The 142,083-nt window shown below is 52.6% G+C and overlaps 2 protein-coding genes across 2 annotated transcripts; one reads left to right on the top strand and one right to left on the bottom strand.

The window, feature by feature from the left end:
- Positions 1 to 22,986: 22,986 nt before the first annotated feature.
- On the top strand, positions 22,987 to 59,430 carry PLG (plasminogen). Its single transcript, XM_028504030.2, has 19 exons — positions 22,987 to 23,127; positions 27,338 to 27,473; positions 28,687 to 28,793; positions 32,006 to 32,120; positions 33,527 to 33,666; positions 35,078 to 35,198; positions 36,663 to 36,781; positions 37,904 to 38,066; positions 38,764 to 38,909; positions 42,308 to 42,467; positions 44,177 to 44,361; positions 45,903 to 46,051; positions 46,905 to 46,998; positions 47,923 to 48,043; positions 49,503 to 49,577; positions 50,038 to 50,178; positions 52,226 to 52,332; positions 58,423 to 58,574; positions 59,192 to 59,430. Exons 1-19 carry the CDS (start codon positions 23,079 to 23,081, stop codon positions 59,351 to 59,353), a joined length of 2,442 nt encoding a protein of 813 aa, XP_028359831.1. The 5' UTR covers positions 22,987 to 23,078; the 3' UTR covers positions 59,354 to 59,430.
- A 768-nt stretch (positions 59,431 to 60,198) lies between these two features.
- SLC22A3 (solute carrier family 22 member 3) lies at positions 60,199 to 139,514 on the bottom strand. The gene is made up of 11 exons (XM_028504016.2): positions 139,042 to 139,514; positions 98,881 to 98,984; positions 95,696 to 95,850; positions 93,773 to 93,941; positions 92,575 to 92,692; positions 74,547 to 74,644; positions 74,213 to 74,427; positions 68,373 to 68,481; positions 67,482 to 67,594; positions 65,404 to 65,503; positions 60,199 to 61,631 (listed from the first exon to the last, which is right to left on the bottom strand). The coding sequence occupies exons 1-11, from the start codon at positions 139,441 to 139,443 to the stop codon at positions 61,571 to 61,573; spliced, it is 1,644 nt and encodes a 547-aa protein (XP_028359817.1). The 5' UTR covers positions 139,444 to 139,514; the 3' UTR covers positions 60,199 to 61,570.
- Between the last annotated feature and the right edge of the window lie 2,569 nt (positions 139,515 to 142,083).

Here is a 142,083-nt window from a genome sequence, read left to right as displayed (position 1 = left end):
GTCAGAGGTGGTGGTAGCGGGGGGTGCTTCCAGAAACTGGCAGGTGGGTTTTAAAGGGTGCGTTTAAGCTTCTGCTTGAATGGACTTAAGTGTCCCCATAAAGGTTTGAATCTGGACTGTGACAACAAGCCATGCCTGTGGGGACAGACAGGATTTAATGTACTGATATGGCCAGCAGTCACAGGTGAGCTTGGCATTCAGATGTACTTTGTATGTGTCACTTTCATGACCAGCTGTCACATGGCTTGTGACACAGCACTGAAGGGCTGGAAGGTGCAAGGATCTCTATTCCCCGTTTTAAATAGGTTGTTGAACACAAAGCTTAGGAAATGGGTGATAAAGTCAACTTTATGTTGCCCTGAACACCTTCTCACATGTCACCACAATCCTGGCTAGTGTGGCTCTGCTGGTTGGGTGTCATCCAGGAATAGAAAGGTCACCAGTTCAATTCCCAGGTCAGGGCATGTGTCTGGGTTTTGGGTTTGGTCCCCGGTAGGGGCACGTGTGAGAGATAGCCAATCAGTGTTTCTCTCTCACATTGATGAGTCCCTCCCTCTCTCTCTCCCTCCCTTCCCCTCTCCCTAAAATCAATAAAAGAAAAAGAATTTTTTTTCAACTGTCACCACGGCTAATTTTCTTGGCCGGAGAGTAGACCCCTCAGGTCCTCCGTCACTGTCTGTATCCTTGGGACAATGGAGCGCCCTGGGTGGGGGTGGGGGAGGTGGCAAAGAAGGAAACCTTTGTTGGAAGACTGTAAGACTGACCAAGGCAACTTTTCCCACCTAGAAAAAGGGAGTTGGAGAACAGGCTACCGACAGTCCCTCCTCCTCCCCATTCGAAGTCAGACGGCTTCCACGCACACTGTCAGGCCAGCGACACCGCTTTCCCAGGCTGTCTGCCCTTTCACGGCCCGGTGGCTTGCCCGCCCCACGGGGAGAACCTGTGGCGGCGGGGCTAGCGCTGATGCCCGGAGACTGTGCAGGACGGTGTGGCTCGAGCGAATCCTAGCGTAAACAGCTGTAGCACCTCAGTGAGTCGGCTGCTGGTCGGGGCTCTAGGACACAGCTGCTCAACTAGGTGGGCATGGTGGGCCCGAGTCAATGGCAACATCGGTGGGCAATCCATTCGGTCACCTGGGCGGCTAGGAGCCACGCTGCCTGCGGGCTGGCCGGCCGGGAGGTGCCATGCTAAGGGACATCACAGATGGAAGACAAGACCACAAGACCCGAAGTGAATGGAATGGCAAATCAATATCATACACATCTCTGCTTACATCACAGGCGCGTGGGGTATGAATGAGTGACATCAGTAGGTGACAGTGCATCCAGAAAGGGGCCACCAGATGGCAAGGGGGTGAGAAAGGAAGTCATAGAAAGAATGATCGAAAGCAGTAGAGTTTGTTTTCCAGAAAACTGGAAGACGGGAAGGGCACAGGGAGCAGCAGATGGAGGCAGGTCGGTGTGGGAGCGTGAAATGCGACCACCACATTCAGATGTTTAAAAGTACACGTGGAAAAGCCTTCCTCCGTGTTCTTGAGGCCAGCCCCAGAGCCGGGGCAGGGACCCGGGCACAGGAGGGCACTCCCTGAGCATTCCCCTTGTTCCTCCGCCTTCCCCAGCCCCCTGCAGTTAGGTAGGACCATGATGACCTCAAACCCCACTTCTAGTCTCTCAGCAAAATGATGTGTCCGGTTTGACCTGCAAGATGTGTCCAGAATGGAACTGGCTGCACGCCTCCATGCTGGTCCGGTCTCAGAGGCCAGCACCATCCGGGGGACCCATTGCAGGACCTGGTCTCCGGGCTGCCCTGTCTCCCCCCAGGCTGCTCATGGCAGCAGCAGAAGGACCCTCCTCTCTTCAACACGCCCCCAGCTCACGCGGAGTCAGAACCAGAGACCTACAAGAGCCTAGAAAGCCAGTCGGGCCCCAGCCCTCGGCCACTCTCTTTGACCCCCTCTCCCATGCCTCCCCACCCCCGCAACCTGGTCTCGACCTCCAGCCACTCTGGCGGCCTTGTCATGCTCCCAGCGGCCCAACAAGGCCCCACCCCTGGGCCTTTGCCTCGCTGCTGCCTCCCTTGCAACACCACCAGGTGCCTGCAAGGCTCGCTGGCCTCTGCCCAAGCGGGACCTGCGCCAGGAGGCCTGGCCTGAGGTCCCCACGGCGAAGCGCAGTCCCCAGCATCCGCCCCCTGGCTCTGCTCCCTTTTCCTGGATAGTGGGGATCTCTCCTGGGCCTGTCACCCACTTACTGGCCGTTTGCTTATTGCCTTGCACTTTTCCCTGCGCCAGAATGCATGCTCCTGGAGGACAGAGGCGCCACGCTATTCCCAGGGCCTGAAAGGGCGCCTGGCACGGAAGACGCCGTGGCGCATCCACTGCATGGATGCAGGAAGGCCGTGCATGGTTTTAAACAGGGCACTCAGCTGCAGCGTTTACGTCAGAGCCTCAGGCGAATTACTTGGAAGCTGGGACTGAGACGGGTGCCTTATCTGTTTCACCCTGTGCCTGTGAGGCGATGATATGTGTGCAACACGCTGGACAGATGCTGGCGGTGTGACGTGGATGGGGGCAGGGGGAGCGCTGCTCTTCTCTGGCAAGGGAGAGAACCGTCACTGGCTTTCTTCTTCCTCAGAGCAGTATGGGTACAGAGCTTCGAAGCTGGACATTGCTCCAGTTGCCAAGAGAGCCCACCCCCGCGGGGGGCGGGGCTGAAGGTCTCCGGCTCGAAATCAGCAGGCTTGTTCGCTCTGTTAGCCAGGGACACATCCTAAGTCGTAGGGACAGCTGAGGCAACCTCCAGGACGGCTCCGAAGAGTGGCATCAAGCGTGTGATCACTGTGTTGATGCAGAAATCTTTGAAGTGGGCATATGCGACCCCAACAACAGCCCCAGGCACCTGCATGCGCTGGTTCCCGACCCGGTGCGGAGAGCTGGGAGTCCCGGCTCCCTTTCTGCTACCCTCTCCCACGCCTCCCCTGGGGTCAGCCTCGTCTTCCTAATGCACACTCCATGTTGGGAAGGATGTCCTGGTTAGCTAGTTCCAACTCTTAAATTATATACATGGACAGACCTTGCCCTTGCCATATAGGTTTAAACTACATGGAGAATAAACATTTGACTCCATTTAGATTGCACTTGAAAAACACCCGATTAAGTCACTCATTCGTTCTGTCAACAAATCCTTCTTTCCTTCCTTCCTTCCTCCCTCCCTCCTCCCCTTCTTTCTTCCTTCCTTCCTCCCTCCCTCCTCCCCTTCTTTCTTCCTTCCTTCCTTCCTCCCTCCCTCCCCTTCTTTCTTCCTTCCTTCCTTCTTCCCTCCCTTCCCTCCCTCCTTCCACAGTCATCTAGAGCCCTCCACTGTGCACAGGGCACTGGGGACAATGGCAACTAACAAAACAGGAAAAAATATTCTGACTTCATTTAGCTTACAGCAGAGTGATGCAGGCCATACACGTAATCAATAAGCAATAAATAGACAAGTAAGGCAGTGTGCCAGGAGGTGGTCCGTGCCGGAGATGGAGAAGGCGAAGGCGTGTGCAGGGTGGGACTGAACAGTGCGGTTTTACCTTGGGTGGTTGTGGTCGCCCTCACTGGGCAGGTGAGAGCGGACAGAACTCCTGAAGGAGAGAAGGGCCGTCATGTGGTGCCTGGCAGGTGGTCCCCGGTGGGGCAACTGAGCAGCACAGAGACCCCCAGAGAGGAGCGGCCCCGCACAGCAGAGAGGTGAGTGCAATGCTAGGGACTTCAGGCTCCAGGGATGGTGGGGGCTGCTGGGATGGGAATGGTGGGGGCGGGGGCGGGGGGGATAAGGGCCCAATTAGAAAGTCATAACCATAGTCCTGGTGGAGACAGAGCAATGCCCAGGGTCGCCCAGGGTCAGGGTCAGGGCCAGGGCCAGGAGAGCAGTTATTCTCACACATGACACACAGGATTAGCAATAGGTGAGCTAGGAGACTGCCCTGCCACGCAGACTTTCCACAGTCAGAACAGCACGACAGACTCCTTTAACCAGCCGTCTGGCCCGGCTGTCTCCACTCACAGAAGCTTCACCCGCCCGCCTCACTTCACACACTTCTGTCTCCCGGAGGTTACTATGGGTCAGTGTAAATCACGCGGGTTTCTGAAGCTCGTGTAAAGCCAGCAAGAGCCATGCATACTTTCTTCTCTAGTCACATTTTCAGCCGTGCAACAGCCCCAGGGAGTCACGACAAATGGAACTGCAGAAAAACACGTCCGAGTTTCCCGCCAGAGTCAGACGCGTGCGCCCATGAGGAAAGGGGCTGCTGCCCGCTGAGCGTCCCTCGAGGTCAAGGAATGCGCCTTCAAAGCTCGCTCGGACAAAGACGCCTCTGAGCCCACATTCTTTCCTATGGCGCACAATGCCGCTTTCTGCGAGAAGAGGAAGCCATTCAGAAGCAGAACTGACGCCGAGCTTCCGAGGGGCAGAGAGACGCTGGCCACAGGAGAGCCCGCAGCACTGAAACCTGCGCGGGAGCCGGACACGTGCTGGCAGGCACCCCCCGAGCGCCGCACCTTCCCCTTGGCCTGATCACCCCCACCACCACCGGGAGGCTCGATGGCACGGGGAGACGCTCGGGGAGCACCGCTCTCCAGCAGATCTCCCCTTGATGTAGATGTCCAGACACACCCCGAAAGTTGGAAAACGGGGCAAAGTTCAGTGGCGGGTATACTCAGAGTGTGGCGTTTCTGTTTCTCGGAGGGTTCCCCCCGACCAACAAAGCACTGAATGTGTGTTACTCTTCTCTCTCTCTCTGACCAGCCCCCTAAAACGTCTCTCTTTCTCGTGAACGTCGGGATCGGACGGGACCTCAGCAATCATGCCTGTCCAGATTCCGAGCTGCCTCTGATGCCCGGGAGAGGGGTACGGCCCTGGGCCGCCATCGGAGAGCTGTCGCAAGCCAAGGCTGGGACTGGACCCCAGGGCACGGGTGCGCACAGCCCCAGCTCCCTACTAAGGAACTTCAGCAGGGCTCCCGTTCAGAAACAGAGAGACAAACTAGAGAAAACTAGCTGAACATGCATGGCTAATGCTTTGTTATGATCTGGACACTGAACTCACCCTTTTATACATGTGGGTTGGTGCCTACCATGTGCCGGGCAGCCTGCCACCTGTGGGAATGGGTGATGAAGGCCAGCACAGTCCCTGTCCCCAGGGAGCTGACAGTCTAGTGAGGACGACAGACAGTGAAACAAGCAATTAAGGTGAAGGCTCCACCTTGGGAACAGGACAGAGATTGAAGTTGTGCGTGTGTGTGTGTGTGTGTGTGTGTGTGCGTGAGAGAGAGAGAGAAGAGAGAGAGAGACAGAGAGAGACAGAGAGAGACAGAGAGAGAGCTGGGTAGCAGATGTAGGGAAAGCCTCCCCACCATCCTCTGCCCTCCAAACAGGCCCCATCATCCAGTGCCCAGAGCCAGAGTCCTGGCTGGGGGTCACCTCGGCCTCTCTTGCTCCTTCACCCCCATATCCAGCCAGCCCTCATGACCAGAGGGCCTGAGGCTTGTCGTTCTGCAGGCTGCCTGGCCCCCCAGCCGCTAACACCACCTGGTGCACCTCTGCCCCCTCCCCCAACTGCTACCTGCTCTCAGCTCTTCCCCAGGGCTCAATCTTGCTCTCCTCAGTTCTGACTTCTGTCAGCTGATCTGCCAAAAATGCAACTCGGGCCATGTGACTCCCCCCGCCAGAAACTTCTGATGGCTCCCCATCGGCTCAGGATACAGACTGAGTCACTAACAGGGCCCCAAAGCCTTCAGGACGAAGCCCTGCCTCCTCCCCCAGCTTCCTCCCTCCCTTGCCGGTCTCTGTGCCTCGCTTTATCTGCCCACAATGCCACGCCGCTTGCTCTTCCTCAGAGCTCGGTAGCCTCCGCTGTCAAGCCCCCTGCCCACTGGTGCCCTTCCCTTCACTTTGGTTGGCGACCTGCCCACGCTCGCCCCCTCTGACTCAATCAGGCCCCTCCTTAGGAAGCCGCCCTGGCCTCCCCTCCCCTGCCACGCCGAGTTAGGGTCACTCCTGCGTTCTCAGCACACCTGGGCGCACACTGACAGTCACACATTCCACCTGAAAGCCTGAAGCTTGGTCTACGGCTCTGATTCTCTCGCGAGCTTTCGAGCTCAGCGAGAACTGGAACTGCCTTGCTCCCCTCTGCCCTGCTGGCGCCCAGCGCAGCCCGGATGCCCAGCGGGGCATCACCGACCATGGGCTGAGTGACGGGATGACCGTCTCAGGTAGTCCGTGTGGGCGACACTTGGCCTGACAGTTGGAAGTGATGACATCACACATGGAAGTAAAACATGGGGGTTTGTCTTCCCAAAGCCGGAGCAATTGATTCCAGCTTCCAACCGGTCTGGGCTAGACAGAGAATAATGACACCTAAAATTGTTTCTGCATTCCAAATCCTATGTTTTATCACTAAAGGGGTATGAAGTCAACGCGTGCTCTGGTGAATTACTTTACGTGCGGCACAACCTCACGGCACGGGTCCTGAGTCAGAGCCTTACTTGTTTTCAGAGCCGCTGGAGGTAAAGACACTGGCACCCGGGCAGGTACCTCGAATGACACCCCGCCTGATGAGGTCACCCTTCAAAATAGCAGACTACCAAAATGACTCGCACTCACCCTCAAATGTCGGAACAGTATGCTCCTTTCTCCGAGGAGGCTTGCCTCCTTTCAAAATTAGTTACTCTTTTGTAAACACTGCTGGGAAATCTAGGGAGGGCTTTGCAAGGAGAGAGACTCAAGAAGGGTTTGGATAGAACGCAGGGGCCACCAGAGGGAAAGGGGGTTTGGGGGAGGTAGAAGTAGGTGGGGGGGGATAAAAAGTAAAGGAAAGAGACTTGACTTGGGGTGGTGGACAGACGATACAATACACAGATGATGTACTATAGAATTGTACACTTGGAACCCTTATACTTTTATTAACCAGTGTCACCCCAATAATTCAATAAAAAGGAAAAACAATGGCAGAGGCCAGCCAGATTTTAAAATAGCTATCAAAGAGTGCAAATGACCTATCAGTAACCTATAACATTTAGAAATCAATTGCTCTAACCCCATGCAATCTGCACTTAAAATGACAAGCTAGGCCTGGCTGGCGTAGCTCAGTGGATTGAGCGTGGACTGCGAACCAAAGCTTTGCAGGTTCGATTCCCAGTCAGGGCACATGCCTGGATTGCAGGCCACGGCCCCCAGCAACCTCACATTGATGTTTCTCTCTCTCTTTCTCCCTCCCTTCTCTCTCTAAAAATAAATAAATAAAATGTTAAAAAATGACAAGCTATATGATCACTGTGGAGAAGTCTGTGACGTCATTTTTGGGGGTGGGTGGAGATGGGATAGAAAAGCAAGCCCTCAGCCAGGAACACTGCGGGCCGGTCCCTGCAAGGCACACACAGGCACCTCTCCCCCCTCTGAGCAGACAGGCTGCGGCCTCGGCCCGGTGAGGGGGGGAGAGTTTCACACGCCCTCCAGTTGTGTTTTTTTATAACCAGGGTGGGAAGGGGGGAATGTCACACGGCCACACGCTCTAGACTTCCCCGCCTGCCTTTGCTCTCCGCCCTGAGCTATTTCTACCTTCCTCCGCAACCCCAGGTGTTAAAAGTGCGTCTTGTCAGATTGTGATAAATCGTCACCTGAACGGCAGCGCACTGGGGGACCAGGAGCAGCTTCAGCCTCCTCTAAGTACATCCTTTATGTGACAGAGTGAATCCACTCTTTGTCCTGCTGGACCCTTGAGGGAAAAAGCAGGGAGGGCAGCTCAGCAAAACTGCTGGCTCATTCCCAGGAAGGCTCAGACGTATTTTTAAAAACATTTAAAATGAAATAGTGCCCTTAAATTTAAAAAGTGAAACAGTATAGTCTGGGGTGGGACTTGCCTAAAAATAGGCCGCCGGTGAAAAAGCGCGCTGCCCACAACACTGAGGCTGTGTGTTTGCGTGTTTGCGTGTTTGCGTGTCTGCGTGTTTGCCCCCGTGCCCGCCCGTGCCCATGTGTCGTACCGCATGGCTGGAAAGTGGTAACTTGGGGTCAAAAATTTAAAAAAAAAAAAACAAATTTAACAAGAGGCCTTTGGTGAACTTCAACAAAAACTAAAAGCTAAATGTTTGTTGAGATGCTTTCAAAAAATTGTGCACGTAGTAAATAACGAGTTTGTTTCATAAATGCAAAGCTTCCCAATGTACACGAAACATAATTAAGCAAGATGAATCTGACCTTATCTGTGTAGAACCAAAGCATTTTAAAATGTTCTGTAAAACCTAAGTATGTTTTTCAATTACTGATTGTCTTGTGTTCTGTTGAATCTCACTCTATATTTTTATTTTTTTCAGATTTATTTATTTTTAGAGAGAGGGGAAGGGAGAGAGAGAGAGAGGGAGGGAAACATCAGTGTGTGGTTGTCTCTCAGGCACCCCCTAGTGGGAACCAGGCCTGCAACCCAGGCCCGTGCCCTGCCCGGGAATGAACTGGAGACTCCTTGGTTCACAGGCCCGCACTCAATGCACTGAGCCGCACCAGCCGGGGCCTCACTCTGTGGTTTCAGATCTCCCCTTGCTGTTGTGTTCCTGCTGGACTAGGGAGGTGGGAGGGTCTTTCTGTTTCAGGGAAGGGGGGGAAGCCCATAAATGTGTGCCTGGGGAGTGGTATGAGATGAACGGGCAGAAAGGTATTTTCATTGTAATTTTACCTTTAATGAGTGTGTTAGTTCTTTGGCTAAGATCATTAAATTGCAAAAGTAAATTTTTTATCTTTGTGTGATTTTTGTTAATATTTTTCTTTCAAACAAAACACAAGCATGGCTAAAGGGCACACTGTGACCTGCGGAGGGCGTTTCAGCGTGCCGGGGCAGGTTTACTGACGGCGGAACTGGAAATTCACTTACACGCCGAACACCGAGACGAGGCTGCGGTGGTCCGCAACTGCGCCTGCGCAGTTCAGGGGGCCCTGGACCCGCGTGCGAATCGGCGCCCTGCCGGTAGTTCAGATGCCGCTGAGTAACGGTGCACTTGGCCAGACGACCGTCGTCAAGGGCAACCAGGGAAGTGCTCGCTCCTAGACTGAACCGGCCACTTCCACAGCTGGGAAACGCGCACCAACTAACACTGTGCTTCGTTCATCCCGTAAACACTAGGCAGTGAATAATCGACTCGAGGAGGGGAAAACGGGGGCTGTTCTGAAATTTTAAGATACCTGGGAACACAGAAGGTACGTGCATTCTCGCGGTGGTTTCGGCCTGTGACGCTGAGCCCTCTCTCGTTGACCAGAAAAACACTGGGGATGCAAGAAGTGGTTTTATTTAAGACGAGAATGGAAAGTAAAAATGTCCTGTTATTTGATCTTTAACATTCGTGTATTAGAAATACTGATGAATATTTTCACCTTTTTCCTGGAAATTGGCACATCGAAGTGGGTATAAGTCATCTTGGATCTGCGGCTTCTTGTAAGGTAAGACATGGCTTGAATGCAGACGAGCGAAATAGAATTCTTCCTTTGTTTGGGACATGCATTTGAGAGACATCGGACAGATTGTGTGTGTGCGTGTGTGTGTGTGTGTATCCTCACCCCAGGACATTTTTTCTTCCCTGCTTTTGGCGAGAGAGGAAGGGAGAGAGGGCAACATCAGTGTGACAGAGAAGCATCAGCTGGTTGCCTGGACTGGGGATTGAACCCGCAACCTCTTGGTCGCAGGATGACACTCCAACCAACTGAGCCACACCGGCCAGGATTTACACCCAGTTTCAGTAGTTGCTCAAATGCACACTTAAGACCACAGAAATTCTGACGTTCAACACACGCTGATAGTTACATGGATCCAAATAGGCAGAGAAGTCGACAGCAAACGTAGCTGTTTCTGGCAGTGAAAGCTCGGATCTCTTTTAACGAATGCTGAGCAAACCTTCGTTCAGGTACGTTCATCGTAATGAGGACAAGGGAGCATGTAAACTGACACACCCATTTGTCGGTTTTTCCATGTGTTCCTCAAAAGATTGTCAAAGTCAATGTATTGGAAATAAAAAAGAAAAGAAAGCATATAATAGTCCCCTGGTGGCATTTCCAGCACAGCTTCAGAGGCTCGGCGGCCCTCGGTTTTCTCACTGAAACAGGCAAAGTCGACTTATTGTCAACTGCACCTTAAAGTCTTTCTTTAGTCACTTCCAGAACTTCCCCTTTAGTGATACAGGGGAAAAGAAAATGCGTCAAAATAGAGGCAGTAAAAAAAAAAAAAAAAAATCAACAAAGAACTAGGAGCCTGCATTGAGTGCACTTGAAAGCAAACCTTGATAGAATGGCTGTCAAAAGCCACCCGGAAAAGTAGCACAGTGAGGATGCACGCATGGTAAGTAATATCTGTTGTCCATAGGGGCTCAAGGTGCAGAACGGCTCGGGTATTTTGATACAAGAAAAGTAAAGCAAACAAACAAGGATGTTCCAGAGAGGAGGAACAAAGCAATCACTGGGGTAGTTTTAAAGGAAATAAAAGGGGAGCATTTCTAAAGAAGAAATAGGAAAAGGAAAAATAAACTGTTATAAGTTGTTATATCTTCTAACGCTACAGGAAATGTTCTGAAGTGATGCCGCAGAGAAGAGACCTATACAAATATATCAGACCCAAAATCAACAAGAAACAGCATAGAAAGGTAGAGAAAAATTAGGGTTCAACTTAAATGATATAATTTCAGGGCTTTTCCAATAGAATTGCAAAAATCCCTGGTGGTGGGCTTCAGTCCCTGGTTCTTTCAGTCGCATGTCCCGTTGCGACTAGAGTCCCATCAACAGTCACACAGGACACTCCGCCCACACTTGCCTCACCCCCACAAAGCCAACCCAACAATATCGGTCCCTCGAGAAAGAAAATAAACACTTGGAACTACATCAGACTGAAAAGGTTTTACACAGAGGAAAAACCCATCAATGAAACAAAAGGACAACGACTGAACGGAAGAGGATGCTCACCAATGATACACCCGAGAAGGGGTCAAAGCCAAAGTGCGTAAGAAACATATACAATGTAACATAGAAAAACAATCCGATTAAAAAACAGGCAGACGACCTGGATAGACATGTGCGCCCCCCCAAAACACGCAGGTGGCCAATAGACACATGAAATGATGTTCAACATCATTAATCATCCAGGAAATGCAAATCAAAACCACAAGGAGATACCATCTCACACCTGTCAGAATGGCCACCATCAATAAATCCACAAACAACAAGTGTCGCCAAGGATGTGGAGAAAAGGGACCCCTCGTGCACTGTTGGTGGGCATGCAGACTGGTGCAGCCTCCGTGGAAGGCAGTATGGAGAACCTTCCAAAAATTAAAAATTGGATTACCATAGGATCCAGCAATGCCACTTTTGGGCATTTATTTGAAGGAACCCAAAATACCACTTTGAAAAGAGATATGTACTTCTATGTTCATTGCAGCATTATTTACAATTGCCAAGATACGGAAGCAGCCTAAGTGCCTACTGACAGACAAATGGATAAAGAAGTGGTACACAGATACAGGAGAATATGACTTGGCCATACAAAAGAATGAAACCTTGCCATTTGAGACAACACGGATATCATGCTGAGTGACATAAATCAGAGAAAAACAAATACCATATGATTCCACTTGTGTGCGAAATCTAAAAAACAAAGTAAATGAACACACACAACAGAAACGTATAGATGAACAGATTGATGGTTGCTGAACGGGGAGGGGATTGAGGGGACTGGGCGGAAAGGTGAAGGGATGAGAAGTGCAGGTCAGCAGTTACAGAGCAGCCAGGGGGCCGTGAGTGCAGCCCGGGCAGCAGAGTCAGTAACACTGTTACAATGACGTGCAGCACTGTGGTGGTAGACTTACCGGGGCCATTGCCGTGTGAGTTATATAAATGTCTTCATCACTATGGTGTATACATGAAACTAACATAATATCATATGTCAACTGTAATTGAAAAATTTAAAAAATGTTAATGAAAAAATAAATTAAAAAATATGTCCAGCACCCTGGATGGCATAGGTCAGTGGATTGACCCCCAGCAACCGCACATTGACGTTTCTCTCTCTCCCTCCCTTCCCTCTCTAAAAATAAAAATAAATAAAATCTTTTTAAAAAAGTGTCCCTTCAGGAGGTCTGGCGGGGAGTTCCCATGCTTCTCCGGGTGAGCCCAGATGTCAGCACAGATTGTTACGCCCGGATGTTGGCGTGTCTACGCAACCACGAACACATGCACCGTGCTTGCTCTTGTTTATTCCACAGATTACAGAATCCACTTTTTAAAATGACAGGAGGCCTCCGCGATGGGCAGTAGAAGTGCCACCTCGGTACGACATCCACTGCACCTTTTTCTTCTAAAGCTGTTCACCCATTGCCTGCATATGCATATACACACGCATTTCTATGGGTCAAAACACTAGATGGAATAAAAGTAGGAACTGGAATGTTTTCCAGCTTGTAAGCGTACTGGCTCACCCTAGAGTACTTATTTTACAGTACTTATTTTACCAATTTACTGAAGCTTCCCTTCAGAAGAGTGGAGGATAAACATTAAACTGATCTAAGTAAAACAGTTCCTCCTTTATTTGTGTTTCTGTAAATAAGGGGAGTGGGACTGAAACAAATTTGGAGGTCCTCCCCCACGTAACTGCGAAGTAACCAGCTCACAGTTCTCAGAACCCTAAAAAGACTGCCTCATTCTATATTTCTGGGTAACGTGAAGCAGATGGCATTGAACACCCAAATCTGAGCCCAGGTCGGTCCATTTTACAGGGGTCGGTATTTCCTATGCTGAACTACTTTTTGCCTTGAAATTAGGTCCAATAAACAAACACTGTTCTGCACAGCCTTCTAGGAACGCGGCTAGCACATAAAGCAAGGCGAATGCGGAGGAGGGAGGTGACGAGGCCAGATGGGGCGCGCTGCTAAGAAGGCAGAGCCTGCGGTGGTGGCGTTTCCGGTGTCTGAGTTCCTCCGGAGAAAACGCAGGCAGCGACTCCCCGACCATCTCTCCTTGACCCGTCCTGTCCCAGGCCGCGCACCCTGTGCGCACAAGAAGTTAAAGCAGGAAAAGGCAGAGCGCCACCTTCCTCCAAACCTCTGCTGCCCTGGCCAGCGTCCGAACCCAAGGGTCCGTGTCTGGGGCGCCACGGCCACGCGTCCACACACACGCGCGGAAAGTGAAGACTGCATTCCTCTCTTCTCACAGCTTATCTGCCCAGCCACGCCCCTGGGGTCTGATGCTGAGCTGGCTGTCGCGCCCAGCGGGAGGTGGGGGGGGGGGGGGGGGGAGGGGGGCCTCCGCCGGAGGACCGTGCGGTCACGCACAAGGAAACCCAGCCCAGCTCAAGGTGCATGGCTCTTCCACCTTCCCCGCGGGCCTGTGCATCCTTCCCCCGGCACGACGTGGCTGCCCCGGCCACCCCGGACTTCACCGGAGCGCGGTGTCCTTGGCCAGCGTCTCCGGATTTCCAGACGAGCTGCCGCCTCCCTTTCAGAAGCATCAGTTGTCCGGGGCAGTTGGCCACGCGCCTGCGCCAGCTCTCATCCTGCCTTTGAATTCTTTCCTTTTCATCCCCCCTCCAACTCGCCTCTCCACCCCACAATGTGCAGCCTCAAAAGGGCCTTAACCCATCTCCCAGCTGGTGAGGCCGCTGCGGACAAACCCCCGGGACAGGTTTGGTGACCTGGAAACTCCCACCTGGGAGGCGCTCCGGCTCCGCGGCAGAAAAGGGTGTGGTCTGCTGCCCCCTGCCGGCTCTCGTCGGTATACGCTTTTGTTGAACAGGTGCTCTGAAGCGCTGGGCTTGAAGCTTCAGAGGGAGGCGTGGTATAGAAAAGAGGTTGTTGACGCTTCTGCGGGTTGGAGTGAAGTCTCCAATGCGTCAGAGCTTTTACCTCGAGGCGCTGGGATCGCCCGAGGGGAGGTCCTTTCAGTGCAGCCTCCGGAATCTGCAAGCTCTTGCATGAAGCCGACTTTGCACATGAAGCATGTAACGTGATCTACTGTATCGCCTAAGGTTCTCCAGAGAAGCCAGCCTCTGCACAATCAGGCTCACACAGAAAGTTTGCAGGTTCCTTGCCCACTGGTTGCTGCCTGCTAGCAAACCGATGGCCTGAAAGGCATTTACTGATAGGGACAATCAAGGAAAGAGGCCGAAAAGGGAAAATTCCATTCATTTGAACAAGCATTTACTGGAGCCCCAACACGCCCTCTGCAGGTGTGGGGACATAAAATGCAGAGTTCAGTGTGTGTCTTCCAGGAGGTTAACTTCTGCTTGGTGTTACTCCTCCTAAAAAACAGGAAGCGAACAGAACTCTGCCCAACCCCGTGGCAGTGGCGAGCTCAGGACCAGGCAGTGGCATGTGCAAAGGCGGGCAGAGACTCAGTCCCGGGGCCGAGACCCCGGGTGTTTCCCTCCCTGGGCGGGTCCAGGCAGCCCAGAGGAGCCTCGGACTCCTGCTGGGACTCCAAGCTTTCTGCCAGTGCTTGGTGTCGCCTCATGGCCAGGCTTCCGGGATGACCACAGAGTGCGGCTCATGCAGCAGGTGCTCAATAAATGCTCACCCCAGCTGCTGCAGTCAGTGGCTGTGGCAATGGTGGGAAGCTGGGGCTTCTGCAGCAGGCAGTGAGGCACGGGGCTGTGGGGCCGGGCTGTGGCATTCAAAGCCCCTGCTCCACCCAGCTCCCCTGCTCTGTGACCTTGGGCCAGTTACTGAACCTCTCCTGGTTTCTTTATTGGTAAAATATGAAGGATAATAGTACCTTCTTCCTAGGGTCAGAATGGGAAGGAAATGAGAGCCCTGGCCACGTAGCTCAGGCCTCTGATACGCCAAGCCTGTAGACAGTTTGACCCCTGGCCAGGGGTCACGCAAGAAGCCACCACCAAAGATGTAAACAAGTCTGTCAAGTGCTGAGAACAAGCTCAGTCAAGGGCAGCTGTCACTCCTGTTGTTGCTGCTGTCCTTCCCAGGGGCCAATGACGAGGTGGTCAGTGGTTAGAAGCCAGCACCCGAGACCCAGGTCCTCGTGTGGGAGCCTGCTCTGCCAATGGCCGTTGGCATAACTTTGGGCAAGTGAGTTTCAATTTCCAGATCTACAACATGGCCATGATAGTGCAGGAAAATCTGGTGGCTGCAGCATGGTGCCGGTTTTGCTGGTCTTAAATCACTGTGGTGTTTGTGCCAGCAGAGTGGACAAGCCCGCGATAAATAAATGGTGGCTTGTAGGGAACTAAATTTCTTTTTAAAGAGACGGTTTAGACTGGCCACCGAGGCGTCCTTGTCCCCTGGGGTAACAGTGTCTCTGTGTTGATTCACTCTGCCCCTTATCTGCATACCAGGAGGCGACTTCTGAGTGCGGGCCAGTGTCTGAACTGAACTGCGTGACACCTTCCCGCCAACGTTCAGAGATATCTCAGCACTCTCCTCTGCTCCCAGAAGTGTCTAATCTTGCGCTGGCAGCAGTCTCTGAGGAAGGGCCTCCAGGGCCGCGGGTGCTGATTACCGCTGATTACGGCCTGGGCGGCAGATCGACTCCCCGAGGGACCAACGGCCGCCACCCTTCCGCTCCGACGGCCGCCCACGGGCGCCGTCTGGGCACTTGGTCAAGGGGCTCAGATGAAACAGAACAACGTTTGCAACAATCCATCATTCCCCGGGCGATGAGAAGATTCTAGACGAAACTGGGGGAGAGAACCCGAGCCAGAAGTTTGCCTCCACACGGTGGGTCAGCTCCCCCTCATCGATACATTCTTCCAAGACAATGTCCTGCCAGCGCACTGGACTGGAGTGTCGGCCTAGCGGGTTTCTTTCCCTCTGCAGTCACCCTCAGGGGACGGAGGAAGTTAGATGGGAATGGTTCAGAAAAGGGCGTTTTAAAATCCGGGGAACTACTCTCTATACTGTGCCGTAAGACTAAGAACCGGAGAATCTATCCTTTCGTGAAGGTCGAATGACCCCAGAGAAGAAAGGGCCTGTTTTTCTCCACAAATGCCACCTCTCCCTTTTCCGAGGAGCCGGAGCTGTCCAGGTGGGCGGCACGCCCTTTGGCGGCGCGTCTGGGCTTTTAGGGGCAAGCCCACGACACTGAGCAGCAATCGCACCCCCAGTCATTGGCCCGCACCCCAGTGTCCGTTCTTGTGCCCCCTCCCCCAACGCTCTGCACCTGCTCTCCCGCTTTAGCCGGGGCTGCAAACTCAGGCGCCTGCGAGGGCCAGGCATGAGATCTTGTGAGAGAGCCAGATATCATTTCTTTTTTTAAAATTTTATTTTAATCATTGTTCAAGTACAGTTTTCTCCCTTTTACTCCCATTCCAGCCCGCCCACCCACCCCTCCCCACTTCCCTCCCATTACCACCCTCCCCCTAGTTTTTGTCCGTGTGTCCTTTAAACTTGTTCCTGTAAACCCTTCCCATTCTCCCCTGAAATTCCCTCCCCTCTCCCCTCTGGTCACTGTCAGTCTGTTCTCTATTTCAGTGTCTTTGGTTATATTTTGCTTGTTTGTTTGTTTTGTTGATTAGGTTCCTGTTAAAGGTGAGATCATATGGTATTTGTCTTTCACTGCCTGGCTTGTTTCACTTAGCATAATGCTTTCCAGCTCCATCCAAGCTGTTGCAAAGGGTAGGAGCGCCTTCTTTCTTTCTGCTGCATAGAATTCCATTCATCATTTCTTAAGGTGCAGCCACTAGCAAACTGAATCCTCGTCAGTCATCATTGTCACTCCTACCAGCCATGCAAACCCAAGTTCACTGTCACTGTCTCCTTGGACTTCCCTCCACTCTCCCTCACCCAAACTCAGCCACGGCCGCTCAGGCACTCGGCACACAGCTGGGTGAGGCCGGCACCCCTCTACCCGTCGGAGACGGGTAATGCTTCCGGCAGGGAGGAAGGTGCTGGAGGTCAAATAATCGCCCTGCTCCCTGGGAGAAGGTGCCCATGAAAACGTGATCACACCAGGTCACAGCCCCCCAACCCCCCCAGAGAGGCCAGAGGGGCCACCGGGTTCTTGAGTCCAGCCCACACCCCTGGGCAGCGTCCCCTGTGCTCCTCTTGGGCCCTCTGCGACCCTCCCCGGGACCATTTGAGTGCCAGGTCCCCGCTCACAGGTCCTGCAACTCCCTCTCCAGCCCACGCCTCTGTCCTGGGCCCCACACCAGGGGTTAGCCAGCTGCTTTTTTGCAAAAGCCAGGTAGCAGATATTTTATAGGTTTGCCTTGGCCATTGTTGCACAAATACAGCTGGGGTCAGTGGTCAGTGGCACAGCGTGGATGGGCGACAGTGTAACTCTTATTTCCAAAACAGGAGGTGCCCCAAGGGCCATAGTCTGCCAGTGCCTGCTCTAGACCCAAATACCCAATTGCCTTCTAGTTATTTCCACCTGGATGTTCACAGGCTCGCAAACATAACATGTCTCCAAACTAACTCCTTCCCTCCTCTGGGTTCCTTCTCAGCGAGGAGACCGCCACCTGCCCGATGTCCAACTCAGACATGTGGGCACCCTCCACTTCCTTCCCCCAAATCAGTGGGTCACAGAATCCCGTCAGTTCTGCTTTGGACCCAGCTCCCCAATCCAGCTCGTCTCCTCCACTGCCTCCTTTCAGAGCCCCTCCTCTCTCACCTGGAGGACGCCCCCCCCTCCTCCGACCCCCTCCCCACACCGCAGGCCACCACCCTTCCAGTTTAACACTGCGGGCTCCGGCTCCTTTTTGGCGAGCGAGCGCTCTGACCCCGTGGGAGAGGCCCGCACAGTCCAGGCCCCTCCCTTCACCACGTCCCATCTCGGCCTAAATCGCTTTAAACCGCCCGGACCTTCCGCCTCTGGCACTTGGAACGTTCTTCTGCCGGGAATGCGTCTCATCCTTCCTGTTTGTCTTCTAGGTCTCAGCTCGGGGTCAGCTCCCCTGCGACGTGTGTCCTCAAGCCGGAGTGTGGCATCCCGCAGCGTGCTGGGCCACCGCCTGACCTTCGCACTCCGAGTGCTGGCCACTCCGTGTCCCAGTCCAAGGTCGCGCCCGCAGGGCTCCGCGCCCTCGGGTGGAAAGCCCCCGAGGGCGGGGCGAGGTCGCACTTCTCTGCCTGCCCAGCGCCCAGCGAGGAGCTCAGCGCGGAGCTGAGCGCACTGGAGAAACGGCGGCGCGCCCGGCAAGGAGCAGGGCGCACAGCCACCTCCGCCCGCGCCGCGCTGGGGCTGGAGGGCAGGGAGGAGCCCGCGCTCCGGGGCCAGTCGGGTGACCGGATCTCTGTGTGGCTGGTGTTCCATCGGTATGCAGAGAGTGGGGGTGGGGGTGGGCTCTCCCCTGAGCGCTCCAAGGCTCCAAACGCGCCAGGACTCCTCCAGCCTCCGACCCAGGCACAGGCAGGAGCCTCAATCAGTCCCTAATCACCGCCAGGCCTGGGGGAGGCGGAGCAGGACCTTCTCTGAATCGGCAAGGCTCAGTGCCCTCGCGAGTCACAGATGCTGTGAGGTCAGACCCTCCCCGACAAGTTTCCCTACTTGGGGAGTCCTCTTTACTGTTAGGAAAGCATTTATGTCATCCTGGCTCCTCTTAAATATCTACGCACATCTCCAAGTATATTTCCAAATGTACACACACACATCCAAGGACACAGGTATATATACAATGTATACACATGCACCCAAATATACACAAGTATATTCCAATATAGACACACGTCCAAGTAGATACACATGCACCCAAATATATACTCGAGTAACTAAATATGCACACATCCAAATACATACACATGTAGCCACATATGTACATGGTGGGGAGAAGGCACAATTACAGTTGTGTATGTGGAAAATAATACCATAACTAAATTAATAAACACATGGATAAGCTGTTTTGCATACTGACAACTGTAAGCCTACTTTGGCTGCACCGTGTACACACTGCCAAATATATACATACAAATACGTACATATACTTACCTATAGACACATATATACAAACACATGCACCTCTACAAACATAAACAGATATGGACATGCACATATATTTACTTTTTGTTTCGAAATAATTATAAATATGCAAGCAGTCACATAAATAGCCCGGAGAAGTCCGTATCGCTGGGGAGTGTACCCATGAGGCAGCCACCCCGCCTCGGGGAGCAGCTGAGTTAGCTGAAGTTCATGTTCAACACCAGAGAGCTGCCCTGGGACGGCGTGAGGAACTAGTCCACACACCTTGCTGAGATGTCACCAGTTTTTACAAGCACTCGTTATTTTTTCTTAAAAGATTTTAATGCTTTCTATAAGTACTGTGGGGAAAGATTTTTGTCTTAATTAGCTTAGAGAATAACAATTTTTAAAAGATTTATTTATTTATTTATTTTTAGAGAGGGAAGGGAGGGAGAAAGACAGAGAGAGAGAGAGAGAAAGAGAGAGAAACATCAATGTGTGGTTGCTGGGGGTCATGGCCTGCAACCCAGGCATGTGCCCTGACTGGGAATCGAACCTGCGACACTTTGGTTTGCAGCCCGTGCTCAATCCACTGAGCTATGCCAGCCAGGGCGAGAATAACAAATTTTAGACGCAGGAAGGATGACCTGGTTTCCCTCTTTGATTTACGCCCAGTGGGTCGGACCTCAGAGCAAAGGGGCGCTTGCCCGGGTCTGTGGGGGGTCCCGAGGCAGACTCAGCAATTTCGCTCCTCTACTAATATTTTCCTTCCCCTTATGACAGGTCTGATGAGGAGATGTCCAGTGGAGAATGAATGCCTCCATTTCCACAAGCAAAACTCAGCCAAGAAAATGCCACCTCTCCGAACGCTGAACGGGTCCATCGGGTCTTGGGACGCACTCCAGTGAGTTACACTTTAACCCCTGTGTCAGCAGAGTGGCCCTGCTGTCCCTTTACGGGAGCCGCGGGGTTAACAAGGGCTGCATTCCATGGTCCCAGAGACCGCGGAGCAAAGGCCGGCGCACACAGGAGGAAAAGGTCGCCTGGAGATACCACAGCCACCTTCAGCGTAAGGAGGAACCCGTACTGGGTGACACTCTCCAAGGAGCAAACACGGGGACACAACCTGCAAACTGGCACCACAGGCAAAGAGAAACTTGCTCAGAGCCCTGGCAACAATGAAGGCATGCTTCGAGCCCTTGATAGATAATTTTTTTTTTGCTGCTTTTGTTTTGCAATGACATGGCCCTGTTGCAGAGATTCAGAAATGTTCATGGTAAAGAATGAGCCTCTTCGAATGACAGTTCCCAGGCAGTAGAGGCTGGGGCTGGAGGAAGGTGCTACGTCTGTGGGGAGGGGGGTGGTGGCAGGTACCAGTGTCAGACCAGGAACCCAAGATCCAAGGCATGTCACCTGGGAAGCTGCGACCTGGCTGTAGCTTCAACTACGGACAAGGGGACGGGGGTGCAGGAACCCGAGGGGGCACTGCACCTCACTCTCCTGGAGATGCTGACCTTTCCTTGTCTGCGTGACTCTCCTCGTGAGGTGCTTGCAAGGAGCTTCACATTTTAGCGCCCGGAGGGAGGGACTGGCTGGTTCTTCCTCTCCCCCGAGATTGAGATTTGGAGCGGATCTTGGTTGCAGGCCCCGCGCTGGGCAGAGAGAAGGAAGTGAGGTCGCCTTCCTTTTGCTTTCATGTCCTTGTCCCTGGCCACAAGTGCTGCCGCAGTCTCCACCACCGTTAGGTGCAAAATTTCCTGGGGACTGGGGGAGGGCAGAGACTGTGATTTGTACCTTTTATGTGATCCTAACAGGATATAGCCCAATACCGTCCCCAGTAGGCGGTCAGTAAGTACTTCATGCCTTGAACTCAATAGGAATGCCCGTCTCAGAATTTATTCGAACTGCTAATAGTATACAGAGATGATCTCTCTTTTTCTCTTTGCTCTGTGTCTGCCATTCTTTCAAGTGGAAAATAACGCAGTTTGAATTAGTCATCTTCACGGCCTTGGGCAAAACCACTGCCCACTGCCCACTGCCCGCTGCCCAATGTGCGGAACTGGAGGGCGGTGCACGATTTCTGCGCACAATGCGGAGCGATGCATTGCTCCGTGCCTGCCTTTTCCTGGGGGCTACAGTAGGGGGCGCAGTGCGTGAGGAAGTCTCCGTGCCCCGCCCCCTCTCTGCCTGAGCCGGGGGCGATCCGTCCCTCTCCCCTCCCCCTGTCCACAGGGGCAGAGCTCCTCTTCGTTCTGCCCTGAGCTCTCCGGATGCCGCTCTGTGATGAAGATCACGAAGACCGTGTAGTCGCCATAGGAGGGCCACTCATCTACAGAGACAAATCTGTACAATCCAATGGATTCCAGAAGCTCCCAGGAGGAAAGGGGACAGAAGGCCTCCCACCACCACTCAAATGAAAAGGAAAAGGAAAACAGGGGAAGGAAATACATATGGAGATAGAATTCCGGCACCGTTGGGCCTGAGGAGTTCTCTCCATGAGGCCGTCCCACAACATTTCATCTGGAAATGCACGCACAGCGGGGGTCGTCACACACCTGCAGAGCCTGGGTGGTCTCCAAAGCACCTACTCAAACACACCAACGTAAAATCCCCGTGAAAGACACTTCTGATGTTTTAGGAGAAAAAGCCCGTCCATTGCTGATTTCTCATCTCGCTTCCTCCTCGCGTCCCCATTAGTGAATAGGACCACCAGCCCTGAGAGGGGAGAGGGAGCTGGAGGAGAGAGAGAGGCTGGGATACAGCAGAAAACCAGGAAATGCAGCCGGCTGCTAGGTCATCCCCGCCCCTCACAACGGTGCCGCTGCCTCTCTCTCCAGCACGTTTTGGTCCTGAGAATTCTACAGGGCCCTGCAGTCCCAGGGCACTCAGTCCCAGGATGCTCAGTCCCAGGGCCCTGCAGTCCCAGGGCACTCCGTCCCAGGGCCCTGCAAGTTCCAGGGCCCTGTAAGAAGGTTTCGACTCCACAGCTCACTGCCTCACCTACAGACGGGAACTTCATAGTCTAGAGAAAGAAGTTTCTTGTTCTCGTTTCACATTTAAAATAGAGTCAATTTAGTTATTCCTACCTATTTTTGGACACTAAAATAGGAGTTTTAAAGCGTTCACTTCCTTACTCACTCTAGCCTGAAGCCAGGGCAAAACACAGAACTCACAATTAAAACTGAGACAGGCCCTTTAAACATAATTTCGCCATCCTTGCTTTATTTCATGAGGCTGAGACTCTAATGCATTGTAAATTCATGTGCAGAAACGATCAACATTATTCCAAGACCACTGATAATCATGGAGAACATGTGAATCTACTGGGCATGAAGCAATGTCAATAATAATAAGATAACTTACATATAATCTCCACACTGGGAGGACGTGGGAATGCTAACTACAAAGCCCGAGCTCTCACATGTAACCTAAGGCCTAAACACTTTTTTTTTTAGAGAGGGAAGGGAGGGAGAAAGAGAGAGAGAGAGAAACATCCATGTGCGGTTGCTGGGGGCCGTGGCCTGAAACCCAGGCCTGTGCCCTGACTGGGAATCGAACCTGCGACACTTCAGTTCACAGCCCACGCTCAGTCCAGGGCCCTAAACACTTTTTGCATTAGCTTCTCTCCTTGTTGGCCGGGTCACCTTGGAGAAGTTCAACTTTATTAGCCCGATCCAGAAATGAGGACGATAATAACAGTACTGGTTTGAAGGTTGAATGAAACTGCACAGGCATCCCTCAAGCACAGTGCCGGGCATAGAAGTTCTCAGCAAAGGTTAGCTATCACTGTGACATTATTATTGTTGTTGCTGTTGTTGGCATTATTAGTATTATTATTTACCCAAAAGGAAGAGAATGGGAGAAGCGGGGAGGACACAGACCCGGTGGGGCTGACGAGGGACTGGGGCGAGCGGAGGAAGGGAGGCAGCGCGGCCGCCGGAGGGGCGGGGCTGCTTGCGCCATTTCCCAGCATCTATTGCAGACGCAAACATGTTGTAAGACCCTCCGTCGAGGTAATGTTTGAGCCCTTCAGAGCACAGGGGCAGCGGGCCTCCGAGATAATGATTAACTCCCCGCGATTGCCTTGTTTGTGGGTGCATTTCCTGTCCTGCAAGTGCACCGCGCCTTGGGGCTGGGACGCTCGGCTGTCTGCGCTCCGGGGGCCCGTGCCGAGATGGGGCGCGAAGAGGTGGCGCTTCTCCTTCTCTTGTTTCTCAGTGCAGGTAAGACTGAGTCATTTTTTCACGTGAGTCACCAACTGTGTCCCAGCGATGCCTTAACAACAGACACAGGATGGTTTTTAAGAGCGTCTAGTCTAACTTAGCTTTTGATTCCTGAGATTCCCAGTTCAAAATCTCAACCCAAGATGGAGGGATTTGTCCAGAAATAAATTTAATTTCCATGTAAATCCTGGAGATGAATGGGTAGAGGGGGAAAATGAGTGATTTTTAGAAGGTAAAAGATTGAGCTTAAATAATAGTTATTTTGGTTGACAGAAAGTAGCCTGTATAGCTAACGGCCCAGGCTCTTTGCCTGGTTCTCAGTGTGACTAATTTAGGTCATGTTTGTTAAGATGTCATATGCTCCTCGTTTAAAAATATACACAGCGAAATAGCTCCTTGATGACATTTTTTGACTGGTCTGTTGCTATATTTACTAGTTTCTTATTTGTTGGGAATTAAGTATGGCTTTTCCATACACAAACGTTTGCTTCTACGCCTGGAAGAAACACAGGCTTTGATTGCCAAAGGAGGCATGCACACAGGAATTCAACACCTACTCAGTGCTTGCGGTGTGCTGGGCACATTTTCGTGTACACACACACACACACACACACACGTCTCTGTCCTTCACCAACACTAGTCCATCTAGCCGGTGCCACAGGTAGAGTTCTGTGTGCATCCTCTGTTATAGGTGACTTCATCCACATGGAGGGGAACCCTATTGTTTGCCTGTGGACCGAACCCCCACATCCGGGGAGTGAAGGAACCAGGATTTAACCCGAGGCTTTCCAAGAGGGAATCTTGGTGCCCTTCTCCCTTTTCCAACTTTGTTTAAATATTCTTTAACATACTCTAAGCGTGTCCTTCTAGTTCTTTTTTCCTTGGCGGCTTTATTGGGATGTAACCCACCCACTGTACCATCCACCCGTTTAAAGCATTATGTCCGATGGTCCCCACTGCATTCGGAGCAGTGCACCCATCGACACAGTATCAGCTCATGCTCATCACCGTCCCCCACCAACACTCAGAGCCAGGGGTTGTCACCCCAACCCCCTCTCCTTTCCCTTCGCCCCTCCCCCTTTCCAGGCCCATCTCCCCTGCCACTCACTCATCTACCTTCTGTCTCTGATTCGCCTGTTTCAGACATTTCACATAAATGAAATGATACATTATGCAAGTAGCTCTTCGTGTACACAGGGCATAGGAACTCGAAATTAAACTTGTGAATCACAAACTGTGCTTTAGAGTCGAACACGTTTGAATGTAGCGGAGTCGTACAAAGGAACGTCAAAGAACGCAGGAGAAGGTTGTGCCCAGAGATTTTCTCGGAAAGGGCCGTGTGTGGGTGTGCAAGTCTCCATCTTCCCTCCCAGCCCGGGGAGGGCGGGGCCTGGGGCGCCGGGAACCGCTCCGTGGGTCCCGCCCAGGCCTCAGAGCAGACTTCTCTGCGACAGGGTTGACATCCCACCTCACAGACCTCATGCACGTGGGGGAAAGGCGTTCACAGCTCTTTTTGAAAGGACGCATTTCCTCTCTCTTTCTTAGAAGTGGTTCATCTTTTCAATGCACAGCACCTCCCAGGAGAGGAAAAACACTTTCCCAGCCATTCTCAGCAAGAGGCGGGGAAGGGGGTTGCATCTCACAAACCACACGGGTCCCATCTTCCAAACACACGAGCATGGGTGCGCACTGGTGCCGCACAGACACTGAAAAACAAGCAAACCTATGTTATCGGTAAAATAAATACGCTTGCTTTGGTAGCAACGTACATCCACACTAGCCTCGAACAACACTCTTCAGCCGGTGTGCTGCAGGAAATTCTAGAACATGCCACGCTTGACTGTTTAGTCAGGGAGCATGGACCTCTGCTCCCTTAGATGGTCAAATAAAAAATGACAACAGCCAACACAACAATAGCCAGCCGGTATGAGTAAGTTAAAATTATACCTACTTTTTTGTCAGATTTGCAAAAAATGTGACATTTTTTTCAATGTGCTGCAGAATTTTAGTAATTCGTTTATGTGTGCCATGAGATGGAAAAGGTTGAAAATCGCTGTCCTAGAATATAAGAATATTTTTCTTACTAAAATGATTGGTTTACTGTGTCTTGGTCAACAAATAAACTGCATTCCATGCCATTGCCTTCTGAGCCCTAGAATGGAATAAAAGACAACATTTAGGGAAAATTTCTCAAACAAAATAGGAAACAAGTCTTTCTGGGGACATCCCTGGGACATGTGACCCTAAGGTGCGTCTCAGCAGCTTTGTGCTCTGAAACGTGACAATATAACACAACTAAAGGTAACTTAATCAAAGCACTATATAAGCAGAAATTTTATTTTCTTGTTTGGACATGAGTTACAGCCTGGCCTGCTTTCCAAGAGCTCTCCCAAAAGTTCAACTTCACTCTTTACAGGATTCACTTTATAGAGTTAACGTGCTTGTTTTCTGAATTACATCCTAATTTGTAGCGTTTCCCAAAACACATTTCCTCTTGGAAACGAGAGCTCAGAGTGAGAGAAAAGGGCAGATGGTGGCATGGACACTGGTCTAAAAGACCCATTTCCCCACCGTCTCCTCACACCGTCATCAAGAGCTTCTGTGTATCGCACGTAAATGGCACCAGCCATCTCGTGTGCAGTGTCCGCCTTGCAGCTTGGAGCGCCTTACCCTGAGGAGGGGGAGGAGGAGGAGGGGGAAGGGGCCGAGCCTGTCTCCGCCCATCAGGGTGGATGGCCCCGGGCAGTGTGTGGCCTTTCCAGGTGGTCAGGGACGGCCTTTCCAGGAAAGACAATCTGACTCTTCATCACCCTTCCCGCGGAACACGGTCGTCAGCACCAGCCTGCTTCGGAATGTCTCCCCTGCGAACAGTCTTCGTGAGGGCGCACGCCCTGCAGGAAACACTCCTTTTGCGCAGCCCGGCGTCTGGACAGACTCGTCTCCCCTGCTGTTCCCCCTGCTGCTCCCCCTGCTGCTCCCGGTCACTCTTCCGTCCCCTCCACCGGCTCTGGTCCCCACCCCACCCCCACCCCTCCAAGTGGTCAAGGTCTCCATGTTGCCCAATCCCCTTTAGGCAAACTTTAGGAAACTTTGCTATCTTTATTTTGTTAACCTCTCTTGACCTCCCCCCTGTGAAAATCACTAGTGTGTTCCCCATTCAAAGGACGGAGGCCAACACCCCCAGGCTGGGGACAGAGCTGCTCAGCCCGGCCGGGTGCCCGTGGGCCTGGGAGCATGGCTCGGCCCCTCGGCCTCGGGGACAAGGGTCAGAGAGGCCTTCAGGCAGATTCTTTGCCTTGGGCTTTATCTCACAGAAAACTCAGGACCAGCATTTGCCTGATTTTTTAAAGATTTTATTTATTTATTTCTAGAGACGGAAGGGAGGGAGAAAGAGAGAGAGAGAGAAACATCAATGTGCGGTTGCAGGGGGCCGTGGCCTGCAACCCAGGCATGTGCCCTGACTGGGAATCGAACCTGCAACAGTTTGGTTCGCAGCCTGAGCTCAATCCACTGAGCTACGCCAGCCAGGGCAACATTTGCCTGGTTTTTTACAGTTTCTCCCAAAATGCCAAATACCTGTCCCCATGAGAGAAGAACTTATCTCTCTTTAATGAATAGTGACGTGTCCCTGAACTCAGCCCAGGATAAAAATTACTTTGGATTACAGTGAAGATTAGTTCAGGTCCTATAGACTCTCCACATGGTCGACTCACTGAACAACGTTGTGTCTCGGGGTGGACCCGTTCAGAGAACACTCATCACATCAGTCCGAGGGGCAGGGTGACAGCTGCCGTTTGTGCTGCTGGAGATTGTGCAACAGCCCCAGGTTCTTCCGTTGCTCAGGGGCGAACAAGCCATCGCTACCTGCAACCCGGGTGCTCCTGGCGGCCTCTTGGGGTTCTATCGCGGCTCAGCAGTCAACAGCACACAGACCACATTTATTCTTATTCCAGGCTTCCCACTCAGTTACGCAGCAACGCAGACGCCACATTGTTCTAACCCACGAATGCGTCCCTCCAGTTGATCTGTGAACACATTGCAGTCTGCACACGGAGCATGTTTACTCCCGGCCATCCGTGCTGCTTCCAGGGGAGCAGCGCGTTTTCTCCGGCTGGGGCGCGGGGAACGAGCAGGTGACCGCGTGACCACCGTCAAACGACGGTTTCGATGAAGTCCTGCCAGCCGTCCCACCTTTCCCTCCCACTTGCAGGTCGCGGAGACTCCCTGGACAGCTACGTGAACACGCAGGGGGCGGCGCTGACCACTGGCCACAGGAAGAACGTGGTCGCCAGCAGCATAGCCGAGTGTGCGGAGAAATGTGAGCGAGAAACAGAGTTCATCTGCAGGTATTCTTACTGTCCTCGGACCTATGACACTATTGTCTCGTCATTTGAGACGCTGCTCCTTCCATACCCAGGAAGTCGCTCGTGGACTTGACCAGACCAGGACTTAAGAGGGAAGAGGAATTTCCTGGGCCTGGGGTTTGGACTCTGTACTGGAGCCCATTTCATTCCTTGTTAAAGTCGTGAGTGCCCCCCCCTTTAGAAAAATGCCCCCAAAGAAGCGTGTTTATTTCTACACGAGGCACAAGCTGCTATCATTCCGGGCGCTCGTTTCCCACGCCGTCATCATCACGACATTCTAAAGGGGGGTCCCACGCGTGGGAGCGCGCCAGACCCCGAGGAGCAAAGAGGCACGGAGGCCATGGCCCAGTGTGTTTGATGAGCAGCACTGCGTGGGGGAGCTCTTTGTACAGATACACGGTCCAGACCTGCCTGTTGTAGTGGTGGTATAGTCACAGCGATTGGAAAGAATGCGGCCAGTGTGAGGTATCGATAAGGGACATGATCCATACGCGCTCCATCCATAACATTCAGAGGGAAGGACAATTCCTAAGTGCTGATGCAGTCCAGAGGGCCCCAGGGAGGAGGTGGGACCTGAGCTGGGCTTGGAAGGGCAAGTGAGGGCTTGCAAATACGGGTAAGGCTGGAGGCATTCCAGGCCTTGCACTTGGCCGAGGGACCAAGAAGGACCAGGGTGGCTAAAACAGTAGAGTCACGTAGGAAGTGGGACCGGAGAGGCAGCTGTGGACGGCTTTCCGTGACATCTTCGGCAAGACCACGTGGGTGGGCAAGGATGCGTGAGTGGGAGGAGGTAGAATGGAGAGGTGTAGATCAGGGGGCAGCGACAGGGGTCATACAGTCTATTTGGGGAATAGTGGTAAGTTCAAAGCAATCTTGCCAGCACAAAAGGGAACATTCTGGAACGTAAGAACATGAATGAAGACACGGGAGAGCGGCGGGAACAGAAAGGGAAAATTTGGAGGACCGGAAGGGAGAAAGTCAGGTTAGAAAGACAGCAAGAGTAGCCACCGTGTGGCTGGGCTGCTTTCCCAGCGTCTCCTTGGTAATGACCCCCACTGGGTTGAAGGGGCCGATTATAAGCTCCTTGATCCGTCCAGAGATTGACAATTATCTCCAGAGTCTCCTGTTCCTCAATAGAAGTTTGCTTTCTAGTTGAAGGAAAACACTGGTTGAGTTGCCTGATTCTCTTCCGCAGGGCGTTCCAGTATCACAGCAAAGAGCAACAATGTGTCCTAATGGACAAAACCAGAAAGACCGCGGAAGTCTCCAGGATGAGAGATGTTGTGCTATATGAAAAGAAAAGTGCGTACCATGTTTCCTTTTTAGTCCTCCTGTTCACTTACTTCTCCTCCCCGCCCTCCCCCTCTCCTCCCCACCCCCCGCCCCCTCCTTTGTGTCTGTAGTTTAAGAGACCACAGGGTACAGACACTGCGTGGGGGGCAGCAGCATGGAACTGGGGGTCCGGGCCAGGTGTGGCCGCGAACCAGCTGTGGCGGCTCAAGTGTGTGTATGACCGCACCTTTTATGGTTTTTTTTCTTAATTTAAAAACCAAGGGGTCAGACTGACAAAGTCCTTTCTACCTCTATGACTCTGAAAATATTCAAAATTTCATTTTCTGTTTTAAGGAGGAGTGGGGGGGTCTTGACTTTGTTCTGCAGGGACCGTGGTGGTCCTTGAGCGCCAGCCCTGGGACCGAAGCCCGGAGAAACACAGAAACCCCGAAATGTTTTAAGTCCTCAGTAGCATTTGCATAGTGACACAATTTTTAGGTTCAGTTTTAAACTTGCCCCTTGGAGGGGGTCCCTCAGACTCTGAGAAATTGTCGTTTGGAAACGGGCCCGCGTCATAGTTGCTTTTCCATCGTTTCCTTCAGAATCCCGGATCGGCCGTGCCACTGGTTAGGACCACAGGTGGCCTGCCTTTCTTTGGAAGTGGCATGTCTTTTTGGACATGAAAAAGTTCATGCAGTGTGTATGAAGGTGTAAGTGAAAGTATGATGTCTTTAAAACTGCCTCCCAAACTCTGTTGCGGGCGAGGTGTTACGACCATTTATGTCGTAACAAGTTGGCTTCGCAAATGTCGGGTTCCCAAGGCGTGAAAGGCCACAAGGACCATCCCCTTTCATGCATTTTTGACAGTGACTTGAATCATTGCCTGCGGTCCCACTACGGAACTCTTTGAGATTTCTGAAGTTTCCTTCAGGCGGGGGGTCGCTGCCATGCATCGGTCCACCCCCTCAGGTCTAATGGGAGCTGTGGGTCCGCTCCCTCCTTCCTCCCACGGTTCATCTTTTGTTCCTGGGATGAGAGCGTGACCAGACCTAAAGCGTATCTGAAGTTATTTGGTTCTCACAAATAATGAGTGAAGGAGGAGATACACTGGACCACCTACTACCCACCAGATTTACAAAAGCGGGGTGAGGGGTCGGCGGGATTCTCAGCACTGACGCCACATGCCATGTGTGCATTGCTAAGCAGGAGGCGCGTGGCGGTGCCCCTGGCCTCGGCGGGCACAGGTGCAGCTGCCCGCTTTCCAGGTGCCAGAAAGGGGCGAAAGGTTAGGTAAACGCCGGCAGGTACATGCAAACACGGGACAGGTACAAAGTCAAAAGTCAGTCCTTTTTGGGTGCTGGATTCTTTGCTGTGGAGTCGTGCGGGACCCACTGCTACGTCACCCACCAGCGATGTTCTGGGAATAGTCGGTGTCCCGTTGTCCCACTGACACCTGCCACTTGCTGCCTTGGCCACTGCCACCACCTGTTCTAAGCTGCCACCGTCCCTGGCCGGGTTCCCGCGGTCGCAGGTCTGCAACATCCCAGCTTCAAAAACTCAGTACCTCGGGATAAACTCCAGACACTTGCCAAGGGCTATAGTTCTGCCCCCTCCCCGGCCCTGTCCTTGAAGCCCACCCCGTCTGCTGGGCTCACTGAGCCTGCAGCCACTCCGACCACATGCGAAGCACACACGCCTGCCACCTGGGATCCTCTTCTGCTCGTTCCGGGGCCAGCCCCTTCTCACCTCCCGGGTCTCCGCCCAAGCCTCACCTCCTTTTCAAAGTCTCCCCTGACCGCTGGGCCTCGAACGTGCCCTGAGTTTGCACCCTGTGTCAGTGTCTCGGGCCCATGCCGTGAGGGCAAACCTCAGCGAAGCGGCATCTGCATCTCTCTGCAGGTGGTGGGGCTAAAAGCACCAGCTCGCTATAGGTGTGTTAGAAACCCTCTCCCCAGATAACCGGTCAGTTCATGAAAATCTTGGCTCAAGTGGGGAATCATGAAAGATGATACACGTAAGCCTTGAATCGTTTATATTTGCACTGAAAGCACAAGTTTGCATTGGCACATGGGGGGGGGGCGCTTCTTGTCCCTGTACACGGGCCGCCAGCAGGAGCTACTACCTGGCGCATTCCCCACGTGAACTGCCCTGTGAGTACCTTGTCTGCCACATCCGGTGCCTTCTCTCCGAAGGTCCGAGGGAGCAAGGGCTGAGACATCTGTCCACCAGCCTGACTGTAAAACACCTTTGCATTCTTATGGCCTCCCCCAGACTCACAGAGTGGGCTCTGAGTGGGTTCCCGGCCGTGGATTTGACAGCAATTTCTAAAACTATCCAACTCTTTCAAGTCCTTACAAGCAGTCATCTTCGTTAAAAATGAGCCGCTTTCCCTCATTCATTTCCCAGTTGACAATACTGTCGTAACTATGTACTGTGCCACAAGGGTTTAGATCATCTTCACTCAAATACCGCCAGCTGTAGACAAAGTCTTGACGATAGAAACAGTCGACTCTCGGTAAGCGTATGACCCAACTGGTGGCACCGGAAGTGGGTGGACACACTAGAAAGTGGCCTGCCGGTCACGGGTGCCCGCCCCAAAACCTGTGGGACACAGGCGGGCCCCCTGACAGTGTGCCTTAGAGACAGGACGGAGCCCTGCCCTGTGGCTGGTTAAGTGGTGGCTGGCCGAGAGCACCTGCTGTGAATGTTGAGAGGAGACCACAGTGGTATCGCCCCGTGTGACGCTGTTCATGTGTGAAATACTGGGAGCTTCAAAGAACGGAGTGGCTTGGACCTCTTTCGGCTCCTGAAAAGCCCGTCCTGTCTGAGAGCCTTTATTTCCACTCCCTTCGCTCTCTCAACAAGCTGCTGATTTTCTCTGTCACACATCCCCATGAGGCTGCGTCCTTGATAACTTTCCAAATGTGGCCCCCTGGGGCCACCAGGATGTGAGTTCCACAGTGGGAGCACCCTCCCCTGTTGCACACGCCATGCGCCCCCCGCCCCTAGCATTGTGCCCGGTGCGTGGAGGGGCTGTGGCTTGGAGTACTCGCATCCAGGCACCAGATGGCTTCGTTAGCTGCCATTCCCCCCCAGACACCAGGGGCGGGTGGTCTTGCGTAGCAGGACCTTGGTGTTATCCACCATACACGGCCTTTCTCTCAACGCCGCGAGCACAGTGCGGGCCTCGCCTGACTCTCTGCTTGTGCAAGGAACTGACCGCTGTGTGCACTTCTGTTCAGTGTTCCTTTCAGAGTGCAAGACTGGAAATGGGAAGAACTACCGGGGGACGGTGTCCAAGACGAAAAGTGGGGTGACCTGCCAGAGATGGAGCGACACTTCCCCGCACAAACCGAAGTAAGCCTTTCTCTTGCACCTCTGTGTTCACCGCGTGCGCTTAGAAAGGTCCGTTCCCTCTGACCGCAGCCAGAACAGGCGGCCGAGCGGGTGCCGAGAGAGAACTGGTAAATGCCGACCTGGGATGGATTGACTGTGTACGGCCTAAATGCAGGAAGTGGTGGTTCTCCACGGGCTCTCGTGGGTCTGTGTTTCTGGAGTGCCTAGATCACAGAAGGGCGCCTAGGTTAAAAAAAAAAAAAAGAACAGCAACAAAACCCTGAATTCGAGGCTGAGCCTGAGAGGAAACTGAAGATGACCCCGGTCAGGACTCAGTCCGCTGAAACCAAACAACACACCAGATCAGAGCTCTCCTGCGGAGGAAAAAGAGTGAACGAGGTGTAAAAGAAACATGTGTGATCTCGCAATTTGCTTATTGATTTAGAGTCCTTCTCAGAGTCTGTTTCCCAGCAGGACATCAGCTGTCGTTAAGTTTGCGGCAACAATGCTTATCGAGCAGGGTCTGGTGTCTGTTACCCTGCCCCGCCAACCCAAGAACTTGCCATTATTACATCCCTGTGAGATGGGCAGTTGTAACATTCTCAGGGCGTTAGGGCTGATTGACGTAAAAGGAGTAAAGCAAATGGCCAAACCGTGGCCTCCTAGAGGTCATCTAGGTCATCTCTGGCCTGCGGGTGAGACATCCAAAACAAAACCTGCCCTTTCAGACTCCAGGTCTTGGGCTTTTGACGTAACTTGTTATGTCTCCACAGCCACTCAACTGCAGACCTGAAAATGCGCTGAACTCCCCCACCCCTCCCGTTAACCCGGCTGCGTTTCAGAGGGAACGTGGTGTTTGGAATCAGACAGATCTGACTTGAATTCTTGAGGTGCTACTTATTAATCGTGCAGACTGAGGCAAGGCTTGGTTTTACAGCACTGACTCCCCGTTTTCTTCTGTGTGAAATAAGGGTGATCATACATTCCTGGTGGGACTTTTTTATTGAGACTAGAGAGAACGTATAGGAAGGTTTCAGGGTAACCCTGGAGCACCATTCACACGAGCAAAATGGTGCTGCTACTATTATCCTTACAGGAGCAACGGGCAAGAGCAGGTGTTTGGAACAGATCGGGAACTTGCAAGGCTTGTGAGGCTTTTGTTTCTGCAGCCTGTGCATAACATTTGGGCTCTGCTTCTAAGATGTGTAAGATGTGTCCGTAAATACAGTAACGGTGGTAATGTGGGCCGCTGTACTGAATAGGGAAATCGAAAATCGGACAACACAAATCCTTCAGCACACAGCTGGAGTGCATTCGATGGCAGAACCTTGAACTCCAAATGGAAAACAGATGGCACATCGTTCTGTGCTCCTGATACTATGCTGATGTTTAAAACGTAATCCAAGCGGTTCCTTTCCATCCTGCAGTTTCTCCCCGACCAGCCACCCGTCCCAGGGGCTGGACGAGAACTACTGCCGGAACCCAGACAACGATGAGAAGGGGCCCTGGTGCTACACCACCGACCCGGCGACCAGATTCGACTACTGCAACATCCCCGAGTGTGAAGGTCAGGGGCAGCCCCAAATCCTGCGTTCCCCTCCCCCTGCCCTCCGTCTGCACATGCGCTGCAGGGCCGTTCCCCACAGGGACGCCGTGAACGGTCATTTAGGGCCGTGTTGGGCAGCACAGAGCCACATGCGAACCTTGTGGAAAGGCCCAGATTTTGCTCAGACCCCCAGTATTGAATACCCTAATTATTTTTATTAAAATGTCCCTTTAGCGTGCACCAATACAAAACTCTAGGTGAACTCCAGATACAAACGTTCTGGGCTTAAAGCTCCACAGAGTATAAAGACAAAAACAGACTTGTGATTAAACAGTTGAGATAAAACATTACAGAAAGCAATGCAATTCAAATGAACAATATTCAGGGAATGTGGGATACTTTCTCATTGCGCTGAAGCTAAGCAACGAGCCGGTTGTAAATCTGCAGTTCATTACTTTAGTAAGCCGACCGGTTTCATGGCACACTTCACAAGTCAATGCTACAAAGGAGAAAGATCCTATTGGAAAAAAAATGCTCTTCATTTCACATTTCCTGCTCCATTTATTGGTGCAAGGGGGCATGGAGGACAGTGGATTTGTGCAGCCATGTGGCAGAGTGTTCACCTGTGACACTCAGGTCCTCATCACCTTATCTGGTTCAACCTGGGGACTCTATTTTTATGCTCCACTCTGAGGTCATGTGACCCTTAATTGACACGGACGCATCGTTGTCGTCACCAAGTCTGACCCTTTTTTTCCTTAGGACTCCATACAACCTGAGGTCTTATATTACCCTGCTGTATTGGGTTATCTTAATCATTCCAAATCAGAGCTTCTATGTGTAAATAATGTAAGAAGGCAAAGAACAGCCAGCCACACTTCTCAATCACACAAAAAGCGAACCGCCGCCAGCGCAGGTGGACCCGCCCCCCAGCGAGGTCAAGAGCGCAGGCCAAAGCCCCACCCACACTCGCATCCTGGGAGGGAGCGGGCATCCGTGCGATCAGATGATGTCATAGGCATTTTTAAAGATCCGTATGGTAACCAAGACACCCTATATTATTTAAAAGTCCCAGTAGAGACCTTACAGGCTTCTGAGCATACGTGCACCCTGCCGCGACCCCTCCCACCCACCAAGGGCCAGGGCATCCCAGTTTGAGGAGGTGGCCTAGGGAATTTCTGGATTTGGTCGTGACTCTTCGAGTTGAGGAGGTCTGGACCAAACTATGCTAATTTTACCACTTGAAGGAAAGAGTGATATTTTAGGTTGTGTTAGGAAACTGTCGCCAATTTCATTGCCAAGTGATCGTTGGGAAAGCGCATGGGGACAAGGGGCCAGTGCCGCTTGCCACGTTGCTAGTGGGACTGTAGCCTTCCCTCCGCGACACGCACTGCAGTTTCTTCCTTTCCTTCCTTCCCGTCCCCCTACGCAGTCGACTGCATGCATTGCAGCGGAGAAAACTACGAGGGCAAGATTTCCAAGACCATTTCGGGACTTGAGTGCCAGGCCTGGGGCTCTCAGAGCCCACACACCCACGGCTACCTGCCTTCCAAGTAAGTCTCCCTGGGGCGAGAGGTCCGGCGCTCACGGCTTCGGGGCGGCTCGTGTTATCGCGATATGTTTGCGTTCCCCGAGAAGGGGGCGTGTCTGCTGCTGTGTTGGAACCTCGGAGTTGACCTCTTCCCACGTGGTCACAAGAGAGGCGGCAGGTACTCCCGTTTCCCAAACTGCGCCCCGGGGAAAGTGCTGGGCTCCGAGGGTGCTGAGCAGGACGCGCGGAGTCTTGGGCCCCCGGGGCCGGAGTCTGCGGGGACCGGCGTCCTGGCTCGTCCTGGCTGAGTCGTGTGCGCAGGGAAGTGTGAGGAATGCGGGTCCATCTCACGTGGGTGTTCTCTCCTCTCCTCTCGATTCTTGTTCTTTACTTCATCCCGATGAGACTCAAGGCTTCCTAGCGTGCGCTCTTCGGACAGGCTTTAGGGGTTTTGTATATGCACGTGTTTTATGTGTATTTATGTCAGTGCGGTTTTTCTGGGGCGAGGATTCCTGACTTCCACCAGGTTCTCCACGGGGGTCGTGGATTCCCTAGAGGAGTAAGAAAGAGTCCCTGATCTAGAAAACCTCACCGTACTTCACATGGACTGTTCTGGAAAACCCCTCCCTTTCTGTGCATCTCTGATCTTTCTCCTTGTCCTCTGAGGCTGCAGGATCGTACCAGCACTTAAAAACAAAAACAAAAACAAAAAACACTGACCAGAAACGAGGCTGAGCCCCAGATTTCACTGTGGGAAACAGCTCCGTGCACTTCCGGTACCTCCCATTCCAAAGAGTTAACTCCAAACACAGCTGCCGCCTTTCCCATGAAAGAATCGCGGGAAAGGTCTCAAGGCCCTGCACTGGGAAAACGCACCTCCAGGAACTAGAAGGTCGCTTAAGCCGCTGCCCTTTGCTTAGCTCATCTTGCCTGAGCTTGTACAGCCTCAGAGAGGGGCGGGGAATCAACCCGGAGGGCCTGTGACGTGGCCGGCAACGCCCCATCTTGGCCCTGCATCCCCACTGGGGGGCGCTCACCGGCCCGCACCCTTGGGCTGGGTGCTCACAGGAACCTGTCAGTGTCCATAAGCTTAACGGCTAGCAGGACCAGGACCTGGGGGACCGGAAGGATCATTTCTTTAAGCTCCAAAGATGGCAATGAGCAAGCCCCTTGCGTTTTAAAAACTGCGAGTATTTGCAGTTGAATAACTGAAGTTTGCATCCATCAGCTTTCCACATGGCCTGAACGATCAGGTAACTGATCCCACGCTGTGATATTTTACGGAGACCGCCAGGAAAGCCCTCCTTAGACTCCCGAGCTGATCTTCCTTATGAGACGGGCATCCCTTTGAGCACAGCCTTCAGGCAGTCCCCTCCGTGGGTGCCAGACAGGGCCTGGCACCCAGTGGGTGCTCCCTATTTGCTCATTTAAAAGGATTGGTGCCTGTCCGTACTCGGTGCTATTAACATCCCTCTTGCCCATTCAGATTCCCCAACAAGAACTTGGAGATGAACTACTGCCGGAACCCGGATGCGGAGCCCCGGCCCTGGTGCTTTACCACGGACCCCAACAAGCGCTGGGAGTTCTGTGACATCCCACGCTGCAGTGAGTGCGGCCCGGCCCCGCCCTCGGGGACCCTCACCCGCTCTGCCCGTGGGCTTCCAGAGAAACGTACCGGTGCCCGAGTGCCGTGCCTGAAAAGTGCCCTGCGTGTGTGGTGGGGCACGGTTGCTCGTGTCAAACAATCTGTTGGTTGCTCCAGGTCCTTGTCTGAGCACCCATTGGCCGTGGTTTGGTTTGGTTCCCCTGGCAAAGACAGCTGGGTGTGAGCTAATGAAGGGCAGTGGTGACATCCTTCAAAAGGAAAGCGACCCATGCCTTCCGCACACGGGTGTCGTCGCCGACCCGGGTTCTCCCCCAGTGCTGCTGTGCGAGCAGGGGTGTCCAGTTTTCTTAGGGCCCACCTCGGAGCGGGCAGCGGGGGGAGGGAGTTCAGGGTGAGAAGGTGCATGGCTGACCTGGCAGGGAAGGCCCGAGAGAAACCCCTTTATAATATTTTCCTTCTGAGAGTTCCGTCCCGAGAATCTGAAGCCGGGGACGGGGTGGGGGGGAAGAGTTTAGATGAGGACAGCCACTGAAAGAGAGGACCCAGCAGGCCCTGAGGGTGGTGCCCCGTCCTTGGGTCTGACCGTCTTCCTCGGGGCTGGAGCACCTCAGCTCCTCTCCTTCTTTCTGAACACCCGCTCCCTTTGTTGTCCTCTGTCCTTTTTATCTCAGGAACTCTGTGATTTCTGTGCCCTTCCTTGGAGACCGTTTTTGGCTTTCTCTTTTTTTCTTTTTCTCTTTTGGCCTTCTGTTTCTTTTCTTTTGTGCCTTCTTTCCCACGGACTCTCTGCTGGCTTTGCGGAACACCGGGTGTCACTGAGTTCTATTTCCTCGGTGAATCATGTGCCGCTCACAGGGGAGGTGGGGTCACCGGCACAGGCGAGGTTCGGGGGCGAGGGTGCCATGGCGGTCCTCACCGCGTGCGGCCGACTGGCTGCGGAAGACAAGATGGGACGGGTACTCAGAGGCCTGCCTCCCAGAGGGGTCCCTCCTGAGTTGACCTCGTAGACACAGATCCTACCAAGAAGCCAGCCGATGCTCTCCGAATCCGCCCCGCATCCCATCCGCCTGCGCCTTCTTCATTCCAAACACATTCACTGCAATTTCTCACCCCTGTTCAAGCGACACCCCCACCGCCTTCGGGCCCCACACGTCAGTGTCTGGAGGGAAGAGGTGAAAACTATCGAGGGACCGTGGCTGTCACCAAGTCCGGGCACACTTGTCAGCGCTGGAGCCAGCAGACCCCGCACAAGCACAACAGGACCCCGGAAAACTTCCCCTGCAAGTAAGTCCCCCTCTGGGCTCATCCCCTTGTGGCCGAGCAAAGTGTGAAATCCCACGGACTTTGCCTTCGCTTGAGTGACTCCAGGTAAGAGTATTCTGGAATGAACACTGGCCAAGTCCCACGCCAGGGAAGAGACCTTCAGCCCGCGTTTCCCCGTAACGCCGGCTCTCCAAGTCCGGTTCTCCTGGCCAGCGGCACGGACGGCTTCAGGAAGTTGTCAGAAATTCGAGTTCTCGGGGCGTCCTCCACACCCCCGCAGTCCACGCTGCAAAGGAGTGGGCCCCCCGCTGTGCTGGCTGAGCGCTCACCTAAACGCACAGTGGGGCTCGAGGACGCTGGAATTCCAGGGCCACGCGGCACGCTCTTCTGAGGCGGGAACATCGTGGAAAGTCCACGTTGCGTTCAGGCATGGAGCTCCAGGCCCAACACGGAGCAGAGCTGTTTTGCTTGACCGGGCGCAGTCCGGGAGGGAATATGTTTTCATCGTTTACCGCAGAGAAGCTGCTGTCCCCAAATTCTGCGGAATCCTAGAGGATCCTGCTCGGCTCACGTGCCCACCTGTTGTTCGGTTCCTGTCACTCTGGAGAGAGAGCCGGCCACGTGTCCAATGTCCCTAAGGGCCAGTGCATGTGCACCTCGCTATTTATTGACCCTGTTTTTTTTTGGAAAGTCGGACTCACAGCCGCTTCCTCTTCAGGAACCTGGAGGAGAACTACTGCCGGAACCCCGACAAAGAGTCGGCCCCGTGGTGCTACACGACCAACAGCGATGTGCGCTGGGAACACTGCAGCATCCCGTCCTGCAGCTCCTCGCCGGGGTCCGAGGACCAGCTGGAGAGCCCAGGTAGGAAAGGGGCTGGGGGCCCCGAGAACCCCGGGGCTCTCTGCCGTCTTCTGCCCTGGCCCTAGTGCGATGATACACGTAAGCTTCGTTTATGGGTCACTTCTCTTCCGGTCAGAGAACGCGCTCCGTGGTTCCAGTTATTTTAAATGTGTGGAGGCCTGTGTCATGGTTCAGGATATGGTCATCTCGGTCAGTGTTTCCTGTGCTCTTGAAAAGAATGTGGCTTCTGCTGTGGTCAGGGAGAGGGTTCTGGAAAGGCCAAAGGTCAAGTTGGTTGGTGGTGTCATTTGGTGGTGTTTGGCTCTTCCAAATCCTCACGAATTTTCTGTCTCCTGTTAAGTATCGAGAGAGGAATGGCAGGGTCTTCGACTTCGGCTGGGCTTTCACTGGCTTCTTCTTGGTTTTCTGTTTGCTTTACATATTCTGCAGCCCTCTCTGAGACAGACACATTTACTTAGGACTTTGTGTTTTCTTCAAGAAACGGCCCCTGTGGCCGTGTGTCTCTCCCGATCTCTGGAACCGTTCCTCGTTTTGAACTCTGCTTACTCTGCTGTGAACACAGCCGCTGCAACTCCACTCTCACCAGCGTCCGTGTGATACATCGCGTCTCTCAGACCTTTAGTCGAGGTGTTTAGGCCATTTCATGTAATTGTTAATGTGGCTGGATTTAAACCCACCATCAAGTTAGCGGTTTCTCCTTGTCCCCTTTGAATTTTGGTCTCTTTGTCATCTTTTCTGTCTTTGCATTAAGTAAGCATTCTTTGTCTTTTATCACCACTCCTAGTTTAACCCGTTTTTAATGTTCTTAGTGCTTTTTCTAATGTTTACAGTGTACATCCTTAACTTATCACACCCCACCTTCAAATAATACTATTTTACTAGATGTTTAATGTGAGAACCTTCTAACGTTATACTCTTATTTCCCTCCTCCCCAAATATTGCACTTTTGTCCTCAAAGAGCTTATGTTATGAGCTCCTTATGTTCTGTTACGTTATAAATCTCACAATAAATTGATGATTGCTTTGCCTGAAACAGTCAGGGATGTTTTAAAGTGATTATAAATAGAACATAACTTTTATGTTTAGTTTTAGTTATTTACTTTTACCATTTCCAGTGTTCTTCATTTCTTTTGAGTAGGTTCCAATTTCCGCCTGACGTCACGTTCCTTCTGGAAAACACTTAACCTTGAACATGTCTTGTAATTCAGGTCTGCTGCTGCTGCTGAAGTCTTTCAGCTCTTATAGGTCTGAAAATGTTGTTTTATTGTCTTTAGCTTTACAAATAATTTTTGTTGGGTATAGAACTCCAGGTGGCCATTCTTTTCCCCCTTTCACCACTTCAAAGATATTACTCCATTGTCTTCTGTTTTGAGTAGTTTCTGGCTGGAAATCGAATCTTTTTTCCCATATATTTAATATTTCTTTTTTCCCTGGCTGCCTTGAAGACTTCCTCTCACCTCTGGTTTTCAGCAGTTCGACTGTGGTATATCTAGGTGTGTCTACTTACTTTTGGTATTTATGTTGCTTGAAGTTCTCTGAGCTTCTTGATGTGCATGTTGTTGGTTTTCATTACTTTTATAAAATCCTCAGCGATGACTGTTCAGATAGTTCTTCTTCCCTCCTTTCTCTCTCTCCACTGACCCACATGCTAGGCCACCTCATCTTGTCTCGCACTTCTTACATCTTGCTCTGCTCCCCACCCCCCACCCCTGCGCTTCCCCTTGGTGGGTCAGTTTGGATAATGTTTATGAACCTCGTTTCAAGTTCCCCGCTTCCTTCCCCCGTCATGTCTGCTCTGCAGATGAGCCCAGTGAAGAAATACCTGATACCATATCTGATACAAAGTTTTTATACCTAGCATTGCCTTTTATTTATTTTTTCAATTTTCATTTCTGCTGAAATTCTTCATCGGTCCGTGCATGTTGCTCACCTTGGCTACGAGATCCTTTAACGTGTTAGTCACAGTGACTTTACAGCCTGCACCCGATGGCTCCGCCTCTCCGTCCCAGCGGCTTCGATTCCCCTCTGCATCTGGCCCTGCTGGCTGCTGCATCTCTCAGCAGCGGTGCTTGTTCCCCTGGCTCTCTGGGTGTGTCTTAGAAATTTTTTTAACCCCTGGCTGGCGTAGCTCAGGGGATTGAGTTCGGGCTGTGAACCAAAGCATCGCAGGTTCGATTCCCAGTCAGGGTACATGCCTGGGTTGCAGGCCACGGCCCCCAGCAACCGCACATTGATGTTTCTCTCCCCACCTCTCTTTCTTTCTCCCTCCCTTCCCTCTCTAAAAATAAATAAATAAATAAAATCTTAAAAAATTTAAAAAATAGAATTCTTACAATTTTTTTAATCAAATGCTAACATTGTATATAGAAGACCAGTAGAGATGAAAATAAATATTAGCTACACTTTGACACGAGGACCTTTTTCAGGTTGTCTCTGTCTGTCGTTACGCGTCACTGAACTGGTAGAGGCAAGGCTGTGGCTGCTTTTCCCTTCAGTGAGCCACAGGCCTCGACTTCCTCTGGGGATGGGCTGTCGTTGCCTTGTTCTTGAGTCTGAGGGTCCTTCTCTGTACTCCTCGGCTTCCAGCAGTACCCGCACCACGCGGGGCGGCGGTCACTCCATGCTGTTGGTCCGACCCCAGTCATAGACGCTTGTGTCTTCTTACCAATCACTAAGCTTTTGGTGGAGTTAGACATTCTCTGTCTTCCTCGCCTACCCTCAACCTTACACAGACCGTGGACCTTGGCTTTGAGGGTGGTGGTGCTCAGGGTTTGGGCCCCTTCTGCCCCTGGAGCCAAACTCTGCCTCGTCTCTGCGGTGGGTCTGCAGTGGGAGAGCAGCAGGCTTCTGCTTTGGTTGGCGAGGGAACCTGGGTGCAAGAGGATTTCCCGCCGCTCCTCCAGGAGAAGGAGGGTCTTGCCTCCCCCTCCCCCTGAGACGCCACGGGCATGTCCTGCCCCGTCCCTCGGCAGCCCAAGGCGGTGGCTTTGTAGAAGCAGAGAGTCTGGGACGGGATGCCCACCTGCCCACCGGCAGCCCGTCGCCGCCTGAGGCCCGCACCACGGGCAGTGTCTCCGGGTCTCCCTGTTAACTGTGTGGCCACCCAGTTGGAGATTCATGAAAAGAAAAAGCTTGCGTATAGGTGCGATTTCCAACGATAGGCCCTCTGACCTGCTTATTTCCCCGCCCTGAGTTTTAAATGAACCATTTACCAAAAACGTTAGGTCATGAAAGTTCTAGACTGTTACGGTCCATCGTTGTCTTTGCGTGCCTGTCCTGCCGTCGGGGCGGAAGAGTGTTCCTCCCCCAATGGAGACCCCGTGTGCCGTGTCCGGCACCGCTTCTCGCGTCTCTCTGTCCTGGGTGTCAGTCACGGATTTCTTCCGCCCCGATTTCAGTGCCACCGGAGCAGACCCCCGTTGTCCAGGAGTGCTACCATGGCAACGGGGAGAGTTATCGAGGCACGTCATCCACCACCGTCACGGGAAAGAAATGTCAGTCTTGGTCGTCCATGACACCACACCGGCATACGAAAACCCCAGAAATATACCCAAATGCGTAAGTCTCTGATGTCTACCCAGAGGAGGAGCCCCGGCCCGCCTCGGTCTGTCGGAAGGGCCCATGTTTAAGCTAGCTCCTTAGAACCGAGCTGCGCTTGGCCCCAGAACGTGAGCTGAAATGTCTCAGGTGCCTCGATTTTAGCAAAACTCTGAAAGAAGCGAAGTTGGAGGCCGGCTGTCTTTCCTAAGGAGTCCTGGGGAAGCCAAAGGGTTGGGGTCAATGAGGGGTCAAGGTCACATGAGCAGAAAGCTCAGGAAGGCAAATGACCAAAGGATTAGCAACAGCACCATTTCGCAACACCTGGTGAAGATCAAGGCCGTCTTTCAACTGTGGGAGTTTATCATTCCAACCTCCGACCCCTGCAGGGGAAGCTGTGCTTGTCCCTGAGTCTCGGTACCTATGACCTGCCCTGCCCGGGCACATCCCAGCCTGAGCACTGGGGTCCGGAGGGAGGGGCGTTGCCGGGACACGACGAGGAAGAGCAGGAGGGCAGACGAGAGTCAGGAAGCAGAGACATGCTGATGGGAAACGGGCAGGTGGGTGGGCGGAAGACCAGCTCTGACCGGACCAGCCTTTTTGCTGTAAACGGATCAGCCTTTTAACACATCCAGGTGCTCAGACACCCTCTAACTGGCTTCCTCACACTGTGGGTCCAAGCCCGAGACTGCCACTTGCCTGTAGCGCCTGTAGGCATGGTGTCAGACGCCCATGCACATACACGCTGCAGATGTTCCCAGACGGCCCCAGGCCGCGCGTCTGAATTGGAAGGGGACTCCGAGGCTGGGGCTTCTGCACGGCTCGGGCAGGGTTCCGGGGAGGCCCTGGCGGACCGAGCAGCCCAGCGTCCCAGGTTCCTCACCCAAATCTTTCCAACTCCTCCATGAGCCCCCAGCTCCCTCAGACCCCTTGGTCTACCCAGAAGTCTCTCTCCATTCCTCCGTCCCCCTGTTCTCCAGTGTCACCCCCGCTCCCAGTCTCTGAGTGGCTGCAGCCAGGGAGGTGAGACAGGCAGGAGAAGTGAGAACAATGTGGGGTTCCTCCCTGCTCCCCCAGAAGGCATCCTACAGAGAGGACCTGTGGCCTGGAGGCTGGTTTCCCAGGCAGGCTTTTCAGAAGCCCTTCACACCCTGAACCCACGTGATCTGCCAGATATGACAGTTTCACTTCTATTACATCCATGTTTTTTTTTTTTTTTCATTACAAATGCACCCCACTTGAACTACATTACAAGTCAACAGACTAGGAAGGCCGGCCTAAACATGCCCTCGTCTTGGCTGTCATTGCTCCCTTGGGGAAGGGCATTTTCGTCCCAGCTTTGCAGCCCTGTGTCATCTTACACAGAAACGTGGACGGGGATGTGGAGATATTTGGATATCCACAGAGAAAAATCTAAAATATACATTTCTAGATCCATGTTGGATCTTGACATTGGAATAAGCCATTCTGCTACTTTCTTTACACATTTACGCATCATTTCATTTTTCACATGAAGGATATATTAACTTTGAGCTTTTAAAATTGTTCAGACATTGAGGACCTGTGCTTGGGGCATTAGAATACTCATTAGCACCTTTGGTATCTTTAATGGAAATATTTCATATCACTTGCTAAGGCTTGGTCAAAACCACATTCAGAGGGTGTGGGGGGGTGTCCCCTGAGGGTCCACCTCCCCCAGCCACTCAGGCTTTCTCCCGTCGAATTCACAGTGGCCTGACAATGAACTACTGCCGAAATCCAGACGGTGATGACAAAGGCCCCTGGTGTTTCACCACCGACCCACGGGTCCGGTGGGAGTTCTGCAACCTGAAAAAGTGCTCGGGAACACAGGAGAGTACCCCAAACACTCCGCCCCAAGCCCAGGTTCCGAGCACTGAGAATCCTGAAGAAGCAGGTACGACGCCGGTGGCCAGAAACCAGCATGCTTAGTGGATGGGAGACCTGGGAGGTTGACTGACGGGTGCAGAGGCTTTGTGGCCACGGGACCTTGAGCAGCTGTGGGAGGGGCTTCAGCATGCTACCCTCAGGGTGGGGGTGGGGGACAGAGCTGCTGGTGCTGGGGTAATGTGGGTGGGTGGTTCCTTTAGGACCTGAAAACTGATCCGTTGTGACAGATGGATAAAATGGTGAGCCCGGGTGGGCGGAGAGGTTGATAATGGTGGCGTTCACTGAAATAGGACGTTCCAGAACAGCCAGTCCCTGGCTCCTCCACAGAGGGTTAGGAAGGATTAACGTGGCTGTGACTATCCTGAATTCGGGGTACTTAGTAAGGCAGTCAGGGCACAACTGTCCCACAGTCACTTGGAACCGTGATACGAGGCTGTCAGGGCTATTGGGCCAGAACATAAGAACGAGGTTGTCATCTCAGGTGGGAGCCTCCTTGGCCCTTGAGCCGCCGTTGCACAAGCCAAGCCCCTGGTCCTATGGTTGCCAGGCAGCAGGCAAGTGCTCTGTCCCTTGGCAGGGGGAGAAAGATCAGAGAGAGGGGCTCGCTCTCCCCCTGCCCCCCGTGAAAACCCAGGGGTCACATGGCGCATCTGACACTTTCGGATCCGTCACGATCCCCCAGACGGTCATGATTGGAAGTCTAGAGCCCTCCCCCACCTCTGCAAGGGTGGGGCCCTCACCTGCCCCTGGACCAGGCTGAGGCTGCCTCCCCTCCCCCTGCGCCCCACCTGGGCATTCCTCCTGGGTAAGACTTGAGGGGCCTCCTGTGGGTCTCACGTGTGCTTGCCCCTCATTTAGTGCACAGGGACGCACACACCCCAGTTCGGCCAATGTTGGGGTGCAGGCTGCCCAGCACAGTCCCCAGCTCAGCCGAGAAGCCACCCGGCCCAGGTTCTGCTTTCCAGGTTTTCCAAGTGGCCCTCGGAACACAGTGCCCCTGCCTCCATACGCGTGGCACACATGGAGTTCCCTGAGGGTCCTGTGGTTTGTGGTGAGGGACAAGCTTGGGGAAGGTGTCCCAAGTCACCTCGGGAAACTTTTAACCCCAGAGGGTGGGGACTCCAAGCACAACTCTAGCCAAAGAAGTTTCTAGAAACTCTTGCCGTGTGCACTCCTCATGCACACCATTGGTGAGGAGGAGGTGCTTGAGAGCCACCTACGCATTCCCAGCAGCCTCTGCTTCCCACAACCCCCGGGGCGCGCTGTCTCAGCGCCCAGCTCCCGCACTCGTGCATGCAGATTGTCTCAGCGAGTGGCCTGGCCACCGTCCCCAGTCCCACTCCCTGCACAGCTGGGGTTATTTCCAAGCCATTGTGCGGGCACCTGGTCACCCAGGCAGCGTTCACAGCCGTTGTTGGAGTGCTGGGCCTCCGCACAGCGCGGCCGTGGATCCCGTGGTCATTGGGGAAACCCGAGGCAGCTGCCTTTGCCCCCAGTCCCCGAGGTCAGCGCAGGAGCAGGTGACCGGCCCTCTTCTCTCCCCTGCAGATTGCATAGTGGGGAACGGCAAAGGGTATCGGGGCAAGAAGGCGACCACGGTTACGGGCACCCAGTGCCAGGCCTGGGACGCGCAGACGCCCCACGTACACAACATTTTCACCTCGAAGAGCAACCCGCGGGCGGGCCTGGAGAAAAACGTGAGCCGCCCTGATGTGGACTGCATTTCGCCCTCTGCTGACCAGTCTCTGCCAACAGATGGGTTCTGTGCTACAGCCCGTCAGCCTGGGCTGATCTTTGGTGTGGGGGGGAGGGGGAAAATAGGAGAGGTTTCGGGGGGCCAGGCCTACGGGACAGCAGGCGTCAGGCACTTGCCACCAGTGGACCCACGGGTGTGCTCCTCCGCACGGCCCGAGGGCCTCTCCTTCCCCGTGGGTGCTACTTCTTAGGTGCTGTTTCCAGTTTCCAGTTTCCAGGGTTTGTCCTCTCGAGTCTGGCGATCCAGGGTGATGTGTGATGTTTTAGTCGGATCTTCTAGAAAACAATTTGGGCCGTTAGGATCCCACACAGTGGGATTTCCCCTCGTGTCTCACACATCTTGCGTGACTTTGGGAGCGTGTAGAAGAGGTCAAAGAAGACAGCTTTTCATGGTTTGGCCCGTAGAAGGGGCCCTGTCCCCAGGGATAAGCGTTCCTGGGCCACCAGCAAACGGCTCCATCGGGCGGAAGGCTGCTGGAATGAGCCAGGCACACGGTGCGCCAGTTCCATCCCACGGTCCTCCACTGCTGGGCGTCTGAGGTCTCCTCTGACCCGAGTGCCCCGTGTGGAGTCTCCACGTTAAGGCCCCTCATGGCTGGAGCTCCCTTTGAACCAGGAGACGTGGCCAGGGGGATGGAATGAGTCAGGAGCACCCTGAAGTTCACCCCTCCTCCTCCCCCCCAGAAGGAGCACTTCCCCACCATGCTCTAAGGACGGCCGTGACAGGCCTGAGCCTAGGGACCGTCCTCTTCCGCCCACTGTACCCTGTCCCGTAAACACCTGCTCTCTTTTCAGTACTGCCGCAACCCCGACGGCGACGTCAGCGGCCCCTGGTGCTACACGATGAACCCGAGGAAACTCTTTGACTACTGTGACATTCCTCACTGCGGTACGTTGCCGCCCCCTTCGGAAGGCCCTGGCGTCTCGCGTAAACGCAGCCTCACCTCCTGAACGCGGGTCTCCGGGAGAAGAAGGGCTTTCGAGCCGGCCTCAGCCGGGCTGCCCCCCGCCCCGCCCCGCCCCGCCCCGCCCCCGGCCGTCCTTCTTCGTCACGGGCCCCTGGAATGTGTCCTGCGAGGCCCACCTGTCAGGGAGCCAGCCACACCTTCGATAAACTAGATGCAGAGTTCTCCAGAAGCGCAAGCCGAGAGGCCGTCTGCGCGGCCTGGCAGAGGGTCCACTCGGCCCCCCCGTGGCGCGGTGGGGGTGCAGGCAGAAAAGTGCCCCCGCTGTCTTGAAAGGGGGAGGTTCCGTGCTGTCTGCTCCTACTTTTGAAACCTGTAGGAGACACTCCAGAACAGGCTTGTATTCTTTCTTTTTGGCTTTTGAGATTGTTGAAGAGTTTACTTTTCTCTCTTCTTTCTTTTTTTAATTGAATTTACTGGGGTGACACTGATTCGCACAAGCATACAGACTTCGGGGGTAGAGCTCCATAGAACATCGTGGGCACATGGCATTGTCACCTGTCCCCCCAAGCAAAGTCTCTTTCTGCCCCTGTTTCCCAGCCCCTTGCCCCCCTCCCCCTCCCTGCACCCCCTTCTCCTTCTGGCCGTCCCCACACTTGTTGTCCGTGTCTGTGGGCGATGCATGTTTGTTTTCGGCGGATCCCTTCCCCTTCTTCCACCCGGTGCCCCCGCCCCGCCCCTCCGACAGCTGTCAGCCTGCGTCACGCACCCCCGCCTCTGTCCCCAACCACGCCGGCGTTCTCACCATCAGCCAGGGCTCTGGCCGCGAGCCGTTCGTTTATGTCGCGGTGACGACGGAAGGGCTGCCTTCCGCTGCTTCCCGTGTGACCCGTGTCCCTCTGCCGCAGAGTCCGCTGCATTTGACTGCGGGAAGCCCAAGGTGGAGCCGAAGAAATGCTCCGGGAGGATCGTGGGTGGCTGTGAGTCCATCGCACACTCCTGGCCCTGGCAAGTCAGCCTCAGAACAAGGTAACCCCGTGTCTGGACTCCACGTGTCTCCTCCTCCTGCGTGCGCCCCGCGGGACCTTGCCTCGCTCGCCTCAGAGCCTCGCGTCCGTACCCGCCTCTGCCTTCTCCTTGGGAGGGAGGAAAACTAGGAACATGAAAAGGTTAATTTTTCGAGGTTCTCTACTTTGAGAATCGCAGGGGAGGCTTTTTCTCGATCTGGGCAGCCGCCACCAAGACGTGTAGGTGCCACGACCCGCGAGTCCCAGCGCTGCTGGAGAAGGAGTGCGGGTGCGGGAGGGGTCACGGGGCTGGCCGCTGCCTCCTGGTAAAGAGAAGGACGCGCGTTCGGAAACGGGCGACGGGCGGGGAACGCAGACCTAATCGCCTGCGGCCTATCACAGACACAGGTCCGGCCGACTGCAAGTCGGGGGGGCGCTCGCCCGGTCTCGAATGCCTGCCCCTTCAGGCAGGGTGGTTCGCCGCATGTTGGCAGTGATCAGTTCTGACCCCACCAAACCCTGGGCGGTTCGGGTTGCCATCTCAGTGGCATCTGCCTTCAGCAGCTCTGGTCCCCTGGTGTCGCACGGAAAGCAGGCAGGGGACACAGTGAGCTGCCGGCGGCGGCATGCACCGCTTCTTTGGCGCCCTTCTGCACCAGCTGCCTGTGCTCGGTTGCCGGTCCCCCCTGCACCTGTGAGCCCTCCGGCCCCACGCCTGCGAGATGCCCCTGAAAAACCCGAGTCCAGTCTGTCTCGTTCTGTTGTTGACCTGGCTTTTCTTTTCTTTGCCTTGTCACTGAGCAGCTCCTTTCTGTGCCATCCTCACCTTTCACCCGCCTCAAATTCCTTCTTTCCCGAACTGCACCAGGGCCTGCCCCTGACCGCCAAGGTCGACTTGCCCAATGGTCACTATGATCTGGTCCGGGGTGGCTCATGCTGTCTTCATGAGCTGCCACGTGCCTAAACAGTCCTACAGAGTAAATGACTTAGGAGCCCCCTCCTCCAAAAGGGCACTTTCTCGGGTAAACCCCACAGACCCCCGTGACCCACCGCTATCCTGCATCTCGTCCGGCTGCCTGAAGGAGGACTCACCAGGCGGTGCACAGGTCTCGTCAAAAGAGAAATGAGAGAGACCTCAGCCGGGTGGACGGTTTCTCCCCGGTCCCTTCTGTTCAAGTCCAGGGCTAACCAGTCAAAGCCGTGGGTGCGGGCCTCATGCCTGAGCCACGTGGGCTCGCTGTCCTGGACGGACTGTCCCCGAGCCTCCCCCAGCCACCTCCCTTCGAGAGTGCTGTGGACGGGACCTTCTGGGACACCCCGAACTGAAGCCCCCCCTCCCAGCTGCCGCCGCCGTCCTGGGCACAGGCTGCAGCCTTCCCTCCAGCAGCGCCAGCACGGCCCGAATCGAGTGGGCGCGCCCCGGGCTCCCCAGGCACCGCACCCGCAGACCAGGGCTGACGCCGGGCCTGTCTCCCTCCTAGGTTCGGACAGCACTTCTGCGGAGGCACCTTGATCGCCCCCCAGTGGGTGGTCACCGCCGCCCACTGCCTGCAGAGGTACGTCCAGGCACAGCCGACGTGAGCACTTGTCTCGTAGACTCCTCACCTCTGTCCTTCCCTGTCCCCTCCTTCCCTTCCTTCTGTGGCAGTGCCGCTGGGACCCGGGAGTGGGTGCGAGCAGCCTGAGACCAGGGCCACTGAGTGGGGGAGGACAGGGGCGCTGCTGCAGAGAAACAAAGAGGAGAGAGCCAGCTCCGGGGGGTTTGGAGGCAGCAGAGAGTGGCAGGTGGCCGCAGGCACAGGACCCCCGAGTCTCCCCTGACGGGGGGGGGGGTCAGACCTTGTGCTGACTTCAGTGTTGGTTTCGTGGCCCAAAGGCACCCTGGGAACGTTCCTTAGGCTCAGGCAGAGGGTGGCTGGTCCTCTCGCCGCTAGAGGAGACTGACCATCTGGGGAGGGCTGAACCCGAGGAAGGGGCCGGCCCCTGTCCTGCTGCTGACGTCCCTGCCTTTCCCAGGTCGTCACGGGCTTCGTCGTACAAAGTCATCCTGGGCGCACACAAAGAGAGTATTCTCAGGGCGGACGTGCAGGAGATAGAGGTGGCGAAGCTGTTCCCGGAGCCCAGCCGGGGCGACATCGCCTTGCTGAAGCTGAGCAGGTGCCTGGCCCCGCCGCGGGGGCCCCAGGGGGAGTGAGGTCCCTCGTCCCCGTCTGCGTGCCGTGGGCCGTGACAGAGGTGCAGGGGGGCCACTGCCCGGGACGGGAGACGCCCAAGGCCTTTGGGGAAGAACCCTGAGCGTCCAGCGAGAGGAGCCGGGTCCGGCTCTCCCTCCGCACCCTCGCCGTGGTCCTGACGCGGAGGCCTCCTCGGGGCTCAGCCTCCTCGTGCGGACACGGCGTGGGCTGAAACGTGAGCAGCGCGGCTACCCTTGATGCGCTGTCACTCGGGGTGCACGGTCAGCTCGTGCACATCCGCAGCCGGACGACTGTCCTGTCCGGTGACTCCGGGTGGACACTTCTCCCTGCCCCGACGCGGTGGCACGTGTGGGGAACCCCAAGGGGACCGTGGACTTCAAAGCACTGAAAGAAACCAGCACGTCCCCTCACACACACAGTCCACAAATGCAAACACGTCCTCTCTCTGGTTTCAGTTTTCCCCTTGAAGCGGGGTCTTCCTCCTAAGCCTGACAAAGTGATGCGTCCGTGGAGGCTGCTTCACGGTGGCAGCATTGGCAAACAGGTCCCGGTGGAGGCGGCGAAGGAAACAGACAGCTCTTTTGAGAGCAGACGTGTTTGGGAGGGTCATCAAGGCACTCTGAGCATGGGGGCAGAGTCTGGCGGTCCCCGGTGACCGTGGGACCACGCGGGCAGTGTCGGCGAGGGGCCAGGCCCACACGAGGCCGGTGGGCAGGCGTCCGAACGCCACACTGCTGGGGCTGGTTGGACACTCTTCCCAGGTTCTCTGGGCCGGTCAGCCGAGGATGGACTTCCTGGGGTGCGTGGACGCTCCAGGAAGGAAGGAAAGGGGGACGGACTTCCTGGGGTGCATGGATGCTCCAGGAAGGAAGGAGAGGGGGACGGACTTCCTGGGGTGCATGGATGCTCCAGGAAGGAAGGAGAGGGGGACGGACTTCCTGGGGTGCATGGATGCTCCAGGAAGGAAGGAAAGGGGGACGGACTTCCTGGGGTGCGTGGATGCTCCAGGAAGGAAGGAAAGGGCCTTCCTGCTGGCTGAGCCTAAGAGAGCAGCTGACTCCCCGCTTTCACATGGTCCTTCCAGGGCCCTCGGGGGGCCTGATCTCCTGAACGAGGGGTTTAGTGAATTTGGGGTTCGGGAAGTGTCTCCGCTGGACCGATTCATTTGAGCTTCACAGTAGCTGCCCGTGCCCCCTACACCCTGGGAGTCGGAGGCACAGGCGTTCCATCAGGGGCACCTACAGGGTGCTGTGCGGGTCCCCCCGAGTGAGAGGCGGGGTCTATTCTGGAGACCCCGAGAGGATGTGTCTGCTTCAGCGTGGGCGGCCGTGGTGAGATTCTTGGTCAGAGGAGGGCACCTCTCCTCTCCCATCCGTTTTCCTCTCGGACTTGCTGACGCACAGCCAAGTCTGAAGATGCTAGTTCTAGTGTTTAAGAAGCCCTGGAACGCTACGACAGGGGGAGGAGGCCCTTTGAACACGATGCCACTGTGTTGATGCAAACGTCTCCAGCCCTCTTTCATGGGGTACCTATTGGATTCTCACCACCGCGTTCAGGGGTGAGGGAACCGAGCACCCCCAGGACGGGAGACCTGCCCGTGGTCACATGATGAAGTGTTTACTACGATTAATGCTCGGTGATAGCGTTTCAGCCGGACGGTCCCCCTGCGGACCGAGGCCCCGCTGGGCTGATACAAAGGCCTGCACTTGGTGCAGCATGGGGACCGTGCGCAGCATGGACACGGACATATGAGTCTTCGCCGTCCTTCCTCCCGCCGCGGGTTTCTCGTCCACACAGGTGCCTTCCTGACACACCGTTTGGTTGTTTATACGGGCATCTGTGAGGGTCAACAGCTCACCCCGGGGTACGGTGCCGGTGCCTCAAGGAGGTGCCCCCTCGGAGGACTCCGGGGCTTCAGGGCCGGTGGCATCTTGGGGGAGACCCATGGGCGCCTGGCAGGAGTCCCCCAGCGGAGCAGTCACGTGTCACGTTTGTTGTTTTCCTTCCAGCCCTGCCATCATCACCAATAAGGTGATCCCAGCTTGTCTGCCGCCCCCAGACTACGTGGTCGCCGGCCGGACGCCGTGCTACATCACCGGCTGGGGAGAAACCCATGGTGAGCTGACCCCCCCTCGCCCGCACGAGAAAGTGGGCATCTGAACCGCCTCCGATCAGTGAGCAAGGTCCGCCCCCCGGGCTTTGTCTGGGCACTGCCTGGGTCTCCACCGTCGGTCATCCTGGACACGGGCCTGGGGAGGGCGGGTGGTTCTTCGAGTCTCCTTCTGGGCCCATCAGTCCAGCCTGGATGCTGTGCTCCCAGGAGAGCAGGGCTTTGACACCAGCGTATAAACGAAGGCTGTTCAGGTATTTCTCCTGCGCCGTCAGCCGTCCTGAGTTCCCACGCAGGGTGGGGAACAGCAACTGAAACCAGAGTTAGCCCCGGATCCCCCAGCACCCCACAGGTCTGATGTGCGTGGGGAGACTGTTGGGGACGGGCAGACTGACAGCTAGGGTGGGGTGGGGGTGGGGCGGACCAACAGCCGGGAAAGAAAGGAAGGACGGAGGCCCCCAGTTCTCGTGGGTGTTGGATGGGGTGAGGGTGGGAAAGGACACCTCTGTGCAGGGTCCCGCGCCCGTCCCACATCAGCGGGACCCTATCTTCTCCCTGCGGCGGGCCCTGGTCCCAGTGACATCAGTTAGGCTCAGGGCTGGGACACGGAGGGTGTCTCAGGTCTCTGCCTCACCTTCTCGGGGGTGCTGGTGAGTCCGGACTCCCGGGGGGCAGCCCGGCTCTGCCGCCAGCTGCGCACCGCGGGCACGGCCCCCACCTCTGCTCCACACGGCATCGAGGCCTCCCGTCTGAAAGACGGGGGGGCTCCCGAACCGTGTTCCCACATCAGCCTTTCGCATAAGCTCTCCTTCGAAGAAAGGTGGTGTGGCTTTAAAAGAGGTTGAAAACTACTGGTCTGGATCATTTCAAACTTGTCGCCCTCTCTCTGCACTTCCCCTGCTGTCTCAGAAGCCCCGCCCCCTGGGGCCCTCGTGCCTCTTGGAACCTGTAAACACAGAGGGGCCAGAGCCTGTAAACACAGAGGGGGCGGAGCCTGTAAACACAGGGGGCAGAGCCTGTAAACACAGTGGAGGCGTAAAGGGCGACGTGGCCGATGAGCGTCCTTGTGCGTGTGCCACACTGGTCCGCTCTTTGCGTTTCTAAAAATTTAAATGCCACTGATGCCTGTGAATTCAATGTTGGTTCCCATTTTGCAAATGAAGAGTGGTGCAGCGCCGGCTGGGGATGGTCCAGGGGGCGGACAGACCGAGTCAGGACCCTGGCTCCCACTTGTCGGCTGCTGGTACCCAGAGAAGTCACAAGCCCGTTCAGTGGACAGTGGGCCTCAGGGGACTGGGGGAACAATGAGACAGTGCGGACGGACAAGGCACGGAGCACAGCCGAGTCCTGTCAGTGACAGGGGTGCTGTGGCTCCCACACGACTCTCTCTCGCAAGCGGCAGAGCACCCAGCGCAGACTGGATTAAGTCCAAAGAGGAGCTTCTGAGCCAGCTGCAGAGCCCCCTGGCTGATTAAAGCAGGGGCCTAACACCCTGTGGGTCTGGATGTGAGTTCCGGTTCCACCAGCTTCCACGTGGCAGCGGGAAGTGCTTTCGTCTCCCTAAGCCCCAGCTTCCTCACCTGGGCCACCTTCCGGAGTCGGTGTGAGCGTGAAGATAACACATACGAAGTGCTCGGTGCCTGGGAGACAGCGCCTCGGGGCAGCTGCTGTGCTTACACGATCGCCGTCATCACCACCGTCATCGGCACCTCGACCACCGTCAACGTCAGCATCTCCACCATCACCGTCACGGTCACCAGTAACCGTCGCAGAGCCTGTGTGCAGCTGAGCCGGAGGGATCCCAGGCCTGCCTGCCTGCGCCCCCAGCCCACTGGCTGTGTCTGTCCCGCCCGCCACCCACACTCTTCTTCTGAGTCCCCCCTCCGCCGGGCTGCCCCGTCTCTCCTGGCCAAGCTCTCACGCCCACTGAGAAAATGGTCCTCGGCCGAGCCCTTGGACCCAGGGGCGTCACAGAGCCTGAGTCAGGGTGTCTAGAAGTTTCCTCCCCATCAACAATGACCTCGGACCGGCCCTGTTCTCTCCGCTGCTGGTGTGGGGCCAGCCTTCTCCTGCTCTCCCCTCCCGTCTGCAGGCTGCCCTGATGTCCACGAACCAAAGCAGGGCATGTGGCCCCGAGGGCCCGTTCTGGCAGCACGGCTCAGCAATCACAGCAGCTTCAGGCGGTCCTGCTCCCCTCCCTGAGAGGGCCCCTCGGGGCTTCTGGTCCCAAAGTCACTTCCTGCCCCCAGGAATGCCATTTCCACTGTGGCCACGGGATGGCAGCGCGCCCACATGGAGCACATCAGCTTCCGGCACCAGCCCAGGGTCTGTGGTCAGCGTCAGCAGGTCCGTCTGCTCGGAAAGCAGAGGCAGGAGCAGGACACCTGGGGGAACTGATGGCTGAGGAGGCCGCTCCCGCCACACATCTCCTCCATTCAAGGGGTGCACCACCCAGCGCTTCTGCCGGCCGGGCTGGGACGAGCCCTCCTTCCCCGTGGCAGCCCCGCCCCCAGCTCCTGGCAACCGCAGGCCAGGCTTGCTGATCCAGAGGTGATTGAACCAAGTTATTCGAGGTCTTTGGAGAAGAGATGGCACCTCATCCCTCGCTGTTCCGTGCTCACAAGCAAAGATTTTTGCAAACCTCTGGTGAAACTGGGCTTGCAAAGCTGGGGAACTGTGCGATGTATGGGTGTACCTTGGTGTGTCCATTCGGGAAAGCTGCATTTTCTCGGGTAGTTTTGCCAGTGCTCGATCTCCGTTTGCCCAAGTTAAAAACGAGGCGGTTTTTCTCCAAAAAAGATACAATGAATAAAACAAGAAATGTAAGTTCAAAAGTGAGTGAGGACAATTTCCACCTATTTATATTAGAAAATAATTTTAAAAACATTAAATACCCATTAGGATGTGGTGAAGTGACTTCTTTTCTGGTGACACTTGACACTGCCACACCCTTTTAGAAAATAATCTGGCAATCCTTTGGGGGAGCCATAAATGTGTCTGTAAGATTTCTGGGAACTTGGACTTAAGAAAGTACTAAGGAACATGAGTAAAGCGCATGAACACACATGGAGAACATTAGAAACAGCTGCAGGAGCCAATGAGCATGGCCGTGAAGGATTTGGGCAATGATGTCACAAAGCCAGCTTCCAAGCCCAGCTTCATGCCTCTCCGGTCGGGAGACCCGGATGAGCTACGCACTCTCTGAGCCTCAGTTTCCTCAGCTGGCAGCAGGGATAACAAACGTGCCAGTTTCAGAAGAGCACGGGGGAGGGATTCCGTCAGCCACATCACGTAACGAGCTCGTGCCTGAAAAAGTTAGTGCTCAGTAAATGACAGCTATTCTTTTTTGCAGCATTGTGGCAAAATACAACAAAATTTACCATTTCTGAAGAGCACAATTCACTGGCATTTAGCACATTTACGTGGTTGTGCAATCAACACTGTAATTTCTGGAAAATGTTCCTCACCCCAAAGGGAAACCTCATACCCACTAAGCAGCCATTTCCTTCTAAAATAAGAATGCTATGAAGATTGCAACATTGTAACGAAATCCTTATTATATAATGTTGAGCGGAAAAGTCAGGGCATAAAGTTGTCCCATACGGTAGAAGTAGTCAAAGAAGCATATCAGAAGCCTGAAAGAGGACTTCCGGCCAAGATGGAGGCACGGGTGGATACACTGTGCTTTCTCGCACAACCAAAAGAAGGACAGCAACAAATTTAAAAACAAAAAAATAACCGGAACTGCCAGGAAATCGAACTGTATAGAAGTCTGACAACCAAGGAGTTAAAGAAGAAACATTCATCCAGACATGTAGGAGGGGCGGAGACGGGCAGGCGGGCAGGGAGGACTTGTATCCAGGCAGCAGCTGGAGGACCGGGGCAGGGGGCTGGTGGACCGGGCAGTCCCACATTTGCGTGCAGATAAACCGGGGGGAACAACCGGGGAGCGAGACACACCACACCACCCAGGGTTTGAGTGTGGGGAAATAAAGCCTCCAAACCTCTGAATGTAAAAACCTGTGGGGATTGCGGCAGTGGGAGAAACTCCCAGCCTCACGGGAGAGTTCATTAGAGAGACCCACAGGGTCCTACAGTATACACAGACCCACCCACCTGGGAATTAGCACCAGAAGGACCCAGTTTGCTTGTGGGTAGCGGGGGAAATGACTGAAAGCTGATGGAGAGCTGAGCAAGAGGCACTGTTCCCTCTTGGACCCCTCCCACAGATACAGCATCACAAGGCAGAGACATGGGTTGCCCTGCCCTGATGAAAACCTAAGGCTCTGCTTCTCACTATATAACAGACACATGGAAGAAAAAAAAAGGCCTCAAATGAAAGAACAGATCAAAGCTCCAGAAAAATACAACTAAGTTACAAAGAGATAGTCAACCTATCAGATGCAGACTTCAAAACACTGGTAATCAGGATGCTCACAGAAATGGTTGAGTATGGTTGCAAAACAGAGGAAAAAGCACAGGCTATGAAAAGTGAAATAAGGGGAACCAACAGTAAAGGGAAGGAGTCTGGAACTCAAATCCATGGATCGCAGAAAAAAGAAGAAGTAAACATCCAACCAGAACAGAATGAAGAAACAAGAATTCAAAAAAATGAGAAGAGGCTTAGGAACCTCTGGAACAATTTAAACGTTCCAACATCTGAATCATAGGGGTGCCAGAAGGGGAAGAGCAAGAGCAAGAAATTCAAAACTTATTTGAAAAAAATATATAGCCCTGGCTGGCGTAGCTCAGTGGATTGAGCGCAGGCTGCAAACCAAAGTGTCGCAGGTTTAATTCCCAGTCAGGGCACATGCCTGGGTTGCTGGCCACGGCCCCCAGCAACTGCACATTGATGTTTCTCTCTCTCTTTCTCCCTCCCTTCCCTCTCTAAAAATAAGTAAATAAAATCTAAAAAAAAAAAAAAGAGAACTTCCCCAATTTGGCAAAGGAAATAGACTTCCAGGAAGTCCAGGAAGCTCAGAGAGTCCCACAGAAGTTGGATCCAAGGAAGCACACACCAAGGCACATCACAATCACATTATCAAAGATTAAAGATAAAGAGAGAATCTTAAAAGCAGCAAGAGAAAAGGAGACAGTTACCCACAAAGGAGTTCCCATAAACCTATCAGCTGATTTTTCAAAAGAAACCTTGCAGGCAAGAAGTATTGAAAGTTGTGAAAGGCAAGGACCTACATCCAAGATGACTCTATCCAGCAAAGCTGTCATTTAGAGTGGAAAGGCAGATAAAGAAAGTGCTGCTCAGATAAGGTCAAGTTAAAGGAGTTCGTCATCACCAGACCTTTATTATATGAAATGTTAAAGGGACTTATCTAAGAAAAAAAAGATAAAAAATACAAGCAGTAAAATGACAACAAACTCACAACTATCAAAATTGAACCTAAAAACAAAAACAAAATCGAACTAAGCAAACAACCAGAATAGGAATAGATTCACAGAAATGGAGATCACACAGAGGGTTATCAGAGGGGAAGGAGAGGGGGGAGAATAGGGGAAAAGGTACAGGGACTAAGAGGCATAAATGGTAGATACAAAACAGACAGGGGAAGGTTAAGAATAGTGTGGGAATGGAGAAGCCCAAGGACTTGTATGTATGACCCATGGACATGATCTAAGGTGGGGAAATGATGGTTAGGGGTGGGTACAGGGTGGAGGGGAATAAAGGGAGAAAAATATGGGACAACTGTAATAGCATAATCAATAAAATATATATTTTTAAAAGCCTGAAAGGGAATATATAAAATAATAGCAGTTGTATTTCTCAATCTCTTTACAAAAAAAAAAGCTCTTTATAATGAAAAAAAAAGAGAAAAGAAAGAAAAAATGAAAATGCAAACAAACCCCCAAACCCCACACAGAAGACCCAATTAATGAATCCAGGACCTGAGAACATGAAATCTTATATATTGTTTACACTCTCAAGGGTCAAACAGGAAAAAGGAGTCTGCGTATTATTAGGGACTAACACTTATCCAGTCTCAGAGGCAAACGAGATCTAGCATCGCTGCTCTGTTGTTCTGGAACTCTCCCTGCACGTTTTGGACCCAGTAACCGTGTCTCTCATCTCTGTAAACACAGGCACCGGTGGCGCCGGCGTCCTCAAGGAAGCCCAGGTGCCGGTGATCGAGAACAAGGTGTGCAACCGCCAGGAGTACCTGAACGGGAGGGTCAGGCCCACCGAGCTCTGCGCGGGGCTCCTGAACACAGAGGAAACCACCGACAGCTGCCAGGTGAGGGAAGAACGCAGATCGGCCGTTCCGTGCTGGCCTGCCCGGGCCCTTCCACATTTCAGCCCCAAAGCAGCAGATCTGAGAAGGGTCTGCCAACCAAAGGCTGCGTGCGTCCCGAATGGTGCCCAGCGCGGCCCTTCGGGCGTGTCCCCGAACGCTGACCCAGATCCTCGGGGTGGACTGTGTGGGCCTTGAGCTCCAGGCACCAGGCAGGTTGTGAGGGGGCGGTGAGGTCCCGCCTCTGCCTCCGCCCACAGGTCTCCGGGGGACTGGGGGTGGCCCACCCAGTAGGAAAGCAGGAGAGGAAGCAGGAGAAGGCCAGGGGCTTCCCCTGAGAAGCAGTTCTCGGGGTGCCTCTGCCCGAGGGAATCCCCAAGGCAGGAAGGGAAGAGTTCAGGGTTCACCGGGACTTCTTCCCCAGCAAACATCAGTGGATGTGGGTTTGGTGCATATACTTTGCTTAGCACAGCAGACGTTTGAATAATAGGTGAATAAATGCCTTTCGGATGGGAACGGAGTGCTCGGATACTCAGAAAACTTCCCCTCGGGAAACGGAGGACCCCAGGGTGAAAGGTGGGCGGGTCAATCCTCACACAGCCTTTCCCTCCCTCTTCCAGGGTGACAGCGGAGGGCCTCTGGTCTGCTTCGAGAAGGACAAGTACATTTTACAAGGAGTCACCTCATGGGGTCTTGGCTGCGCACGGTTCAATAAGCCTGGGGTCTACGTCCGGGTCTCCAGGTTTGTCAGCTGGATGGAAGATGTAATGAGGAACAACTAACCGCACAGGAGACCGAGGGAGGCGTCCACGTGTCCGAGGCTCGAACGTGGGCAGGGAATTGAGCATGCTCAGAAAAATGATTGACAGCGATCGAATAGAGACACCACACTTAGCTCCCACCGGCTGCCAGTCCTCACCGCGTGTAGGACTGCGGGCACGTGTCTCCCGTGCACAGGCTGCTGGGCTCTGTGACCGTGAGCTCACAAACAGAGATGACGCACGTTGAAAATAAACTCTCTGTTTACTTTGATTTTGTGATTTTCATTGTTTTCATGTTCTCGGTTCCTGCGACCCGTGTTAGCTAGTGTAGGACTGACAGACGCGGGGTCTTGCGCCTTCTCCTAAGGAACAGCTGCATGTAGGGCGAGAAGCCTGCGAGGCCATAAAGACGTCCTTATAGGTCACCCATGCATCTACCTCATCAGTGAAAGACAGCGTGATGTGCGTCTGCAAGATCTTTATTTCTGGCACTGAGAAGAAGGTTTGCAAACCTGCAATACACACGGAGAATCTCGAGAACAAATTTTCTTGGGAGTGAAACCTGTCACTGATGGTCTGACTTGAGCCCAGCCCCGGGGACCACAGACAGGGAGTTGTGTATCACGAAGCAAGCCAGGCAGTGGAGGGCAAACACAGGACCAGCTGAGGGTCTGAGGGTCACCTGGGTCACGTAGAGTCTAGGAAACGTGCCTAGGGCCTGTGGAGGGGCGACAGGCATGTATGGAAGGCGGGCCCCCCAATTTCCACCCCTAGCTGGCGGCCCCAGTGTGAGGAGCACACTGTCACGCAGCAACAGTGTTTTACAGTGCCACGTGGTCCAAAGGAAGAGAAGGGGCAAACGCCGATTGTTCTCGACAACTTAAAATTTTTATTGTTCTCAGAACTGAAGTCTCAAACTCAAAATACAATTGAAAGGTGGCAGTCACCCTGCAGCAGAGAGAAACGCAAAGAAAGCTGACGAGGGGAAGGTGAGGGCCGCGGCACAGCCGACAGCGCCGGGCCGCTCCGTCGGGAGACGGGGATCTCGGGTCCACTTCCGACGCGCCCTGGGCGCAAAAGGGCTGAGTCTGCGGTCACACACACTTCGATGTACACTCTGTCACGCATTCCCAGAGAGATTCCCCCCGCGGGCAAGACTTCCCTTTGGTGCCCATGGGGCCTGTCTACACAGAAGAAGTCGTTTAAAAAATCTGCATAAGGTAGATACGGACTCTGCAAGTATACCAAGCAAGAGGGCAGACGTCTGAGGCAGGACCCCGGAAAAAGACAGCGTGTGTGTGCATTTAAGCCCCGCATGTCAAAGTCTCAGTAACACAAAGAGGAAGCTGTGATCCCTTATTAACATCTACACAGTCACCCATACAGTCTCTGCTCATTCTTCTCAGCACGGATACACTTGACCTTTCTTTCACATTGAAGTGTAAGCTACTTGCCGAGACAAGGGAAGAGTGTCCGGGTGGAAGGAGAACCGTCCGTGTTTTTCCCTCCTGACCGTGGGCACCGTCCGAGAACTGGACTCACACGTATAAGATAAATACCCCCTTGTGGTTAAAGCCCTGCAGCCCATGAAATCATTCACACCCCCTGGCTTTTTCTCAGTAAAGAACAGGTAGGTGACCCCCAGTGTCCACCCCCAATGAGGACCCAAACCACCCCCCCCCCAGCATCTTGGGACCCAACCTGGCTTTATAATAATTGATTCCTCCGCTGATTTGTGCTGATTTGTGGCACGAGGCCTGAAGGCGCCTGCAGCCCCGATGCTGCCGGGGCTCCTGGAGCTCGAGGTGAGAAGGGGGAGCACAGGCTCAGCCCTGCCTGTCCCGGGGTCTCCATCACCCCGGGAGCCTTCCTGACGCTCAGGCCAGGGACTCGCTTCCTCGGCCGGCTTCGGGGAGTCGGAGTCCGGTCCTGTGCAGTTCCCTCTGTTCCTGACGGAGCTGTCGGAGGGGCTGGACGGGGGCTTCTCTTGTCGTCTCTCTGCAGCTGGTGGGTCGGAGGCACTGTCCCACGGTCAGAAAAACACCTCTTCTCCAACATCATATGGAAACCACTCTGGATGGTGCAAACGTCTTTGTGGAGTATTAACAACAGCAGGAGCCACGCCGCGCCGCGCGGCTGGAGTCGTGGGCGCACGCGTCTCTGCAAGGCACTCCAGGTCCTGGGGGGTCGCCCGCGGGGGTGGGGGGCGGCTCCTCCCTCTCGTCTTTGGCAGGGGCCTCAAAGGTGAGAGCTGGAAACTGGGGTTTTCTGTTTCCTGCCACAGGTATAGGAATACGGGCTAACAAAACAAAGGAGACAAGAGGGAGCCCCCGTTAAAGATTACACCACAGCTGGGAGAAAGTCTTGTCTGACTTACTCAGTCGTGCATTTGGTTTGGACGGACACCCAGGCGGGACTGCACACGGAGAACCCAGCCCAGAGGCAACCCAGCCCCTTGGGCCCAGGCCCGGAGCTCACCGGCTCTCAGGCCCGTTCCCCCCCCCCCCCCCCCCCCCCACCCCCCGCCACCACCCCAGGTGCCTCGGGAAGCCCTGCTGAGCAGCAGAGGGTTTGGAAATGAACTTGGAGTGTCAACAACAGCAACATACAAACAGCACCAATGATACGACGATCAAGTGCACTTTTACAAGGAAAGTGCTCCCAGGTTTGGTGTAAAATAGTTTTTTTTTTTCCCCCAGAGTCAACATCTATGGAATACGATTCAAGTGCTTAACTTATAAAACTCTAAATCAAGCTTTTACCAGGGTAAAATCAAGCTTATTCCCCAAGGGTAGGGACTAGGCATGATTAACCATTTATCATATTTTTTCAATGACAAAAAGTTACAGACACGGGGAGAATTAGAAACAGTTCGTGTGGGAGGAGCTTCGGCTGGTGTAAGTCTCCCTGTTCCTCCGTGGCTGGAGGCTGACTGTCCCTGCGCACCACTCGCCCGCCCGCCTGGCTGCTCTCCAAAGCCCCACCCCTCCCGGCACCTCACTCTGATTTCCATGGCTCACTCGGCTAACTCGGTAGGAGAGTCCTGAGCTCAGATCACCCGGTTCCCTCCACTCCTCCCTGAGGCGTCTGAGAAGCTGACCCCTGACTGCTCTGGGGGTCGCGCATGCGTGCACCGCTCCCGCTGTGCAAACAAGCAGCAGCACACGGGGCGCAGGAACGGAAGGAGCCACGCTGCAGCCCTGGCCCGAGATGGGTGGGGAGGAACCTGCGCCCAGACCAGGAGGGAGTCCGGAAGCCCTAGCAGCGTGACGTGCAGCCTCGAACTCCTGACCTCTGACCCTGCAATCCGGGCTGGGATGCTCTCCCCGGTAACAGCCCTGAGACCCGTCAGCCCAGGAGAAGTTAGCCTGACTGTCTGAACATCTCATTGCGTGACGGTCTTATTTCCGTTCCCGCCATTCCCCATGGCTTCATTTAAGCTTCTTGAATGTTCTCCTTCCTCCGGATCTTCTAGTGTAGCACTGCTGGGATTGGGGTGGCAGGACTGGACCCCCCCACCCCCCCTAACCTAGCCCCAGACCCTGACTCCAACCAAGAAACTGCCTGTGAGGATAGAATCAGCCCAGCTGGGTTTCTGCTTTCTGGATGAAGCAAGGCTTGCCCGTGGCCTAACACTCAGGGGGGCTTCACAGTGTTTTGATGCCTTTTTAAATTTCTTTTCCTAATTTTAGGGCTTAAGGACACTCTCCCCCCTCACCCCAAACTTCCGGTAACATGATTTGAGGGTGAAATGCAAGCAGAGCTTTGCAGTGCAAGCCAGTCCCAAGCACTTCCAAACAAGCATAAGAATCTTTTGGGGTGACTGCATGGGACAAATGACCCCTGTCCCCTGATTGGCCAGTCCTGCAAGGAGTCAGCTGCTGGATAGGGGCTGGTGGTTTGGTTCCGAGGGAGCTTTTCTTAGGAACATTCTGGGATGGTTAATCAACCTTACATTCCAAAATAGCATCAAGAAACAGGACAGCAAAATCACTGTATACGTTTTAAAGGTCTGGTAAAACACCCGTGAGACCCTTAGCAAGGGTGGTCTACCTTTGGGGAGGCGGAGGGTGCCACATTAAGAGAGGGTATGAAGAGAGAAAGTTCCAGTCCTCCACAGGGATATGCACTATTGAAGAAAGTCATAATCAAGTAGAACACAGCATAAAATAATAAAAACCACACAAAACCACGGAGTCACACCTGAGCACCAGAGAGCATCCGCCCCAGGCCTAGCAGGTAAAGTTGTGAAATCTGAGCGTAGATATCCTAGTACAGAAAACAGTGAGGATGAAAAATCCTGCTGCCCCCGATCACTCTGCTTTAAACAAAATGACACATGTGAAACCATCGACCGCACAGGTACCTGCAAAAGTGTACCAACTCTCTTCCCAGCGCACAAGTGAAGAAAAACTGAACGACGTTACTGACGTGTCAGTCTTTTCGTACATATTTTGATACATTCGTTTAAAATTTAGAGAGCCATCCGCTTAATTTCCAGGCCATTATTTAGAAAAAGGGTCATTTTTATTTTTGAAATTAACTGTTCAGTTACTTTAAAAAATTACACAGATGACACAAGACAATGTGTTGTAACTTTTTAAAAAAAATCAATATGGGCCCTGGCTGGCGTAGCTCAGAGGATTGAGTGCGGGCTGCGAACCAAAGCGTCGCAGGTTCGATTCCCAGTCAGGGCACATGCCTGGGTTGCAGGCCACGGCCCCCAGCAACCGCACATTGATGTTTCCCTCTCTATCTCTCTCCTTTCCCTCTCTATAAATTAATTTAAAAAAATCTTTTAAAAAGTCAATACGGACGTGCGCAGAGGGCGCCTTGCCCTCCCCCCCTTGCCCCACCTGTCTCTAGCCCCACAGAGCAGGCGATGTTACTTCAGATGTTTTCCTGTACACTCTCCCATTCATAACCTCTCTTCCCGGCTTTTTATTATGAGAGATTTCAAACCTAGAAAATTAGAACTCGTGTAATATGAGTTTTTGTGAGTGTGACAGAAACATATTCCACCTTTATACATGGGTTAGATCGTCACTTTCCCTGCACACCATTAGACACACTTCTCCCAAACCCAGCCTCCTTCTCTCCCATTCTCTCAGTCGCTTTTAGAAAAGATTGACTTATTTTTATGTTTTATGTTCCAAGTACAGTTTTACATTCAGTGTTATCTTGTATTCATGTTAAGTGTACAGCAGTGCTTAGACAATCATACACTTTACCAAATGTTCCCTGATATTTCCAGTGCCCTCACTTCTTTTCGTCACTCTGTGTATCTCTGTCATAGTCATCTGTCCATCTGTCTATTTGTCCATCTGTCTGTCTACCTCTATTGACTATCTTCTCATCTAGCTACAGAGAGAAATTTCTATTGGTTTTATTATTTTTTAAGATGTTATTTATTTATTTTCAGAGAGGGAAGGGAGGGAGAAAGAGAGAGAGAGAGAAACATCAATGTGCGGTTGCTGGGGGCCGTGGCCTGCAACCCAGGCATGTGCCCTGACTGGGAATTGAACCTGCGATGCTTTGGTTCACAGCCCACGCTCAAGCCACTGAGCTACGCCAGCCAGGAACTATTGGTTTTATTTTTTAACAAATACCGTAACACATTTTTCAGTGCCTTTTCACTTCGTAACCTAATCTTGAACATCTCCCCACTTCATTCCAGAGAGACACATCTTAGTTCTTCTACTCTCTGTACAGTAACCCATATTATAAATATATTATTTCTTACAATTACTTGCTTACTGATGCACATTTCACTTATTTCTGCTTGGCCAAATCATCCATCCCTTTTCTTTAGAACACTTCTGAGTTTTAAAACCTTAGTCGGAAATGTTTCCCTCTTCATAACCATCTTTTAAAAAATGATACACATTCACTTACAGCTTTTTCCTTTTACATTAATGTCTTACAGCTACTTTGAGTTTTTGCTTAGGATGTGAGCCAGGAATTTAGTATTCTTGTTCTCCCCACGGGCATTTAACTGTCTCCATACCACCCCTTCCCCAGTGGCTGGAAATGCTGCTTTTGTTGAAGAGGTGCTACATTCCATACAGTACCTGCCCAGTTTTTCGACATCGTCCACCGTCTCCGGCAAGGCAATGCCCTTGGTTTCCGGCAACAGCATCACGAGGCCGCCGCAGACCGACGCCAGGACGCCTGTGGAACAGGGGAGGCGTCACCGCTGGGAACGCACGGCTGGCCCTCGTCCCTCCGCCCACTCGCCAGCCTCAGCCCACCCTCAGGGCAGCAGGCCCCAGTGACCCCGACCAGCTCTGCCGCTTTCCTCTGCCACCGTTTCCTCCCCTTCCTCAAACCCTGGGCAGTCCCAGCGCCCCTGGGCTCTGGGCAGACATCCATCCATGCCCCTGCCCGCCGGACCATCACTTACTGAGCACCCACTCGGGGCCCAGCACTCAGAGACGCCCTCGTCTCCTACTTCCAGGGAATGGAGACACCACCGGAGAGGCGTCCCCTCCGCGTCCTTTCACTGACCCTAGAACGCCACGGCTTCCTCTCAGTCCCCTTCTGCCAGCCCTCTGCCATGGCCACTGCAGGACCAGTCCCTTCTGCCGAGGTCGGCCTCTTGACCTTGCTATTTTAGGCCCCTTGCTGAAGTGATTAATCCTCTCCCCAGTGGCCCAGCCACCGGTGGAGGCACCACGACACACTCCCGTCTGTCACCCTTTGGGGCCCTCCTATGAACCCCACACCCCTGTTTACCACCCTCCCCATTCCTGCTCCCCAGAGTCGAAATTCCTGGAACCCTGGGTGCTACTATTTCCTCCCCATCTCATCTCCGTGGCGCGCCTGTGAGTATCCACCAAGCAGCTCTCCCGAAAGAAAGGCTCTGATCTGTAGCATCTGCCCATGGCCATGGCGTAAATATCTCCCCTCGGCCGACAATTCCAACTCCCGCCGTGACATCGCCAAATAAGGTGCTGGGAAGAGAGGTGCCATAGCACCCCATTTTATAGAATTCCCACCGGAAAGATGCAAAGACATAGATAACCTCAGGAACACAGGTGCCAGCACATGTCATTGAATCAGGGACTGATGGGGTTTGAGTCTGTGTTATCTGTGTCTAGTGTATGTTATGTGCTTCCGTTCTCAATCACGGCTGCATCGGACACGTGGCTCCCTCTGGGAGGGCCGGGCCCACATTCCAGCACCCGTGACGGCCGGGCCACTGCCTGCAAGGACTGGGCTCCAAAACCACTCCCTCTTGGTTGAACTCCACCTGTTGGTGCCGGCTACAGAATCAGCGCTGGGCTTGATGCTCAGATTCCAGGACGTTATCCGAAATGTTCTTTTACTGAGATTTCACTGGTGTGGACCGGTCAGGGGCTGGCTTTCCCGTCCCTGGCACCGTTAGGCTTTTGCATTGCGAGCACGTGTGTTCTCCTGGACTCAGTGTTTCCCTCGCCATCTGAATGGTTAGCAGTGGGTGAAAAAGGAAGCAGAGGCGGAGGAAAGCTCGCTGGCTGCCGTAGGGCCAACCTGTACCCTTTCTCGCTGAGGGGGGGCGAGGGGCGGGGTCAGGCAGAGAGGCGGGACAGCCCGGGAGAAGCACTGGACTGGTTTACCGGAAGGTCCCTCCCAACGCTGCGATCCTCCCCCGTCAGGGGTCCTAGGAAGATCAGAGGGAGGGAGGCGGGGTGGAGCTGGGGCGCATCGAAGAGGCTACGTCAGGTGTGCGAGGGGCCTGTGTCCTTGCTCCTTCAGCGCAGTGCTGCGTGCGAGGCATCAGAGCGAAGGAAGATGTGACGCTGATAGATGCGGAACATTTAATACCGTAATTCGATTTCAGGCTTCTTTTCAACAGGCCGAAGGTCTGCTTCGGTCTCATGAAAACCGTTGGCATTTCATTACTCCCAATGCCACCAAAGAGCTTGGAAGCACTGAACTCAGAACCCAAGCGAAGAAAGCGAAGTAAATTGAACAGCGCTCATCCCAGCCCCTTCCTGTCTCGTCCGTTTAAGACATTTAGGGTGTCACAGTTCGTTGCAGTGGGATTGGCTCCTCAAAACCGGCAGGGCTGCCGTACAGGTACCGAGCGCCTATCATGGACACAAAGCGTAACCACGCGGAGAACACGGTGAGCGCGTGTGAGAGCGCCCGTGCAGTGCGAGCTCACCGAAGATGATGAGAGGTAGTTCCAGCCAGACGGCGGCCAGTCGGAAGAGCAGAAACGGGGCTATGATGCCCCCGAAGTCACATAAGCCCGAGCACAGTGAAACGCCGAAGTTTCTGGAGAGAAAATAATGGTTGTAAATGAAAAACATATTTAAATAAGTTTGAGACATGCAACATATTCAGACATGAAAGCGACGAAGAAACTGCAACAGTGTTTTTCCCATTCCTGTGGTTTTGGGCTTAGAGAACGACCACTCCGCCACTCCCACGAGCAGACCGTGCACGTTGGGCACCGCAGCTCCACACACGGGTAAGTGCCGTGTCCCATGACCCATGTCCCACGAGGCTGCCGAGGAGCCGTGCAGGGCTGCCGGGGGGAGCATGCTCGCCACCCAGCCGCCTCGGTGACACTCACGTGCTCGCTCGGCACCCAGCCGGACCAGGCCACGAACCTTCCGTGGGGAAAGCTGGCCAATGTGCTCTAGGGCCGGCACACGGCTGCCCTCTGTCCCGCAGTAAGTGGCTGCTCACTGCGAGAGGATGTGGAACAGGGTGCCGATGGAGGCAGCCGCCTCCAGGTAGGTGATGCCCACAAAGAGAGAGAGTTAACCCCATCCAAGCGTGCATGCACTCGCCAGGTTTTCTGATTCCGAGTCTAGTGCCTTTCCGCAAAACCACGGCTGGGCAAGACGAGACAGGCGGGAGAAATGCTCTTTCTTTCACAAAATGTGGACGACCACCAGGCGGAGAGAGGCCACGACTCACAGCACGCTGTCTTTGAGGTTGGTTTTGGCCCCCGTCATGGTGTCACCAAGCAAAGGGAACTGTTCCATGGTTTTTACGTCAACTCAGAACACTTAGGACAAACCGCGACACACATGTTGGGAATTACCGTAACGTCGTTGGGTACAGTTCTGAATTCACCAAATACACGATCTCGAAGGCTATGGTGATGCCCAGCCTGCCCAGGGTAGCCACCGTGGTCCTCAGCCACGCTCTTCCTGAAACACAGAGAGAGTGGGGGGCGGGAGTGAGGGGTGCGCTTTCGGTGCAAGTCACAGAACAAGGCAAGGCAAGTGCTGGGTGTGCTATGAGCCCTCAGTCCTCGCTAATTTTAAGCATAAGCGATTGAAACCTTCTACCATCGGAGCCAAATTTCAACCGCAGTGGCCACTACCAGGGGGATGGCTCACCTTTCCCGGTGCTGACCGCACCTCTGCGCAGGGTCAGAGGTCAGCAGCTCGACCCCAGCCCCGTCTGTTGGGCGGCCACGCACCAGAACAACAACGTTCGGGGCGGGGCCTTCCCGGGAGGGCCTGGCCACGCTGGCCTTCGGTCTGGAGGATGGCCTTCGCCGTGCCCTTGAAAAGCATCGGCACCGTGTGGTGCCCGTTTGGTCTTTCTGGTCACTCCCCTTTACTGGTGACACCCAGAAGCGCCGTCGCCAACAGACCGGGAATGACCCGACACCAAGCTGCCTTTGGTTCCCGGAGAGCGGTGAGGCTCGGGGGACTGGGGTCTTCGGAAGGGGGCGCCTCCGCCGTGCCCCATTGCTACGTTGGTCGCCCATTGTCTCCCTCACGTCACCCCCAGTCTTGCTACTTTCCCCAAGGAATTATCCGGAAGAGCCCAATTCCTTAGCACCAGTCGACTCATTGGTTTACAGATAGACTGACTCAGAGCTCCCCCAACCCCCCGTACGGAGAGGACAGAGGCTCTCCGGTGAGAGGCGCCCAGCGTTCTTTACTAAACGCCTTCCTGCTTTTGTGTTTAAGGGAAGGAGTGACCGTTCTTGTCCTAAAAGGTGAGAGCCCCGGGGTCCTTGGGCTGAGCAGTGTCTGGCCCCCTCTCCGGTGGCCTTGGTGTGAGCAGGGGCAGCTCGTGCTCCGCACGCCCAACTCCCAGCTTTGGAAGGGAAACCCCTCCCTTTTACAGCCAATACCTATCTGCGCTCACTCCGCACTAAACGGTCCTGCGGTCTTCTGGAACGACTGCCCCTTCCTGGACACATAATTGTTTTAGTAGGAAAGTAGGAGCACATGAGGAGGATGAAGAGGAGGATGAGTTCAGTAGGTCGATGCCTGTTTTCTCTAAAGGAGAGCCAACCAATGAAAAGGGCTAAAGCCCACTACGGACAACAGTTGCCCGGGAGGGCATGCAGAGACGAAGGTGACGCAGGAATGCAGGCCGTGGCGGAGAGGCCCCAGCGCCTTGGGTCTGGACCACAGGCTGGCCGAGGCCGGCCTGGCGACCTGATGTCTTCCCCCTGGGCCAGGTCACCTGGAGCGCTCCTGAACAGTCCCACCGGGGCGTGGGCACAGCCAAGCTAGGCTGTCTGGGCCGCTGCCTGCTCTGGCACCGAAGTCCAGTCGCCAGCATGGGTTTTCTTTACACCCCGCTTTCTCATGAAAGCCAGGGAGAGGGACTGGGAAACACATCCTCGCCTCCCCTGGGGGAGCAGGCGGTTCGTTGCCAGGTGCTGGGGAAGGGAATGTGGGGGCCAGTACTGATCCTCTGGGCCCACCCGGCCGGGCACCCCCACTGCTCTCAGGCAGAGAGGAGGAAGGTGCCCGCTAACGTGGGGATAACATCCTCACCCCGGGCTGGTCCCCAGACCACAGGCTTCTCTGCCGAATCAAGACCGCTCTGGCAGTCCTGGTGACATCTGCAGTGACAAGCTGTTTACAGCCGAGGCTAGGACAGTTTGCTGGGGAGAACCAGACAAAAATCAAATTAAAGCACCACACACACACCGTGAAAACCATCCAGTGAATTCAGAAAATCATTCAGAAAATGCTGTCCGGTTGACGCCCTTGAGGAGACAGCGTTGGTCCTACGTGGTGACCTTAAACTGAAAGACCCTCAACTCACGCCCAGCTGCGGAGGCCAGGATGGAACCGCCCTTACACAGTGACAGGGGTCTGTGGAAATGTGTGACAGGTGGCCCGAGGACATCACGCTGTCCCTCAGAAGAACGAAGCAAAGACAATTTATTAGAAAGTATAATTGATGTGTGAATGTTATACAAACTCTCTCATCATCCCGGTAATGTGCTGAATTTATGGTGGAATGACAATAGACATCTTGTGATGATAATGACCAAAAAAAAAAACCCCACAAGGCAACCTAAAAATGAGTAGTGAAGTTGAAACCGCCTTCCAGAGTCGTGTGGACTCAGAGAAAGGCCCCCCCCCCCCCGCCGAATGGGGGTTGGTCGAGCTTCTAGGGATTACTGGGAATAACAGCTCAATTTCTGAAGAATAAATGCAAGATTTTAAACAAACACAAGTTTGTATCTCCTCTGAACATACCATCTGTTCTGAGTTCTGAAATAAAATTTAGTGAAAATTCCTACTAGAGGTATGTGAATTAAGATGCATAAACTTACTTTTCACTTAAGGAAAAACAGAAGTACAAGACAGACTTAGCCACACTGCCAGGTTCGGGGCCAGCCTAAAGAAACCCAAGTCAGAGATGGCAGACGAGGCAGGCCAAAGAGAGCTCTGTGTGTTTCAGACTCCGGAGCTCAAAAATGTGACCGACAGCAGCGAGTCTTGGGCGAGGATACACACAGCCAGAAAACTCTTTCTTTCTCCAGTTTCATTCTTCAGACCCTGAGAAGCCGAGCATAGTGGAGGGAAAGCTGGTTAAACTGCTTTCTGGAGATCGTGTTAGAGCCGATTCCTCTAAAAGGCCGACCAGCATTCTCCAGTTGGTGACACCAGGAGTGATGGGGCGGGGGGAGGGGGGGTAGTCTTCTGACACTAATTGAAAAGCCCCAGCAGCAAGTCCCATCACTCTTTGAGTGGGTCTAAGGGCTGTCAGCCCCTGGGAGGAGCCTGTCAGGATCTGGCGCTCACAGGGCGCAGTCGGGGTTCGGAGCCCGCTATTGTCAATCACAGCTAACACGTGTCTGCAGAAACAGCCGAGTCTGCAGCCCACGTATGTAAAACATGTCCAAAACAGGAGTCATTACTGTATGTTGCTGTGCATGATGTGCTCCCATGATTCTGGCCCACACTTTCAGGAAAAAGATCTTTCATTTTGATTTTTAAAATTCAGTTATTTAGTTATTTCTATTTAGAAACAAAACCTGTTATCGTATTCCACGGTATGATTTTGCATGTGGGTATTGTGATTGCTTTCTAAAGAGTTGCACTTTTCTAGAGTTGCACTTTTCATGCACACTCGTAAATAAAAGAATTGAAAACATTTACATAGATATGGAATTTGCACTACCCATGTATAATGTGCATCCTTATTTTTCCCTCAAAAGTTTAGATTAAAAAATGCACATTACACACAACAAATTACGGTAATTTTCGACATCGCTAAGAATAGGCCTAAAGCTTAAATGAGAAATTACATCCACAAAATAAAACTGATCTGACCAAGCAAAGACCTCCTGTTTTCTAATATACAAACGGGTTCTCCACACAACGGCGTGAGCCCCGCCCACCCAGTTACGCCCACACCGGCTTGGACGTCCGACCGGCAGGCCCTGTGGTCACGCTGAAGGCAGCGCCCACTGCAGACGCCCAAGCTGATGGCTGCACCACAGCAGTAGCCTCTCCGCCCACTTCCCTAGCTTCATGAGCAGTGGGTACTCAGTTCTTATTGCACAGGCGGTGGGAACAGAGGACCGCGTCTTAGGGAACCCCATTTTTAAATGAAACCCCAAAGCATGTGCTATGAAAGGAAAGTGGAATAAAAAGAGGGGCCTCCTACGTCCCTGATATGCCCCCCTTCCACTTACCCTGCACTTAACCCCGAGGACAGGAATTGTGAATATCTTGTTCACGCTCGCCCCCCAGTCCTGGTCTAGTGGCCACGATGAACAGGTGCAGATAGACACGCTTTGGCCGGTGTCTCTTACACTGATTCCCCAGCTCTCGGCACGTGTTGACACCGCAGTGTGGTGGGCTGACTACTGTCCCCCTCGGAACGTGACCTTATCTGGAAGGAGGGTCTCTGCAGATGTGGCGGTCAGGACAGAGACGCAGAGAGCTCACGGGGAGACAGAGGCAGAGACTGGTCGGAGGCCAGCAACGCTGGCGACCTCCAGGAGCTGGGGGGCAGGCCGAGAGGGGTCCTCCCCTGGAGCCTGCGGAGAGCGCATGGCCCTGCGACACACCGGGGTCCAGGCCCCCGGACCGGGAGAGAAGGGACTTCCGTGGTGTCAAGCCACCGAGGCTGTGCAGCTTCATCGTGCAGCCCCAGGGAACGGACACCGGCCGGGAAACCGACAGGAATGCGGCTCGGCAGGGCCGCTGACCACCAGCCATTCCAGCAACACACGGGACTTTACATCCTTCCCCTCCTGTGCTACAGATAGGCAGCTCTGTGACTGTATTTAAATAGGTTCTACCCGGTGTTTGGGGACTTCATAAACTCATCTACAAATACCTGACTCTTTTGACTTCTGCATCTCATCACATCTTTCCTGGTCCTCAGAGGATTCTCAACAAAACAAAACAAACACGCAAGCAAACAGCCTGTCAGGCTGACGCAAAGGGCCCCCGGAGAACCCAGCTCTCCTGTTGCCACCCCTGCCTCACACCCAGGAATGATTAACCCGCTGTGACTCGCATGTTCCTGGGACTCCCCAAGTCCCACCCGGCTGTGTGTGGAGGCAGATGCCATCTGGGGTGCGCTCGCCATGTGTTTGGAGACACCTGCCACCTCCGTACCGGCCACCAGTTCCCGAAAACTCTGTCCCAGAATCATCTCTGGAACCACCCATCCCATCCCAGCCCGACCGCCACTCCCTTCGTCCGTGCTCTCAGCATCGCTCCCTCACGGTCACTGTCCAGAGCGCTGCGGCTGCAGACAGCCACCCCCTCACGGTCACTGTCCAGAGCACTACAGCTACAGACGGCCACCCCCTCCCCCATCTCCTCATGAAGCTCACAAGACTGTAATCAAGCTCCCGGCGTGGTTTGGTCACCACCAGTGACAGATGACCCCTCTGTTCCTCACCTGCATAACAGTGACAACCAAGAACGCGTGGTTCTGACCCCTCGGAGGCAACCCCTGCTCCCAGAAACCACATTCCACGTTGGAGAAGTCGTCGACAGACCCCCCTCTGCCCAACGCCTCCCTGCCCCTTCTTCCACACCCCAAAGCACCCCCCCCTCCGGGAAGCTTTCCCGACTCCGCCCCCCTCCGATGAATCACTCCTCACACCTCTTTACTAGGATTTTTCTGCTATTTCGAAACCTTGTAATTACTGCTATTTCCTTCATCACAGTGCGCTGGGAGAGCATTGGAGTGTCTTGATCCCCTACTAGGCCGGGAACCTGTTGAAGTCAAGAACTGCGTCTTTGCCCCGCTGGAACCTCTGGTTCGCGTGGGGCCGGTGACGTGGCCGGTGACGTGGCCGGTGCCCAGGAAGTGCCTTGAGCCCGGCCATGCTGTCACAAGTCAGATCCGTAAAGGAGGTCAGCAGTAAGTGACATCGCCTCGAGCTGGATGCCACTCAGTCACACCCACACGTGCCCCTAGAAAGGCAGCAGCCAGAGCAGTCTGCAGGGGCACTCTCCCACGCTCAAGGGTCTTCCCCGGGACTAGGCGGAAAATCGAGTGACACCCCACTGACGTGTCCCCGGCACCGGGGTTGCGATGCAATGGTGTATTTTCTAAGGACGAGCGTCTCCCCTCATGCTGGGTTACTTTCCATGCAAGCTCCCTTTTCAAGTTCTCGGCCGCCACCCCGAGTCGGAAGGCAATTACCCTCGGGTAGGAAGGCCGTGACCAGGCACGCCACTCCCGCCACGATGTTGCTTGCTGCAAAGGGAAGGCGGCGTCCGATGCGCTCGATGGTCAGGAGGATCAGCAGCGCTCCCGGCAGCTCCACGACGCCGGAGATGAAGAAGTCCAAGTAGAGGTTGCCCCCTATGATGCCCAGGCGCATGACCAGCCCCTGGTACACCACGGCGCTGGTGAACCTGCAGCGATACCAGGAGACAGCGGGGAGCAAGTAAGAGGCGGCGTCAACCCGACCGGCAGGACGGGGCGCAGCGTAAATTTGACACGAGGGTTTGAATCCATCCCAAGGCAAACTTACCAAGCAAACATAAGAATAAGTGTGCACTTCCTCATTTGGGGAGTTCTCACCAGATCTAAAAAGGATGGATTACTAACTTCCTCGTCTGAAACAGTGATCTACACAAGAGAAGCAGATTTCAGTAGCGATACACGGCAAGCAACACCCGCACATTACAGGATTGTCATTGACCAGGTTCAACGCTCCCGAACCGATGACCTCACTGGACCCGGGACTTTCATGGAGACTGGCATCTTAAAACCGAGGGTGAACCGTTTGGTTCTCCAGCCTTTTTAACAGGTCAAGTTCACAAAGATGTGGTTGCTGCACTGAGAATCTCCTCGTAGGCTAACATTGGCAGTACTGTGTGCTACACTGCTTTGAGTAAATAAGGAAAAATCGGGGTGCTCGACAGTCAAGTGTATTTGTGTGTTTATGACATTGCAGAAAACCAGCATAAAAGTGGCCAAAGCAAGTGGGATCCAAATAAGTGTTTCTTAATCGATTCAGTCCTTAAACCTTATGCTGACAAGTGAGATAGAGTAACGTTAAGTTCAAGAGCAAGCGTGGCACCAAAGGTATCGTTTTGTGTCCGTCCCTCTAGCATCTTTCAGATCCAGACAAATCCACTTCATTCCTCTTTGGCCATCCCTGAAGTTGGTCTTTTCTTTAACTGAGTTTGAAACCAAGGTCGCCGTTTGCTGCCCACGGGCAAGGCCCAATGAAACAACACTGAACAGCAAACCCTCCACAACCAAAGGAACCCTAACGTTGCCATGCCCCGAGTGACAGTGGCTTCGCATTTCCAAGGGCTCGCACACTCTGTAACCTCTGCTCCGAGGGCCCTTCGACCTGCTCAGCCCTGATTTCACCTCCATCAGGAGGTCCTTGCCAACCTCAAGTGGAACTGATGAGTCCAATCTGGGCCTCTGTTACCCAGACCTGTGACCTTGAACCTACCACCTTGTACATACTGCTTCTCTCTCTCCCTTCACGAGCTTGGGACTGCGGGGTGGCACCAAGCAAAGTGCCTTGGGTTCACCCAACATTTGGCTGATGACTGGATGTTGAAACCAGAAGACGGATGCCCTGGCCATGTCTGGACCCTACCGTCTGTTTACCTCAACTCCAGCTCTGGCCCAGATTGGGTGGGAATCTGGGCAAGTTTTCCCCAAGCCTTTGAGCCAAAAGTCCCTTTACCAGCAGTGACAGGAATATGACTTTGAGTAAATTCCCACTGATAGGGGTCAAGCAGCTATTCCCAACATCATTCACAACGGTCAACCAGTGCTTGGTATCTCCAGCCTACGCTTGCTCCAGGGAGACTCGAACACACACAGAACACAGAAGAAAAATGCAAAATGAGCGTCTTTAGATCACGTTCTTGTCCTAAGTCTCTTCAATGTTTTATTTCCAGTATTGCAAGACACGTATTTTTCATATTTTAACATCTCTTAAATTGGGATATGTTCTACAACTGAGCTGGTAGGAAAGCCATGAGTCATAGTTTAAATAACACAGTTCTTCTTCCTTAGTGATAAGTAGAATGAGGATATGTCTCAATACCCATAGTCTTAGAGTCAATGGAACAATGATAGCTTCATGATGATGCCCATGCAAGACCGCTAGTCGATTCTACCGTCCACTCTTTTCCTCTCCCTTTTGAAAGCAGAATTCCCTGAAACTTAGTTGGGCGCATGGCTGCCCTGCTAAAGTCACACCGTCCAGCTTCTCTTTCAGCTTTGGGTGGCCCTGGGACTAAGGTCTCACCATGGAGGTGGCAACCACGTGTACAGTTCTGGGTCTCATCCTTTAAAATGGAAATGGCTTGCTCTTCATCCACTGCCTTCCCCTTCCGGAAGGAGGGGACAAGAAGATGCGGGTGAACCAGCTTCGCTCACGCAGCCCGTCACAGGAGACGGTGCGGAGACAAGACGAATGGAACCCGGGTCCTGCAAGGTCTCACAGAGCAGAGCCGCCCTCCAGAGCCGGGCTCCACACCTCTGGGCTTGCGTGTTACAGAGACATGTCTCTCCTCTTTGTCACGACATATTTTGTGTCTGTTCCCCTTGCAGGCCGACTGTGCCTTACTGAACAGGGCCGGCCAAGCTGCTCCCTGAGCTAGTCTTCTGAACGTTAGGGCCTCCCAAGGAAGGGTTCTTACACCTACCTTCCCCTTTACTGCTCCAAAAAGAAGGCACAGATACCGAAATTGTAACATAAGAATTTAGTATATTATAATAACACATTATTATGTTGTTGGCTACCAAAATGTTTTCCACAAGGAGTTTCTATACATCATTTATATAAAAATGGCTGCTTCTGTGGAGTAGATAATATCTATAAGATTCTGGGGTTTCATTTAATTTTCATCAGAGCTCTGTGGCCCTAGCATCGTAGCGCCCCCTTATAGGGGGTTTCACTTCCTGCGGTTTTGGTTGCCTGTGGCGAACCACGGTCCGAAAATATTAAAAAGAAAATTCTAGAAATAAACCATGCGTAAGTTTTAAATCAGTGCTGTTCTGAGTAGTATGGTGACACCTGGCACCGTCCCGCTGCCCCACCTTGGACGTGAAGCACCGCTTTGTCCAGCGTCCTCACGCGGTACTGTGGTGCGTGTGTTCAAGTCACCTGCATTTCACTCAGTAACGGCCCCCAAGCGCAGCCAGGCACGGTTCTCAGCTGTTTCTCAGTGATCCGCTAGCGTGCATCTTGCCTTCCTGTCCGCTCTTGTGACGTCACTTTTTCCTGATCAGGTCTCTAGACTGGTTGTCACTGGTCAAATCACTCTGTGACCATGGAATGACAACATGGTAGATTTTGACAAGCCAGGAGAGGTCTGAGGTCAAGCCCAGAGGTCAGCAAACCTTTTCTGTGAAGAGCTGGGTAGTGAGCACTCTCGGTTTTGCAGGCTCTGAGGTCCCCGTTCAAAGTACAGTTGACCCTTGAAAAATGTGGGAGTTAGGGCTGCCCACAACTCACACAGTCAAAAATCTGTGTACCACCCACATCCACCCTGGGCATATGTGGACCCCAAACTTGGATGGAAAACACAGTTGGTTTATGAACAGCTTGGGCTCACTTATCCATGTGTGAGTGGACCCAAACAGTTCACACGTGCATCGTTCAAGGGCCAATGAAAATGCAAAGTCATTTACCCAATGAGGACCTGCACACAGTAAGAAGATGCACCCGGAGGTTGATACCCAAGTCTGTATTGCTAACTGTTATGCTATACTGGCTTAAAAGTATGCAGAGTATAATATTCATTTTATTGTTTAAAAGTATGTTTGTATCATTTCATCAATGGCTCTCATAGAGCAGTGGAATAATGGTGGGTTTTACTTTCTTCTTTTTGGCCACAAATATTCTTTCAAAATTAAAATTTAACCTATGTAACTTCTGTAACAAGGAAAAAAGCTCATAAATTTTAAATTAGACGCTAGTATATCTTTGTTTGCTGTTGACTCAGCATCTTTCTCCCTTTCTCTTTCTTAACAGAACCCACACCACACACACACATACCCCACACACAATTCATCGATTCGTCTTCTCCGGGAAGCTGACTATTTCCAGTTGCGGGGAAGCCTGATTATCTAAGGCTCAGTCCATGCTCTCTGCAGTGACTGGGCATGTGACCCATTCTGAAGCAGTGAGTAATGGACATGTGACCCAATTGGAACCAATGAGGAAAGAGCTTCTGGGAAAGTCTTGCATTGCCCTTATGTCAGAGATTCCCAAAGGAATCTCCCCTCTCTTTGCTCAGGGAATTAAGGAGGAAAGGGTGGGCTCCAACACACCTCCACAGCCACCCTACGCCCAGGAGAGAGGCAGTGTAAAGGTGAGCTGCCCTGCCGGCAGAGCCCAGAGGGAGAAAACCGTGCTGGAGACGAAGACCTGATTCTGGCCAGCTCAGAGCCCTTCTGTAACTCGAGAACTCCGGAGACGGGAGCCAGGAAATGCGCTCATTGTCATGGCCCAATTAAGTTGGTGTTCTGTCACTGGTTGCAGAATGATCTGGAGAATTTAGCCCAGAGCAATGCTTTTTCTTTAATAACTCAATATTCTAGGCAAAATAATTCCGTATTGGATAAAATCATTGCTTCCGTACCCTAGTTCACTCAGTCAGAAATATTTGGTATTAGTCCTCATTTCAAACTTTGAAGATTTAAAATCAGACTGTCACACGGCCACCGCTCTGTGAAAGCACAAGCGGAATGCAGAAGGTGTAGCCTCCGCCGACGGAACGTGTAGCGCCAATAACGAGGGAAGGTCGCCAGGACGGCGAGACCAGCCCCGCCTGTCCAGTGAATGAAAGGATTAATAGTACTTCCAAGCAAGTCAGAATTCTGCCAACTCAAGAACAAATCCAGCTGGTCTTTGATTTACTAGCATGTTCTCCACAGTGACGCAGATACCCTGAAAGATGACCCACTTTATGGGTGTCCACGGGCCCCGAGAGGCTGAAAGCTGCGTCTTGGACGGCCTCCGCCTGGTAACGTGTTGGCCGCGCCTGGGCCGTGACACCTGCTGCTGGCGACCTTTCACAGCTTCCAGCTCCGCGTTCGGAAATTCGGCCGTGCTTATTTTCCACCACCCAAGGGTGAGCACATGTTGCCTAGTCTGAGTCCGATACAAAAGAATAGAAAAGCTGTAGCAAGTTACTGAATGTCCTTTTACATTCACTTTATGGAGATACATATATAAATATCACATCCAATAGAACTCAGCCATTCTAAGCAAACACTCAAATGAGTTTGGTACATGTGTAGAGTTACATGACCGCCAGCAGCATCATGATCTGGAACATTCCCACAACCCTGAAAAGTTTCCTCTCGTCTCTTCCCAGTCAAGCCTCCCCCCAGACCCTGAGCCCCTGGCCACCCTCCACCTGCTTTCTACCATGACAGTGCTGCTTTTCTAGAATTCCACATACGTGGACCATGCAGAGCGCCACCTTTAGACTCCAACACGTCATTGCATTCCATCACACACTTATGTCACCTGAGTGGTACGTGTCCGTGCTCATTTGGAGCAAAAGGAAACGGAAAACGCTTTCGGGGACACCTGTCTGTTTGGAGGCTTGTGACCAGCAATGCTACTCCCAGAAAGAGGCACGGCTCGGGGTTCAGTGGCACGGGCCACTCCCTTTTCTTGGCCCACGGAGCTGGCTCCTGTTTGCTCTGTCTCTTCCCGGTCTTAACTCGGCCAAGATTTTGTTTTGTGTTGACAGTGATGTTCTCTGCGTTAAAAAGAGTACTCGATTCATCTTCCTTTGATTAATCCAACTCTGTGCACAAGGCTTCCTGGTGTTTTTCTGAAACACTTCTTCAAGTTGACATTTTAATTTAAATCTCCAAGAGAGACAAAGGCATTATAAATAGCTCTCTGTTATAAACACGGCATTCAGAGCACCCCTGCTGGGGGCAGGCTTCTGGTAAAGGAAGACAACCCACGGAGGTCAGGCCAGAGACACCACATTTCACTCAGAACACTTTCTTTTATTTTTTAGTTTAAATTCGTTTTACTGAATTTAGGGGGGTGACATTGGCTAATAAAATTATATAGGTTTCAGGCGCACAATTCTATAATACATCGCCCATGTATGGTACTGTGTGTTCACCACCCCAAGTGAAGTCTCCCCCATCACCATTCATCTCCCCTTTACCCTCTTCTACCGCCCCCAGCCCCCTGTCCCTCTGGCGGTCACCATGCGGTTGCCGTCTGCATCTTCGAGTTTGTCTTTTTGCTTACTCCCTTCACCTTTTTCACCCAGCTGCCCAGCCCCCTCCCCCTGGGGGCAGCTGTCAGCCTGGCCTCTGTTTCCAGGAGTCTGTTTCTGAACTCTATGGGCCTTCGTTCCCTCATCGGTGGCGGCAGTAGTAACATTCACCTCATTAGAATTTTGGAGATTCAATCCGATAACCCTTCCCTAAGAGAGGAGTGTGACTGGTCAGTGGGGTCTGCCGTGGGGTGGGGGGGGGCAGTTCAGGGGTCTGCATGTTGGCCTTGCAGCTTCACCTGGTCATCCCCAGTCCGTGGACTTTTCATCCGTCCACGTTTCCCGGGGAAACGTGCAGACACCAGTGGGAGGGGCAGTTTTCCTGCCCTCCATCTGACCCGGCGGTTCACTGAGTGCGGTGTCTTCCCCAGATCCCTACAGGCTCTGCCCGCTACGGGTTTCCTGATCTCTAAGAAGTCTGTGCAAATAAAACATTAATTGAGGATTTGGGGCTCACTGGTTTGGAGGACTAGCAGCCTCCTTAAAGTTAGACCCCCCCGGGTCTTTCACGCCAGCGTGGGGAGCCAGAGGATGGCAACGGGGCCGGAATGGCCCAGGGACCACCTGGGGGGACCCAGGTCCCCCAGCCCACCTCCTCTTGGGTGACCCGCCGGTCAGACAGGAGTCAGCACCTGACACCACTGAGCCGCGGCCTGCTTCTAGGGAGCAACTGTGTTGCCTCTCATCCAGAAAAGAGAATTCGCCAAATTACCCATCATGCTTTGGGAAGGTTCACACACCTCCTCCTACTTTAAAACAAGAGTAGATAAAACAGTTACCATATACGGGCTCTTATGAGAAAGAACTCGCCATATCAAAATTATCATCAGTATTTGAGGCCTATTAAAGTAGTTAAAAATAAGTCCTGTGGTCGTCCAATGAAAACATAATATGAGTCACTCACATGTGTTAGTTTAAATTTTCTAGAAGCCACATTTTTTAAAAGGTTAAAAAAATAGGCAAAAATTAGTCCTGACTGGTGTGGCTTAATGGATTGAGTGCCAGCTTGAGAACCAAAGGGTCACTGGTTCGATTCCCAATCAGGGCTCATGCCTGGGTTGCGGGCCAGGTTCCCAGTAGGGGGCACACAAGAGGCAACCACACACTGATGCTTCCCTTTCTCCCTTCCTCCCCCCTTTCTAAAAAAATACATAAATAAAATCATTTTAAAAAACAGGCAAAATTAATTTTACTATGTTCCATGTAATCCAATCCATTCACAATATTACCATGTCAACGTGTGACCCATATGAAATCATCACTGTGACAGTTTCTGTGCTTCAGGTGACACAGCACCACTAAAGTGCCGGAGCAGCTGACGCTCACAGCCCAGCTCAGCTCCCACGGCCACATCTCAGGGCTCCTGCATTGGGCTGAGCGGGTGGGCTGACCTTGGGCCCCCCCTGCTCTTTCCTTAGGATGGAGACTGTGCACGGATACTCCCGCCTCCCTGGCACAGTGGGTGGGCCACCCAGAAGAGCAAAAGGGCCTCTCTCTGGGGGGCCCAGGAGGGCCCCAAGGGCAGCCACAGTCTCAGCAAAGGTTAACGGGATGCAGCTGTGGGTCAGGTGTTGGAACACTTGTTTCTTAAAAACAAATCTGAGAGGGTTTTTTTTTTTGTGGGGGTGGGTCATGGGAGAGGCGTTAAAACAGACAAAAGAAAGAAGAAAACGCACACTGAGTTCTAAAACTCTCGCCCTGAAGACTCGGAACTCGGCGGGGAACACAGAAACATGATGTGAGTGGACTGAATTAAACATGCCCTTGAACTCCCCGATAGCACTGACCAATGTCAGTGCTCATGGGCCGAACGGGAAAGTTCTAAATATCGAATCTGAGAGAACACCCGTGTAACTACAGCGACAAGCACAGATACACAGAATTTTCAGTCCTGTGAGTCGTCGCAAACGAGTACGTCACCAGTTACACAGGGTCATTTTAAAGAGCGAGAACAGGCTAGAGCGGGAAAATTAAAGCAAAAAACCTGGTATATCACAACTAAAAATCAAAGCCACACACAGCCATATCCCCTGCTATTCAAAAGTCCGTTTTAGACCACTCCGCACTTACGAGAGACCTGCATCAGTCCCTGCTTCTGCTAACCCAAACAAACCCAGCGCGGATTTTCACCGTCAGGAGAAAAGGTGAAAGGAGAAAGTGACGCTAGCGTGCGTTTTGCAGGAGCCCAACAGAGGCAGCTGCGCCCTGCCCCCGCAGAGAGAGGCCCCGCCCCCCCAGAGAGAGGCCCCCCCCCCCCAGAGAGAGGCCCCGCCCCACAGAGAGAGGCCCCGCCAGGATCCTTCCCCGGGAGCCCCCCCTGCACCCAGCGTCAGGCCTGGAGCTGGGAGCTGGGTCTGTGAGACGCTGGCTTTGTCTCCACTCGTTCTGTGCAGCTGTTAGCAAGATGCGTCCTAAGGCAATTGCTGCTTCGATTTCCGCCATTACGCCTTCCGAAAGGTGTGAGAGCCGCCCAGGGTTTAGACAGAGGTGGAAACCTGTGCTCCCCCATCCAGCAAAATCCTTATCACCGTTTCTTTTCAGTCTGCTGAATGTTCCTGAAGGATTGTAATAGGAACACAGTCTTTGACACGACAGTGATAGACCATTATAAGCTCAGGACGTGGCCTTCCTCCGTGCTGGCTGGGGGGATGTCCCCCATGTTCTGTTACCTTTGTCTTCCCGGGCATTCAGGGGCCCGCAGGACATCAGGAAGGACGCCGTGTCTTCGTCCAGTTGTATTCCCAGCGGGGGCTTTCCACCTGGGCCCGGGGGGCAGCCTTCTCTGGACAGGTCCCAGCCATGATGCGCACCCCCCAAGTGTCCCCTGGCCATGGAGAGGGTGGCGAGTCCAGGAGAGTACTCTCATAGAGCCCGCAGGTGGGGCCTGCTGCCACCTGCACTCCGGCCGGTCTTCTCAGGAAACGAGGTCCCTCTCCTCTTTCCCTTCATACTGGGGTCTCCCCTGGCACGGCCCCCCGGCACACCTCATCAGCTGGGTCCACAGGCGTCTCTCTCTCCAGGGTGTTCTGTCCAAATCCCTGTGCAGAGCTGGCCCTGCCTGCTGGCCGCGCGTGGAGAGGCCCAGCTGGCCTTGGCACCCTCCATCTCTAGGACGGTGCTGAGCTTTGTCCCCATGGGCACAGTCTTCTTCCCGCTCCCAGTCCGCCCTGGGAAGTATGGCCTCTGGCTGGGAGATGGGTCTTATTTCTCCATAGGAACTTTGAATTGTTTATATTTTGATCAAAGTATTATTTATTTTTTAACCAGGCAGAAACATGAAACTTCCGGGCAATCCTAATTTGAACTGAAAAGCATTTTTCTTGAAGTCGGTGTTTGGCAAACTGAAACCTGTATTCCTAGTAATTTTGTTTTTCTTCAGAAGAGATCTGCGGTGGTACACATCAGCACCGCTTGCCAGCTACTTTCGGTTCTCCGCCTCCCGCCCCACCCATTCCGGGGGCCTGATGGGATCCCCTGGTGACTGGGCGGGGCCACCTCCCCCATCCACCAGGAACTTGTGAGCTGTCATTGCTGCAGCAAGACCCCCCCGGGGCCCTTCCTGGTCTGCAGTGTGGCCCAGGTGGCGGTGGCGAAGACAGCCTGGTTTAAAGTGAGGAGACTACGGCACAAAGTGGGCCCTGTCCCCAACCTGTGTGGCACCGACAAGAGGTAACCCTTTGTTGTTTCAAGCCGCCAAGACTTTGGTAGCGTGTGTTACACACACACACACACACACACACCCTAGCATATCCTGAGTGACCAAAACTCCGTAGACTCCTCAAGTTTATTTAACAACCCTCCAGTCTGCACCTTTTTCTTAGTAGGAATTTACGATGGTAAGGACTAAGGTTCTCTTTTGAAGTAATTAAACTAAGATTGGTTTAAATTTGGGAAAATTGCCAGTTTTATGATTTTGTCTGTTTCTTAGAATAAGTCCTTTAGATGAGATGACACCAGTAGAACTAAAGAAAATTAGGACTATTTCTACAGCATTTTAAATGAATGGGCACTGATCAGCTGATTGCAGAAATGAACCGTAAACAGCAAGACAGCGCAGGGAGAGCTGGGGCGGAACTGCCTTCCGGCCGGAGCGTGGAACTCAGGGTGTGTGCCGGGCCCAGGTAATGAAAAGTTAACAAACCAGGTTTCAGCCCCCGAGTGGGATCTAATGAAGGTATGGGTGGGCCTAAAAAGCATGATCTCCTTTTACATTTACAAATTTGCTTATACACATCACCTCCATTGGAGAGGTACAGAGGGCAGGCATTTTCTCAGAGAGTGATTCTCAGTTTTGTTTTGTTTTTTAAAGAACGACTTGATTCTCTTAGGGGAGCCTTCCTATCCCTTCTGCCTTTGCATTACCGATGCTCAGGCTTAGGCTAGGGCTCCCGTTTATTTCAAAGAAGAACAGACAGAGGGCAAAGTCCATGACCAGGGGTGCTTACTAGGGGTGCTTACTAACAAAAGCATATTCATCTTTTAGGGCCAAGAGTGTGAAGACGGCTGTGTGGTGGGTGTGGATGAATCTGAGCTCCGAGAAGCTCCTTCTCCACACCTGCAGCCCCCTGGAGCCGCCTGGGTCTGCTGGGTTTCCTTACACACAGTCGACAGGATTTATTTAGGTTGTAACTAATTAGAAGCAGGAACTTGGTACCTAATGACTCTGCTTATTAGATGGTGCCCAGAAAATTGGCTCAGTATCAAGACATATAAAGTTCCAAAAGTGTATTTAAGTAGAGAACTATTAAATGAATTCTCAGCTCCAAAGGTCCATCTTCAGTTTGGTATATGAAGTACACTAACATTTTTATGCCTTCAGGAATATGCTAAATGATGGTGAACATGGCGGCACCCACGTTGCAGTGCACATTATTGTGCATCGTTTGCGGGCTTCGCTGGCAGAACGGACACCGTTCTCTGTGTGGAGTCCGAGCAGGAAGACTGGCCCCGTTAGGGAAGGCGCTGCTCAGGTTTCCAGTGGCTTCCTTCCCAGCGTCCTGCAGTGTTTTCTAGACCGGCACCTTCCCCACTCTCGACTCGGCTACTCTCCTGGAGCCGCATCAGGCACTCCCGGGCCCTAAGTGACTTTCTCTGGACCTTTGGAAATAAATTCCACGCAGACAGTCCTCCAGTCCCAAGCCTGGGATAATAACTGCACACGGCAGTCCACAGAGACCGTGCAACGTCCCACGGGACTAGAACACCACCCAGCCCTCCCTCCCCGGCTGCATGGAAGCCAGGACCATGATGTGGTTCCTCTTCTGGAAGAATGAAAACTATGTTCATCCAAACCCCCCTTGGAAGGGAGATGTCCGAAACGGACATTCTCGGAGCTGGAAAGTCCCCCTCTGCTACAATACCCGTGTTCATGCGACAGTTCACTGAGACAGACCAGCTGGCCACCAGGGAGAGCTGGACATGTCCCTGGTCACTAAGGTAATCTCAGACTTAGCCCAGCACTGTCTAGTGAGCTCTTCATCTTTTCCATTTTGGAAATATATCCAAGAGTAGGATCGTTTGGGTTGATGACGATCCCTTTGGGATGAGAAAGCTCAAATGTCAGTGTTTGATGTCACCTACACGTGTCACCATGGGAACTGCCTGAGAGCATGCTCGTGCTTGAGTATCCGTGTAACATCGGGAACAAACGTTCCTCTACTTATGGCTGTTTGACTAACGATTTTTTGACTTTACGATGGTGAGAATGTGATACCCATAAACATGATGAGATACTCAACACGTTATTATTAAACAGGTTTTGTGTTAAATGATTTTGCCCAACTGCTGACCAATGGGAAGTGTTCTGAGCTTATTAAGGTAGGCTAAGCTAAGCTGCAATGTTCAGTAGGTTAGGTGTATAAAGTGCATTTTTGACTTACGATATTTTCCACTTACGATGGGTTTATGGAGGCAGACGTAACCCTGTTGGAGGTTGGGCAGTATCTGTACTTATGCTTTAATAAGCTGTACATGAGCTATGAACAATGAACTCTATCAGAATATCATGAAAATAAGGAAACTACAATCAAGCTTTATCGGGTTTGTAGGCGAAAAGAGCACACCAACCATCACTAGGAACTACGGGCATATTCGGTTCTGTAGTACTCCAGGCCCTTTGTTGGCCAGAGCTGTTACCTACAATTGTCTGCGAGCCTATTCCACACAAAGAAAAGAGGCGGGGGGGGGGGGGGGGAGTGCAGGGCAGAGGAAGGGATCTTTAGAATTAGGGCCTTTAAAATCCTTCCAAAGCCCTGGCTGGCGTAGCTCAGTGGATTGAGCGCGGGCTGCGAACCAAAGCTTCGCAGGTTTGATTCCCAGTCAGGGCAGGTGCTTGGGTTGCAGGCCACGGCCCCCAGCAACCGCACATTGATGTTTCTCTCTGTCTCTTTCTCCCTCCCTTCCCTCTCTAAAAATAAGTAAATAAAATCTTAACAAATAAAAAAAAAAAATCCTTCTCAACCATGAAAACAAACTGCCGCTACGGTGCTCCCACAGCCAGCACTGTGCTGTGTTGTGCGATCCGGCTAAGTGACGAGGGCTGTTTAGCCAACGTGCTGGTTGACTACTGATAAATAACGCTGCACGCCACTCATCAGCCAACCTTACTGGCATGAAATAATAAGCGTTCCTTTAGCTCACACGTTTGTGGGCTGGCTCCGAGAGTGCAGGTCTAGGTTTGGGGGAGCTTTGCCACAGCGGCTCTGCCTCAAACGCCTCTGTGCCCTCTGGGGCCAGCAGGACGACCCGAGAACCTTCTCATGATGATGGCTGAAGGGCAGAGGTCAAAACAAACACACAAGCACATTGCAAAGCTACTGCGTCACATCTGACAACCTACCACTGGCCAAAGCGACTGACATGACCAAGCCCAAGGTCAAAGGGCAAGACATACACTCCATCCACCGTGAGAACAAAACCAGTTACATCACCATGCTCGACATCCAAGGAGCCAGAAAACGCTGGTGCCCAGTGGAAATGAGGGGGATGTGACTATTTCAAACAATAACCTAAGCTACCACAAGCCATTGTCATCCAGACAACCAAACCTGGGTGGAATCTCTAAAGCCTCCTCTGGCAACAGAACCAGGGTTGGGTGTCCAAGTGACCTCTCCTTCTGTGTCACGTAGCTATCTGGTGTTTGACGTGCCGCCCATCCTTTGATCCTTTCTGGGTTTTCTCCATGACTTCCTGCGTGCTCAGCCTACTCGCCCTGTCTGCACTGGTTTCTGATTGGGGGCTTTTCTGAGCAGTGACCCACACTCACCCACTGCTGTGTGCGCAGAGAGCCTGGCGCCCCGGCCACCTGCCTCTCTCCCTGCTGGCTCTCCCTTCAACACCGTGGCAGGCCAGCCAGAGACTTTGGCAAATGAAAGCAGCCAGACAGGGAACCTGAGGTTACTCACCCACGAGATGAGAAGCATCCATGGGAAACGTAACTGATATTGTTTACAGGACAACCAGCTCTCAGAATAATCTACCTGTTGAGTGTTGGATCAAATCCACTGTACATATTTTCCTCTGTTAAAATTGAGAACAAACGAAGATCAGCTTTGAAAACCCCCTGAGCAGACAAACCCAATTTAATCCTACAAACAACGCTTTATGTAGCTTATTTTGTAAGGCCAATGTGAGCGGTGCCATTTCTTGCTTACGCCTCTGGAAATTATAAGCAAAACTTGAGCTATTCCTTAGGGCTGCTATGCCATCACTCCTGATCAATTCCCTCTCATTTCAGAAAATTCAATATTATACCCAATCAACACGAAGAACGCACAGCCATTGACAAGAGCAGTGGTCATCTGAGTCACCAAATTGAGCCACTTTCTCACGGTGTAAGACGCTTTATACCAACATAGCCCTCACGTCATCTCCTGTTTGCAGTCTGCCACTGTCTTCCTGGTGTCTGTGCCAGAAACTTTCACTGATTGCTACTTGTGATGAGTTAATGGTTACTAATGATTAATTGTTAATCATCAACAATTAATGTTGACTAAAGTGACTCATCAACCTCACTTTGGTTATTCCTGAACATCCGGCATTTCCCACACCTCCCTTCCCTTTGCTAGAGCCCCGGTGGCTCGGTAATCCCCGCAGGTAGTGAGTTTAAGGTGCCTTGTGCAGTATGGAGCATCCTCGGGTCACTTTAAGCTGGACTCGTCGGTTCCCCTGAAGTAGACCAGGAGCTCTGGTGCCAGCAACGGGACAGGCTGGGATGGGGAGGTGCCCAAGGCTCTTGGGATGAGAGGGGAACACAGAGCTGCCAGCTTTCGGGGACTGCTTTGCATCCAAGCGGATTCTAATTCATCCCCGCCTTCCCTACAACCTACGACGTGCACGCTTAGCCCACGGTGGAGACTGGAGAGGTCTTGAAGGATGAGGTGATTCCTATGATGACAACTTCTTCCAAAGTGAGGATGCACTGAGAAGACATTCTGTGAAAAGCGAGAGCACAGGGTCATCCGCCTTGGGCCTCGGGGTCCCTGAGGTTATATCCAGAGAGCAGGGACACGGGCCAAGGCAACGAAAGGACTCGGTGAAGGTTTGAAGTGACCGTGGAAATATCAGGTTTCAAGGTGAGCCTAACGCGGACCTGGGCAGTAGTCATCTGAGCCACCAAAACAGAAGGACTTGATATCATTTCACAGAATGATAGCAGAAGCCCGCTTTGAGGCTGGGGCTGCTGCTCTCATGCAGTGTTTGTGCTGCCGGCTGGTTTCTGAGTTCCACAAGCAGCGTTCTGCCCACCACTGTGCTTGGTGGGGACATGAGGGTCTCTGAAACAGAAGACTGCAGTTTGGCCTATAATTCAGCTACTGGTAAGGTGTTCTGAGCTGAAATGGTCATTCCTGCTCTTTCTGAAGACAGTACTTTGCTTTCCGGCTTATGCGGTGCAATGAAAAAGGGCGGGGATGGATAGGTTTAGTTAGAAGACATTCGTTTAGAAAGCTCAGTGTACCCTTTGAGAAGTAGGTGGTTCCAAGGGTGGGTCCGAACCTTGTGAGACGAGCATGGAAAATCTCACCGCGTGGAACAGCGAGGAAGCGTTCAGGAGCTCCTAGGGCTGCGGCAGAAAGACCCGGGAACTAGCAGGGGTGAGCCTCGGCTGCCAGTGACGGCAGCGCGAGCGTCGATAAGGATGACAACAAAAACTGCAGTGGCTCGAAACCTATACCGGGTATTCAAGTCCAGGAGTTCATAATGAGGCTTCAAACCCACAACACATGACACATTGATCACTTTGGGGAGGACGGAGGGAGCCAGCTCGTTCTGAAAAGAAAAAATCATGCTCGCATCCTGCATTTTCTATAGGAACTGCATGTTGGAGTCACCGAGCAGCTGGTGGGAGAAGTTAGTCTTGATAGAAGTATCCAATGAGTAACAAATGCAGAAATCCTGTTAAAATGAGATACTGCCATTTGGCACCATCTGATGAACTAATAAACGCAGGCGACAATTATCGGTGGCAGCTAAGATCACAGGAAGGCACAGGCAGACGCGAAGTGTCTCTTCATGGAAATGCATGCAGTCACTTAGACAGATGGGGCCTTGCCGAAAATATCCAACCGGAAGCCAATTAAAGCACTAGAGCTAACTACCACTTTCCGGGAAGAGACACGTCATAGGATCCTCAGAGACATAAGCAACAAAATTTAGATTGCAGAAAACTTTATGGCAATAAGGCCTCCAAGAGTATTCCTCACCCCCAAAGTTTCAAGGGAAAAAAAGTACAGGAACCTATAAAGACCAAAGAGGCTTATCAACCAATCACAATATAAAAAGCCATTTGTCCTAATTCAGACACATAAGGGGTAAACACCCTGAGACAGTCAGAGAAACAGCAAACTGGAAACACTGACTTGGTAATCCATGTGAAGAAATTATGGTCATTTAAAAAAAATGGTCCCTGGCTGGCGTAGCTCAGTGGATTGAGCATGGGCTGCGACCCAAAGCATCGCAGGTTCGATTCCCAGTCAGGGCACATGCCTAGGTTGCAGGCTATGGCCCCCAGCAACCACACATTGATGTTTTTCCCACATTGATGTTTCTCTTTCTCTCTCTTTCTCCCTCCTTTCCCTCCCTAAAAATAAATAAATAAAAATCTTTTAAAAAATGGTGATATTGAGATTATTTCTATATTTTATGTTTTATCTCCACAGCCATCCCAATGTGCTCTTACGACACTGGCCATCAGTGCTAAGAGCTGGATCAATTGTGTGAGCATTGGTATTCGACTGAATATTCTTTGGTGTTTGTTCAGCAGCAGCCCAAGACAGAGCACATGCTGTCCCAGAGACGGTCACTGCCCCCCGTGTGTTTCTCTTCCACAGGTACGGTCGGAACGGTGCGGGATGGGGGGGTGGGGGCTGCCGGGACAGGACTGGTCATTGGTGGGGACAGCAGCAGTGGAGTACGGAAGACCAAGACCGGGCCTGAGTTGGTCGTCGCTGGCTCTGGGTGACGTGCATAAAGACATTCATTAACTCTTTTTCTCCTTTTGAATACATTTAAAATGTTCCATCATAAAGTTGTTTAAGTGAATGAGGTGAAAACCCACGGGAATAGCAAAAGCAGACACACCACACACCAGACTCGGTTTCGATAGCGAAATGCCAACAGCGGCCGCTGGGATGCCGGAGCGAATTCCCGAGGGAGGCCGGAGGGTGACATCAAACAGGGATGATCTGTCAGCCTCGAGAGGGAAGGTTCTGGAAGTCACCACACTGGAAGCTCATGATCTCGGACAAGCACCGCCAGGCAAAGCACTGACCTCCCTTCCTGTGGGAGGGACCTCCGAGGTGCTCATGAACTGGAAGCAGGTCAGTGGGTCCGCAGCAGTGGCTTTGAACTAGACACTCATAGGACGTGTCACAGCAGCTGCTCTGGGAACCTCCCTCTGGCCTCTTAGCAGCTCATGAGAACCCCGGACACACCTGGTTAACGTGCGTTTTATCTCATAAGCCAGCGGCGTGCAACTGTTTTTTCCATGTTCTTAAAACCTTTGATTCGGTTCTTACATATGCTTAGCTCTGGGATGACGTGTGGAATGACTTCAGGATACCCCTGAATGAATAGTGAAAATATTCACTTGACTCATAACATTGAGTACAAGTGCTCACACGGTGGGCCCGCTGTAAAGACGGACAGCCAATGGGATGAGAGAGAACCTGGAGCAGTGAATACCTTTTCCCCGAGAGGAAAGGACACAGCTGCACTGCGCCCAAGGAACAAGGATCCACTGGTCTCAGTGGTTAAAACAGATCGTGCTTTATCTGTACCATATACTTTGTGATCTGTAAGCCTCAAGGTCCATCATTAGTCTACTTCCAACAGGGACAAGAGTGGCCGCTGCTTGCAGCCGACTACAAGAGTGAAAGAAGACAGCAGAAACCCAAACCCAGCTGACTGTGTTCTGGGGGTGCTGGAGAGGTACCCCTAAAACCAACGAAACCTTGATGTTTATTAGAACGCTTCTATCAACACAAACTGAATGCTATGAACAGAACAACATCAGCACCCCACTGTTCTTCACGGTGTATAACCACGATTCGCAGTTCCCCAAAGTTCTCCTCTAGCGCACCTCCTGTAATACCCCTGCCGTTACTCTGCATTCGCTTCAGTCTTTGCAGCTACGCACGGCATCTGTGTTTGTATGCTATTCTCTCACTGTGCAGGGCTTGCTCCAACTATGCCGGGACCTGTATGTCTTTCACTGCTTATCAAATCTTCCAAAGGACAAATAATGACTTTTTAACAACCCCCCGCCCCGCCATTTCTCTTGGAGCGGTTGATACAGAGGCACCTACAAGCCTTTGCTGGGGGAGGGAGAGGAAGAAAGAAGGAAGGACGGGAGAAATGGAAGGAGGGAGGAAGCAAGGGGTGGGGAGTTAGGACAGCAGCTGTACAGTAAGTCCGAAGGCTGCAATATTACATTCCTGTTCAAGTTCTGGTGCAAATGCATAGCACTTCTGAGACTAAATTTAAAGACAGATCTTTAGACTAAAGTGAATGTCAAGAAAAGATCTACAGATTGTTCAATTACAATGAATGAGTGACTAAATACAGTGGGGCCTACAGTCAGTCAAGTATAACAATATAAGTAACCTGGTGCCAGCATTAAAATATGGACTACATGACCAATGAACCGCAACTAGTACGCTGTTACAACTTCACCCACGAAGAATGACTTAGTCTGATGCAATAACATGTGTGTAAGCGGCCAACTCACCCACCATAACGACCCTTGTTACTCGTGATAGATGAAACTACCTCTGAGTAGCTGGGCGAGAGGTATTTCCCATTGCACTTGGCAATGCTCCTGAGAATTCTCAGCGCTTTGTCGCCTTTCTTCCGAGTAATCAGCCAGCGGGGAGATTCGGGAACCACCCTGGCAAGATGCAAGCATTTTTGAGTCATGAGTCGGGATTTCAAAACCTAACCTTTCACGGCTCAAGTGTCTCTAGCAAAATGGATCTCACACTTAGACGAACATGTAGGGGCATCTTTGAGTTTAGAGCAGGCTCTCAGAAATACAGACCATCTTTGCAAGTTGATCATGGAAAGAAAAAAAAAACAATGCTCACTTGGTCATTGGATCATTGCTCATAATAAAAATAATAAAACATCGCATTGCTCTTGCAGCAGGCTATCCTAGAATATAGTGTGCTCAATTACACATGTGCAAAGAACTGGGATTCAGTGAGCATTCAGGAAAAAGATAGGGACCCAAATTATATGAACTGATTTGACCGCACACCTGGAGCAGACTGGCCGCTGTCAGAGGGGAGGGGAGGGGGGAGGAGACTGGATGAAGGAAGGTGAAGGGATCAGGCGAAGAACAGAGATGCAAAACCCATGGACACAGACAACAGCGTGGTGAGGGCCTGGGTGGGGGCAGGGCTGGGCGGAGGTGGGCAAAGGTGAGGAAATGGGGGACATCTGTAATAGTGTCAACAATAAAAATAAAGTTAAAAAATTAAATTAGAGGAATGATTAAAACATGTTCATGCCATTAGGAGTCACATGCATATACCTGTAGCTTTCTATTACTTTTCTCATATCCTTAACATTTTCTTATTCCTCAGGGAATTTCTAAGCAATATTCATTTGCTTAATAAAATATACAGAGAAGCAAATCAATGTCACTGCATTTTGTGCTGAAATACTGGCAAGTATGGTTTTTTGCCTTGTAGTTTTCATAAAGATATTATGAAATAAAACATAATTAGCACTGTATTTAAAATGTTGTGTTTTGGTATTTTATTAATTGTAATAACCATGAGTCAAATAATCAATAAATAACCTCTATCAGTTTTTCAAATTCTCTAGAAATTCCCGAAGCCCACTGACATTCTGGAGATGTTAGAAAAGCTCCTTAATTATTTTCCTATTCATGCTGGTTTGGAAGCAGAGACTCCACACTTCCGTGGAATGAGAATAAATTCAATAATGATGAAAACCACATTACCAGTAATAAAGGAGGAAGAGAAAGTTGGGCAGCGTTATGGCCAGCTGGAGCCCCTGCCAATTGGGGATAAAGTAGGCGATTCCGGGGAGGATTATGATTCCAAGGGTGAAAAACATCTGAATCACGATTCCCACAATCCTCCTTTGCTTGGAGCCGACGATTTCTGTCACTGAAGGAAAACAAACATAGAAGTCAGGGGACCTCAAGGTCAGCTCCGAAATAAACGAGCAGAGGCACTGCACCTGTGACATTCGTCTGCGTTGCTAGAATGCTACAGAGCCCTCCAAGACGCCGGGTGGACACGGCGGAGCCGTGCCTCCCAAACACTCAGGAAGGCGCCCGCCCTAAGGCCTTCCCCGCTAGTCACCCGTGAGCATTCGCGCTCTCCTTACACGCGGCCCGGCATTCTTCCAGGCGTACAGAGAATGCGGGTGTCGGTTTTAAGAAAACTGCAGTGATGGCCGTTTTAGAAGGTCACTGTGATTATGAAAACATCGACATAGTACACTGGCTCGATTTCATCTCTGATCTCAAAGAGATGCACATTATAGTCCCTCTAGGAGATTCAGTGTGAATATTAGACTCTATAAATAATGTTTCACGAGATCATTTCTATCAAATGGTCATTCTCGCTACAGGGTTGGACTTTCCGTGTATGTGACATTTCTTGGAAAATCACGGGGCGGGGGCGGGGCATCATTCCTGGCATCCGTCCTCCTGCTCCCCTCTTGCTGATCGGCTTCCCTCTGCCGCCCGCTCCATTCGGATCACTCTGGGGTAGGCTCTTCTTCCTGCCCCAAGACCACAACTTCTAAAATGCACTGTATTTGGGTCTCCTTAAAAATGCCTCCCATTTCAAAGTTACCCCTTCTGCGCCAGGCAGCGACAGTCAACCCTTCTAGCACTCTCCCTCCCTTCCTGTCCATAAGAGGGACTTTCAAACGGTCTCCAAAGTGGGCACTGCTTGGGCAGGACTCGCCTAGCATAATGGTGATGATTAAAGAGGAGTATTCAAATTCCCCTGATCACAAATCCACCATGATTTTTCGAGTAGGTGCCCTGTCTGGACACCACAGGAAGTCGAGCCAAAGACAGCAGCTGGGACTTCCCAGTAATACGAGCCGAGAGCAAGGGGAAGGCTTTCTTTCTTTCACACCCAGAAGGTCAAACTTTCTAGGGGAAGGCTTTCTTTCTTTCACACCCAGAAGGTCAAACTTTCTAGTTACGGGAGATAGCAAGGGTTCCCAAATGAACTCCTCCCTTTTTGCTCACATCTCCGGCCTGGTGAAAAGTTCTCCACGGATACAGAAGGACTAGAGCATGGGAGTGTAATCTTACAGACTGTGTCACAGAAATACACAGAAAGGAAGCCCTGGCTGGCGTAGCTCAGTGGGTTGAGCTCGGGCTGCGAACCAAAGTGTCTCAGGTTCGATTCCCAGTCAGGGCACATGCCTGGGTTGCAGGCCACGGCCCCCAGCAACTGCACATTGATGTTTCTCTCTCTCTCTCTTTCTCCCTCCCTTCCCTCTCTAAAAATAAATAAATTTTTAAAAAATCAAAAAAAGAAATACACAGAAAGGTCTTTAAAAATGTTTCAAGGAACTATGGCAATTTTAATAAAAGTTAATCTCTAAAAAAGAAAAGCAGAAGAAAAATTCATGGGATAACAGTATGGTGGTCCCAGACAGTGGTCACCCCTCTATTTGGTGATACCCCATATCCGGTCCCCTGAAGCAAGGTGGCGTTTCAATTCCTAAGGAGTCGGAATCTTGCCCCTGCACCCCGCTGTTTGCAGAAAGAAGTCCTGTCGCCACACGAAGCATCGCCGTACTTGCACGAGGGAGGAAGGCCGCCTAGCCCACCCTTCTCACCCACCCAACCCCGGTCCTCAGGTAGACAGGGGGTTGTGTGGCAGTGTCTTACCAATCACGTAGCAAGTGATCCATGTCCCCTTTCCGAACACGCCTTGCAAGAAGCGGAAGACCATGAAGACAGGGAAATTGGGCGCAAATGCCACCACCACACCGGTGACGCCAACACCAAAACAGGATATTAGGTAAATGGCTATTCGGCCGTACCTTCGTGAGAAAGAGAGAGGAAGGGTCACCTTAAACATCATCTCCAACACCAGGAAAAAGACTACCAGCCTGAGTGTTGTGAAAAGAGGCTGAAGGACAAATTCGGAGGTAAATTTCTTAACTTCACCAAGACTCGGGTTTCGTGCGTTTGCTTCTGTTGTTCTGTTGTTCTTGCCATGTATTCGACGAGGTCTGTCCGGAAAAAGTCCAGCCATTATTAATAGAATGAAGATGGTTTGCGTGACATCGATGTGACCTGGCAGCCAAGGAGAAAGGACTGGAATGCACATGCATGGACAATGACAACTTCATTGTACTAGTCAGCGGGGGCGGTACACACCATTGAGTGAGCATGTGCACTGTGTGGCTGTCGCCTTCACAATGACTGAGTGAGCAGAGCAATAATTCTGCATCAAATTTTGCGTTAAGGTTGAACATTCCTCCACGGAAACTGTGTGGATGATTCAGAAGGCCGCGGCTATGGGTGACTTTGTCTCTGCAATGCACCCGCTCAGATATCACGTCTCATGCAGCGTTTTAGAAAAACATGAAATCACCCAGGTGACTCAGCCCCCCTACAGCCCAGATTTGGTGCCCCGTGACTTTTGGCTTTTCCCAAAACTAAAATCACCTTTGAAAGAGCAGAGATTTCAGACCATTGATGAGACTCAGATAAATACAACAGGGCAGCTGATGGCGACTGGGAGAACTGTGTGAGGTCCCGAGGTGCCTACTTTCAGGGGACTGAGGCACCACTGTCCTATGTACAGTGGTTTTCGTATCTGGTATCTTCTTCAAGAAATGTTTCTATTTTTCACATTACGCGGCTGGATACTTTCTGGACAGACCCATCCACCTGGGCACCTTTTCCACAGAAGGTTTGGGCTGCAGCTTCATTTCCGGGAGTATTCTCACACACACACACACACACACACACACACACACAGATACACGGTCCAGCATAAAGAATGCCTCTTTTTACTACGAAATTATAAGCCTGTCATTCTGTAACATGACAATATCACCCTCAAGCACTGCATGATATTTGGGTGACATGATCAATTTAAAACTATAAATCGTGACACCCGTAATATCACCCCACCCACCGCACCGGAGCAGGCGTCACCTCTGCCAGACCCCGTGTGTGTGTGTGTGTGTGTGTGTGTGTGTGCACCCTCTACGTGTGTAGAAACGTGTATTTCTAACCTTTCCACAGTGAGACTGTGATCAGAGGGTCCAAGGAGGTGCTGACAAGAAAGCTCTGTATAAAGTTCAGGCCAGTGTGAGTTGCCCCTAAATTCTGTATTTCGTTTTCCCCATTCACCTCATAGGACTACACAGTTTAGAAAAAGGCAACAAGGTATCACGGGCGGAAGATCTGAGAATCCAATGCTAAATGGCTCCGCAGAACTGTGCCACATTATAGCTGGAGAGAGTTTATCGTCGGCGACTTTGAAGAGACTTGCCGTGGTGACACTTTCCCCTAGCAACGTCCACCAGATTCACACACGCATCCTGTCGCGTCAGCCAGCAGAGCGGAGGCGGCAGTAGGCCCAGTTTTCAAACTCGCTCCCTGCCTCCCCCCACAGATACATGGCCCGTGAAGCTGCTAGTGATCCTTTCTGTCGGAGGCATGAAGAGGAGAAGGAGCTGACGGACGGCCGGCCCTGCAGGGGCAGAATCACTCGGGGGTCTGTCCTCTCCCAAGGACAAGGCGTCTCCGAGGATACGGGGCATCTCCGAGGATACGGGCCGTCTCCTCCCGGAGCGTAGCCGGGAGCACTGTACCCCCTTCCGTGCCGTCCCTTTGCTCTGAAGACATGTTTACGGATTGTGCAAGAGAAACACACAGAAGCGGCAAAGCCTATTGTTTAAATTAAGCAGAGTAAAAACAAAATTAAAGAAATACATGCTAAAAGGACATAACTCAACTTCCAATTGTAGCCAGCCAAGAGGGAAAATGCTAGGTTGGGGAGATTTAAAAAAAAGAAAAGAAGAAGAATTGGTGGGGCCAATAAAACACAGGAAAAGCGCATCGGACACGAAGGGTTAAGGAGAGAGCTGCATGCAGACGAGGATTATGGGGCCAGCCAGAGAAACCTCAGAGATGGACAAAGGGTCGAAGGGTCGGAGGAGGAAACCACGGGCTCCGCCCACGTTGAAGTCCAGGTCGGGTCAAACTCAGATCACCAGCCGGCTGCAGGGTGTGTTGTTGTCTCGCACTAGCTCACGCACTGCTGCAGATGGGTGTCCAGGACGTACCCTTAGCACTGCCAGCTGGGCTGCAAGCAGGGACCACAGGACCCGCCCAGGCTGGGCTAGGGGGACCGGAGCAACATTAAGCCAGGTGTGGTCAAGGGTCAGCGCTTCCTCTCCCTGTTCCATAGGGTACGGAGGGAATTGTTAAATTACCCTAAGTATTTTCACAGTTAGAACTGGGATGAAGGAACAGCTAAACACGAGCACGACAGCTGTCATCAAGAATGTCAAACGGGAATATCGAATAGAATGTGTGACCTTGAACATGTACGAGCACTGTGTCTGCCACGGACCGGTACATTTGTGAAGGTTACATAGAGAAAACTCTTTCAATGGTTTTTGGAAAACTTTTCTTTGCAGAGTTTTAAATCTGCAGAATAAAATACAAGGTTTGTTATTTTTTTCATTAAATGGACCAAATTTGGCAGGGGCTGACCTATGACTGAGTGAGTCGAACCACAGCCAGCGCGGGACTGCAGCGCACGGGACGAACCCGCAGCGTCCAGCCCGCTGCCTGTCAGCCCCGGGGGAGCCACCGCTGGCGGGTCTGCACTTCCACTCAGATGCTCTCAGACCCACCCGTGCAGTTCAAGGACCAAGGAGATGGACACAGTTTAAGAAGAAAAGAATGAGTCCAGTCGAACCAGCGTGAACGTCACAAGCAGAGGAATTAGCATTGCTTCCTGCATCTAGTGAGTCTGTTTTTCTAGCAGTTAACGTACGACATCCCATCTCCACGCATGCACGTTGTGTTGCCACAGCGATGCCTACCTGTCGGCTGCGTAGCCCAAGGTGAACGCTCCAGCCAGGAAGCCCAGGTTCAGGATGGCTTGTGTGAGGTCCAGCATCCAGGCGTTGACGCACACGAGGTCAAACTGGAAGACAAAGAGACACTCAGAGGACATGTGGCCACGCTTATCCTCAAGGCGCCTGACCTTATCTCGGGTGCAGGTCAGTGACTGGCACATAGTTTTGCTGGTACACGCCTTAAAGAAAATTTAAAAATCAATCACATGCGTTTTCACATTGATTTATGAAACGTTTCCCTGTCCCTTTCGGTAACAGCCAAGGGTGTAACTTCTACTATGCTATAAATTACTGACATTTGCAAATAGTGTTGCTACGTCACTCTTTCAACTGTATCCAACGGAGTCTGAGCACCTTGGCCATTTGAAATCTACCACCACCCACTGAAAACAAGTTCTCCAAATCTCCAAAGTTTGGCATCGATTATCGATTCTTTTCCTCTCTTGATTCTTATTTTCCTTCTCACATCCTTTAAACCTAGTATTTTATGTGTCACTGTGTATTGTATTCATAACAGTGAGGTAAATAAACATTATTATTGTTTATACCTTTGTATATAATAAATTATGTATATAAATTAACATTTAATTTAAAAGTTCTTCTATATAAACATCTAGTCTCTAAGCCCTGGCTGGCATAGCTCAGTGGATTGAGCGTGTAGGCTGCAAACCAAAGTGTCGCAGGTTTGATTCCCAGTCAGGGCACATGCCTGGGTTGCAGGCCATGACCCCCAGCAACCTCACACTGATGCTTCTCTCTCTCTCTCTTTCTCCCTCCTTCCCTCTCTAAAAATAAATAAATAAAATCTTTTTTTAAAAATCTAGTCTCTAAATATTAGATTGTTTTCTGACTAGGTTACAATGACAGCTACTTTTAGACCATAACTGATAAAAACGTAAGGTACAGTGAATTTTGAACAGAATCATTACACGAGAGTGAAATTTTGTTGGAAAGATGGCTCTCCGTTTCCAGAATGTTAAGCAAGTCTAGCCCTTCCCAGCTGGTTCTCGCAGCCTGTAGATGAAGAATGCTCACTACCAGAACCAATGAGGGCTCAAACTCAGTTTCCTCAATTCTACTCTTTTTTTTCATTTTTATGAATGTATGTGCCAAGAAGCTTGTCTATATGAAAAAAATGAATGGGAACAGAGAGGATTCTGTTACCAGCATGTCACTCAACCCTTTTGCCTCTTTCTCAGTTATATGCCAGATCCATAATCTATCATCAAAATTACTTCTACTTTTCTACTAACCAACCACATGCTAGTAAAGTCCGCCTACAGTGTTGCTGTAAGGAAAGAAACGGAAACCACCAGACTTACAAAAAGTTGTTTAACCACATCTAAGGGTCATTGACTTTCTTGATTACTTCCTTAACTTCCTTAACACCAAAACCAACGTTCCAAATTGCTCCCCTGTTTGGTCCCCACAGGCTCTAACCCCCCACCCCATCTGTGTACCATCTGAGACGGGAGAGAGGCAGGACTCCTTCTGCAAAGTGGGAGGGGGGACACCGGCAATAAGGCCCCTCCCCGCACCCATATTCCCCGGCAGGTCCACGTGGAACACGTGTAGGGAGAGGCTCTGAAAACTCCAGTCAAAGCATCCAGGCCTCCCCTCCACCGACTGCCTCCGCCTCCCTCCAAACGGCGTGCTCACCCTAACAGGCTTCCGCTTTAGACCAGAGCATGAAAATGAATGTTGTTGCAACAGCAACCGTCTCACAAATGCATATTCATAAGCAAACTGTCATATTTACTTATAGAACCCAACCCCTGCCTTGGTTCTACCGCTAATGACCTGTCCCCTGACACGGCGAGAGATAAAAATGGGGACGGTAGTCGCTAGCCCATCTGCAGAGCTGCTGAGATTAACGCAGATGAAAGACGTGAACAGATTTACGTACATATAAATGAGTAGCAGCTGTGGTCAGTTAGGGCCGTTTTATCGTCAGTGTAAGCCCTGGTTTCTCAAGGCATGACAATTTCCAGTAAACTTGAAGACGGTTATTTATCCGAAATAATTCCCCGCTGGAATTAAACATGTAGACAATGCAACCAGTAGACAAGTACACATAATCTCGGAATACGGACAGGCGATTCCGCTGCCAGAGAAAGCATTTTGCTTCAGAAAAACCCCGACCGGTGTCAAATCCAAATACCCACACCGCGGGCCTGGCCGGATGTCAGACACTTGGGTCGGCTGGGAGTGCAGGTGCGCTGCTCAGGGCCCAGAGAGAGCCAGCACTTTCATGCATCTGTTTATCTGCGTTTGAACTGTGTGCACGTAAATGTCCCCCAAACATTCTTTAAGTCTGCAACTAAATACGCTTTAACATAAAGCTGGTCATTTTTTCACTCACATAGGAGAAACTGTCAAAATGACTTTTTCACACTTTACATTAAAATTTACTAAAAATAAACATCTGAATTATTAAAATGCTACCACTTCGTATTTCCTAAGGTGCTGTGATGGCACCTAAAGTACCGTGAGGGCCACATGTCCTCTGCCCTCTGGGCTTTGTGCTGCATCCCAGGAGCTGGAGGTGGGGAAACTACATTTCCCAGAATCCTTTGCCAGCCTGGGGGGGCCTAGTACCAGACCAAAAGGCAGGTGGGAGGAGGTGGGAATTCCTTTCTTGGCTATGGCCACAGCTCCAGTTCCCATCGTGGCTGTGACAACAGGGGTTGGTGGCTGCAAAAGTCAGCCAGTGCTTGTCACCACTCCCCACCACCTGGGGCAAAGGGATAAGGAGCCACGGGCTCCGTAAAGCTGCGGAGCAGTCAGGGGTTTCCATCCTTCCCGATCTCTCCCTCCTTGCGTCCAGCCCTTCTGCAAGAGCAGCAGTGCAAACCCTTTCATTAAATCCCTTCCTGCTCAAAATGCGTAGTTTGGCTTCTGCGTGTGTGACGGGAACTGCCATCCTGTAAGAGTACAAAATAAACTAACAAGCAACTTAAGCACCTGGAAGGAAACGCCGAGCACACTCAAGTTTCCAGAGGGCACAAACGCGGCAGTCATAATGCTCACAGGCTTGGCTGGGACTCCTGCCTCCCGGCTGGAGCCCCAGTCAGCTCTGCGCTCGCTGCCTGCTGTCGCAATGGCCCTGGGTCTGCAGCCCGTCTCTCGTGTTTCGAGAGAGGTCAGCAGACGTCATCAGCGAAGGCCTTTTTCCTGAAACACGGGGCTAGAAACTTGTCTTTCCCACAAAGACCTAAAACCACCTGTTGTCCAATTTACCTAAGTCTGATCAAAGACATAACTGCTTTCACCCTTTTCCTGAGGCAATCTGCCTAGAACAAGTGGAGCATCGTGTTGTTAAGTGCGCGCTGGCAAAGATTTTTACAATTATTTTTAAGTGCTCATAAATCCACGTGTGCCCATTCTGTCCTTCATCCGTTTCCAAAGTCACTCTTACACAAAGAGAACTAGTCCCCCGGGGCTGCAGCAGAAAGCCAACCTCATAAAAGACTCAGACAACTGTTTTCTGTAACCATGAAAGGATTACTTCGCCTCATTTTGCGGAAAGCACAACTGTAGCCCAATGAGATACTTTTGAAGGGTTTCCAACCAAGGGTTTTTCTTAGCTCTTCCTGGTTGTTCAAGTCCAAATAGACATTATGTGAATTTGAGCTGCAATGATAAATGCTGGGGCAAGTTACTGCTCAAGTTTTGATTTCTAAATAGCCTTACAACCAGAGCAGCAGAGTATCTTCAATATACAAAGGTCAAAAGCCATAAGAAGGAAAAAAAAATGCAGGTGTGCAAAAGACTTCCACGCTCCAGAGGGGACTTGCTGGCTCCTTACGTCCCAGGGAATGGACCCCGATGGCCGGCAGCTGGCTTTCCCACAGTCGTCCGGTTTAGCCTTTCAGATGAGCCTAAGAGGCTCTAAGCTCAGAGGACATCACGGTATGTGGCTTCAGCGAAAACCACAAGAAATCTTACTCGTCACTGTTTGTGCCGTGGAAGGAGAAGGGAAGTCTCTGACATGAAGTGACAAGATCCATTTGCCTCTGTTCTGACTTTGCAAATGGAACCATTGGCAAACGGAACCATTTCTAAGCAGCTCTTAGTTCCAAGTCAGTAGCCATGAGACCCCTCTCGGAGGTTGAAAACATCACTTATGCCTTGGGTTTGACCCTGGAGTGTGGGGTGCCCACGGCTATCTTTATCATTGGCCAAAACAATTCCACACTGACCTCCATGGGCGGGTTTCATCTCACATCAATGAGAAGACACCACAATGAAGCCTGGTAACACTTACAAATTATTGCAATCACAAAAGAGAAGAATTTGGGTGGCGTCTCCATGGCAGGAAGGGATGCCATCACTAATTCGAGTCATAATGAAAATGTCTTTAACGTGATGGGTAGCATTACTTTATAGTAAAAAAATGAACACTTTTATGATAGGCAAGACCCATCACGATGAGCTGCAGACACAAAAACAACTCTTCGGGTGTTTACACGTAGCGTCCCTGGGGGCGGGGGTCGGCAGGACTGAGGCACACCGGGCTGGGAGAGTACCAGCGCGAGACATGCCCTGCCTCTGCCTCCCCAAGGAGCTTACCCGCCGTTCAGAGAGTCAAGGTCAACTTGTAAGAAGCAAAGGTCGAGCAACTGAGGTCTAAACCCAAGGGGACTGACTGCAAAAGCCAGAGGGCCCCCGAGAAAGAAATGGCCGTGGGGTCCCGAGCCGTCAGACACACGGAGAAGGGGAGACAGGACAGTCCCTTCGACAAAGAGCTGGCTTTAGAAGGAGACCAAAGGGGAAAGGAGGGTATTGGAGCAGGGCGATGGGTGACCGGGACACACAGACAGGAACGTGTCCCCAAGGTTCAGCTCCGCCTACAGCACGTGGGAGCCCAGCTCAGATGTTAGGCCGAGGAACCACTGGTCTGCCCTCCACCTGACAGAGAAGGGCGCGGGGTCCAGGGGGTGGGTCAGTGAGTCTCTCACTCAGGGAACCAGAGGCGTCAAAGGAGCTGGGGACAGAGGGAGGAGGGAGTCCTCAAGGAGAGAGGGAAAGTCTGGGAGAGCGCAGACGGAAAGCCCCGAGCAGATGGCCTGGCCCCGGGACAGAGCAGGATTCCAGGGACATGAGAGAAAGTCCCAGAGACGAGAGGAAATGCGAGACCTTGCCACGGCCACCTGCAGTGGGGCAACCTCACCCGGGATACAGGGCACCTTCCACGGTAACAGGTCTGTAGAGCCTCATTGTCACACAAGGTGTCCTTCCAGGTCTATAATGGCCATGCGTTCACGTACGGTGAATCAAGTAAATTTCAGGACCTGATGGACAGATGTCCTTTCAACAGAGGCCTTTTTGTCCGAGCGTGTGAGGCTGGGAGAGACGAAAACACTGAAGTCTACTTTTGTAATTACGACGCCTCGTCGTATGTTAATGACAATTTACTGACTCGCCCTCAGATCTTAGAAGTTCAAGCCCCTTTGCTTCTCTGTGGTGAAGACGTGCAGTTACTCTTTCTAAGGTGTTTATGATTCCTCCGAATGACGGAGAGTGTCTAGAGACGAGAGGAGTTCTGTGAGGGGAACAAGTGCCTCAGGCAGGGGTGGGGGGGCAGAGCCCTCGGTCCGGCAGGCACTTGCCCTTCGGCCCCCACATTCCAGGGTGAGGATCTGCTTGTTTCCCTCTTTTTGCTGCCCCTCCCCCAAAGTGCCCTCCTCCCCCCTCCTGCTGCCCCTGGCTCCGGATTCAGCTTTCTCTGCCGAGTAACCCAAAATTGGCTATTGGCCTATGTCTATTGATATGGAAAAAAAATCCACATTTTAGTAGATTTAAAAATCAGATTATAAAGGTGTAGGATTCCGTAAGTGTACAGAATCTATATGATACAAAGCATACACACGTAAATGTCAGAAGAACAGGGGACCCACTAAGGTAACGGACAATGCTGAGTGGTCCGATGACAGGTGGTTTTGTTTTCATAGTCTCTGGTGTTTTCTTTGCATGACGTACGCATTATTTTTATGTATCTTAGAAAAATGTAAAACTACACACACTTTGGAAAAACGGAGAAATTCTGTACTGCATGTAAAGCCACATGTTAGGAGGGTGGGAGAGAGTCTCACCAAGGGAAACAAAGTGGACTTGGCTAGGGGAGGGGGTAAGAAGGGGTCTGGGGGCTGGACACGCTGTCCCCCAAAGCTGGACACACCGTCCCGCGAAGCTGGGCTGGGGCGGGTGGACTGGCTGCTCCCCTGGACAATCCAGCTAAGAGAACTGTTTGTGGAAATCAGAGAGGAGTGAGGGTGGGGTGTGGAGACTGCCTTCTGTAAAGTCTTTCCATGAAATTTAGTTTCAAGGACATTTAGAAAATAACTGAAAGCATGAAAACACAAGTCAAGAACTTCCCTCTAGGTCGAGTTGCACCCCTTACACTCCTGTCCCCAGCACGCCTGGTCCTGGGGCCTGAGTTCTCACGGCAGAAGGCAGCTCTCCCTCGCGGCCACTCCTCCCTGGTCTGAAGCCAATGGCAGGGTCCGAACTGGGATGCTGAGCGCTGGACCGGGGACACTGCCGCCTGCCCGAATCTTTCCTCTTTCTCAGGACTGGGTCGTGTCTGCAGATCGACCTTCAAGTTCACGTGTTCTCCCTTCTGCCACTGCCAGTCTGCTGCTGAGCCCACTTAGTGACTTTGTCATCTCAGTTCATGGCACTTTTCAGCTCTAGAATTTCTATTTTTAAGTTCCTATTTCTCTGTTGAGATTCTCTATTATTAAGACCATTTATCCTTTAATTCTTTGAACATCATTTAATAGGTTGAATGAACACCTTCCTAATAGCTGTTCTGAAGTCATCAGCTACTAAGCCCAACCCCCTGGACCACCAGAGACAGTCTCTAATGGCCGCCCCATCCCCCCTCCTCTCCCACCTCCCAGCATGCTCTTTAACGCACAGCAAAGCAAACCATCAACAAAACAAAAAGCCGACCAACTGAATGGAAGAAGATATTCATCAATAATACAGCCAATAAGGCACTAATATCCAAAATTTGTGAGGGACTCCTACAACTCAATACCAAAATACCCACAAACAACCCAATTAAAAAATGGGCAGAGGACCTGAATAGACACCTCTCCAAAGAGGACATACAGATGGCCAAGAGGCATATAAAAAGATGTTCAATGTCACTAATCATCAGAGAGATGCACATTAAAACCACAATGAGATACCACCTCACACCTGCCAGAATGACCGTCATAAACACATCAACAAACAAGTGCTGGGGAGGATGTGGGGAAGGGAACCCTCGTGCACTGGTGGTGGGGATGCAGACTGGTGCAGCTGCTGTGGAAAGCAGTATGGAATCTCCTCAAAAAATTAAAAACAGAATCTGTTTTTTGACCCAGCAATTTCACTTCTGGGAATATATCTCAAGAACCCCAAAACACTAATTCAAAAGAATATATGCACCCCTGTGTTCACTGCGGCATCGTTTACAACAGCCAGGATCTGGAAGCAGCCCAATGCCCATCAGTAGACGAGTGGATGAAAAAGCTGTGGTATATACATGCAGTGGAATGCTACTTGGCCACAGAAAAATAAAATGTTACCATTGGCGACAGCATGGATGGACCTAGAGGGTATTATGCCAAGTGAAATAAGTCAGAGAAAGACAAATACCATACGATTTCATTCACATGTGGAATCTAAAGAACAATCTACGCCAATAAACAAAACAGGAACAGACTCATAGATATGGAGAAAAACTGAGGGTTACCAGGTGGGGTAGGGTTTGGGGGACAGGGGGTCGGGGTGAAAAAGGCGGAGGGATTAAGAAGTGCGAACTGGTAGCCACAGAACAGTCACGGGGATGCAAGGCGCAGCATGAGGAATACCGTCAACGACATTGTAATAACCACGCGTGGCGCCAGGTGGGGACTGGAAAGATCCGGGAACACTCTGGAAAGCACATGATTGTCTAACCATCATGCTGCACCCGAAACTAACAAAAAATAATCTGGGATGCCCTGATTGGTGTAGCTCAGTGGATTGAGCTCGGGCTGCAAACCAGGCATCGCAGGTTCGATTCCCAGTCAGGGCACATGCCTGGGTTGCAGGCCACGGCCCCCAGCAACCACACATTGACGTTTCTCTCTCTCTCTCTTTCTCCCTCTCTTCCCTCTCTAAAAATAAATAAATAAAATCTTTTTAAAAATATATGGAATGGAAACTGTAATTGAAAGATTAAACAAATGCCCTGAAAATGAGGTCATCCCTGTATTGATTGAAATCTTTAAGAGCTCCCCAATTTTTACAGAATAAAGTTTTCAAGGTGCTTTCCATAGTGGCCCAGCACATTTTCTCAAACTCATCACCCATCGGTTCTCACTCTCAGCTACACTAAACTATATGCATGCAGTTTGCACACTATTTGAATTGTTTCTACCTTTTTGAGCTTCTAGCTGTTATCTCTGATACACTATTTTTCCATCTCTTCTCTGTCTGATAACATCACATTCTGTAGTTCTCCAAGGCCTAGATGAAACGCACACACTGGATTGTATTGCCCTGCCTACCGAAACCTTTTGCTAACTGCAGCCCTGGCCGGTGTGGCTCAGCTGGCTGGAGCGTCAGCCCATAGACCAAGGTCATGGGTTTGATTCCGAGTCAGGGCACATGCCTGGGTTGCAGGGTCCGCCCTCAGTTGGGGCGCATCATGGGAGGCGACCAATCAATGCTTCCTTCCCTCTCTCTCTCTCTCTCTCTCTCCCCCCTCTCTAAAATCTGTACGCATGGCCTCAGGTGAGGATAAAAACAATAATAATAACATTTAAAAAGAAAAAACCTCCCATTAGCCCCTGAAGTGAAACATCTCAGCTGGGACCACATATCCTGAATTTTTCAAAATAGTCTCGGTTCCATAATTTTGTTTGTCTCCGAAGTAAACTTGTTGTTTCTCAGACTGCACGTCCCTGTTTGGTTTGAAAACCTGATTTACTACAACATTTTCATTCCATATCACTGGATTGAAAAGCTGAAGAAAGAAAGAAATTATTTTTAAAAGATCATTGCTTGTAATTTTTAAAAATTTTAATCTAAGCAATATGTTGACTATTTTCAAATTAGAAGATACAAGCTATTTATGATCACCTGAAATTACACCCTGATATAAATATTCTTCCAGACTTTTATCGGCGCATATACACATATGTATATGTTTTTTTAAAAATAAGGTGACAGCTACTGTTTTGTAGTCTGCATGCGGTTTCTGAGTTTGTGACTCTGTCTCCGACACATCACTATGGATGTCTGTATTTAAGCCACTGAATATGTGACAATAATATGTGACATATATGAAGCAATTCTTTATTTTGGATAAGGGATTAGGTAGTTTTAATTTCTCCCAACACTATGTAAACATACCACAATCTTTATTTTCAAAAAGGAATGCTAATGTATAAGAGTTTTGACATGCAGCCAAGTCATGACAAGCAAAATTAATGTATTTGGGGTGAAAGATTAAATTATGATTTAAAGAATTATCCTAATTGTTTTAACCTTCCCATATTCCAACTTACTACGAAACAATTTTTTTAAAAAGATTACATAAAGCAACTTGCTAATTTATAGGCTCTTCTGTGTAACTCGTACCCAGATCTCCTTAAATAAATGCATAAGCACATTCCATAGAGATCCCTTTTCCCCACAAAATTTTGAACCCTAGTTTTTTTTAAGATTTTATTTATTTATTTATTTATTTCTAGAGAGGAAAGGGAGGGAGAAAGAGAGAGAGAGAGAAACATCAATGCGCAGTTGCTGGGGGTCATGACCTACAACCCAGGCATGTGCCCTGACTGGGAGTCGAACCTGTGACACTTTGGTTCACAGCCCGAGCTCAATCCACTGAGCTACATCAGCCAGGCTAAACGCTAGTTTTTTTTTAAAAAAAGAAATGTAGGATCCATCTATTAGCCTCAGCATTAATTAAAGTGACTGTGGCTTCTTTGAACTGCGGCTGTGCCCCTCCCTGAGAACACTGCTCTGAGATCGTCGGGGGAGGTGGGGACATCTGAAGGAACCTGGTATATGCGTGATGTGACTCAATAGTCTGGAAACAAAATGCTGGGTGGAGGTGGGCAAGGGTGGAGGGGCGGAGAATGGGGACCTCTGTAGTCGTGTCCGCAATAAAAACCAAGTTTAAGAAAGAATAAAAGTAAAATAAATAAAACATAAAAAGTTTAGTTCAGTAATTAGTTACTTTACATAAAATCCACATAAAAGTGAACATGAAAGCAGGAGCACAGGAAATCACAAGATACAGACGGGCCAGAGGCAAGGACAAGGGCACAGCTGGAGTCACAGCCCCGTGACCACCCCCAACTGCAGTTCCACTGGGGACGGATTTGCATTTGAAATCATACAACAACGAACACAGCAATGCACCAACTCCAAGTACTGAAATAGGAAAGAAAAATCACACGTCCCCCACTCGGTGCCTGGCCCAAAGCCCAGGCATGTGTCCTGAACCGGATCAAACCCGCGGCCTTTTGGTTCACAGGCCGGCGCTCAGTCCTCGGAGCCGCACCAGCCAGGGCCATTACTAAACCTTTCGATGCCTTTTCAGATTCCTTGGTTTGGGAAGAGGAAGGCACCGAACTAACTGTCATGAAACAAGAGACTTGAGGCCTTTTCCTGGTGCAAAAACTAGTTCTATCACACTTGCCTGGCACGTTGAAGACAGTCCCAGAGGATACCATGGGAAATGTTTCTTAAATGGAAAGTGCTACTCGGCAGCTCTCTGGTCTGTAAGAGCTCAAGAAAGGCAGGAAGAGAGTCTGGAGCCATCCGACTGCAGGGCGGGTGAAACACACACAGGAAAACCAGTAACAAGTAAATAGTAAAACAATCATAATGAATAATAGTAAGTCCCAGAATAAGCGTGATCATCCCTTTTGAGGAAAGAAAACACACGACCTCCTCTCTGTTCTTGGGAAAGAACAGCAGACACCCCCTCCCCACCCCACGTCCCCCGGAAACACAGGGGGTGTCCTGTTGACTCCTGGGGCCTCTCCCGGGACCCCTAGACTCCAGCCCCTTGAAGAGATCTGCCAACGTGAGAGGCCAAGGATCTCACGATTTATACAGTGGTCCACGAAGCACTCCTCCCTAAGAACAATTTTAGGATGGAGGGAAAGACCTCCTGCCTCTTCCTAGACTTTCGTGTCTTTCAAAATTATTGGCAACACTTTCCCCCACTGGGAAAGCACAGTCGCCAAAGATTTTCATCATCTGGTCGGAACGGAGAGTACCACGCACCCCTCTCAAACTCTGCCAAAGTCCGTATTTTCTAAGAAGAGTACGCTCTCCCTGACACCGTCAGCCAAGCTGATGAAACACCAGTAACAGTGCCACATGAAACTCAGCTTCTCCAGGATACGAAAAGTCGCCGACAAAGTTTAAATCCTAGGTATTTTCCCAGTTTCATACATGCCTGTTTTAAACGTCTAAAAAAAATCACTGATTTTGAGATGACTGCTAAAAAGCCATAGTCTAAGCTTTTCACTACCTTTCTGACTTCAACACATCATTCTGGAACCTTCTGAGCCTTAATTTTCTTTGCACATCCGGCTCGGAGACACTGCACAGACGGGGCTGAAGGCCCCTGCTCCCCTGTTCTGACATTCCCGGCGTCCGTGAAGGTGGCGGGAGTGCTAGGATCGCCAGGATGCTCCTCCCACTCAGGTACGTCTGCGGGACCAGGGGAGGGGCGAGCCTGCGGGGAAAGCTCTAGAGAGAAACGGAACAGTCACCGAACCAGTAAGAACAGCAGGGGCTACTGTTGGCACGCGTCGACAGGTGACCTCGAGGCTAAAACGGCAAACCGATTCAAAGCCACAAAACTCTTGGAGTCCCGCCTTCGCTTCCGAGCAGCTGGTGCCAACGGCCTGGCCCCTCCCTCCTTTCCTCCGTGGGTTCCCACCTCTTTGGCTTCCTGCTCCCTTGCTTTGTGTGTGAGAGCGAGGCTAAGGGGGGCTCGGAAAACAACTTATTTTGATAAAATTTCCAATTGGTAAGAACTGGGAAAAGAGACTTGAGAACACACTGAATCCTGGGGAAGTGCTGGCCAGGGAGGGGTTTCGGTGGAGAGCTCGGAGGAAGGCCAGGGACGGTAAGATGACTGACGAATCCCACCTGGAGAGGAGAGCTTTGCGGGACTGTCCCGGTGGTGACTGCGAAGTTTGTAGTTATTTGACCTGAAGTCCCAAAGTGCAGACACGGCTTTGTGATCTGTGTAACTGAGGAGTGTTTGCGGCACACTCGCGTACACACACGCATACACACCACCCTCCCCGCCCAGCAGTGCCTCCCCCAGAGTCCCTGGGATGCCCCCGGATGGTCCTTGCCCGGGTCGGGGAGGGTCAGGGGAGGCCCGAAAGGCAGGTCAGAACCGGGCTGCACTCTGGGTGTCCCAGCTCCAGGGCACAATGACTGTCACCCAGGACTGCCGTCTGGTGGGTCCTGGGACCCGGGGCTGCATTACGATTAGTTGCACACAGCCCCACACGGAAAACATTTGCTTCTTCATGAACTTTAAAACACTCTTTATCGTGATTCCTTGGAGTTTTTGCAACAAAACATGGGAATGGTGTTCATGAACGCCCTGTGTTAAGGCCTCTCACAGGAAGTCTCCCTGCAGGGGGTGACTGGGACACGCAGGGACCGGCGAAGCAGGACACAGCTGCACAGCAGCTTCAGCACTGTGGCCATTGGACGCCACCCACCCAGGTGTTCAGGTGCGCGCGCACTCACAGATGACGCCTTATCGTAAGTGCTACGGCGGGGTCCGCATCTGGACTCTGGTGGCTGAAACTGCTCTTCATCGACACCTAACGTACACTGCGTGCCAGGCTTGAGGGGGGTTGCCTGGTTTACACGCTATCTCATTTAGTCTCCCAGGAACCCCAGAGGGAGATGTGACTATACTATCATTTTACAGGTGAGGGGACGGAGATTAGAGATGTGGGTGGTTCCACGCCAGTGGGTAAGCGGGGAGGAGGCTTAACTGAAACGTTTAATGGCTGAGTCCACCCCCCATTTCGACCTGAGGTGCGCCCTGCCTCATGGCCGCTGCCGCTCATCCCCACGTGAAAAAGAAAATGCAGTCTTCGAAACTTGCTAAAATACACACTCTTTTCCTAAATAAGTACAAGAGATCATTCTTAAACTACTCTGACTTGGAACAGATGCATAATGCAACAAATATGCAAAACTCGCTGGTTTTGATATTTTTACTTGTTACTTTCATTTAAATAAATAAATGTTAATAATTATACACACTTCCTTCAACTATCTCATTTTAGTAAGTGAGCTACTATCTTTTTTTTTTTTTTGCCACTTGAGTATTGCCTCACATTTGCTCTAAAATTTCCTGCAACTGATATAGTGCAAAAAAAAAAAAAAAGCTGGGATCGTCGCAGTCAGGCAGGCTTCCTTCCCTCGGAGCATTGCTCTCGAAGCTTCATGTTGTTCTTGGAACGAGTTGCTTCGGGGAAGAGAGGTGCAAACTACCGAGCACAAGAAATAGGGACCCCGGGGTTTCCATCAAGATGGCAGAGCAGGTGCTTGAATTCTCCCCAACCCACATCAAAATTACAACTAAGCTAGAGAAAAACCATCATTCAGAACTGTCTGAAGTCTAGCTGGGCAGAAGTCCCACAACTAAGGACAGAGAGGAGGAGCCATACTGAGACTGGGAGGAGGGGCTGGGACGCAGAATGGGCGGGTTCCACACCCACCCATGGCGCCAGATAAAAGTCAGGAGGGTTATCTCCACTGCAGAGGTCCCTCCTGAGGAGCAAGGGGTCCCAGCCCCACACCAGGCCCCCCGGCCCAGGACCCTAGTGCCAGGAAGAGCAGTCCCCGTAGCTTCTGACTGTAAAAACCAGCAGGGGTTGAGGCTGAGGGAGAGGGAAGCTACTAGAGTCTCAGGTGTTCCTCTTAAAGGAACCGTGCACAGGCTTACTCAGATCCACTTCCTCTGAGCCCTAGCACTGGGGCAGCAGCTCCGAAGGCACCAGGGACACATGGGGAGGAACGGAATTGTCTGGCCTCAAGCAAGAGCTGGAGGGGCAGCTTTCTCCCAGGCAGAGTGCAGGCAGAGGCCATTGCTCTTCTGCCGAGCCCCCCCACTACAGAGCCAGCAGGCTGGTGCCACATGTGAGCACCCACCAACCTTGTAACACTGCTACCCCTGCCCAGGTGATGCACCGAGACCCCCCACCTCACCAAAACTGTGGGCCCACGCAAGCCGTTTTCAGTGCCTTTTCCATACAAGTACTCTGTCTTGACCTACAATTCAAACTTTCCTAAAATCTCTCAAACAAGGAGCAGGCACCGGAGCCCTACTGAAACGCGCTTTGCTCTGTGGGGTCGACCTCTGTGCAGCTGATCCTACACGGTGGTCGCAGCCAGTCCTTGGGGTCAATCAGCCTGGGGGTAAATCCCTCCCACGGAGGTGCTAGCAGAAATCAAGGCTCAACTAAAACTGGAAGGTGTACACAGCCCACGTGGCGGGTGCACCTGGAGTGCCCATCTCAGGTGGCCGAGGAGGCTGTGTCACTGGGCCCTATAGGGCTCCTATTACATAAGGCCACTCTCCCAAGCCCAAGAGATGTAGTAGCTCTACCTAATACATAAAAGCAAACACAGAACATCAGCCAAAATAAGAATACAAAGAAACACTTCCCGAATGAAAGAACAGAACAAAACTCCAGAAAATAAACACTAAACGAAGTGGAGACAAGCAATCACCTAGCTCAAACACTAATTATAAGATGCTCAGTGAACTTAGGAGTACGGTACATGGACTTAGTGAGAACGTCAACAAATAGGAAACAAACAAAAACAGAACTACGAAACATTAAGAACCATTCAGAAATGAAGAACACATTAACTAAAATAAAGAATATACTACAGAGAATCAATAACAGAGTAGATGAAGCAGAAGATTAAATCAGCAGTTTGGAAGATGAGGAAGCAGAAACCACCCACTTAGAACAGCAAAAAGAAAAAAGAAAAAAGAGTCTTTAAGATTTTATTTATTTATTTTTTAGAGAGGGAAGGGAGAGAAAAAGAAAGAGAGAGAGAAACATCAATGTGCGGTTGCTGGGGGCCGTGGCCTGCAACCCAGGTATGTGCCCTGACTGGGAATCGAACCTGCGATGGCCTGGTTCGAAGCCTGAGCTCAATCCACTGAGCTACACCAGCCAGGGCAAAAAAAGAGTCTTAAAAAATCAGGGCAGTACAATCTGAGGAGCCCCTGGGACAACTGCAAGGGCACCGGCTTCCACATCGTGGGGTACCAGAGGAGAAGAGACAGCAAAGGAACTGAAAACCTCTGTGAAAAAATAACGATAGAAAGCGTCCCTAACCTGGGGAAGGAAGTAGACACCAGTCCAGAAAGCACAGAGTCCCAAACAAGAGGAACCCAAAGGGTCCCACACCAAAACATGTTGTAATTAAAATGCCAAAGGTCAAAGACAAAGAGAGAATCTTAAAAACTGCAAGAGAAAAGAGTTCGTTATCTACAAGGGAGCTCCTATAACACTGCCAGCTGATCTCTCAGCAGGAACTTTTCAGGCCAGAAGGGACTGGCACAAACTATTCAAGGCGATGAAAGGCAGGGATCTACAACTAAGATTACTCTACCCAGCAAAGCTAATCATTTACAATAGAATCAAAAGATAAAAAGCTAAAGGAGATTGTCACCATCAAACCAGTATTACAAGAAATGTTAACTGATCTTTTTTAAGAAGACAAAGGAAAAAAACAAATAAAAATGTGAATAATAAAGTGGCAACAAATGCATGTCTCTCAATAATTACTTGAAATGCAAATGGATTGAATGGTCCAATCAAAAGGCATAGGGAGGCTGAATGGACAAGAAAACAAGAACTTTACACCTGCCGCCCATGAGAGACTCACTTCAGATCGTAAGACACACAGAGACTGAAAGTAAAGGGATGGAAAAGATATTTCAAAGTGTCGCAGGTTCAATTCCCAGTCAGGGTATCAGGGTACATGCCTGGGTTGCAGGCCATGACCCCCAGCAACCACACATTGATGCTTCTCACTCTCTCTCTCTCTTTCTCCCTTCCTTCTCTCTCTAAAAATAAATAAATAAAATCTTTAGAAAAAAGAATATTAAAAAACGAAAAAAAAAGAAAAGATATTGCATAAAAATGGAAAAGAACAAATAAACAAAAAGCTGGGGTAGCAATACTTATACCAGACAAAATAAACTTTAAAACAAAGGCTATATAGGAAGAGACAAAGAAGGACCCAGCAATTTCACTTCTGGGAATTTATCCAAAGAAATCCAAAACATTAAATCGAAGAGACATACACACCCATATGTTCATGGCACCATCGTTCACAATAGCCAAGACATGGAAGCAACCTCAGTGTCCATCAGGAGCTGAAAGGGTAAAGGAGAAGGGGTCCATAGAGACAGTGGAATACGATGCAGCCATGAAAAAAGAACAAACCTCGTCATTTGCCACCACACAGATGGACCTAGAGGGTACTGTGCTGAGCGAAGTGAGTCAGACAGAGAAAGACAAATACCCTATGATTTCACTTATATGTGGATCCTAGAAATAAATAAATAAGCACAAGAGACATAGGCTCAAAAATACAAAGAATATTTTGATGCTTGCCAACTGTGATGTGGGTTGGGTGGGTGAGTGAAAACAGCGGAGGGATTAAGAAGTACAGGTTGGTAGTTACAGGATGGCCATGGGGATGTAAAGTACAGCACGGGGAATGCAGTCAGTAACATTATAATAACCGTGTATGGTGTCAGGGCGGTACTACGTTTGTTGGGGTGATCACTTAGTAAGTTATATAGAGTCTAGTCACTGGGCTGTACACATTGAACTAACATAATATTATATGTCAACTGTCACTGAAAAACAAAAAGCTATTTCAAGTGAAATAAAGATGATGCGTTTGGTCTTAACGGGCAGCTCAGAAAGGGAGGGGTGCTGCCTCTGTGCACTGAGGGGGGTCTAGCTGTGAGCCCCGATTCACGCCACAGGCCGAGATCCAGTCCAATAACTTTCAGGAGAGAGATGCTGCCACCGCGGTGACGATGCGGTCTTTTGTGGGACGCTGTCCAGCCGCCCGCTTGGGAAAGTGGCAGATCTCAGACCCCCAAAGCCAGCCCCTCAGCAAGCAGATGGTGCTCACTCTCTCTCCGCACGCTGGGTGTCCCAGGTGTCCCTGTCCCTGCAGAGCACACACGTTGCAGGTAGACACAAGGCATACATTCACTCGTTTCCATGACTTAATGCTGAAACCGGAGGCTGGCACCCATCCCAGAAACAGCCCGAACAGCCTCCCCACTGCGAAGTCTTTCCTCTTTCTTGTGGGTCTCCCCAGCCCACATCTGCTCCCAGCTGGAGAGCAGCATCGCCAGAGGTGTGCGTCATGGGGCGGGAAGGTGTGAGTCATGGGCAACGCCCCCGTCAGAGAGGCCGGATTCCTCTCCCTGGACCTACGTGACTCCAGGGAGGCCGGGGGAGATTTCTCTGCCCCACCAGGTATAGCCACAGTTAAAGTACTTCAGCTTTCATGGGGTCGAAGCTGAGCGAGGTGCCGCAGGCAAGCTAAGCATGGTGATAAGACTGTTCATTCATTCGTTCATTCATTCATTCATTCATCCATCCAGAAGACTTCCGCAGACTGCTCCCGGGTGCGAGGCACGCTGGGCTCTGGTGTGCAGGAAGCCTGCAGGAATGGAGCAGCGGTGACGCAGAACATGAGACAGAGCACAGGGTGGAATGCGTTCCAACCCCAGGCAAGCGTGGAAGAGCGAGAGATGCGTTCCAGCTGAAGGTCTGTGTCGGGAGAGGCTTGTGCGGGAGCGGCCCGGGAGGCAGGCGTGGAAGGGCTGGCTGCACTCGGACACCCGGAGAGGGGCAGGGAGCGAAGGGGACAGGCCAGCGAGGGAAAGAAGGAGGGAGCGCAGGGCAGGACTGGAGCACACGAAAAGCTCACCGCAGAACGTGGTGGCGAGACGTAACAACCACAGGCCTTTCCCCAGCTCGACACAGTTTCCTACGCATTTTAGAATCCATCGTTTAATTTGATTCATACAAAATGTGAACTTACAAGTCTTACGATTCTTATTATGTTTTGTTTTCATGCAACCTCTACCGAGGGAGTGAGTGGTGTAGCTGAAACACCATAAAGGCTACACTAAGTACGACGTGTGTTCTCATGAGTAATGATCAGAGCGCTAGAACGTGGCCAGTGCAGCGTAACTAAATCAGAGGGACACGCTGCTTGATTGGCGCCCTGTTCCCCTTCACCCGGCTCGATCCGTCATGATGTCAGAGCATTAACAAGGCCTGGTTCTGACACCCACCTCCACGGCACGCTGAGGCCCGTTTTCAGAAAGACAGAGACACAGGAAGACAGGCACGTGGGTGCCCACATCTGTAGGGCAACTGAAGAAATGTACCAGAAGCCCAGGACACTGGTGGGTGCCCGGAGCAGTTCCGGTCCCACCTGCCCATCCAGAGCCTTGCCACGCCCCCTCCCTCCGGGAGGGAGAGTCTAATGCCCCTTTCCCTTTGATTTCTGGCTCGGTGCTTGTGACCCTCCTGGAACCAGCTGTTGCCGTGTGACTGCCAAGGGTGGCCCTGAAAGCAGAGGCCAAGTCTGCCTTATGAGCTGGAATGCCCACGCTGGAGCTCGGGGCCTGCTGAGGCGTGCGGGGCCACCACGCCGGGAGGAGGCCCAGCTGCACAGAGGGTCCCGCGCAGCTGCTCCCGCTGTCAGACCCCAACGAGGCCACCACTGACAGCGGTGCCAGATGCGCTCACGAAGACACCTCCCATGGTCCCTCCCCACGGCCACCGGCCCTCTCCTCCTCTGAGCCACACACCGCAGAACAGGGACGAGGCCTCTCTTCTGTGTCTGTCCGGAATCTCTGAGCCACAGAGTCTGTGGGACAGGGCGGTTGTTTCCAGTCACCGCAGTCATGTGATTTGTTGCACAGCGACAGGGCCTGGAGTCCCGGCTTCATCTGCCACGGTTCATTTCTTTTAAAACAATTTAGAGGAAAAATGGCAACACGCTCACATTGGTTCATTTGGGGTATTAGGTGTGTGTATTAAGTTTTTCTTCGAAATATTTTGTAGTTTTTAACTGAGCAGTTTCCATGAAATACATTTGCATTTCTAACATGAAATACACATTGTTGAAGTTTTTAGTGAATTTCTAAGTGCAAATGTTAAAAAAAAAAAACATTCCAGAAAACTCCCCGGGGTCAGGCTACATGCGTTTTTCTCCGTTGGGTTCAGGGTTTGGAGGCGGGGCTACGAAAACGGCAGCGTGGTCCCCGGTGGGACCCGCGTGCGTCCCCGGACTCGCTGGGACGGTGGTTTTGCGCAGGCGTGAGTTCCGATGCGTTTTCCCTCGCTTGTGAATGAGGCAGAGACTCTCCCAACGGCCTGGAAAGTGTCGGCGTGCCGCCGCAGCCTGTTGACGTGGCTTTTTGAAAGGCGACTGACTTTTGGCCTCATTAGGAAGGTTGAACAAATAAACCCAGGCCTTCCGGGGTCACCCGTCAGCACGCTCCCAGGCTCCCAGGCCTGGCTGTTTGCAGGCGGCGAGTCACCAAGAAAGTGAACCACGGCGAAAAGAACTCATCCGGATGGAAATCTCCTAAGAGCGCCCCCTGGGAAAGAAGGGCGACAGCGGAGATGACGGAATGCACGCTAGTTAACCTGTATTACGTCCCCATTTGCTAACTGGAATCTTTCCTGGTTCCTAGCAGGGTGCAGGACCCGCAGACGGGGTGCCCGGCTGCGCCCCCTGCTGGGCCTCAGCAGACAGTGCCCGGGGCAGGTGCGGTGCACAGGAGACACGCCCGGGAACGCGCAGGTGCAGAGCAGCGACCTGGGAGTGGGTGACGGGCGGCAGCAGAGTCTCTGAGGAGTATGTCATGCTCTGTCAGCACAGGTGACACTCCACTGTCATACACAAGACCAGGAATGGGGAGGGGGATCGGGCAGCAGCTGGGGGTGTCCCAGGGCCCCAGCAAGGGCTGAGTCCGTGGAATGGTGGGGACGGAGGGGACCACGCTGGGCTGAGGGGAGAAGGAGGGTGGGGGTGTGGAGGCACTAAGAGGAGAGAAGCTCTTCAAGAACGTGCTACGAGGGGGAAGCAGGGGTCCTCGCCTGCAGCGGGGGGTGGGCACCGGGCGGTGCCTGCAGAGAAGGGGCGCTGGAGAGGGGTGGACAGGGAGTGCCGCAGAAGGGGACGGGCAGCGGAGCCCAAGAAGCGGGTGGGACCCGAGCTTAGGGACAGGTGAGCCTCCGCAAGGCAAACTATTGTGACCGCCACTGGGACGTCGGGAGGAAGGGATGGGGGCAGAGACGGTCAGTGCTGGGTTTGGGGGCAGCACACTGACGCAGTGTGCTGGTCTCCCGTTTCCGGGGGACTTGTGGAGAGCGAGGGAAACGTGTGAGTGGGGAGGGGTGGGCAGAAGTTTATAGAGAGGGCAGACCGTGGAGGTGAGTGCGTACAGGAGGGGTGCTCAGCAGCACTGAGGGGTCCCTGGAGCGCAGGTGAGGACACGAGGCAGGTGAGGGGTCTCCCCCGGGGCGTACAGGATGGCCCCGAGGACCTGGGTGGGAAGGGGCAGGAGGAAGGGTCCCCAGAGAGGGCCCAGGGAGAGGTACACGGAGGGAGAGACCAGTCAGCAAGCTGCAAGGCTGGAACCCGCGGCTGCACAGGTGAGGACAGGGTGCCCGGGGTGGCTTCAGGGGGCGTGTGGGTGGAGGGCAAGAGGGGCACCGAGCGGCAGCCGGCTCTCACTCACGGAGCAGAGGGAGGCTGGGTCGTACTGAAGATCTGAAGGCAGGGGCGTGGCATCAAGGGCATGGCATCAAGGCCTCACGGCAGGATGTGAAACTGGTTCCGCAGACCCGAGCGAGGCCCGATTGCTCCCTGGACAGAAACGTGCTGTGGCCAGTATGGCGTTTGCACGAGCCCGCTCTCCGGTGATACACACGTTGGACCAGAAGCGAGAACAGGGCTCACCAAGGAGCAGCAGCTGAACTTTGAGGAAAACCCGAACTTCACGTGACATCTCCTAGAACAGAGTCATTGTCCATTCACACCTCAGGTGAGCCCACCCTGAAAGAACCATCAGCTAAAGCAAAGCCCCTTCTAGGCCAGTGCTTCTCAAAGTGTGGTCCCGGCACCCGCTGATCCGCAGCACCTGGAAACTTGGAAATGCACATTCTCGGGTCCAACCCCAGACCAGCGGACTCAGGAACTGCAGGGCAGGGGGCCCGGCAGACTGAGTTTCTCAAGCTTTCTGGGCGATTCGAAACGTCATGAGCCATGGCTCTGGGGGCAGGACACTGGTCTGGGGCGCGGCTGACCTGGGAAGAAAACCAACTCTCACATGTTTTTCCATCTTGGGCCATCATGCATGCCCTCCCCACCTCGATCTATCCTTCGGGAAATGAGAAAATAACAAGTACTTCCCTTGTATGGCTATTTTGATGCTATCGGTAATACATTTCAAAGCACCTAGAACACATCCTGCTATGTTTTTATGGCTGAAAATAAATTCCGTAATCTCAGACAGATAACTAAATGATTGGCCCATGAATCAAGTAAATGGATCTTGTCCCACAGTAAAAAGTATCACCGATAGAAAACAATATAAACTAGATAAAGCAAAACATAATGTGGTCCCCGAGGCATCTGAACAGACTCGAGCTATTAAAAACATGGGTCTGATTCAAACCTTAATTCCTTCCCAATGGAGCAAGCGCCTCTCTGGCTGTTCAGCTCTCGAGAGAGGCAATTAATTAGAGCTGTCACACATCCGTCCCACCCAACTGCGTCTGCTGGTCCTGTGCCGAGTGAAGAAACGTCCTCCTGTCACTCTGTGACAGTCTCCAGGCTGTGTTCCGTCAATGCCAGTGGCTTCCCTGCCCCCCACCCCACCCCCCAGCTAACTGCCCTGAACAGGCCCCACTTCTCGGAGTCTGTCCTGTAGGCAGCGGGGTAAGGGCGCTGGGTGAGGAGGGACCATCGATGGGGTCCTTTCACTGACTGGGGGTTTCATCATCTCTGTCTGCTGCATCCTCCTGGGAACAAATCTGGTGCCTTTTCCTTTGCTGAAAACCCCATCTTGTTTGCATGCTCTAAACTTTGCCGGTGTGACTCGTTTCTCTGACCTCCCAACACGTTAAACAAAGTCTTTGTTCAAAATTAACTTTGGAGCCATCTGCCTGCACTTGACTCATCGACTGTAAATGCAGCACCGCCACAGCATGACCTTGGCTTTGCGTCTCCCCTAGCACCGCCTGGGGCCAGCCTGCACGTCCGTCCGTCAGCTGGGAAAAGCGTCCGCAGCAGTGACCGACAGCCCTCGCCACCAAGCCTCAGTGCGGGCAGCGCCCGCTCTCCAACTGCCCACCTCCCCTGCAGGAGTTCTGCATAGATGACCACACGTGCGACATGCACACATCGGCACCCAGCCCTATCATCACTGGTTAATCAAGACCCCTATCTCATTTTGCATACTTATTGTATTTTATCCCTATTCCTAGCCCCATCCCGCCCCCGCACAGGAGCCATCCTCATGGGTTAAGGCGCATCTCCTTACCTGTATTCTGGCAGGAGCTACCTTGTGTTCCGTGCACAGAGCTTTCGTTTCACGTAAGCAGCATTGTACCCCATACCTCCTTCTGTTTCTTACTTTTGTACTCTGCCCTGTGCCTTGGGGGTCACCAGTGATGTTCCGTGAGCATCTAATCCATCTTTTCCGGCTGTTGCATGGGGCACGTCCCTGCGTTTGACTGTCCCTCTCTCAGATAGCCTCCAACTCCCGCCACCCCCGTAACACCGCATCAAGTGCCCCCACAGCCCGACGGGTGGATCTGAGAATGTCCTTTGGAGTTCATGCACGGGAGTGGAACTGCTGGGTCACAGGATCTGTGTGTGGCCACTTCGTTTCCATCGGTCGTTCCAGACTGTGCTCGGGAACAGCTCCGCACGCCCTCCAGCCGTGGTCCCGGAACCTTCGACCCTGGGCATCACCGGTTTTGCATTTCTCGGATTATGGATGAATCTGCATCGCTTCTGATGCTTAATGGCCTTGTGTGGGGTTTTTTTTGTTTGTTTGTTTTTTCCATGAAAACTGTCTCTATCCTTTGTCAATTCTCCTATGAGACTTTGCTTTTTCTTGCGGCTTTTTGGAAGTCCCTTTGGTATTCTAGACATATCAATGAATCTTCTGCCGGTTCAGACTTGAGAAACGTCTCCGCCCACTCTCCCCACTGTAGTCCCGGCCTGGGGCCCGTGGCTAACGCCCCCTGTGCCTTGCTGTCCTCCCCAGGGAGCAGCCTGCGCTTCCCGGGGTGCGCGAGGATTAAACAGGTGACTGTTTACTGTGCTCTCATGTTTTCTGGGAACTGAAGAGGCAAATACGTTTCTCAGCAGGAAATGTGTATCAGTGACTGTAGTTTATCCATGGTGCATCGCGGTGTGGCCTTCTGTCCCTGCTGGGTATGAAGGCATGATTGTCCCGGATTAGGTTTTAGTGTCTATCACATGTCGAGAGAACTGGATGGCTTAGGGCAGGGAGCCGTTTGGCCCAGATTTGCCTCAACCCCAACCTGAACCTCGGTGCTCACCATCACCAGCTCTCCTTCACTGCCACGTGCTTATTTCACAGGTTGTCGGGGTGGGGAGGGAGACTTTCTGTCTTTTCTCTGCAGTCAGACGCTCACGACAGCACGAGCAAACTGGGATATGAGGTGGCCTTTGCAAACTGTCCCAAGACAAGAGGCACATCTGTCTCACTGACAACTAGAATGCAGGCAGGAACCCCACTCGTGTCTTCCTAAGCACGGCCCCTTCAGGGCCCTTTTGCTGTCCAGATTTACTGAAAAATTTTTGATGCTTTTAGGGAAAAAAAATGTGATGGAGAGAGCCTCGTGTTAGAACGGTAATTCAGTGCTTTTTAAAACCCCTGACTCCAACAGGGGCCCGGGGGAGGCAGGGCTGAGCTGGGTGCATGCTCTGAGTGACTGTGACCAGTCACCTTGCCCAGATCTGTGTGAGGTGACAGCTGGCAGACAGGTGCCTGGCTGCCAGCCCAGCTGGCCAGACAAGCGCCCTCCGTGCTGGGGCCCGAGGGCTGCAGTGTGCACCTCAGGCTATGCCTCCCCTTGGCCGCCACCTGGTCCTTAAGGTCACGGAGCGCAGCAGTTCCAACAATACCCTCCAGCTCAAACCGCCCTGGAACGCCGTCCGTGAGAAAGTGAAAGTTCACCTACCCAGATGAAGCCAACGAATCCAGCCAACAAATAGGCACCGACTGTCTACAAGGTAGGAAGCTCTGGGTCTCTTATGTCCTTTGAGGAGAGGTCAGAGGGGCCCGAGCACCATGCCTGCCCTGAGCAGCTAGGGCACAAGGAGGGATGCGGTGCCTGCCCTGAGCAGCTAGGGCACAAGGAGGGATGCGGAGGAAATGCGGACGTGGACCCATCGGGGCATGGATTCCGCGCGGCGGGAAGAGCTTGAGCGCCGGAGGAGACGCCCCCATCAAGTCCTGATTGCCGGCTCTCACCTGGGCGGGTTCGAACAAGCTGCACCACCGCTCTTCCCCAGCTGCAGACGCGGTCCCTGTGACGTGGACAGCCGCACCCACACGTCACAGGGCTGCAGAAGGACTGAAGGAGCTGTCCCTCGACGTGCAAGCCTGGAGCGGGCGCTCAGAACGGCGAGCCGCTGCAGGGCAGGCAAAGGACTGCAGAAGCCCCCGGCGCCAGCTGCGGCCAGGCTGTGGAGAGCCTCGGTCTCCGGCCAGGCTCCCTGCTCGACCCACGGGCGCCTGGAAGGCTTCTTGCAGGAAGGGACAAGCAGGGTGACACTTGAAGAAGATCAAGGGGCAGCATCTACTGTGCAAGGCCTTGTGGCTGCCCTGTGGGGAGCAACAGGGGACGCGCCCCAAATCTGAGTCGCGCACAGTCCCGTCCTCCGAGAGCTCCTAGCCCGTGAGGACAGTGGGAGCGCCTGTACCTCCACGGTGCTTCCCACGCCCAACAACCCCCACTGCAGCCGGCAAAGCCGACACTGTTCTCTCGTTCATGTAAAATGTAAGTAGGAGCGTCTTCCAGATGGCCAGGTCCCTGCCCATGCCCGCCGCCCGTGGTGGTCTTGCCCTCCCTGAGATCACCCTGGTTTAGAGGTCCGGGCCCCAGCCTGGCATCTTCTGCTCTGTCTGTAGCCAGCACCCGGCGTGGGGCCTGAGCCAGTCTGGCTCCAGCGACCCCAGACCAGAGCAGGAAGGAGGGACCTGTGTGTGTTGGGTGTGGTCTCACACGGCCCTCCGAGTCACCTGCATGGGGGCAGTGTTAATTCCAGGCCCGAGAAACAGAGGCTGAGGATGTGCTACCAACACCTGCAGCTCTGACCTCCTCTCCCGGGTCCCTCCTTAGCTTTAGCATGAGTCCCGGCCACCCCAGATCCAGGAGCGGACCCCCTGCCAGGAGCCCGAGGGCTGGGATGTTGGTGCCCTGCCCCACACATGCCTCCCTGGGCCTAGGGGTTCACCATGCGCCCCAGATTCCCAGGCTCCGGCCGCCTGTCTGGGTGGATTTCCTCAACAGCTGTAATCAACAGCTATGATCACAGTCACTTAGCACCTAGGACGGGCCAGATGGATGGCCAGACAAGCACCCCACACAAATGACGTTGGCAAGCCACGCCCACCCCGCACAGCAGCAGCACGCCCACTTTGCCAGCCTGGCCTCTGGGACCCCTGGGACTACTCACGTTGCCCTCACTCCCCAAACAAGTACGGCTGTGTGCTGAGCCTCTTCTGTGCCTCAATCATAGGCCACCCCAAGCCATTTCAGATTTAAAATGTGATGACTTCTTCGCAGAGTTTTGCAACCACAGTGGCCATTATCTAATTATCTACGGGGCAGATAAGTACAAAGGCAGTGTCGTTTGGCTTTGCAATGTACAGTCATCTGGGTTTATTTGGTTTAGTTTAAAATCACAATTCTGGCACTATGCCCTAGATAGACACACGTCCCACACAGGGCGGATTGGGGGTGCTGGGGGCGGACAGGGGGCTCAGACCCATGCACTGAGACGCATGTCAAGGAGCTCTGTGGGGGAGGCTCTAGGAAGAGTTTCCTTTGCACTACAGGAACTCGAAGATCCATTTCTTGGTTTGATTTTCCAAAAAGTTGATGCCAAATTCCTTTAAATTCATTCCCCCATTTAATTTTCTCACCTAGCCTGGATAGTTAATATTTTCAGTTATCTGCATGATGTCCCTACACTTGTTTGACCTGAAACACTCATTTGACAATAACAAAATGAAACTTATTTCTCACAGACGTCTGCAAAACGCTGCTTTTAAAAAATCATCCGTATTAAAGGTACACACTGTTTTCTCCGAGATCCCTTAATCCCTCCCAGTGTGCTACAATCTTTAGAACAAGAGAGCCTGGCACCTCTCCCTTCTGTTTGTGTCTCAGAGGCATCGGCTTACGTCCCTGCCCGAGGGGCCGGAGACACACGGGCTTTCATCTTGCGCCGTGGCCGCACCACACTCCCAGTTGGCAGAAGCCCCGTGAAATCAGAGCCGCCCCTTGCGTACTCGGGGCATCAGCAGCCACCGAAGAGGCGTCGGAGACGGGAGAACCCATCCGGCAAGGAGGTGGCCGAGAGCATGCACAGGGGAGCTGCACACCTGGGGAGCCTGCAGCACGCCCCCGCTTTATGTCTGCCCTGGCCAGGTGACAGGTGTTCCCGTCTTCTCTCAGGTGTGTGCAATAGCCTCAGCCTCCTGAGTGCTTGACTTTGGGCTCTGACTCCAGAGACCTGACAACGTAACGGCAAAGATGGTTAAAGCCGTCAGACTTCAGCCCTGGCTGGCGTAGCTCAGTGGATTGAGCGTGGGCTGCGAACCAAAGCGTCACAGGTTCGATTCCCAGTCAGGGCACATGCCTGGGTTGCAGGCCACGGCCCCCAGCAACCGCACATTGATGTTTCTCTCTCTCTCTCTTTCTCCCTCCCTTCCCTCTCTAAAAATAAATAAAATCTTTTTTTAAAAAGCCATCAGACTTCATTAACAGGAAACCGGCTCATGGTCCCCCTCTCCTATGCCCCAGGGCTACCCTCCAGCATGACCAGACCAGGCCCTGGCCCCATGGAACCCCTACACAGGCCTCCCTTGGGCGTCTCGTTCTGGACACCATGCTGATGGCGTGTCAGAGAAAGCCAGCATTTCGCCTGATCAGCCTCCACGCCGTGTGAACGGTACTGAAAAAGACTTTCATCCCATACAGAATAAAACTGTGTGCATGTCATACTCTGATGAACTAATTTACATCTTCCAGGTGAACCTCCTATTTCCGCGTTGGGAAGCCAAGAAATAGTAAACCGCTGTACCTCAGCATGCGCTGCTAAAACAGCGGACACCGACCAAGAAGAGAGACTCTCCAGCCACCGGGGTGAGGAGAGTGAGACCAGCGGTCGCTGTCACCGGCACCCTAACAGCAAACGCCCATGCGAGGCATGGGCTCTGCTCACGCTGCTAGAAGCTTCCAGAGTTTTCCTCTGAACTGTTCTCTAAGAAGCCAGGAAACATGGTCCCCCACACTCATTTTTAGGCATTCTTAGACATAAAGCATACAACACAAGTTAACAGCAAAACCCACACAGGACACGTTACGTACCCCCTACAGAGAAGCGATCTCGCCAGAACAACTTTGCAACACTTCATTGTGTTAACATTGCAGTTAAGTATTTAGTGCAAGTGTTAATAACCAGATAATGGACACCAAAGGCTGTGCCTATGGATGAGCTTGTGAGGCTGTGGCTCATTTTTCCATATTATTTTCTCAATGTCCCGGTCCCAGCCACCGCTATTAAAATGGATAGCAAGAGGCTCACCCATTCCTTGGTCATGTCCCCAGCTCCCACCCCGAAACAACCCTACAGGGAGGTCACCGGCCTCCTGAGACAGGGTTTGGCATCAGAACAGTCCCCTTCATTCCTGTGGCCCAGGCCCATGCCCACCCCGCCCACCTCGGGTGGCTGCCAGGTGTGGCTGCTGCCAGGTGTGGCTGCTCGGTGGATGCCACTGCCCCTCTGCAGACCCTCCAGAGGCCCGGGGTCTCGCGTGACATTAGAGGAGGCAGCAGGAGTCCGCTCCAGAGTGCCAGCGACCCCCACCCTCCCGTTGATGGCATTCACAGCTCAGCACGCCCACCAGCAAGGAAGGGGTCCCGGTGAGGAGGAGTCCCATCTTGGTTTCTGGAAACTGACACCTTTAGGTGGGGACCTGAGAACAAACTCCGCTGCAGACGTGACAAACATAAGGGACCCTGGGAGTCCACTGACAGTTGACCGTTGGACTCAGTAAGGAAACGGGGGTGGCGGGTGTGGCCCGTGGTCCCCACCAGCACGTGACAGGGCCCCTGGCGCTGGAGCAGCGCCCTTCCCCCCACTGCGTCTGCGTCACTAACTAATCAGCGACTGGGACCCAGGCTTTCAGGAAAAAAAAAATCCAACAACAAGCACCATGCTCATTCTCTGACTTCCATTTTCAAGTTCTTGATCACAGTTTTCAAAGTTTCACTGCAAGAATTCTTTTTCTCACTGCGGAGCTCTGGTCAAGATGACGGTGCAGGGAAACTTGGCCCTCAGATCCTCCCAGAACCACATCAAAACCACAGCTAAACCACAGGACCCCCATCGTCCAGCACGGCCTGGAGCCCAGCAGAGCAGAAGGCCTGTAACTAAGGACATGAAGACAAAGCCACGTGGAGACTGGCAGAAGAGACAGAGGTGCATGAAGGGGTGGTTCCACACCCATGTGTAGTGGATAAAAACTGGGAGCTTGCCCTGGCTGGCATAGCTCAGTGGATTGAGCGCGGGCTGCAAACCAAAGTGTCGCAGGTTCGATTCCCAGTCAGGGTACATGCCTGGGTTGCAGGCCATGATGCCCAGCAACCGCACATTGGTGTTTCTCTCTCTCTCTCTATCTCCCTCCCTTCCCTCTCTAAAAATAAATAAATAAAATCTTTAAAAAAAACCCACACAGCTAAACTACAGGACCCCCATCATCCAGCACGGCCTGGAACCCAGCAGAGCAGAAGGCCTATAACTAAGGACACGAAGACAAAGCCACGTGGAGACTGGCAAAAGAGACAGAGGTGCACAAAGGGGTGGTCCCACACCCACGTGTAGTGGGTAAAAACTGGGAGCGATATCTCAGCTGTGGAGGTCCCCCCTGAGCAGTGAGGGGTCCCAGCCCCACACCAGAACCCCCAGCCCAGGGTTCCAGTACGAGGAAGAGAAGTCCCAGAACTTCTGGCTGTGAAAACCAGCGGGGAAAGGGCTTTGGGAGTCCTAGGCATTGCTCTTAAAGGGCCCCCACAAGGACTTACTTGGACTCCCTCCGAGCTCCAGCGCAGGGGCAGCTGCTGGGAAAGCACCAGGGCCATACAGGGAGGAGCCGAAGTGTCTGACAACAGAGCGAGGGCTGTGGCGGGGGGGGGGGGGGGGGGGGGGGCAGCGTTTCCTAGGTAGAAGTGCTGGCAGAGGTTGCTGTTCCTTATCTAGGCCCTTTCCTCCAAAGCCGGGAGGCTGGCACCATAGCTGAGTCTCCGTCAACCCGGCTCACACTGTTTGCTCTCCCTGGTGATTCTCCGAGACCTCGCCCCACCCGACGTGTGGGTCCACCCGAGACGCTTCCACTGCCTTTTCCCAAATAGCACATCTTGGCTCATCCTTCAAACCTTCTTAAAATCTCTCAAAACAAGCCGCATCTGGCCTCGGCATGCCCCATAGCTCTTACTAAGAGGCCCCAGGCTCACCACTAGCTGCAGCTGGCCTTGGTTCACAGCTTGGCCTCTCCTGGGCATCTCCAAGCCCAGCACACACAGCAGCCGTCTGCTTTGTAGTTCATGCTGGGCAGCCCCAGAACCAGCATGCTCAGTGGACAGCTTTGGACCACACTGAAGCACCACTGAACCACCTCCACGTGCAACGCCCTCAGGGGTAGGCTCAGCGAGCAGCAGAGCCTGGCCGAAGTGAGTTCTGCTCCGTGGAGTCAGCCTCTGCACAGCTGCTCCTCCATGATGATTGCAGCCAGTCCTTGCAGCCAACTGGCCTGGGGTCCATCCCTCCCATTAAGTTGCCAACAGCAATCAAGGCTCAGCTGCAACTGGGGGGTGTGCACAGCCCACACAGTGGGCGCACCTGGAGAGCCCAGCTTGAGCGATCGGGAGGCTGTGCCACTGGGCCATACGGGGCACCTACTACATGAGGCCACTCTCCCAAGCCAGGGAGATGTAGCCACTCTACCTAATACATAGAAACAAACACAGGGAGGCAGGGAAAATGAGGAAACAAAGAAACATGTCCCCTGTGAAAGAACAGAACTCCAGGAAAAAAAACAAACTAAACAAAATGGAGACAAGTGATCATCTAGTTCAAACCACTAGTTATAAGATGCTCAACGAACTTAGGGGAGGAGTAAATGAACTTAGTGAGAACGTCAACAAATAGATAGGGAACACAAAAACAGAACTAGAAAACATAAAAAATAACCAGTCAGAAATGAAGAACACGTCAAATGAAATGAAGAATGTATTACAGAGAATCAACTGGGGAGCAGATGAAGCAGAGGATTAAATCAGCCGTTTGTAAGATGAGGGAGCAAAAATCACCCAATCAGAACAGCAACAAGATAGAAGAACCCAAAAAAGATGAGGACAGGGTAAGGAGCCACTGGGACAACTTCAGCAATGCCAGCATTCGCATCATGGGGTTCCAGAAGGAGAAGAGAGGGTAAGGAATTGAAAACCTGTGTAAAAAGATAATGACAGAAAACTGCCCCAACCTGGTGAAGGAAATAGACACACAAGTCCAGGAAGAGCGGAGAGTCCCAAACAAGATGAACCCAAAGAGGCCCACACCAAAACACGTTATAATTAAAATGCCTAAGGTTAAAGGCAGAAAGGAGAATCTTAAAAGCAGCAGGAGAAAAGCAGAGAGCTACAAGGGAGATCCCATAACACTGTCAGCTGATTTCTCCACAGAAACCTTGCAGGCCAGAAGGGGCTGGCACAAAATATTCAAGGTGACGAAAAACAGGGGCCTACAACTGAGATTATTTTACCCAGCAAAGCTATCATTTAGATAAAGAGCTTCTCAGACAAGAAAAAGCTAAAGAAATCCATCACCATCAAACCAGTATTACAAGAAACATTAAAGAAACTTCTTTAAGAAAAAGAAAATAATAATAAAATTATGAATTAATGAAATGGCAATAAATGTATGTCTATCAGTAAATACTTTAAATGCAAATGGGTTGAATGGCCCAATCAAAAGACATAGGGAGGCTGAATGCACAAGAAAACAAGACCCTGACACCTGCCATCCATGAGCGAGTCACTTCAGATCGAAACACACACAGAGACTGAAAGTAAAGGGTGGAAAAAGATGTTTCATGGAAATGGAAACAAACAACCAAAAAGCTGGGGCAGCAAAACTTTAGCACACAGGCTGTGTAACAAAAGACAAAAAAGGACCCACCAATTCCATTCCTGGGTGTTTATTCCAAGAAACCCAAAACACTAAATTAAAAAGACATAGTATCTGTATGTTCACGGCATCATTATCTCCAACAGCCAAGACATGGAAGCAACCAAAGGGTCCATCACCAGATGAATAAAAAAGAAGGGGTCCACAGAGACAATGGAATGTGACTCAGCCATAAAACAATGAAACCTCGCCATCGGCAACCACTCGGATGGACCCAGAGGGTGCTGTGCTGAGTGAAGGAAGTCAGACAGAGTTAGACAAGTACCATGGTCCTAAAAAACAAAATAAACAAAACAGAAATAAACTCACAGATACAGAAAATATTGTGACAGTTGCCAGACTGGAGGGGGATTGGGGGTGAGTGAGAAAAGTGAAGGCACCAGGAAGCGCAAACTGGTCGTTACAAACGGCCACAGGGAGGTGAAGGGCAGCACAGAGAACACAGTTCGTGATGTTGTAACAACCGTGTAAGTGTCAGATGGGTGTTAGATTTACGGGGATAATCACTCAGTTATATAATGTCTAATGACTGGGTTTTACATCTGAAACCAACATAATATTGTATGCCGACTGTAACTGAAAAATAAACCATTATTTATTTAAAGTTTAAAAATAAATTTTAAATCACATTCATTTGCTCTCCTTCTTAGCAGCCCCCACACCATACCCCTCCCCGTTTTCCTGTGTGGTTACTCTCGTGCCAGCCCCAGAGCCCCCTGTTCTGTTGCGAGCACAGAACAGACAGCTTAGAGCACAGCTCCATCCCGCCCGGGGAAATGGCCTTAACCCTCAGTGGCCATCTCGCCAGTCACTCATCCTTCCAAAAAGCTACACCGAGAACCTTAAGAGCCTTTGCCTTTTCCCCTCACAGAGCAGAAATAAACTGCCCTTTCTTGGTAATAGTTTTAGAAAGAAAAAAACATTGGCCAGTGTCATTCTGTTTGGAAGGGGGGCAGTGCACGCTGCCCCTGCGAGCCCAGAGGGCGTTACCCAGACCCCCGGACTGTGGTGAGCCCGGCCCCTTGCTGACCCCCGCCCTGGGCCGTGCGCCCAGCTGCTCCTGGGGCGCCTCTCGGATGACAACAGAGATGGGCCAAAAAGTGCCAGGACAGCTGGGAATGGCCATTTCTGCACAATGGACGTCAGCACACAAAAATGCTGGTCCCAGAGTGCCAGCAGGGCTGCTCCCTCCTGCTCCGTCCCGGGTCCAGGTGGCATCCCCCAGGTAAGCACTGTGAGGATGACAGAACCCAGGTGCAGACGGGTCGGGGCGTCCCTCTGCTGCACAGGTGGGGGCAGTCCCTGCAGACCCATGATCGGGAGGAGGGCAAGGCAGGCTGGGGCAGGTAGGCCTTTAAGAAGCAGCACTGTTCAGTGGAATCAAGAAAGCTGCACATGCTGGGGAATAAAATGGGATCTTCACACTGAAAACTCCAGAACATCGTTCAGTGACCCCAAAGCATGCCAGAGACAACGTAGCACCATATCACGATCATGTTAAATCATCTACATCAGAGTCACTAGAGCAAAACTTTTAAATGTCCTTTTTCTCTAATTGGTATTTAGAATCAATGCCTTAAAAAGCAGCAGCAGCAGGAGCAGCAGCACCGTTGGGAAGAAGAGCTTTGGTGTTTTAACCCACAAAGGTCAATCTCAGGGTTGGCCTCGCCAAAATTATAAAAGGGGTCAAATTTGTCACTCAGCCCCTTTCTTTTTTGCTCATCATTTAATTACAAAATGTATGCAACGCCGTGTAATTTCATCAGAAGCGCTTATTAAACGCTATATAATTTCGTCACATGTACTCCCGGGACACAGGCTCTGCCCGTGAGAAGCCTACTGTCTGCTGACTGGCAGTGGGAGGAAACCAGACACTCCAAGGTGGTGGCAGGTGGCAGGTGGCTGTGGAAGGCCTTCCTGGGACAGGTAACTCTTAGCTGCATCTTCAGGTGAAAAGTGGACCGTCCTTGTGAAGAAAGGGGAAAGGTGTTTTGAGACAAAGAAACAGCACATTGGAGAGCCAGGGAGCCCGCCGGGGGTGGCCCCGAGGGGCTGGGGCCCGCTGGGGGCACCTGCAGAGGACAGGGGCCTGCAGGCCTGCACACACCTGTGGGCAGAGTCACGGTGGCCTTGTGTGAAGACCCAGGAGGGGACTGTCTTACAGGAACCAGCTTCCTATCATTTTATTAGGTGCCTGCAGTCTCCAGGAACTACCCCTAAAGTGTTGTATTAGTCAGCAATGGCTCAAAGTAGGAGTTGTAACAAACATCCCCCAAATCTCAGTGGCTTGGCACAATTGGTTTATTTCTCATGAACTTCACTTTCCTACGAGATGAGTGGAAGGGGAGGAAGACGGCGGCCCTGCTCCCTGCAGTCTTGTAGGAACAGATCTCCTTCCAGCTAAGGGCCCTGCCATCTCTTAGGGCTTTGGGGTTCTCCACCAGCGGGGGGAGGGAAGCAAGGAGAGGGGAGTTGTGAGCATGAAGGTTCTTCTGGCAGTGTCACGTGTCACTTCCCCACCCTCCTGACCAGAGCTCTGTCACATGGCCCCACTAGCTGCAAGGGAGGCTGGGAAGCATAACCTAGCTGTACGTCCAGGAGGAAAACTACAGGGTATTCTCTCCCTTAAAGCCCAATGAATAACCAAGAGATTTTTTAAAATATATTTAAGGCAAACATGCTGGTGACTTTCATGTTCGATCAGAGGTCAGCACACTACAGCTCCCGGAGTCCAGTCTAGCCCGCTGCTCACTCCCTCCCCCTCCCCCACCTCCACTGGCTCAGCTCTAGTCTGTTAGCTCTCTACATGCTAACAGACGCTGATGTTTCTGAGTACCACTCACGGCCAAGCACAAAGACAAGCCCTCTGCATGCATGTTGCAGACCAGTTGCTAAGGCAGGGGTTGTTATGCCCATTCTAGAGCTAAGGAAACTGAGGTTCAGGCAGATGCTGTGACTTGCCCTTGAGGTTGAAATACAGAGGAGCAGGGATTTAGGTCCAGATCTATCTGACCCCAAAGGTCATGTGTGCACTTTCCACCATTCTAACCTGCCTCGTGCCAAGAGTCTGTAACCCATACGTCAAAGAGTAGAGACGCATCTGTTGTCTCCCACTGGGCTGTGTCCCACCCGGCTTTGTCCAAAGCTCCACCGGCAGGCTCGCTAAGATGCCCAGGGAGCGAGGCTCAGCCGTGGGTGCCCCACCCGAACCAGGGACAGGGCCTCGCTCTCAGCTGACGGCAACGCCGCCGCCGAGCCCTCCAGCGGTGACCCAGCTTTCATCAGGGAAGCTCTGGGACTCCTCCCCTGAGCAAAAGGGGCGGTGCTCCTGCCCAAGGTCTGCAGAGTGTGTTGGGCGTGGGGGGGGGGCGGTACTGGCACTTTATTCAACCACAAAACGGCTGTCTCGCCCCTGGGACTCCCATCAGGCTCCTCATAAAGAAACACCCAGCGTGTCTCCACGTGTGTGTGGTCCACGGACCACCTGCGTGGGCCTCACATGCTCGTGAAAAATGAGGGCCCCGAGTCCCGCCCTGACCTTTCCATCCCGGATCTCTGTGGGTGGGTCCCAGGAATGCAAGGCACCCACTGCTGCCAGGGGTGGTTAGTAAATTGCTACAGATTAAACGATGAGGAGGAAGTGGAGACCTGGACATCCTTCTCCTCCTGTGTTCCTCTTAGACGCCTCCTTGTCTTCACCGGCTGAGGTCAAGGTCGGCTAGAGAAAAGTTGGAGCAGCCATAATACTATCAGGCAAAACGGACATTAAGATAATATACATCATGGATTTAAATAGGGTCCCTATGCTACAGTAAAAGGTTCAATGTACTACATAGATTTAAAAGTTCTAAATTTGCCCATACACACACCCGATAAAATCGCCTCGCATATACAACTTCTAAAATCCGCAGGGAATTTAGGGAGAGACTGACAAGCCCACCAACATAAAGGCAGATTTTGATATTCCAATTGCTCTCGACAGACTCACCAGATGGGAAGCTGATTAAAATCTAAAATATTTTTTAAAGATTTTATTTATTTATTTATTTTAGAGAGGGAAGGGAGGGAGATAGAGAGAGAGAAACATCAATGTGCGGTTGCTGGGGGCCATGGCCTGCACTCCAGGCATGTGCCCTGACTGGGAATCGAACCTGCGACACTTTGGTTCGCAGCCTACGCTCAATCCACTGAGCTATGCCAGCCAGGGGAAAATCTAGGATATTTCAACACCATTGACAAACTTCAAATATTGGGCACCTATAAAACCCCACACCAAATAAAGATTGTACATCCATCTCAAACACGCATAAAACGTTTATAAAAACTGACTGCTTAGAAGGCCAAAAAGCAGGTTTTAATAAAATTCAGAGAAGCAGTGTCATACAGACCACACTTTCCGACCACACCCACGTGAAACCAGAAGTCAACAATTAAAAGATAAAAACATCAACACACATTTGAACATTTAAAACAAGCCTCTAAATAAGTCATGGGTCAGAGAAGTAATAATAATAAAAATGAGCAATCCAGAGGATGGAATAGTAATTAAAACCTGCATCTCAAAACTGGCTGGTTGCAGTCAAAAAAAAAAAAAGCACACAGAAGCAAATCCATAGCTTTAAACACTGAGCGGAGAAAAGAAGAAAGGCTGGAAATAGTTGAACCGAGTGTCCGACTGAACTTGGAGAAGGCGCCCCAGAAGCAAATCCAAAAACCAGAACAAAGAGGAGAGATTAATGAGATAGAAAGTGAATAATGCCACAGTTGGTTCTTTGAAGTCATGATAAAAACAGATGTTCTCCTCGTGAGGTTGATTCAAAAAAAAAAAAAAAAAAAAAAAAAAACAGGGAAGGCACAAATAACAGCAGAAATTTTTTAAAAAAGAAAATACAAAAGTGACGATCTTTGTCAAGCGGCCAGAGCAAATCGGAGACTCAGGCCAGAGTGGGGCTGCTCTGTCCGGGGCGCACGCAGCACGCCGCACGCTTACTCAGCCGCGAGCACAAGGCGCTGGTGGCGCTGACGCGCACGGGCTGGCCCGCCCAGCTGGGCCGCCCTTTGTTGTGGGTCGGATGTGGGAGAGGCGAAGCGGCGACCGCGGAGCAGGCGGAGGGCCCCAGGCCTGGGAGCAGCCTCGGTCTCTTCAGTGGAGCAGCCAGCCCCTCAAATGGATGTTCCTTCGACTGGGGGGAGGAAAATGGGCAGTGGGGGTGGGGGGGGGCAAGAAGGAGTCTGCCTATTTCTAAAGGGGCTCTGCAGCCCGGTTCCTGGTGGGAAACCGGAGAGAGTTCTCCCCCCACCCCATCCCAATCCACGATAGGCAAGCATGTAAAAACCCTGACATCGGTTTCAAAGACCCAGTCCCGGGCAGTGACGTGAAACCCTTGGGCGGCGGGGCTCGGACTCCGGCCGGTGCATCACGCTCGTCCGCCCGCCCGCCCGCGTCTGACAAGCAGATAAGGACGGGATGCGGGCGGGCCGCAAGCCTGCCCCAAAGAAGTTAAACGTGGATGGAAAATCACCGCCCTGCCTTGAGCGGCAGAAACAAGTGGGGGAGCCGGCCTGAGCCGGCCAGGCACTTGGCATTGACTTCTGCCTTCACTCCTCCGCGCGCTGTTTTTGCTTGGCGAGACGAAAAGAGGGTGGGTGAGGGTTAAGTGCCCGTTTTGCAACGCTCCCGTGCAGGGGAGAGAGAGCCCTGTCCGGGAAACGAGGGCGCAGCCTCGCATCTGCCGGGCTGGGAGACTGTCTTCCTGACCCCAGGAGATGAAACACAGTGGCACCGCGGCGGGAGGGGCAGGAGAGGAACGAAGTGCGGAGGACAGTGAGGTTCCAGGCAACCCCTGCACCGTGAGGGTCTGGGTTTCACATGCCGGAGCTCGTTCCAAGGACTTAGAGCGCTGCGTGCGGGAGCCCCTGTGTCCCAGCCCATCCTGGCTGCAGACCGGCCTGGGTCTCCAGCAGCAGGTCCTGACCCACCTCCCGCCTCGGTGCCTGCTCGGAAACCCAGGACAACGCTGCACCCCCCACCACGGCCCCGGGTGAAATATAATAGCCGCACGAAGACATTCTGGACTCTGGTTGCCCTCCCACAACATAACTCCCCCGTCTCCCCACTCCGTGATTAATATGTCCAACCTCAAGTCTCTGAGAACACCCTGGTACATGGTGTTGGCCCAAGGTAGAGCTGGAGTTCTTTAATCACCCTGACAGAACGGGAGAGCCGTGCGCTAAACCAAAGACAGCGAGGTATTGGCCGGGCAGAGAAGCTCCCAGAGAGCACGAGTGGCTCGGGATGGCCGAGCTTCCGGAGGAGACGGGGGCTTCCTCCTAATCAAAACATTCAAAGCAAACAAACCAGAAGAAGCAAACAACTTGGGGTTTTAAAAAAAGTCTCCCTCATACACTTCAAAAACTTGTCGGTTGGCCTTCAGGAATGCCTTCTGCTGCTGTTTTTCTTTGCCACAAAGATTTCTGTCATTCCTTCATTCCTCCGAGCATGCCCAGCAGCCACCCCTGGACGACACTGATGGCATTTGCGGCGCTGTGAAGGGCCCGGTCCCACCACCCGTCATTCCACGTGGGAGAGCCGGGCCCGGGCAGGCTGGTTCCCACAAGCCATCCGGCTCTCTGGACACAGTGCCAGAACCCCAGTTTCCGACATTCCACCTTCCACACGCCCTTTCCAGAGCCATCGACTCTCAAAAAAACCCACCCAGCCCCCCTTGAAACAACCCCAGATGCTGGTCGTTTCTGAAGTGCGTGTCTGGGTGCTCACTCACTCACTCACTCACAGATTTGGTGTTTCCCTTCTCTGAGGTTCAACCATCACATCTGTTCACGAAAACACCCCTCGAGGGCGTGCGCCTTTTGCCCTTCAGCTGCATTTCACTTTGTGTGAAGTTTAAACGTCTTCAAAAGTCAGGCGTCTACTCTCCAAGCTGGGTGTTCGGGTTTGCCCGGGACGTAAAGGTGCAGCGCCATGCCAGACGAAATAGGTGCCGCTGCCCGACACTGTGCTTGGGCAGGAAGCACCGGCGGTAAGGCAGGCCCTGCCCAGGCCCACACCCTGTCCACTTGATCCTTGTCGACTGTGAACTCTGCAGCAACGAGACCACAGCGGTTGGTACAGCAGTCCCCAGCACTACAGGGGGAGTCGGTAGACATTGAAGCACCCCAAACCCACAGCAGCGCTGCCCTGCCCGGCGGGCTGCCACGGGGTGTACCCCCAGAGCCCTGCACCCACACATAGTGCCTGAGCACACCCACGCGTGGCAGGGCGGCACAGGTGCAGCCTCCAAGACCCACGGTCCCGACCCCGGAGAGAGGAAGTCGGCAGACCAGAGGACACCGTTTCCAGAGAACCCCGTTTCCCCATTATTCAAACAGGTGCTTTAAAAATGTCCATGTCCGCATATAAAGGCAAATGTCTTCTTCCCCGATTTGCCTGTGCACACTCAATCATTTTTTTTAATTGATCTGTGATTACAGACAAAGTTCAGTAAAACTGCTTATCTGCCCACCCAGGCTCCGGGGAGGCTGGCCCGAGGTCTGGAACTCCGGAAGGCAAACATGCAAACTGCCCCCCAAGGCTGGGGCGGAAGCAGTCATGCATCCGGGGGGAGGGAGGTGAAGGGCCACCGGCGCCCCCCCCCCCCATGCACTGCCTGCCCAAACACACCCAGGAAGGTGTGGGGACTGCCCCGACCCGGGCCCCAGCAGCCAACACTGGTAAGTGGGGCAGGGTCCACTTCACAAGGCTGGTAGCCTCTCCCGTTGCATTCCCGTGATTTACTAGCAGGAAACAAAAAAATTAAAACTTTATTTTAAACGCCATCTTTCCCGGCTTCTCTCAATTGCCGCTCTTTGCCCCAAAGCAGTTGTACAGAAATCATTTCCTTGGAAAGCCTCGACCTTTGTCCCTGTGCATTTCAGATAATAATGCTGGCAGCTGGAGAAAGCTGTGCTGCCTTCAAACACTGGTTTCTCCTTTCCTTTGCTCCCTGTGGACCGTGGGGTGGGGGGTGCTGCTCAATGTCACCAGCCCGCTGGCCCAGGACACTGCCGGTCTTACTGCCAGCAGACCCGTAATTCCCAATTAGTGTGCAAACAGGTCTCAGATAACGGACATAGCATTGGATGCTTCGATTCTCTGGGAGGTGTGTGCGAAGCATCTCAGGACTCCTCTGAGTTTCCTTCCCGCCCGAATCCACAGCTTCTCTGCGTTAACTCACGAGCGGAGGGAAGTCAAACCGAAGGCATTTCCCAGGCATTTACGACACAGCCCTTGCAAGAGTGGAACGACCCAGGTCGGTCCCCACAGGTAAGCAACAGGTCCCAGCCGGCACGGACCTTCCCCAGTGGCCGGCTGTCACAGTGCCCGCGTCTGCGGGGGTGGGGAGCCGAGCCGCGTCCTCTCCCCACCGGCGCTCACTGCCGAGCGCGGGCCGGGGCGCGGTGTCCCCGCGGGCTGGGCACCCTTACCTCGCTGATGACAGTGGAGTGGGCCTGGGCGTAGCGCCAGCCACCCCGGCACGGCACCAGGGGCGCCGAGCGGTTGGGGAAGGCGGCGAGCGGGTCCGCGCAGCTGAGCGCGGCGGCGGTGGCGTTGGCCTCCTCCAGGAGGAAGCGCTGGCAGTGCCCGTGGCCCCCGAGCTCGGGCGCCGTGCGGTTCCACTCCTCCTCCGGGCTCCAGCCGCAGCGCTCGGCCAGCGCGGCGGCGCTCGGCCCGCGGCACCAGTAGTGGTCGGGCCGGCTGCCCAGGAAGACCACCGCCACGAAGAGGAAGGCGAAGGTGACGCCCGTCAGGCACAGCAGCAGGAACACGCGCCGCTGGAAGCGCCCGAACTCGCCGGCCCGCTGCAGCGCCTCGTCGAAGGAGGGCATGGTGCGCGCCGCCCGCCGCCCAGGCTGGAGTGACCCGAGGGCCCCGCCGGCCGCCGGCTTTACCCCGCCGCCTCCCCCGCCCCCCCGCCTCGCGCTCCCGCCTCACGCCCCTGGGCGCCGTGCCAGCGGCCGCGGTCCCTCAGGTCCCGGAGGCCCTCGTGCCCGCACCTCCCGCCTCCCGCCGGGGGGTGCCTGCTGCAGCGCGGGACGTGCTTCCCGGGGCTGCCGGGTCCCTGGAGTAGGGGGGCGCGGAGGGGCCCGGGAGGCGCGGCCTGGCTGAGCGCCACCGCGCGCGCGGGGGACCCGGCCCGGGACTGCGAGTGACGGGCACAGCCTCCGGCTTGGCGTGGAGCTCCATTCGGTCCCTGCCAGCAGCCTACTCTGCAGTCGCACTGGGTTCGGCGCCAGAAGGAGAAACTTTCAGAGTCACCCAGCAACTCCCAGGCTCCCCGGACTTGGCCTCTCCGCTGTCCCGAGTGCACCCGAGGGAACTAACGACGCGCGCCCCCGGCCAGCGCCTGTGCCCCGGAGACGCCCCTCCGGCCCGCTTCTCCTCCGGGCACAGAGGCCGCTCCGCGCACCCCTGGGCCCCGCAGCTGTTCCTAGAACAGGCAACCGATTGCACAGCTCAACCCCGCGGGATTCGATTTTGGCGACATCTCGGAGACTGTCCAACTTTTTCAAAAGGGCAGCTGGGCAGCCCACAGAGGCCAAGCGTCTTGTTCAGAGGCCTGCAGTTCAAAGTGTGACAGAGTGCCTTAGCCGGGGACTTCCGACCTACTCTTGGCCTGAAACTGCCTGGAAATGGTGGTGTGTCTTGGCCTGAAGAGTTACAACTTCTTTGTTGGCTCCCTAAGAGCCTCAAATCTGCTCCTCCCCCCCCCCCCCCCCAGGGGTAGGTTACTACCACTTTTAGGCTGCGGCCTTCTCAGAGTGGTGACAGCCTTGTGCCGGCTGGGGAGGGGCCTCCTACCTGTGGAGGCGTCTTCTGAAAACGTCTCCAACCCTTCTCCCCAGCCCCCCACCCTATCCTCAAAACAGCCTTCTATTCTGACTCGCTTTCCTGCGAGGCTGAGAGGCTAATGCAGCCCAGACTCACTGTTCCTCCCTCCAGAGCAAGGACCCCGGGCTGCCTTGATTCAAGGGGGCTTCATCCCCTTCACCAGCTTGTGGCTGTGGACAACTTGGTCCACCCCGTTCCTGGTTTGTCTGATGAGGCCCCTGCCCCCTGGGGCCACTGTGAGGCCTGAGTAAACTGACAGGCACGCACAGCCAGAGAAGCAAGCACCAGGGGCACGTGAGCCCTTCCCAGGTTAGCTGTGTTCCTGTCCGCGCTTGTGGCTGCGCGGGCACCGTTGCACTCTGCAGGGACCTCGTCCCCAGGATCGCAGACATCCCGGGACACACCCCCAGAGTGTGTGGGCGCGCAGGGGGGCCTCACTCACCCCCACCCCAAGGTGAGGGCTGCTCCGTCATCCTTTCATTCCTCGGGGAGCACCCGTGTCGGCTGGGTACCAAGGACATCTCTGCCCCCGTGTCTTGTGCCCCGGGGGGCTAGTCCGTGTTCCTGATGGCTGCCTGAGTCTCAGACCACAGCTGTCCTCCTCACACGCAGTGCCTCCTCCTGGCCCCCCTCCGGTGTCACCGTGGCCCGGCCCCACCCCACAGTCTCCGTATCATCTCAGCCCCCCCTCACTCCTCGGGGCTCCCTTGCTCTTCAGCCCCACTCCCCCCCACCCCGCCACGTGCACTGCCCCGCCCCCTGCCCTGCCTTATCCGTCTGCAAAGGGCTCAGCACCATCTAACAGAAGCACATTCTTATTTCTTTGCTTCTCATCTATTTTTACCTATTTGTGTATTTCCTTCTACCTCCTTCCAGTAGGAGGCAAGTTTCTCGAGGGCAGGGAGCTCAGTCTGTTTCGGTCGTTTTGGTAAGGTCATCGCCTAAAACAGTGCCTGGTTCACGGTCGGTGCTCGGTGAATCTGTGCGGGATGGGCAGATGCCTCTCGATGCCCGCCCGCCCTCCACCCCCACATATGCACAAGGGTGTCGCCTCCTGCCTCGTCCTCCAGCAGCGCTGCTCAGCCTCAGGAGCCCCGGGGGTCCCCCGCCCGCAGCACCGGCCTGCGGTCCTCGCTCCTCCCGTCTTCCCGCGGAGCAGCTCGGAGCTGTGGCCGCCAAGGGCTGGCCTTGCTTTCCCGCTCACTTTCCGTTTCCCACCCTCCCTTTCCAGAACCCAATCTCTGTCCCCCACCCACTTCTTCCTTCCTGGGACTGCCAAACAGAACTTCTTGCTGATCCTCACGTCCTTCTGGAATGTTCCTAAATCTATGCCTGTACAAGCCAAGTTCCCTCTTTCCCATCTCACTCTCCCGCCCCACCCTGCCCACTGCCCAAGAGGTCTTGGGGTGAATGTTGACACCCCCACTCCAAGCCTGTCTCCACCCCAGTTACTGCCCTCCTGCCCCAGCAATGCCACCTTCACCTGGGCCCCCAGTACATCTGGGTAAGAACCTTCCTACAGAGTTGGATTACCTTTCCCTTTGTAGCACAGGTGTCGGGGCATTTTCACTTTGATCACCTGTGTTTCAAGAAGAACGATGACGTAATCTGAGCAGACAGACCAGACGCCCTTCACA

This window comes from Phyllostomus discolor, chromosome 4 (assembly GCF_004126475.2).
Source record: "Phyllostomus discolor isolate MPI-MPIP mPhyDis1 chromosome 4, mPhyDis1.pri.v3, whole genome shotgun sequence".
Classification (NCBI taxonomy): domain Eukaryota; kingdom Metazoa; phylum Chordata; class Mammalia; order Chiroptera; family Phyllostomidae; genus Phyllostomus; species Phyllostomus discolor.
This window is presented reverse-complemented; position numbering and strand designations above follow the sequence as displayed.

What these genes read in the sequence shown, in the direction of transcription:
- PLG (XM_028504030.2), top strand. Translation starts at nt 23,079, where the DNA reads ATGGGGCGCGAAGAGGTGGCGCTTCTCCTTCTCTTGTTTCTCAGTGCA. An exon ending in GGGCGGGCCTGGAGAAAAAC is followed by an intron (nt 46,052 to 46,904) that starts GTGAGCCGCCCT and finishes CTCTCTTTTCAG; the next exon opens with TACTGCCGCAACCCCGACGG. An exon ending in GCCTTGCTGAAGCTGAGCAG is followed by an intron (nt 50,179 to 52,225) that starts GTGCCTGGCCCC and finishes TTTTCCTTCCAG; the next exon opens with CCCTGCCATCATCACCAATA.
- SLC22A3 (XM_028504016.2), bottom strand. Translation starts at nt 139,443, where the DNA reads ATGCCCTCCTTCGACGAGGCGCTGCAGCGGGCCGGCGAGTTCGGGCGC. An exon ending in TTGGGCTACGCAGCCGACAG is followed by an intron (nt 95,851 to 98,880) that starts GTAGGCATCGCT and finishes TTTCTCACGAAG; the next exon opens with GTACGGCCGAATAGCCATTT. An exon ending in CTGTACCCAACGACGTTACG is followed by an intron (nt 67,595 to 68,372) that starts GTAATTCCCAAC and finishes TTTTCTCTCCAG; the next exon opens with AAACTTCGGCGTTTCACTGT.